General features: G+C 42.7%; 1 protein-coding gene and 1 pseudogene across 1 annotated transcript; one reads left to right on the forward strand and one right to left on the reverse strand.

The window, feature by feature from the left end:
• Window positions 1–5,141: 5,141 nt before the first annotated feature.
• Window positions 5,142–5,259, reverse strand: LOC126186096 (5S ribosomal RNA; annotated as a pseudogene).
• Window positions 5,260–6,484: 1,225 nt separating this feature from the next.
• LOC126184507 (uncharacterized) lies at window positions 6,485–105,490 on the forward strand. The gene is made up of 9 exons (XM_049926900.1): window positions 6,485–6,515; window positions 50,905–51,074; window positions 54,328–54,390; window positions 63,470–63,650; window positions 74,575–74,719; window positions 87,908–88,046; window positions 90,508–90,530; window positions 103,314–103,460; window positions 104,395–105,490. Exons 1-9 carry the CDS (start codon window positions 6,485–6,487, stop codon window positions 105,488–105,490), a joined length of 1,995 nt encoding a protein of 664 aa, XP_049782857.1.
• Window positions 105,491–144,179: the final 38,689 nt, after the last annotated feature.

Genomic DNA, 144,179 nt, shown 5'->3' on the forward strand with positions numbered 1-144,179 from the left:
GCGCCTCAGTTGGACCAGCGTTCGTGCTGGACGTGCAGACCGCGTGAGACGACGCTTCATCCAGTCCCAAACATGCTCAATGGGGGACAGATCCGGAGATCTTGCTGGCCAGGGTAGTTGACTTACACCTTCTAGAGCACGTTGGGTGGCACGGGATACATGCGGACGTGCACTGTCCTGTTGGAACAGCAAGTTCCCTTGCCGGTCTAGGAATGGTAGAACGATGGGTTCGATGACGGTTTGGATGTACCGTGCACTATTCAGTGTCCCCTCGACGATCACCAGTGGTGTACGGCCAGTGTAGGAGATCGCTCCCCACACCATGATGCCGGGTGTTGGCCCTGTGTGCCTCGGTCGTATGCAGTCCTGATTGTGGCGCTCACCTGCACGGCGCCAAACACGCATACGACCATCATTGGCACCAAAGCAGAAGCAACTCTCATCGCTGAAGACGACACGTCTCCATTCGTCCCTCCATTCACGCCTGTCGCGACACCACTGGAGGCGGGCTGCACGATGTTGGGGCGTGAGCGGAAGACGGCCTAACGGTGTACGGGACCGTAGCCCAGCTTCATGAAGACGGTTGCGAATGGTCCTCGCCGATACCCCAGGAGCAACAGTGTCCCTAATTTGCTGGGAAGTGGCGGTGCGGTCCCCTACGGCACTGCGTAGGATCCTACGGTCTTGGCGTGCATCCGTGCGTCGCTGCGGTCCGGTCCCAGGTCGACGGGCACGTGCACCTTCCGCCGACCACTGGCGACAACATCGATGTACTGTGGAGACCTCACGCCCCACGTGTTGAGCAATTCGGCGGTACGTCCACCCGGCCTCCCGCATGCCCACTATACGCCCTCGCTCAAAGTCCGTCAACTGCACATACGGTTCACGTCCACGCTGTCGCGGCATGCTACCAGTGTTAAAGACTGCGATGGAGCTCCGTATGCCACGGCAAACTGGCTGACACTGACGGCGGCGGTGTACAAATGCTGCGCAGCTAGCGCCATTCGACGGCCAACACCGCGGTTCCTGGTGTGTCCGCTGTGCCGTGCGTGTGATCATTGCTTGTACAGCCCTCTCGCAGTGTCCGGAGCAAGTATGGTGGGTCTGACACACCGGTGTCAATGTGTTCTTTTTTCCATTTCCAGCAGTGTAATTTCAAAGCCTTCTATTTCCACCAATTCCGTTGCCATGTATGCGTACTCGCCTCAACAGCCTACTGATTTGACACTACCACCTGTTCAAGAACAGCATAGTTTCAGTGTATAAGAAATTGAAAATATGATAAAAGACGATCTAAATACAATACCTTAAGGGGGATAGGACGTCAAACGGGCCGACTTGGAGCAGGAGAGGCACCACAGGACATTTTAATTTCCACTGTCGATACTTTTACAAGTAAATTCATAAACCTTCGTCAGCATGACCAGGAAGGACTCAGGATTCACACTCGTAGCAGCGGAATATCAAAAACATAACAAAATAATTTTTTTTACATGTGAAATTTCATCATTTTTTCACTTACTATTGGCTGCATTTGTTGCTATAGGTACACTTTTCTTCATAAGTAAGAGAGACTGTTCGATGAATTTTGCCCAGCATACAAACCATACTTACAGGTGTCTGAAATTCTAGAATGTATTTAATTTATGAAAAAATGAATGAGCTGTTACGTTTTAAATTTTATGTTTAGAAAAAAATCAAACTTTGTAGTTAATTATCTCAATTTTTACCATAGTTTTTAATAGAGTTGGAAAATTCTAGAGTTTCATTCACCTGTAAGTATGGTTTGTATGCTGTGCAAAATTCATCAAAGAATCTCTCTTACTTGTGAAGAAAAATGTACCTATAGCAACAAATGCAGCCAATAGTAAGCGAAAAAATGATGAAATTTCACATGTAAAAAAATTTATTTTGTTATGTTTTTGAACTTCCACTGCTATAAGTGTGAATCCCGAATCCTTCCTGGTCATGCTAACAAAGTTTTACGAATTTATTTGTAAAAGTACAGACAGTAGAAAATAAAATGTCCTGTGGTGCCTCTCCTGCTCCAAGTCACCCCGTTTGACGTCCTACCCCAATTAACGATAAGAATAATTTTTCTTCGACTGTAATCACATCTCTTGTAGTTCTTTGTTGTAATTCTTCACGAATTAAATTCAAAATAAAATTAAATTGTCTTTAATTTAGTCTGCAATACGATCTGACTTTTTCTTCATCACTTCGTAAATGTTTTTCTAACATGTAGAAACCTTCCTTGTGTCGTTCTTTGAACATCGAGTTAATAGGGCGTCTCCTCGTTAAATATTGGCACAAAAACAAATCATCATCTTCACCCTCTTCAAAAAGTAAACGCACAATTTCATTAGTCGACATGTTTTCGCAGACAACCGTCGTCTTCGGATTCGAACGAGACACTGTAGAGTCTGTCGCTGGGTACGACAACATGATGTCGCTGTCATGGGCGACACCCGTCTCTGTCCACTGTCGCCCGTCGCTGTCGCTGCGTTCGGAATGTTACCTTAAGCATAAAGCTGTTTCTTACCGTAGTTTGATTTTCTGTGCGAAATAACTTCGATAAAAAACAGGTCAACACCAATACATTGAAGCGCAAAGATATTATTATAGGCATGCGTATTCAATTACAGAGAAATGTAAACAAGCAGAACACGGCGCTGCAGTCGGCAACGCCTATATAAGACAAGTGTCTGGCGCAGTTGTTGGATCGGTTACTGCTGCTACAATAGCAGGTTATCAAGATTTAAGTGAGTTTGAACGTGAAGTTACAGTCGACGCACGAGCAATGGGACAAAGCTTCTCCGAGGTAGCGATGAAGTAGGAACTTTCTCTTACGACCATTTCACGAGTGTACCGTGAATATAAGGAATCTCCGACATCGCTGCGGCCGGAAAAATATCCGGCAAGAACGAGAACGACGACGACTGAAGAGAATCGTTCACCGTGACAGAAGTGTAACATTTCCGCAAATTGCTGCAGATTTCAATGCTGGGCCATTAACAGGTGTCAGCGTGCGAACCATTCATCGAAACATCGTCGATATATGCCTTCGGAGGCGAAGGCTCACTTTTATACCCTTGGTGACTGCACAACTCACAGCTTTAAGCCTCGCCTGGGCCCGTCAACACCGACTTTGGACTGTTGATGACTGGAAACATGTTGTCTGGTCGGACGAGTCTCGTTTCAAAGTGTATCAAGCGGATGTACGTGTACGGGTATGGAGACAACCTCATGACTCCATGAACCCTGTAAGTTAGCAAGCTGGTGGAGCTTCTGTAATGGTGTGGGGCGTATGCAGTTGGAGTGATATGGGGGACCCCTGATACGTCTACGACTCTGACAGGTGATACGTACGTAAGCAACCTGTCTGATCACTTGCATCCATTCATGTCCATTGTGCATTCCGACGGACTTCGGCAATTCCAGCAGGACAATGTGACACCACAAATGTCCAGAATTGCTGCAGATTGGCTCCAAGAACACTCTTCTGAGTTTAAACACTTCCGTTGGCCACTGAACTCCCCAGACATTATTGAGTATACCTGGGATGCCTTGAAATGTGCTGTTCAGAAGAGATCTTCACCTCCTCGTACTCTTACGGATTTATGGACAGCCCTGCAGGATTCATGGTGTCAATTCCCTTCAGCACTACTTCAGACATTAGTCGAGTCCATGCCACGATGTCGCCAAACACGGATGCGACCATCATGATGCTGTAAACAGAACCTGGATTCATCCGAAAAAATGACGTTCTGCCATTCGTGCACCCAGGTTCGTCGTTGAGTACACCATCGCATGCGCTCCTGTCTGTGATGCAGTGTCAAGGGTAGCCGCAGCCATGGACTCCGAGCTGATAGCCTATGCTGCTGCAAACGTCGTCGAACTGTTTGTGCAGATGATTGTTGTCTTGCAAACGTCCCTATCTGTTGACTCAGGGATCGAGACGTGGCTGCACGATCCGTTACAGCCATGCGAATAAGATGCCTGTCATCTCGACTGCTAGTGATACGAGGCCGTGGGATCCAGCACGGCGTTTCGTATTACCGTCCTGAACCCACCGATTCCATATTCTGCTAACAGTCATTGGATCTCGACCAACGCGAGCAGCAATGTCGCGATACGATAAACCGCAATCGCGATAGGCTACAATCCGACCTTTATCAAAGTCGGAAACGTGATGGCACGCATTTCTCCTCCCTTACAGGATCCATCACAAAAACTTTTCACCAGACAACGCCGGTGAACTGCTGTTTGTGTATGAGAAATCGTTTGGAAACTTTCCTCATGTCAGCACGTTGTAGGTGTCGCCACCGGCGCCAAACTTGTGTGAATGCTCTGAAAAGCTAATCATTTGCATATCACAGCATCTTCTTCCTGTCGGTTAAATTTGGCGTCTGTAGCACGTCATCTTCGTGGTGTAGCAATTTTAATGGCCAGTAGTGTATCTGTAGCGTGATAATCAGATTTAATGAACGTAGTCCACAATTCATGAACTGCTAAACGAGACATAAATGACAACACAGTTCACTGTTGTAATTCTGCAGATAATTGCATAGCAAATATTATCGTCTGCTATGCAGCACAAATGGCCGTCAGTACACAGGTTCTATTTGCTACATTTAGTTAAGTAATATACTCGCTGCAATCCTGTTTCCACTGTCCTGAAATATAATGACCGTTAGTTATTTGAATTGATAGGCACTGCACTGTAATTCACAAATATGCTGTAATCTGGCTAACAATGACCACTGTTAAAGTAGTTCTAGTTAGGCGTCATGAATCAACAGCTTAAGGATACTCTTTTCTAATTGTAGGACCGTCTGCCCATCTATGCTGTTGCACTACACCTTGATAATTCTCATATGAATATTGTGGTAGATTAGATGCATCTTTCGTATGAAACCATCAGGGATTAAATTTATAAATAAATTAAAAGCACTCCGTCTTCACGCCACGAGTGGACTACCGGGTCCATCCGACCGCCGTGTGGAGGATGCGGATAGGAGGGGCGTGGGGTCAGCACACCGCTCTCCCGGTCGTTATGATGGTATTCTTGACCGAAACCGCTACTATTCGGTCGAGTAGCTCCTCAATTGGCATCACGAGGCTGAGTGCACCCCGAAAAATGGCAACAGCGCATGGCGGCCTGGATGATCACCCATCCAAGTGCCGACCACGCCCGGCAGCGCTTAACTTCGGTGGTCTCACGGGAACCGGTGTAGCCACTGCGGCAAGGCCGTTGCCTAATAAATAAATTAACAATTAATTATTACTAAATAATAAATAATAATAATAATAAAAATAATAAATAATAATTAATTAATAATATCTGGGATGACTGTGAGATGGTGCACAGAAAATCAGCCTCACGCTGAGCTTGGTGAATTCATTAGTATTTCGGATCCTCTCTGTCTGGAGGAAACTGTAAGTGGAGTAGCACTCCCACATAAGTCCTTTTCACATCCATCTGTAATGGACACATCCCTGGGGAGGAGTTTGTAGTGCGCAACGCTATTTTTGTGCCACCAGTTGCAAAGTATTATCTGTTGAGACTATCTTAGAAAACATTATCTGTTGACACTGCCTTTTGCTCGAGGAGATGTCTTTTATAAGGTGTCAGCCATTAACTTCTTCTTGAGTAGTTAGTGTAAAGGCATCATAATGCGTCAATAGTGATAATATTGCAAAGGATGCTCAGTGAGAGAACCGCTGACATTCAAACAAAATGCAGTAATAGACATACGTTTGATTTTTATTGCTTTGAATTAGAGTATGTAGTATTCTTACACTCGACTTCTGAACATTGCCTGTTGAATGAAACTGTCACACGAAGGTCAAATGGTCGCAGTTTATCACATATGTCAATTATCGAGAGTTTCTTAATGTAAAAAATCGCTCATGCAGGAACGATAACAAGAAAATTCTTTTTTGATTTGATTTTTCCGATAACATTCGTCCAACACACGATAAAATGTTTCAAGCCGTGTGCGCTGCCTTCACCTCTCTATTAAACCCAAAATGAACAATTTGCCGCAAATATTAGACCTTTCCCACGTGTGACTCCATTTTATAACGCTTAAACAACGTTCATAAGACTGAAGTATGAAAAATACAATTCGTAACTGCAAGACAAGTACTAGGAATTCAAATAAGAAAATGGTAACTGATAAATACACTCATAATAACCTATGCATTCTTTGTAACTACACGGTGTTCACTTGGTTTATCGAAATTATTTCGCGCGGAAAATCATACTACAATAAGCAACAAGTGATTCTTGAGCTCACAGGAGCTCAGTCCGTCAGTTGACCTGATGATGGCGACATGTATGATCGCCGAAATATTGTGCCCGTTGGACACTGTAGACCGGCAGTACACCCGTGGATATTTTTATTAATAAGCAACAAGTTTATGCTTACCAATGCGAGAGCAGAGACATGCTTCAGATGCGCCATGTTCAGCTGGCGGGATGGCGGCCGCCGTCAAGCTGCCGGTGGCAGGTAGTCTGTTGCCGGTTGCCGCTGTGCTGTGCGGACATTTGCCACGATTTTACCTGCTCCAAAGGGTTGCGTTCCTTGTCTCCTCCTCCTCCTCCTCCTCCTCCTCCTCCTCCCCATCGCTTACTGAGCCTTTCCGCTGGTTTACTTAACATAGAACCAGAATCTCTTTGGATTTTCCGCCACATGTCTAGAGAGAGTTTCGTTGTGGGAACTATTAGGTGCATCTCGCATTGAAATCCGCACCAAATTTCGAGCCTAAGTAAAACTTCGCCAATCTTGGTGATTTTGCGTTCGTCTAAATTATACTTGCCTTTTTCGGTGCTCCTGCAGCGCCTTTCTGTCGTGTTTTGTGCACCGTGGGTGATCAGTTCCGTCTCTCATTAATTTATTTAGTATGAATCTCTCGAGTGCTGTTAATACTATTTCTTTGAAGTTAAGCCACATATGGTTTTCACTTACATAGTTTGGAAGGATTGGAGACTGTCTCTTAGAAAGACGTCAAACGAATTTTTAGTTGTTTTTATAAACAGATATCTTTCGCGTTTAGTTTTGGTGAATTTCTTTGTTACGGAATTGAGCCTCGCTACAACTGTGTGTTCACTAATCCCTGTATCCGTCGTGATGCTCAACATTATTGGTAGCTAGCAGGTCAAGTGTGTTTTCGTAACCGTTTACAATATCAATGGCCTCGTGAACTAATTCTTCAAAATAATTTTAAAAAAACATTTAGAACAATTACGGAAGTTGTTTTCTATCTACAATAGGGTCTGAAAATGTATTTTTGTCAACATATGGAAGGTAGATTGAAATCACTGCCAACTATAATTGTATGAGTAGGGTACCTATTTGTGATGAGACCTCTGCCCATACTAAGTCACAGGAACTATCTGCTTCAGTGTCGCTTGTGAGCTAGAACACACATTACATTATTTTTCCTTAAGTTGTGCTTCTTGTTTCTGTTGTAGTGCAGATCTTTACAATTACGGCTTTTCCCTCCAAAACCTAGGATGCTTTCTCTGTGACCCTGTAAATACCAGAGCTAAACAATATAGAACAACAACGTACGTTACAAGCATAGCATTCTGTGTAACTTCATTTCCTTATTTCTTACATTTTAAAATTATACGTCGACTTTAGATGACATGTCAATCATAGATGTTCTTATCTCTATTTAGTGAACGTGTTTTCAGTCATGTTTCGAACATTGTCCGGCTACACTTTATTAACTAATGTTTCGCCGCAAGGGAAATCGCATTTTAGAGAGTAAATTAATATGGAGATGTCCTTCTTCTTTTCAAACATTCACATACCCATTTCTTCTTTCCTTGTTGTCTTTTGGGCATGTAGTTGTAGTAATTAAAGTAGGCACAAATGCAGTGATTAAAAAAGAAATGATTAGCGTACATTCGCGTTCTCTTTACATCGCTCCTTTCTTGTTGCTCGCATGAGGATGGACTGTTTCTATCGCAATCAGTAAGCGTGAATGGAAGCTACCGTACAGACAGAGGAATCTATATTTATACTTGGTAGAACTAATTACATACTGACACAATCGTCGGTATTATTTTCGTTTCCCAAAAGTTATAAATATTTCGATTTCGGAAAAGAAGCTCTGTATTTGGCCAAGATGTCGAAGAAGAAGGTCCCTTACGTACTGGTTGTATCGAGTAAGATGTGGAGACGGCGGTTTGAAAGCAGACAGAAGTAGTACAAGGAAGGGCGTCCCTTACCTGAGGGATCGCTACCTGGCGAAGGGGCAAGTGTGGCAAATGTCCGGCGTTGCAAATGTCCGGCATTCGCCGCTGTAGGACGAGGAACTTCTCGAGCACGGCGATGTTCTGACCTTGATGTTGGACGTTTTTACTGTTACTGGTGGGTCAAAAAGTGAAGCAAATTATCTTTCGAGTTACATCAGTCTGATACCTTTAGCAGACAGCCGAAATGAGGTTTAAAAAATTAAAGAAGGAGTAAACTCGAACTCACAACTTTGCGTCCATATTGCGCGACGTTTACCATTAGACCACGCGCGGATACACCATTATAACAGCTCGAGCAAAAGACCACAATTCTTCCAGACACTTCCGAGCCTTACAGTGTTGGCAGATCAGACGGTCAATTTTTGTGCTGCCAAGTGTATATCCTCTTAAATCCACGACCGGCAGATGAACGTTCATTTGGAAGCTACACTTCTGGCCATTAAATTGCTACACCACGAAGATGACGTGCTACAGACGCGAAATTTAACCGACAGGAAAAAGATGCTGTGATATGCATTCACACAATGGTGGCGCCGGTGGCGACACCTACAACGTGCTGACATGAGGAAAGTTTCCAACCGATTTCTCATACACAAACAGCAGTTCACCGGCGTTGCCTGGTGAAACGTTGTTGTGATGCATCGTGTAAGGAGGAGAAATGCGTACCATCACGTTTCCGACTTTGATAATGGTCGGATTGTAGCCTATCGAGATTGCGGTTTATCGTATCGCGACATTGCTGCTCGCGTTGGTCGAGATCCAATGACTGTTAGCAGAATATGGAATCGGTGCGTTCAGGAGGATAATACGGAACGCCGTGCTGGATCCCACGGCCTCGTATCACTAGCAGTCGATATGACAGGCATCTTATCCGCATGGCTGTAACGGATCTTGCAACCACGTCTCGATCCCTGAGTCAAGAGATGGGGACGTTTGCAAGACAACAACCACCTGCACGAACAGTTCGACGACGTTTGCAGCAGCATGGACTATCAGCTCGGAGACCGTGGCTGCGGTTACTCATGACGCTGCATCACAGACAGGAGCGCCTGCGATGGTGTACTCAACGACGAACCTGGGTGCACGAATGGCAAAACTTCATTTTTTCGGATGAATCCAGGTTCTGTTTACAGCATCATGATGGTCGCATCCGTGCTTGGCGACATTTCGGTCAACGCACATTGAAAGCGTGTATTCGTCATCGCCATACTGGCGTATCACCCGGCGTAATGGTATGGGGTGCCATTGGTTACACGTCTCAGTCATCTCTTGTTCGCATTGACGGCACTTTGAACAGTGGACGTTACATTTCAGATGTGTTACGACCCGTTGCTCTACCCTTCATTCGATCTCTGTGAAACCCTACATTTCAGCAGGATAATGCACGACCGCATGTTGTAGGTCCTGTACAGGCCTTTCTGTATACAGAAAATGTTCGACTGCTGCCCTGCCCAGCACATTCTCCAGATCTCTCACCAACTGAAAACTTCTGGTCAATGGTGGCCGAGCTACTGGCTCGTCACAATACGCCAGTCACTACTTTTGATGAACTGTGGTATCGTGTTGAAGCTGCATGGGCAGCTGTACCTGTACACGCCATCCAAGCTCTGTTTGACTCATTGCCCAGGCGTATCAAGGCCGTTATTACGGCCAGAGGTGGTTGTTCTGGGTATTGATTTCTCAGGATCTATGCACCCAAACTGCGTGATAATGTAATCACATGTCAGTTCTAGTATAATATATTTGTCCAATAAATACCCGTTTCTCATCTGCATTTATTCTTGGTGTAGCAATTTTAATAGCCGGTAGTGTATGTATCAATGTTTTGAGCATTCCATTCTTCTGCACCGAGTGGTGGCAGCTGTCCAAGTTTAGCTATAGTCGGCATGTCTTGCATATCTTGGCGCCAAAATGCTTTGTTTTCGACGGTGGCTGCAACCAGCAGATGGAAGAGGTAGCCACTGGGAGTCCACTTTTACCAGCTGTCGCCAATATGGAAAGTACCTAGGGGAAGGTGCCATACCATTTGCTTCTATATGAAATTATGACAAGAATTTTGAGATTTTCAAAACGAAATTGATGACACGTGTTTGCAAGGTTTCTTCAAGATGTATGTGATAAAATCATAACTTTCACGTTTTTTATAGGTTGAACTATAGAAGATCGTGGTAAGATGGCAAAATTTGACATCACCAATTTAATTAGATACAGGTATTTTATTGCCTAATAATACAAATCAAAAACTGGTAATGCAATTACCGACCATTCTACAGTTGATATTTACTGTATTATAGCACAGTCGTTTCACATATCTGCTTCATCTGTGCGTGTTTTATGAAGCCACTTCTTACAGTAAATGCCCTGAATCCAGTCCACTTAAGGGATTTACTTCTCTCCCTCGTTTGGTGGTTGGTCAACTTTTTTTTTGCCAGTCTTTTTCTGTTGCGATGCTTTCAAAGTTTGTAGCATTTCCTGGTCTGTCAACAGCCATAAAGTTTTCTTCCTCCTTTTCTCTGGTGTTTCCGAAATTGGCATCGGTGCAATCTTTTCAAATAAAGTAGAGATCCCGTCTTGAGCTGCAGCACTTGCGTTAGATGTAACTTCTGCAATTATGGATTCATTAGGAGTGTTGCGTTCTGAGATGTCATATCCACCAAGAATGTTGGTTCTTTTAGAATGCTTCTCCGTAATCTCAAGGCATTGCCTGAAAATAAGTAAATGTGCCAAAAAGGTATTACGCGTGTCCTTCTTATCCGAAGGAAAATACGGCGCCTTTCCCAGGTATCGTGATGAGATGGAAGTTGAAACACGGGTTCCATTATGGCAGCAAACGGGACGTAACTGGACGCACACATAGTTCAAGACACAGAGTACGTGATAAACTTAATGTTAGAATTGCTATAAATGTATAGAAATCACTATTATTGTTTTTAAAAACATCTGCTTTCATTTTACGGAGTAGATTTTTACACATAGCACAGTTTTTTGGTTCCCAGAGACTAAAAATGTCCGCTATAACAGCAGCTACCGCTAGCCACTCGAAACTTGGACTCGAGGAAGCAGCGGACCGCTGAGTGTTGCGCTCTCTTGACACAGTGAAGTAACACTAGCAAATACACGTCATACACCGATTACCATCTTCCTCCGATTCACTCTATGTGGAAGATTTCGAGGAGGAAGCCAAAGCCATGTGTTTTTTGCAGTATGTAGACGACATATGGAAGAAACAAGCTGAATGACTTTCTCTTACATCTCAGTTGCATATACCAGAACATCAGCTTTACAGTCGAAGTCGAATCTGATGGAGTGCTCCCCTTTCTGGATACCCTGGTAAAAAGGAGAACGGAGGGCACATTGAGCTACAGTGTGTATCATAAGAATATGCGCACCAACTTACAAACACGCGAGGACAGTCGCCACCACCCGAGGAATGGAGTGCTCAAACACTGGTACATTGGGGCCGGCGGGAGTGGCCGAGCGGTTCTAGGCGCTACAGTCTGGAGCCGCGCGACCGCTGCGGTCGCAGGTTCGAATCCTGCCTCGGGCATGGATGTGTGTGATGTCCTTAGGTTAGTTAGGTTTAAGTAGTTCTAAGTTCTAGGGGACTGATGACCTCAGATGTTAAGTCCCATAGTGCTCAGAACCATTTGAACCATTTGAACTGGTGCATTGGGCTGCAACCTCCCTGACAATGAAAGTCTCAACAAAGAACGGGGTTTCGGAAGAACAGCTACAAGGATGAAAAATTCGGAGAGCCCTACGTCCTACATCCACTGTACATCCGGCTGAAACAGAAGTGAAACCTGAGGAAAATGCGGTCATTGAGTTTATTTCTTTTTGTAGCGCATTATTCGGAAAATAGCACGAATTCTCGAGAAACACCAACTGAGGACAGTCTATAGCCCACCAGCTAAAACAGAAGCACGGCTTGATAGTGCCATAGACGACGTCGGACTACGGAAATCTGGGGTCAGATACCTCGCCAATGTGCAAGACATGTATTGGTCAAATGGTGCGCACTGTCGGAGATCGTTGCCGAGAACATCAATGACATACCAGACTGCAGCACCATAACACGTCGGCAGTAGCAGAACTTTGTCTATTAGGATTACGAGGAATGGATTACGATAATAAGGTTCGGAAACAAACGTCTAACTTTTGGTATTATTAAATAATCTTCCGAGATTAGAGTAAGAAAACCGCTTATCAGTCGCGGTAGTGGCTACACCCCTGGTAAGGCCTGGAAACCCACAATTAGCCTGTTTATGAAGAGGAAGGAGATATCCCACAACGGACTGACTTCAGATGCAGTTGGAGGAACAGCGGAGGCGCCGCCAGCACGCATATCTGGGTGCGAACCGTAGACGGAGCAACGATGTCGACGGAAGGAATGGGTTGGGATGGTTGGGGGGGGGGGGGGGGGAGGAGGAGGTGCTGGTTCAAAAAATGGTTCAAATGGCTCTGAGCACTATGGGACTTAACTGCTGTGGTCATCAGTCCCCTAGAACTTAGAACTACTTAAACCTAACTAACCTAAGGACACCACACACATCCATGCCCGAGGCAGGATCCGAACCTGCGACCGTAGCGGTCACGCGGTTCCAGACTGAGCGCCTAGAACTGCTAGACCACCGCGGCCGGCAAATAATAAAAATCTACTAGAAAATATCGGAAGTTCCGTACGGCTGTTCGCAGATGATATGGTTGTCTATAAGAAAGTAGCAACCCCCTAGAACCGCACGGCCACATCGGCCGGCCGGGAGGTGCTGGGCGCAGACGGCAGGCACAGAGGCAGGTCGGAGGGTGGGGAGTTCAAAAATGTGTGTGAAATCTTATGGGACTTAACTGCTAAGGTCATCAGTCCCTAAGCTTACACATTACTTAACCTAAATTGTCCTAAGGACAAACACACACACCCATGCCCGAGGGAGGACTCGAACCTCCACCGGGACCAGCTGCACAGTCCATGACTGCAGCGCCCGAGACCGTTCGGCTAATCACGCGCGGCGAGGGTGGGGAGTGGAGGTGGGCGGTGGTCAGATAAAAGTGCTCCATCCAGTGTGGCAGAAATTTGGTCGAGTTCCGCGCCAGTGCGAGATCATTAACCCACCTTACACGTCATATGAAGTTCTGAGCTGTGGTCTTATTGTCTCACGTATTGACTCCTTGCTGTTTAAAGCGTCGTCGAACCCGAGGGTGACGTCGCAGGGCGCCACGTTTTCGCACCATTAGAAAGGAAGGTCGTACACACCTTTGAGACAAATTTCAAACTTATATGTCGCAGTGGGAGACAATTACGTGGATTCGAAAAAGTAATCCTTTAATTCTGTTGCGCAGTGTAGAAAAAAGCGTATGCCGCTCGGACTGAACTAAGATGAGAAAGAAAAAATTTCAAAGAATTGCAGCACTTTTTTTTTTTTTTTTTTTAACAATCACCAAATAGGGGAGCGAATGACACGGATGCGATAAGTGAGATGCGGCTCCAATCATTAAGACAAATGTGAGTTTCGTTATGACAAAACCTTTCCACGAAATTTCAATCATCAGCTTTCGCTTCCTAATGCCGAAATATTTTGTTGACTCCCACCAACTTAGGGAGAAATTGTCATCGTAATAAGACAAATCAGTGTTCGTGTGGGGAGATTCAGGTGTTCATTTTTCCAAGCGCTATTCGAGAGTGGGACGGTAGAGAAATAGTCTGAAAGCGGTTTTATGAACCCTCTGCCAAACACTTAGTGTGAATTACAGAGCAATCATGTAGATGCAGGTATGGATGAAATTGATGCCATCCTGGCATCAGCTGTTATAGTTTTTGGGAATCCACATAAAACGTTAAACTCGATTGTCAGATGGGGATTTGAAGCCGTTTTCTTCGACATACATATAACAATGTTTTAGCCATTGTGCCACCTGAGCCCCCTCCCCAGAAAGATTCCGTAAAAACTGCGAAACATACGACTTAAAATTTAAAAAAAGGTTCATACCTAATAACGGGCTCCATTTGTAACGGGATCTTACTAACAGGAATAACCCAACAGGTCTCATCGAAGAGGAAATGCGAAAAGAGTAAGTAGTGTCGGGCGTGTGATAGGTCCGTTTCTGTTCCCACTATACAGAGTGATTCCATGATGATGTTACAAACTTTCAGGGATGATGGAGAAGGGTAAATGTATCAATTTTAGGTAAGGGACCCTGGTCCGGAAACGGCCGGGTCAAAAGCCATGAGCGAAAATCGTTCCACTACCTCCGATAGTGTGTATCAAAGACCCAGGCATTTGGAATATATCCGACTTGCTATTCGTGAACGGATGTGGATCCAGCGTGATGGAGCCGCATCTCACATTCGACTGAGGATTTGTAAGCACTTGGATCAGACATTCTCTGAAAATAGGTAGGCAGAGGAGATCTTGAAACTTCCTGGCAGATTAAAATTGTGTGCTGGACTGAGACTCGAACTCGGGACCTTCGCCTTTCGCGGGCAAGTGCTCTTCCAACTGAGCTACCCAAGCACGACTCACGCCCGGTCCTCACAGCTTTACTTCTGCCAGTACCTCGTCTCCTACCATCCAAACTTCACAGAAGCTCTTCTGCGAACCTTGCAGAACTAGCACTCCTGAAAGAAACGAGTGGTAGAGCACTTGCCCGCGAAAGGCAAAGGTCCCGAGTTCTAGTTTCGGTCCGGCACACAGTTTTAATCTGCCAGGAAGTTTCATATCAGCGCACACTCCGCTGCAGAGTGAAAATCTCATCCTAGAGGAGATCTTGTTTGATGGCCAGCACGTTCATCTGCTTTCAAACCACTTGATTTTTTCTTATGGTTCCATGTGAAAAGTCTTGTGCACGAGCCGCCTGTCGAGACCGAAGAGGATCTCCTGGGAAGAATTCTCGCTGTCTGCAACACTGTTCAGATGGCATCAGGGCTATTAGAAAGGGTGCGACAGAACTATGTGCTACGATGCCATGCCTGCATTAACGCTTGGGGACGCCAATTTTGGACAACTATTGATATTGAAGTGGCTTGTGAAACTTATGTAGATAAATGGAATTCGTTATTAGTGTATCGTAACAGTACGAGTCCCTACATCTACATCTACATCTACATCCATACTCCGCAAGCCACCTGACGGTGTGTGGCGGAGGGTACCTTCAGTACCTCTATCGGTTCTCCCTTCTATTCCAGTCTCGTATTGTTCGTGGAAAGAAGGATTGTCGGTATGCCTCTGTGTGGGCTCTAATCTCTCTGATTTTATCCTCATGGTCTCTTCGCGAGATATACGTAGGAGGGAGCAATATACTGCTTGACTCTTCGGTGAAGGTATGTTCTCGAAACTTTGACAAAAGCCCATACCGAGCTACTGAGCGTCTCTCCTGCAGAGTCTTCCACTGGAGTTTATCTATCATCTCCGTAACGCTTTCGCGATTACTAAATGATCCTGTAACGAAGCGCGCTGCTCTCCGTTGGATCTTCTCTATGTCTTGTATCAACCCTATCTGGTACGGATCCCACACTGCTGAGCAGTATTCAAGCAGTGGGCGAACAAGCGTACTGTAACCTACTTCCTTTGTTTTCGGATTGCATTTCCTTAGGATTCTTCCAATGAATCTCAGTCTGGCATCTGCTTTACCGACAATCAACATTATATGATCATTCCATTTTAAATCACTCCTAATGCGTACTCCCAGATAATTTATGGTATTAACTGCTTCCAGTTGCTGACCTGCTATTTTGTAGCTAAATGATAAAGGATCTATCTTTCTGTGTATTCGCAGCACATTACACTTGTCTACACTGAGATTCAGTTGCCATTCCCTGCACCATGCGTCAATTCGCTGCAGATCCTCCTGCATTTCAGTACAATTTTCCATTGTTACAACCTCTCGATACACCACAGCATCATCTGCAAAAAGCCTCAGTGAACTTCCGATGTCATCCACCAGGTCATTTATGTATATTGTGAACAGCAACGGTCCTATGACACTCCCCTGCGGCACACCTGAAATTACTCTTACTTCGGAAGACTTCTCTCCATTGAGAATAACATGCTGCGTCCTGTTATCTAGGAACTCCTCAATCCAATCACACAATTGGTCTGATAGTCCATATGCTCTTACTTTGTTCAATAAACGACTGTGGGGAACTGTATCGAACGCCTTGCGGAAGTCAAGAAACACGGCATCTACCTGTGAACCCGTGTCTATGGCCCTCTGAGTCTCGTGGACGAATAGCGCGAGCTGGGTTTCACATGACCGTCTTTTTCGAAACCCATGCTGATTCCTACAGAGTAGATTTCTAGTCTCCAGAAAAGTCATTATACTCGAACACAATACGTGTTCCAAAATTCTACAACTGATCGACGTTAGAGATATAGGTCTATAGTTCTGCACATCTGTTCGACGTCCCTTCTTGAAAACGGGGATGACCTGTGCCCTTTTCCAATCCTTTGGAACGCTACGCTCTTCTAGAGACCTACGGTACACCGCTGCAAGAAGGGGGGCAAGTTCCTTCGCGTACTCTGTGTAAAATTGAACTGGTATCCCATCAGGTCCAGAGGCCTTTCCTCTTTTGAGCGATTTTAATTGTTTCTCTATCCCTCTGTCGTCTATTTCGATATCTACCATTTTGTCATCTGTGCGACAATCTAGAGAAGGAACTACAGTGCAATCTTCCTCTGTGAAACAACTTTGGAAAAAGACATTTAGTATTTCGGCCTTTAGTCTGTCATCCTCTGTTTCAGTACCATTTTGGTCACAGAGTGTCTGGACATTTTGTTTTGATCCACCTACCGCTTTGACATAAGACCAAAATTTCTTAGGATTTTCTGCCAAGTCAGTACATAGAACTTTACTTTCGAATTCATTGAACGCCTCTCGCATAGCTCTCTTCACACTACATTTCGCTTCGCGTAATTTTTGTTTGTCTGCAAGGCTTTGGCTATGTTTATGTTTGCTGTGAAGTTCCCTTTGCTTCCGCAGCAGTTTTCTAACTCGGTTGTTGAACCACGGTGGCTCTTTTCCATCTCTTACGATCTTGCTTGGCACATACTCATCTAACGCATATTTTACGATGGTTTTGAACTTTGTCCACTGATCCTCAACACTATCAGTACTTGAGACAAAACTTTTGTGTTGAGCCAACAGGTACTCTGAAATCTGCTTTTTGTCACTTTTTCTAAACAGAAAAATCTTCCTACCCTTTTTAATATTCCTATTTACGGCTGAAATCATCGATGCCGTAACCGCTTTATGATCGCTGATTCCCTGTTCTGCGTTAACTTTTTCAAATAGTTCGGGTCTGTTTGTCACCAGAAGGTCTAATATGTTATCCCCACGAGTCGGTTCTCTGTTTAACTGCTCAAGGTAGTTTTCAGATAAAGCACTTAAAAAAATTTCACAGGATTCTTTGTCCCTGCCACCCGTTATGAACGTCTGAGTCTCCCAGTCTATATCCGGCAAATTAAAATCTCCACCCAGAACTATAACATGGTGGGGAAATCTACTCGAAATATTTTCCAAATTATCCTTCAGGTGCTCAGCCACAACAGCTGCTGAGCCAGGGGGCCTATAGAGACATCCAATTACCATGTCTGAGCCTGCTTTAACCGCGACCTTCACCCAAATCATTTCACATTTCGGATCTCCGTCAATTTCCTTCGATACTATTGCACTTCTTACCGCTATAAACACGCCTCCCCCTTCACTGTTCAGCCTATCTCTGCGGTATATATTCCAATCTGAGTTTAGGATTTCGTTACTGTTTACGTCTGGTTTCAGCCAACTTTCTGTCCCTAGTACTATATGGGCGTTGTGATCGTTTATTAATGAGAGCAGTTCTGGGACCTTTCTATAGACGCTCCTGCAGTTTACTATTAGCACATTAATATTGTTATTCCCTGTTGCATTTTGCCTACTCCTATCTTGCCGCGTCTCAGGAGGCGTCTTGTCGGGCCTAGGGAGGGGATTCTCTAACCTAAAAAACCCCCATGTGCACTCCACACGTACTCCGCTACCCTTGTAGCCGCTTCCGGCGTGTAGTGCACGCCTGACCTATTCAGGGGGACCCTACATTTCTCCACCCGATAGCGGAGGTCGAGAAATTTGCACCCCAGATCTCCGCAGAATCGTCTGAGCCTCTGGTTTAAGCCTTCCACTCGGCTCCAAACCAGAGGACCGCGATCGGTTCTGGGAACGATACTACAAATAGTTAGCTCTGATTCCACCCCGCGAGCGAGGCTTTCCGCCTTCACCAATTCCGCCAACCGCCTGTACGAACTGAGGATGACCTCTGAACCCAGATGGCAGGAGTCATTGGTGCCGACATGAGCAACAATTTGCAGTCGGGTGCACCCAGTGCTCTCTATCGCCGCCGGTAGGGCCTCCTCCACATCTCGGATGAGACCCCCCGGCAAGCAGACAGAGTGAACACTGGCCTTCTTCCCCGACCTTCTCGCTATTTCCCTAAGGGGCTCCATCACCCGCCTAACGTTGGAGCTCCCAATAACTAATAAACCCCTCCCCCCGTGTGCCTGCTCGGACCTTGCTGAAGGAGCAGCCACATGTCCCGTCACAGGCAGAGCGGGCGATGCCACACGGCCAGCCCCCACATTGACCTTCCGCCTCGTGCGCCGCGAACGCCGCTGAACCCGCCACTCCCCTTGGGGAGAGGGTGGCCCAACCGCGCCCGGTACCCGCGAAGATGTCTCGACAGCAGGGACAGTGGGTGAAGCATGTAACACCTGGGGTGTACCTTGCGACGCACCAGACTCCCCACTGCCGCTACACTCCGAGGCAGCAGCCTGAAGACGGCTGACCGCGGCCATCAACACGCTCAGCTGTTCGCGAACAGTGGCCAGCTCCTCCTGCGTCCGTACACAGCAGTCACACATCCTATCCATCCTAAGGAAACAATTTACTGAAGAGAGTTAATCAACCTTTAACTAGACTGCTAATTCACTAAAGGCGGCTGCTTATTCACTAAACTGTGGTTGCTAGCCTCTTCTTGTAGGAAACAATGAAAATAGCACTACCTGTCTCTGGACTGTATTGAAAACAAACTCTAGCACTACTGGCACTATGGTTGACTACAGGGACTCTCTCTGACTGTATTCAAAACAAACACGAAATCTATGGAACACTATTAAGAGCACTCGAAAATTAAAGCTTCCTAAAAGCAATTACACACGGAAGAAGAAGTGACAAGTAAGAAAAATACAGTTAATACTCAAATTAACGTAGCTCACTGCACAGCAGACGTGAAGCAGACGGCAGTTACGACGACACTGACACTGACTATGGCTGACTAAAGGGACTCTCTCTGACTGTATTCAAAACAAACACGAAATCTATGGAACACTATTAAGAGCACTCGAAAATTAAAGCTTCCTAAAAGCAATTACACACGGAAGAAGAAGTGACAAGTAAGAAAAATACAGTTAATACTCAAATTAACGTAGCTCACTGCACAGCAGACGTGAAGCAGACGGCAGTTACGACGACACTGACACTGACTATGGCTGACTAAAGGGACTCTCTCTGACTGTATTCAAAACAAACACGAAATCTATGGAACACTATTAAGAGCACTCGAAAATTAAAGCTTCCTAAAAGCAATTACACACGGAAGAAGAAGTGACAAGTAAGAAAAATACAGTTAATACTCAAATTAACGTAGCTCACTGCACAGCAGACGTGAAGCAGGCGGCAGTTACGACGACACTGACACTGACACTGACTACCAATCCATGCTTTGGCCTCTCTGAATCTAGTTACGTGCACCATAACTAATTTATCAACAGGGGAAATTATCTGAGGGTTTTGAAGAGTATTCAACGAGAATTCTGTACGCCACGATCAGCTTTTGGAAGCTGGGGTCTTTCGCCTGAGCACTGCGGGAGATTAAGGTGGAACGTGAGTAGAGTTTCGCTTATATATTTCAACTCGATAGTTTCTTGCCTAGGGTCCTTTACCTCAGATTCATACGTTTACCCTTCTCCATCATCCCTCAAAGTTTGTAACGGAATCAGCCTGTATACAGGGTGAATTACCAGGTGAATTAACTAAAATTTGTACCACAAATATTGCGGAAATGAAAAGTGCTATTGATGTGCGGTTTTCACAGAATAGATTGGAAGGCAGGAGCTGGTATTGTTAGCCAATCAACAGATTGTAACAATACTCAGAAAGTGTATTTTTTGTGCGCACACACACTTTTTAAATGGAACCATGCCTATTGACATTAAGAAACTAAAATTAGGGTAAATTAGAATATCAGTGGTGTTTGTTGCAGTATTCTTGGGCGAGTCGTTTACTAGATATTGTATTTTGAAAAGTTCCCACACCAACACTTGCACAATACGTGTGGTAATACGCACTAAATAACAACACAAGTTACGTGGATTCTGACCAGTAACGAAACAATTGCCCATAACAGGCTGTGTTCAAAACAACCACTGACAGCGGCAATACATGCTTCCTGTCGTGTATGGAAGGACTGCTGCACACGTGCTAGCATTTGAGCGGAGATGTAAGAGCAGGCTGCAGTACTACGTCATTGTATATCATTGGGTGTAGTCGGCATGATCTTGCAGACAGCGTCTTTCAGCTTTCCCCACAGGGAAAGGTCTACAGGCGTCAAATCCGGGGAACAGGCCGGCCAAGGTACAGATTCTCTGCGTCCAATCCGACGATTTGAAAAAAATTAGTCAAAACATACTATAGTACTTCGTGCAGTGTGGGCTGGACAGCCATCATGTTGGTACCATAGGTTCCTCTTAGTCTGCAGAGGAACGCCTTCTAGCATCCGTGGAATATGGTCTGTTAGAAGACTGCGATACATATGCGCGTTCAGAGTTCCGTCTAAGAAAATCCGGCCTATGAGCTGATGTTTCACCATCCCACACCACACGTTTACATTCCATGGACGCTGACATTCCACCTGACGAATCTATCGGGGATTGTCAACTGATCAACAGTGCATGTTTCGGCGGTTTATCTGGCTATGATTGGTAAATGTGACTTCATCACTATCAAGATACTTGATACATCTGGAGTATCCTTTCTTAATGCCTACGTACAGAAGTTAACATGATTCTCATAATCATTTCCATGCAGCTCTTGATGGAGAGAGATGTGACAGGGACGGAACCTTTGTCAATGGACAATGTGTAGGACACTTTCCTGACTCATACCACTGCCTCATGCGACTGCGCAGGAGTTAACGTGCTGATCAACTGCAACAGCAACAAGAAGATTAATTTCTCTCTCTTCTGTCGTCACTTGTTTCCTTCTGTGAAGCTGTCTAGGTGTTATATTACCACTTTCATACAGCTGGTTGAAGAGGTTGATGAACAATTGCCGAGAAGGTTGACATCTATTGAGTTATCTTGCCACACACACCGCACAAGAACGAACTGCTTTCTTCTTACACCCTCCCTCTCCATACACTATGAGCATGTTGGCTTCTTCTGCATTGGTAAATCCCATAGTCAACTCACGATCTACTGCTTGAACTGTCACACGCTGACTAGCAACACGCAGTGCACTCAAGGAACACACAAGTAAACTATAAGGAAACAACAACATCGTTCCTAGCAACTACGCAGGCTGAATGACACAAACAAGTGTCAGTGTCGCAACTTTTCTAAATACGATATCCCGTAATGACTCTCACAAGAATCCTGCAACAAACGCCACTGACAGTCTAATTTACCCCATTTTTAATGTGGCATTGTTCCATTTAAGGAAGCGTATATTCGCACAGAAATTCACTTCCTAAATGTTATTACAGTCTGTTGATTGGCTAACAATACGAGCCCCTGACTACCAATCCATGCTGTGAAACCCGCACATCGATAACACTTTCCATTTCCACAATATATGCAGTGCAAGTTTTAGGCAATTCACCCTGTACACACTGGTGGCTGTTAACATTGCCACACGAGGAAGGTGGCGTGTAATAAACGTAAAATTGGCATTAAGTGTACTACATACTAGAATAAGCAACACACAACCACACAAAGGAATTCCTTCTTGGGGCCTTGGTCCTGCGTCACGCGGGTTCGGCCGTATTACTATTGATTTGGCAGTGTTAGTTGCAGAGGGTGGCCGGATGCCCTTCCTGCCGCCACTCCGAACCCCCTGGGACAGAATGAGTGTACTGCAGCTGTCAGTGTCTGTTGTAAGCCATGGAATAGTGCGAATGTGCTCAAATGTCTGTGAGTCGTGTAACTGAGGCGAAACGTGGGGACCAGTCCGGTATTCACCTATCGGGATGTGGAAAACCGCCTAAAAACGACATCCAGGCTGGCCGGCATACCGGCCCTCGTCGGTAATCCGCCAGGCGAATTCGACCCGGAGCTGGCGCGCCTACCCGAGTCCAGGAAGCAGCGCATTAGCGCTCTCGGCTACCCCAGCGGGTGACCACACAAAGGATGTAGGAGTAATATTTTGTATATAAGAAAAGACTACTCAGTGGGATTTTCAATCACAAATCGCATTTGAGTGTTGTTTGTTTGTGAGAAGATACTGTTTTGCCTCATGTTAAAAGGAGTAAAGTTTACCAGCACATGTCAAAATTCGACAGCAGCAGAATCGCTGCTTATCGAAACTGCAGTTTGTCGTTCTGTACTATTGCTGCTCCCATTCGTTGGATCCAGAGATTACTGGTAGGATCCCACGACTGCGATGTGCATGTGGAACCGATGGGTTCAGGAGGCCCATTCTCAACGCCATAAAGGGTATCAGCTGCCCGAGCGACTAGCGCCTGAGAGAACAGCGTAGGATCTTGCAGGCACGTCACGCACCTTGAATCAGGAAATGGGCTTTCTTACAGCAAGACAAGTATCCACACAGACAGTGCAATGATGTCTGGAGCACCATAGACTGTCAGCACAGCAACCATTGTTGTAGCTTCCCTTGATGTGGCAGCAAAGAGAGAAGCACACCAATAGTGGTGCGCCCAATGACAACACCAGGTACAGGATGGCGGCCTATCGAATCTGGTACACAGGATCATAATGGACACACACATGTCTCAATGCTCATAATACAGGCCAAGCACCTGGTGTGTGGAGTATCACAGGGTACATAAAACGATCACCTCTGGTTCACTCAGCCAGTAATTCAGACAGCAGGACTTAACTTTATAACTGTTGAGGCCGATGGCTGCGCTGGGTTTTCGAGATCTCTGTGGCGTTATCTTCCAACCAGATAACGGAAGTATATATGTTGCCCATTCTGTCTGTGCAAGTCTGTTGCCCTGGTCAGCATGAACACTGTAATCCCCAAATCCTCGAAAAATAAGCGAAAAATATACCAATTCGAAAAAGCAGATAAAAATTCACTTGACGCCTTCCTGAGAGACAATCCCCACTCAGTCCAAATTAATTATATAAGTGTAGACAAGATGTGCCTTAAATTCAAAGATATAGTATCGGCAGCAATTGAGAGATTTATACCAAATAAATTAACAAACGACGGACTGATCCGCCTTGGTACACAAAACGGGTTAGAGCGCTGTTGCAGAAACAACGAAATAAACATGCCAAATTTAAACAGACGCAAAATCCCCAAGATTGGCGATCTTTTACAGAAGCTCGAAATTTAGGGCGGACTTCAATGCGAGATGCCTATAACAGTTTCCACAACGAAACTTTGTCTCGAAACCTGGCAGAAAATGCAAAGAGATTCTGGTCGTATCTGAAGAATGTTAACAGCAAGAAACAATCAATGCCTTCTCTGCACGATAGCAATGGAGATACTATCGAAGACAGCGCTGCCAAAGCAAAATTAATGAACACAGCCTTCCTAATTGCCTTCACAAAAGAGGACGAAGTATATATTCCAGAATTTGAATCGAGAACAGCTGCCAACATGAGTAACGTAGAAGTAAATGTCCTCGGAGTAGTGAAGCAACTTAAATCACTTAATAAAAGCAGGTCTTCTGGTCCAGACTGTTTACCAATTGAATCGGTAATTGTAAAAACAACACATGTCCACTTTTTGGCAAAAATTAGATATATGCAGAGAAGCCTTCAGGATACTTAGATGCAGCATCTATGCAAAAATCACTCTTGTCCTACACAATTTAATGCTTTTACAGGCATACAGTTTTTAGTGTTCTTTGCAGTAACAACATGAGTCCAGGACTTAAGTTATTATTGCAAGAAATGGCAGATGGCAGCACCAAACGAACATACTCGGATCTTTTTCCATGTAGTGAATAGAATGCATGCCAGATGGCAGCATATCTGACACCTGTGATCTTATTATCTGTGTGCATTATTGCAGCAGCTGCGTATACATTGCAGTTCAGTTATGTTTATAGAACACGTTTCTTTGGATTGTCTATGCACAATGTCGAAGAAGAGAGGTGCGCAACCGGAACTATATAAAAGAAATGTAATAAAAGCTGCCAGAACGAAGGGAATTGGTTACGTGAATACTGTAAAAATAGGACCTGACTGTGGGTGAGTTCAAAGGCTATGTGAATTAATCTCCTGTCTGTGTATTTTTTACTTCTTAGAGGTTCCCATCTGTTCTAAGTTTTATGGTACGTGAATATCATATGGATAATTTACTCTATCAATAAAACATAACTGATTTTATGTAAATAATTTTTTTGCAACTCTTTTACAATTCCTGACATTGGTATTCGTGTATTAATATATTTCAGATGTAAGAAACTGTGTTTCAAGAGAATCTATGAACATGAACAGAGAGATATATTCACTAAATTTCACGATTTTGAGAGTAAGAACACACAAGATGGTTACCTTGCAGGGCTGATCGAAAAAGAAGACGTGGCACGCAGAAGACCCTGGAAAAGTGATGGCCAGCCTAAGCCAAGAGCACTAAATTATCGATATCACGTGGTAACTGGAGATGCTGGGCGGGTCGAAGTGTGCAAAAACGCATTTTGTAGCCTTTTTGGCATCACAAATGAACGTGTGCGACGAATTTGTAACTGTGTGAAAAATAATGTTCGCCCATGTGCCAGTAGAGGATGCAACACCACAGGAAGTCCTATCGATAATTGAGGAGCATATTAAAACATTCCCTACGAAAATCTCACATTATTCAAGCAAAGAAATGTATTACTTAAATCCTGAATTATCTGTAAAAAGTATGTACGAACTGTTCATGAAGTTATATCCTCATACCAGAGTGTCATATGGAATTTATTTAAGGGTTTTCAATGAGCGTTTTAACTTATGCTTTGGGCGGCCGCAAATCGATACTTGCTGCTCTTGTGAGTCACTTTCAGTGAAGATTAAGAGTCCATCATTGAACGATACAGCAAAGCGTGTGGCTGTAGCGGAACTCATGGCACATAAAAGAAGAAGCAAAAAATTCTATTTAAAGATGGATGCTGTTAAGGAGAAGTGTGCAGAAAATGAGCATGTGGTAGCATTGTGTTTCGATTATATGCAAAATCTGCAGTTGCATAAGCTCCCAGTACAGGAAGCTTTTTATTTACGGCAAATTAACATTAATGCATTCTGTATTACAGACCTAAAGAGCAACAAATCCAAGGTATATTTGTACCACGAAGGTACTGCCCACAAAGGACCTAACGAAGTATGCTCGTTTTTGGTTGATTACATCAACACAGACATACCTGATAGTGTTACTGAATTACACCCGTTCTCGGATGGATGCCCTGCACAAAATAAGAACAACACAGTGGTTAGGGCAATGAACTGCCTTGTAAGTTCTGGCAGATTCAAAGATGTATTCCAGTATTTTCCTGTGCGTGGTCATTCATTTTTGCCATGTGATCGTACATTTTCTTCCATAAAGAGGGTGATAAGAAGAAAAGACAGAATATATTCTTTGTATGAGTATGTTCAGTGCATGGTGACATCATCCAAAAAACAAAATATTAATGTAAAGCTTGTTACCTCGGAAGAGATTATGGGTTACAAAAAATGGTGGCCCAAATTTTATAAGCGATCCTGTTTGTCTGACGACAGTTATGGAACGAATGTGGACAAAAGCAGTAAAGTGAAATTCGCAGTGTCCTCATTTATGAGCTTCCATCACAGTGAAATGCTTCCAGGTAAAGTTGACTGATACTATCATATTGATGGTCTCGTAAAACACCGCTTTTCATTGCGACATTCATTACAGACAGAACCAAAGTTGCGTGCAGAAATTGCATATAATAACAAAGTTGCAATCGATGTCAAAAAATTGAAAGATGTGGGACAATTAATGCAATATATTCCTGATGAGCACAAAGCCTTTTATTTGGAATTGACTGAGTGGCCTTCTGTGGACACTCCTGAAGATGATTCATAATACATTTTTGGTATAAAATAACCTGTATAGTGTAGTGTTAATCATTCATTGTCCTGTTAAGTGAAATAAGAAATTTAATTCCTAATGTCACGATTTACATCGTCATATCTTTAGTCTTTCCATACAGTGTGTGCATACATTAACAATATTTTTCAATTTCTCTGTAAAACAATATTAGACAATGTACAAGTAATATTGTATATTAAATTTATACAATAAAGTAATTTTTGATAACATAAACAAATGTTGATGTTAAAATGTCAGTCCAAAATGTTTATCCTGCAATAACAACATAAGTCCGTACAATTAAAAAAAATTGTTCATGCAAAGTTATTACATTTAAAGTACTTTGTTTTACTGTTAAAGCTTACCTAACATACACAGTCAATATTAAAATTAATGGATTTATCCTTCTGTCCATTATTTAGCCTGTATACAGTTTTTTGCTTCTCCTGAAAAATTTACTTTTTTGGACTAATGTTGTTTTTACAATTACTGATTCAATTAAGTTCCTTTCGGAGTATGCTGATGCATGCTTCATACTAAACAATCATATACAACCGTTCGACCGACGAAAGATTCGAACCCAATGACTGGAAAGTTGCACAGGCCACACCAATATTCAAGAAAGGTAGTAGGAGTAATCCACTAAATTACAGGCCCATATCGTTAACGTCGATATGCAGCAGGATTTTAGAACATACACTACTGGCCATTAAAATTGCTACACTACGAATATGAACTGCTACAGACGCGACATTTAACCGACAGGAAGAAGATGCTGTGATGTGCAAATGATTAGCTTTTCAGAGCATTCACACAAGGTTGGCACCGGTGGCGACACCTACAACGTGCTGACATGAGGAAAGTTTCCAACCGATTTCTCATACACAGACAGCAGTTCACCGGCGTTGCCTGGTGAAACGTTGTTGTCATGCCTCGTATAAGGAGGAGAAATGCATACCATCACGTTTCCGACTTTGATAAAGGTCGGATTGTAGCCTATCGCGATTGCGGTTTATCGTACCGCGACATTGCTGCTCGCGTTGGTCGAGATCCAATGACTGTTAGCAGAATATGGAATCGGTGGGTACAGGAGGGTAATACGGAACGCCGTGCTGGATCCCAACGACCTCGTATCACTAGCAGGCGCGATGACAGGCACCTTATCCGCATGGCTGTAACGGATCGTGCAACCACGTCTCGATCCCTGAGTCAACAGATGGGGACGTTTGCAAGACAACCATCTGCACGAACAGTTCGACGACGTTTGCAGCAGCATGGACTATCAGCTCGGAGACCATGGCTGCGGTTGCCCTTGACGCTGCATCACAGGCAGGAGCGCCTGCGATGGTGTACTCAACGATGAATCTGGGTGCACGAATGGCAAAACGTCATTTTTTCGGATGAATGCAGGTTCTGTTTACAGCATCATGATGGTCGCATCCGTGTTTGGCGACATCGCGGTGAACGCACATTGGAAGAGTTTATTCGTCATCGCCATACTGGCGTTATCACCCGGCGTCACGGTATGGGGTGCCATTGGTTACACGTCTCGGTCACCTCTTGTTGGCATTGACGGCACTTTGAACAGTGGACGCTACATTTCAGATGTGTTACGATCCGTGGCTCTACCCTTCATTCGATCCCTGCGAAACCCTACATTTGAGCAGGAAAATGCACGACCGCATGTTGCAGGTCCTGTACGGGCCTTTCTGGATACAGAAAATGTTCGACTGCTGCCCTGGCCAGCACATTCTCCAGATCTCTCACCAATTGAAAACGCCTGGTCAATGGTGGTCGAGCAAGTGGCTCGTCACAATACGCCAGTCACTACTCGTGATGAACTGTGATATCGTGTTGAAACTCCATGGGCAGCTGTACCTGTACACGCCATCCAAGCCCTGTTTGACTCAATGCCCAGGCGTATCAAGGCCGTTATTACGGCCAGAGGTGGTTGTTCTGGATACTGATTTCTCAGGATCTATGCACCCAAATTGCGTGAAAATGTAATCACATGTCAGTTTTAGTATAATATACTTGTCCAATGAATACCCGTTAATCAACTCATTTCTTCTTGGTGTAGCAATTTTAACGGCCAGTAGTGTATATTGTGTTCGAACATTATGAATTACCTCGAAGAAAACGGTCTATTGACACACAGTCAACATGGGTTTAGAAAACACAACTATCTCTTTATTCACATGCAGTTTTGAATGATATTGACAAGGGGTTTCAGATCGATTCCGCATTTCTGGATTTCCGGAAGGATTTTGACACTATTCCATACATGCGGCTCGTAGTGAGATTGCATGCTTATGGAATATCGTCTCATTTATGTGACTGGATTTGTGATTTCCTGTCAGAGAGGTCACAGTTCGTAGTAATTGACGGAAAGTCATCGAGTAAAACAGAAGTGATTTCTGGCGTTCCCCAAGGTAGTGTTATAGGCCCTTTGCTGTTCCTTATCTATATTAACGATTTTGGAGACAATATGAGCAGCCGTTTTCAGTTGTTTGCAGATGACGCTGTTGTTTATCGACTAATAAAGTCATCAGAAGACCAAAACAAACTGCAAAATGATTTAGAAAAGTTATCTGAATGGTGCGAAATTGGAAGGAACATATAGAAAGTATTGTGGGGAAGGCTAACCAAAGACTGCGTTTTATTGGCAGGACACTTAGAAAATGTAACAGTTCTACTATGGAGACTGCCTTCACTACGCTTGTCGGTCCTCTTTTAGAATACTGCTGCGCGGTGTGGGATCCTTACCAGATAGGATTGACGAAGTACATCGAAAAAGTTCAAAGAAAGGCAGCACATTTTGTATCATCGCGAAATATGTGAGAGAGTGTCAGAGAAATGATACAGGATTTGGGCTGGACATCATTAAAAGAAAGGCGTCTTTCGTTGCGACGGAATCTTCTCACAAAATTCCTGTCACCAACTTTCTCCTCCGAATGCGAAAATATTTTGTTGACACCGACCTACATAGGGAGGAACGATCACCAAGATAAAATAAAGGAAATCAGAGCTCGTACGGAAAGATATAGGTGTTCATTCTTTCCGCGCTCTATACGAGATTGGAATAATAGAGAATTGTGAAGTTGGTTCGATGAACCCTACGCCAGGGACTTAAATGTGATTTGTAGAGTACCCATGTAGATGTAGATGTTCTCCAAATCTCTCACCCAATTACGCGATCTGGACACAGGTTGCCGGGAAACTGTTATGCAACCACTCGCCAGCCACTGCAAATGATGAGCTCTGGCACAGCATTGAAGTAGCTTGGAATGACGTATCTGTATCTGTCATCCAAGCTCAGTTTAGCTTGATGTGTAGCCAGGTTAGAGCTATAGTTGCTGGCAGCTCTGTGTACCAAATTTCGCATCCTCTATACTCCGCAAATCACCTCCAAATTTAATCGCGCATTCTTTCTTCTACAGTTTAACACATAATAAGCAAAATTTCGCTATTTGCTGCCTTTCCTGTCGTTGCAGTTCAATGATCAACAGTGTAATTGTTCTAGTATCAACCTGAGATCGTTCTTAGACAATACTGTTTCTTCGTATACTGATATGTAACGCGAGCATTGCATGGGAAATTTTCCAGAGGAGAGCTGTATCCAGCAGTGTGTGTCAATTGGATGATGATCATGATGATGATGATGAAGAACATCTTAAGGAAATCTTACTTAATGTGCAAAGTCTTTTGATTAATCCAGCCACTCATCTGGAATAATTGTAAGTCCGAAAATGGTCCTATACTCCCTGGCAGCACAAGTCCGAACTGCCTAAAAGTCAGTTCTTCTTTCTAACTCACAATACGTGAATACACTATTTGATAAAAGGTATCCGAATATCTAATAGTGGTCATTAATATGAGGTGTGTCCACACGTCACCGTTGTGGCGGATCGAACTCTACTTGGAACACATTCAGTGAGGTGTGTGAATGCTTGTGGTTGAACGGCAGGCCATTCTTCACCGAGAACAAAAACTAGAAAAGGTAATGATGTTAGACACTGCTATATTGAGTGAAGTCGACGTTCTCATTCACCCTAGAGGTGTTCCACTGGGTTCAGATCGGGTCTCTAGGCATGCCAGTCCATTTTAGGAATGTTATTGTCCACAAACAATTTCCTCAGAGATGCTGTTTCATAACAAGGGGCATTGCACTGCTGATACGAACAGTCATCGTCTCTGAACTGTTCTTCAACTGTACGCAGTACACAATACTGTAACATGTATTCCTATCCTTCCGCATTTCGCACTTTTAAGCGCAACAGGGGGATCTCATCCCAACCGTGAAAAAAAAAAAAAAAAAAAAAAGGCTCTGAGCACTATTGGACTTAACTGCTGTGGTCATCAGTCCCCTAGAACTTAGAACTACTTAAACCTAACTAACCTAAGGACATCACACTCATCCATGCCCGAAGCAGGATTCGAACCTGCGACCGTAGCAGTCGCGCGGTTCCAGACTGTAGCGCCTAGAACCGCTCAGCCACTATGGCCGGCCCCGTGAAGAACACCCCCATTCCATAACACCACCTCCTCCATACTTCACTGTTGGCACTACACACGATAACTGAGCGAGGTGGCGCAGTGGTTAGCACACTGGACTCGCATTCGAGAGGACAACGGTTCAATCCCGCGTCCGGCCATCCTTATTTAGGTTTTCCGTGATTTCCCTAAATCGCTTCAGGCAAATGCCGGGATGGTGCCTTTGAAAGGGCAGGGCCTACTTCCTTTCCCATCCTTCCCTAATCCGATGAGACCGATGACCCGGCTGTTTGGTCTCTTCCCCTCATATCAACCCAACTACACACGATAGCAGCTAATGTTCTCCATACATTCGACAAACCCATTTCCTTCGAGCGGATTGCTACATGGTATAGCATAACGCATCATACCAAATCCCTCGTTTCCAGTCATCCGCACTGTCCAGTGGCAACGCTCTTTAAGTCACGTCAACCGTTGCTTGAAATGTGCTACAGAAATGTGTGGCGTATGACGAGCTACTCGACCATTGTTCCCCATCCCTGTCCGTCAGTACAAGTTTCCTGGTTGGTCCTCGGGATAGCTGTGGCTGTTTCTTTTCGTTCACACTTCACGAGCACGTCACAAACAGTCGCGTTTGGCAGCTGTAGAAGGGTTGAAATGTTTCTGATGGTTCTGTTACTCAGATGACATCCGATGACCTTCGAAGTCACTGAGCTCTTATGACCAACCCATTCTGTCGTTGCGATGAAGAAGTGAACTTCAGCACTGGAAACTTTTCACTCCCGGTTTAAGATGAAGTTTTAACACTTGGTGTTTAACTTTATTTATTCAGTTTTTGTTGTTGTTTTTTTTTTTTAATTATCGCACAGTACTAGTCCCGAGTGTGTTGTGGCCACTGTTCAATGAGCCGGTACTTGCCATTGTTGGCCGGGTTTCTGATGTGTATGTTTGTAGATTTGGCAGTCTGTTGGTAAAACGTTCTTGCAGTTTCTCAATATCGTTCTTTCAGTCGTGGTACATCAGCTAACAGATGCAGTTCGTACTGTGGATAATCCTGAGGAAGGTGGAGGGTCAGTCGCTATCTCTGCTCTGAATTTGTTGCAGCCGTCGGATGTGGGTGTCTGCAACACTGCCCCAAGTAGGTACTGCATATTCGAGGAAAGATCATATGAGGCATTTGTAGATATCAAGACCGACGTGAGAGGGTAGCGTCGAATGTAGGCTGAGAATTGGATATAGGTCACTGAGTCGTCCAACGGCTCTGTGTTGACGCCAAGTAGATGTCTGTCTGGCGCGAAGCCAAAGTATCAGGCAGATGATGCCCGGTTCACGGCTGTTCCTCTGACGATGGCGGTGGCAGAGATCCTGGCGCCACCCATTTCATAAGGATGATGGCTTTCATTTTTTTGGGTTGAAAGCTAGTCACCATTGTGTCGCCTAGCTGCCGAATTGATTTATGTGCATCTGAACTCTCCGTTACGGTATCCATGCATTAAGGCTGTTGGTGCTCAAGGCTGTGTCATCAGCATATAAGGCCAGATTCATCAGTGGTGTTGTGGGGATATCTGCTGTATAAAATGTATACAGGATCAGGTCAGACACTGACCCATGCTGTACACTGGTGGCAGTGGGATACCGACAACACAATACTACCCTGGCGAGTCCACCTCACGTGACGTCTAGTGGTCAGTTCTGCATTATGTAACGGTGTCCGTAAACTTGTCATCAGATAGTGTATATCCTGTTGTTGGGAGACACGCTTGTACTTCAGATGTTAAGTCCCATAGTGCTCAGAGCCATCTGAACCATTTTTGAACACGCTTGTAGGTGGTGTGTACTGAGAAGACTCTCTTCAGCAGAATATGGTGATATCTATATTCTACTAACTTTCCCAAGGCCTGTGTCAATGACAGGGAACTAATATGGTGGGTGACAATATTAATTAATGTGGCTGATCTACTGGTATCACATACAGTCAAATTTAAAACAACCTAGTTATGGTTTACCTGGGTCTAATACGAGGGTAATCCCAATAAGTACATACATCTGTTTATTTCTACAATTGTTTACATCAGTTTACAGCTCGAACATTTAGCTATTTTTCGACATAATCACCATTTCTGTCGATGCATTTTTGTAGACGCTGTGGCAGTTTTTGAATGCCCAAGCCATACCAGCTCGTCGCCATGCTGTTTCTGGACTCAGTTGTCACGGGCGACGAAACCTGGGCGTACAACATAACACCTGAGACCAAGCAACAATCACGCCAGTGGCGGCATCCTTCTTCACCAAAGCCGCGGAAATTCAAACACAGTCTGCCGGTAAAGTCATGACAACGGTTTTTGGGATGGGAAAGCGGTATTGTTGGTCGACTTTATGCCCACTGGGACCACAATTAACGCTGACAGGTACTGTGAGACTCTGAAAACACTCAAACGGGCAATTCAAAACCGAAGAAGAGGAATGTTGGGCAACGGCGTACACATTCTCCGTGACAACGCTCTCCTGCAACAGTTTCAGTGGAACACAATCACCCACACACCCTATAGTCCTGATTTGGCGCCCATTGACTGTCGCCTGTTCCCTAGGTTAACAGAACATTTGGCCGCAAAGCGATTCAGCTCCGACGGCGATGTGAAAGAAGAGGTTCATAACTGAAACTTCCTGGCAGATTAAAACTGTGTGCCGGACCGAGACTCGAACTCGGGACCTTTGCCTTTCGCGGGCAAGTGCTCTACCAACTGAGATATCCAAGCACGACTCACGCCCCGTCCTCACAGCTCCACTTCTGCCAGTATCTCGTCTCCTACCTTCCAAACTTCACAGAAGCTCTTCTGCGAACCTTGCAGAACTAGCACTCCTGGAAGAAAGGATACTGCGGAGACATGGCTTAGCCACAGCCTCGGGGATGTTTCCAGAATGAGATTTTCACTCTGCAGCGGAGTGTGCGCTGATATGAAACTTCCTGGCAGATTAAAACTGTGTGTCAGACCACCGCAAGGCAAAGGTCCCGAGTTCGAGTCTCGGTCCGGCACACAGTTTTAATCTGCCAGGAAGTTTCATATCAGCGCACACTCCGCTGCAGAGTGAAAATCTCATTCAGGTTTATAACTTTCTGAACAGCATGGCGGCGAGCTGGTATGACATGCCACAGCATCTTCAAAAATGCATCGACAGAAATGGTGATTATGTCGAAAAATAGCTAAATGTTCAAGCTGAAAACTGATGTAAACCACTGTAGAAATAAACAGGTCTATGTACTTATAAAAAATAGGAGACCTTACTTTTGGGATTACCCTCGTACTATTGACTTACACATGTTCCAAGCGAGTTGTCAATTGATAAGAGTGGGGACAACTATGATGACACAGCAGCAAGGCATTATTATCGCCCACATTTTACACAGATTTCTTCGTAGTGTGAACAATTGACCTCATAAGTCTGTCGAATAGGAAGCTCGAAAACGGAATAAAAAATGCACGTTGCCTGACAAGGTCGCACTGTGCGTCTCACCATGCGCCACTGTACCTGTGAGAGTGACCTTACGCATTGGAGCTTCGCAAAGTCAGCGAAGATAGTGCACAGTGGACACTCCAGGGGCCACTGACGTTACGATCCAACAGTATGCATGACTGAGGGAGGATCTGCAAACTAAAGACTGCTCTGTAAAGAGTGCAAGGGGAACAATCATTGGAAAATGTGTGTTTTATGGTGTGACAAAAGAGAGCGTTACTCAGGAGCAAGGAAAGTTACTACCAAATAATTCTATTGGTGGCACGACGTTATGAGTTCACCAAACAAAAATAAAGAAACCACCAAGGCAAAATTTTGTAGAAGCTTAGGGGAGACAAGAAGTTTCTGTGTGCTCTAACTGGGAGACATTTCGTTGTGATGCTTGATGATAGACACTTTAACACCTGCTGTAGGGTCACGTACTTCGTCGGTGATGACAGAGTCATTGGTATCAAATGCCTGGTCCGGAACAACCCAGCCACAGCCACATGCATGCAACATCCAGCATGTGGAGGTGCAGCCGTCTCACGTGGACTGCTTGAAAGCCGACAGTCGCTTGACACCACTACACCAGACACGCACAACCTGGTAAAGACAAGCACTAAAGCACTGTTTGCCTCTCAGTCGTCAATAAGTAACGTGCAGGATAATCACCCTGGGATGATTAATAAGTAAATGGACATACACTACTGGCCATTAAAATTGCTACACCAAGAAGAAATGCAGATGATAAACGGGTATTCATTGGATAATTTTATTATACTAAAACTGACATGTGATTACATTTCACGCAATTTGGGTGCATAGATCCTGAGAAATCGGTACCCAGAACAACCACCTTTGGCCGTAATAACGGCCTTGATACGCCTGGGCATTGAGTCAAACAGAGCTTGGATGGCGTGTACAGGTACAGCTGCCCATGCAGCTTCAACACAATACCACAGTTCATCAAGAGTAGTGACTGACGTATTGTGACGAGCCAGTTGCTCGGCCACCATTGACCAGACGTTTTCAGTTAGTGAGAGATCTGGAGAATGTGCTGGCCAGCGCAGCAGTCGAACATTTTCTGTATCCAGAAAGGCCCGTACAGGACCTGCAACATGCGGTCGTGCATTATCGTGCTGAAATGTAAATTATCCTAAGGACAAACACACACACCCATGCCTGAGGGAGGACTCGAACCTCCGCCGGGACCAGCCGCTGTCGCGATACGATAAACCGCAATCGCGATGGACTACAGTCCGACCTTTATCAAAGTAGGAAACGTGATGGTACGCATTTCTCCTCCTTATACGAGGCATTACAACAACGTTTCACCAGGCAACGCCGGTCAGCTGCTGTTTGTGTATGAGAAATCGGTTGGAAACTTTCCTCATGTCAACACGCTGTAGGTGTCGCCATCGGCACCAACTTTGTGTGGATGCTCTGAAAAGCTAAATCATTTGCATATCACAGCATCTTCTTCCTGTCGGTTAAAGTTCGCGTCTGTAGCACGTCATCTTCGTGGTATAGCAATTTTAATGGCCAGTAGTGTGTTATGGTTTTTCAAACACGTTTGTGATGAAAGAATATTAACTGTCTGGTTTACACACTTCAGAGCAAGATACGGTATTAAGTAATTTTGTAAAGGGTAACTAACAGAGTGAAAGATACCAGTAAACCCACGATACCGTAAAGAAGCGAACTCCCTTGCATAAAAAAGTTTCATAGGTCTGACTGCTTTACAAATGAGTTCATGTTCTTAATATTTGGCCTTTAAGCGTGTAAGTGAGGATAGCTTTAGAAAAGATTTGAAAGTATGCTTAAGGTTTGTTGGAAGTCGCTAACTACTCTTATTATGAAACACTGGATGAATGTGGTCTGGGTAATTTGCACTCCATTTTAAGCAAAAGCAGTTTTCCACTGAGCACAATGCTAATGACGTGGCATCTCCTTAACTACGTGTCACACAGTGATATAATTTTGCAGGTACATTTACTGGTATGTGGAATACTTTCTGCAAAGTGAGATGCGAATAGAGTTTTCAGTAAAGAAGTAATACATTAAAATTTCATGCCTGATGTTGAACTTCTACTGCGCACTATTTCTAAACAAAAGCTAGTTGTCACGCGTCTAAATATCTATGACGTCCTATCTCCTGAACTGTATATCATACGGTGATTTAATTTTGCAGGTACATTTAGTGGTACTTGTCTACAAATTGTGTTGTGAATGTAGACGGTAGTAAAGAAGTAATAACTTTCCGTCATGTCTGATGCTGAAGTTGCACGGCATGAACAGTGAAAATGTAGTAAGCGATAAACTTCTTTCATCATTTTACGGCGGATGTCAGTGAGAAAAAGTTTCATAAGCGTTCCATACTATGTACAGTTTTTTGGAAGTTGCTGAGCGCTCTGGTTCTCAATTACTAAAACTAAACTTCGCCCGAACAGGCCATGCAGTACAGCTTAAACTGGTGCTCCATGAGGCCCCCACTGTCACCACAAAGCAACAGTTTGGAACTAAAAGAATAATGTATAATGACAACATAAATAGACATATAAAATGGTTTGAAAATAATACCTTTTCATATGATAGCTTTGCTGCTGACTTCAGTTACTGCTTTGATACCACATGCCCAGTTGTAATCACAAAATGAAACAAACAAAATATATAAACAAAAATATTTGGGTAAAACTAGTGAAAAATTAATACTACTCCACAGTGCAATGCTGAATAATAGAGAGATTCCTGAGCTAAAGGAAGCTTTCAAAATATATCAAGCACACTATAAGGACTTAGTCACACAGACCAGGAGCAACTATGTTGCAAATAAGCTTCAAAACTCACACAACGTAATGGCTGGTATCTGGGCAGTCATAAACGGTTTTAGAACCTGCAATGACAAATCCTGTATGGACTTTACTATTAACCACAATGGCATGCTCATAAAAGACCAACTGGAAATTGTAAATACTTATAATGAATATTTCCGTGGGGGAAGCCATAAATGACAAGCATAAAAACATGCACTACAGTTTTAAAGGTAATACATGTGACCATATTAGATATCTAGCCCCCACAAACTGTGCAGAAATAATGGGCATCATTAGCTCTCTAAAACCCTCTAATTCAGCTGGGCATGATGGCCTAAATATTAATGTTTTAAAAGCCTGTAGCCAAAATGTCTCTGTACCTCTGTCTGTAGCAGTCAACAATATAATAGAATCAGGCACCTTTCCAGACAGACTAAAAATAGCACAGGTAACACCCATTTTTAAGAAAAGTGACAACAACAAAATAGAAAACTACAGACCAGTCTCAATCCTTCCTGTCTTTTCCAAAATAGTTGAGATAGTTATATACAACAGGATTAGAAACTTTCTTAACAAACACAACCTGATGTTTGAAAATCAAAATGGATTCCTAAAAGGTAAATCAATTAGCACTGCAGCTGCTCAACTAATTGAAGAGGTGTTAGGAGTATCGAAAGCAAGGAACGTGTGGCAGGTGTATACCTAGACCTGGAAAAAGCCTTTGATTGTGTGAATGTTGACATGCTATGAGACAATCTATGGAACATGGGCATTGGAGGAGCTGCTTATGACCTAATAAAGTGTTATATGAGCAATAGAAAACAGTTTGTTCTGCTTAAACTGGAAAGTGGTGTCTACAAATCAGAGATCACTTGCATAAAATATGGCGTGCCCCAAGGCTTAGTGTTGGGCCCCCTTCTGTTCTTGATCTATGTAAATGATATTAAATACTGTACTATAAATTCCAAAATTGTTCTGTATGCCAATGACATGTCTGTTGTGTGTAAAAAGGAATCATGTAATGAACTAGAGGCCAAGTGTAATAATGTGACAAAAGAAATTGTTCAGTTTTTTAATGAAAGCCACTCAAATGTAAGCACCAGTAAAACATGTTTGATGGAGTTTAACAAAATTAGTTTGAATAATGAAATTAAAATACATTGGCAATGAATTGGTAAAGAAAGAGTCTAGTGTAAAATTCCTTGGCGTAACAATCCAAAGCAACCTGAAATTGGACACACATATTGACTCTCTAGCAACTAAGTTGTCAAAAAATATATTTGCAATCTGTACTACACTCCTGGAAATTGAAATAAGAACACCGTGAATTCATTGTCCCAGGAAGGGGAAACTTTGTTGACACATTCCTGGGGTCAGATACATCACATGATCACACTGACAGAACCACAGGCACATAGACACAGGCAACAGAGCATGCACAATGTGGGCACTAGTACAGTGTATATCCACCTTTCGCAGCAATGCAGGCTGCTATTCTCCCATGGAGACGATCGTAGAGATGCTGGATGTAGTCCTGTGGAACGGCTTGCCATGCCATTTCCACCTGGCGCCTCAGTTGGACCAGCGTTCGTGCTGGACGTGCAGACCGCGTGAGACGACGCTTCATCCAGTCCCAAACATGCTCAATGGGGGACAGATCCGGAGATCTTGCTGGCCAGGGTAGTTGACTTACACCTTCTAGAGCACGTTGGGTGGCACGGGATACATGCGGACGTGCATTGTCCTGTTGGAACAGCAAGTTCCTTGCCGGTCTAGGAATGGTAGAACGATGGGTTCGATGACAGTTTGGATGTACCGTGCACTATTCAGTGTCCCCTCGACGATCACCAGTGGTGTACGGCCAGTGTAGGAGATCGCTCCCCACACCATGATGCCGGGTGTTGGCCCTGTGTGCCTCGGTCGTATGCAGTCCTGATTGTGGCGCTCACCTGCACGGCGCCAAACACGCATACGACCATCATTGGCACCAAGGCAGAAGCGACTCTCATCGCTGAAGACGACACGTCTCCGTTCGTCCCTCCATTCACGCCTGTCGCGACACCACTGGAGGCGGGCTGCACGATGTTGGGGCGTGAGCGGAAGACGGCCCAACGGTGTGCGGGACCGTAGCCCAGCTTCATGGAGACGGTTGCGAATGGTCGTCGCCGATACCCCAGGAGCAACAGTGTCCCTAATTTGATGGGAAGTGGCGGTGCGGTCCCCTACGGCACTGCGTAGGATCCTACGGTCTTGGCGTGCATCCGTGCGTCGCTGCGGTCCGGTCCCAGGTCGACAGGCACGTGCACCTTCCGCCGACCACTGGCGACAACATCGATGTACTGTGGAGACCTCACGCCCCACGTGTTGAGCAATTCGGCGGTACATCCACCCAGCCTCCCGCATGCCCACTATACGCCCTCGCTCAAAGTCCGTCAACTGCACATACGGTTCACGTCCACGCTGTCGCGGCATGCTACCAGTGTTAAAGACTGCGATGGAGCTCCGTATGCCACGGCAAACTGGCTGACACTGATGGCGGCGGTGCACAAATGCTGCGCAGCTAGCGCTATTCGACGGCCAACACCGCGGTTCCTGGTGTGTCCGCTGTGCCGTGCGTGTGATCATTGCTTGTACAGCCCTCTCGCAGTGTCTGGAGCAAGTATGGTGGGTCTGACACACCAGTGTCAATGTGTTCTTTTTTCCATTTCCAGGAGTGTATTAACAAGTTCTATAAAGATACTGTAGTCCTAAAGATTGCATACCATGCTCTTTTCTCCTCTCACTTGAACTACAGTATTGAAATTTGGGGGGGCAACAACCAAAGCTAATCTAGATAAGGTACTCATTCTTCAAAAAAGGGGTGTGAGAATAATCTGTGGAGCAAAATTAGGGAATCTTGTGGCAACTTGTTTCCAAAAACAGAGGTGTTAACTGTTATAAACACATACATTCTAAAAGCCATACTGCTTGTGAAAAGACTGCACCCAAACACTTATTCATATTTCCACCAATACAATACTAGAAATAAGGAAAGATTTTACATTGGCAGCCACAGAACAGCACTTTACGAAAAGGGGCCTCAGTATGCAGGTATAAAATTAGCTAATGCACTGCTTAGTGCAGTCATGGCTCTTCCTACAATTAAACTGAAACATCACCTTAAGAAATTTTTAGTAAAACACCCTTTCTACGCATTATAAGAGTACCATACTTATATGAAGAACAACAAATGCTTTGTGAAATTATGTGAATAGAAATCAGTATACATCTTATAGTAATTTTGCTGTAAATTAATGATGTATTCAGAAGACTGTGTCTTGTGTATTGTACAAATAACTTTAATCATTACTGTTTCCTTGTACATGTGCAGTTTACCATTCGATGTTGAATAAAGCTATTATTATTATTATTATTATTATTATTATTATTATTATGAAGACTCAGTGGTACCGACTGGCTACCATATTATCCTCAGCCCACACGCATCATATGGAGGGGCATGTGGTTAGCACACTACTCTCCCAGCTGTATGTCAGTTTACGAGACCAGCGCCGCTACTTTCAGTCAAGTAGCTCCTCAGTTTGCCTCACAAGGACTGAGTGCACCCCGCTTGCCAACAGCACTCGGCAGACCAGATGGTCACACATCCAGCTCCCTAGCCGAGCGTGATAGAGCTTAACTTCGGTAATCTGACCGGAACTGGTGTTACCACTGCGGTACGGCCGTTGTCGCCATTCTCACTTACTGGATGACTAAAATAGGGTACTTGCACGCAGTCAATCATGCTACCTTAAGACCAACACACAGTTTGCAACTGTAATACTCACAGGTCAGCACTTCACATAATCTGTGAGCAGTTTAACACAATTTTTCAAATGGCAACATAGTGGACAAAAACATGCGAACACCACAGCCACAACACATTACCATGCCTGTTATCTAGGAAAACCATTGGCATTCAAAACAGCTTCCAGTCACCTCGGAATGAATAATACAGGTCCGGTATGGTTTTTAAGAGAATATCGTACCATTTGTCCTGAAAAATAGTGACAACTTTAGGCAGTGATGATGAAGCTAAATAGCGATCGTGCACCCTTCTCTCTAAAGTAGACCACAAAAATCTGGTGACTGTGGTGCCCAGGGGAGATGTGAGAGTTCATTTTCATGCTCACAAAACCAGTCCTGAGCTATTCGCCACAGTCTTCTTCAATGATCTTCCCTCATGATCATTCAACACACGCTTTTGTCCTCACTGTGACTTAGCAGATGATGTATTTCCGCTTGCCCTTTATGCAGTATAGAACTCTGATACAGTGTCTCTTGAAACATCAAACACTACAGCTCCCTTGGTTACAGAAACACTCATCATACTATCACCAACTATTTTCCCACGTTTGAGTTTACTTAGCTCTGACATGATGTACTGACAACAACACAGAACACTGTTCTGACCACGACTGACACTTGCAGTGTATTGAGGGCCTTGCACAGATGCCATTCATGGACAAATACAACAGCATGACATGCAGGCTTGGCTAGCATCTGCATTTATGTTCAAGGATGCATTTCTCCCTGTGTTTCAATATTTTTAGTCCAATCTCTACACTTTACGCTATAACTCCACAATCATGACTTACGACAACTAAATGATTTTTACATACTGAATGCTTGCTAGCCACTGACTGCGGTTTTAGGGACGATGTCTGAAAACCCCAGTTGGCCCAAAAAGTTTCAAGACTGGATTAATAGAAAAAACAGAGAACAGTTAAGATGGCAACTACAACATTTTAGACATTCTATGTAGTCTCCCCTCAGTTGACTACAACAAACAGAACATTCATACCACCATGTGAAACTGTCAGAAAAGTCCTTCTTAGGGATACTGTTCAACTTGCATATCACATTGGCTTCAATGTCAGTTATGACTTCAAAGCATTGATGCTTCATGTGAATTTCTGCACTTTGTCATACTTTGGTAGGTTGGTGTTGATAACACCAGGTCTTGTCACCTGTGATGCTTTTTTACAGAATAGAGTTGCCCACATCTTGCATTTCAGCCAAGTCATGGCAGGCATCCATTCATCATAGTTTTTGTTTTGGAGTCAAAGTGTGCCTGTCAAAGTTTGCGCACATTTTTCTCTGCTTCAAAACATTCTGAAGAATATATTGAGCACTTGATTTATAGACATTGCTCCATTGCAATTCGCAATACAACATTGTTGACATATTGTGGCTGCATATCCACTATTGAATGCTGCCTGCTCAGTCACTTAGTTATAGTACTTGTTCCATAGATCAAATTCACGATAAATGTTATGATGTTTAATGTGTCAACAGAACAAACATAGAACACTTATATGCAACTAAGTAAAAAATAAACAATAATTATTATATTGTTGCATACTGGCCATTTATGGTATTGTTATAAGTAATTATCTCTACTCAAGAATTCTTCTATGGTATAGAAGGAGTTGTTAAGCAGAAAACCCTTTAATCTACATTCGAAGATATTTTTGCTATCTGCCAGACATTTTATGTCCATGGGTATATTGTCAAAGAGTTCAATAACTGCATATTTGTTGCTTTCTGTGGTAGAGCTAGATTCAGTAAAGGGTAATGCAGATCATTTTTCCCTCTAGTGCTGTAAATACGAATATCTCTGTTACTCTCAAACTCAGATGGATTGTTGATAACAGATTATATAAGTGAATAAATGTACTGTGAGGCCATGGTTAATATTCCCAGCTGCCTAATCCTCATTATTAAACCCTCACAAAATTTACAAACACAGTAGAGTGTAACACGACATTTTGTACTTAATTTGGTACGTTGCATGCTATTGGAGAGCTCATACTGGTAATTAGCTAACGAATAACCCATAAATTGACTACCTTTAATAAAATATGGAGTAGTAAACTTTATGATAGTTTAGTAGCAATGTAACGTCCCCCCCCCCCCTTTCAGTGTTCTAGGATTAGAGGGACACCTGCAAGATGTATGTGTATGAACTCCACACATAATTCTAATTATCTTCTTTTGTGTGATGAATACTTTTGCCTAAGTGAGGAGTTGCCATACTATATTATCCCATAAGACATCAGTGAACAAAAATATGCATATGGATATAGCGTTGTAGGGTTGCCGAATCCAATGATGCACGCTACACCATGTGTAATAAACACTATTTTTATTTCTCGTAAGCACACATATACAGTTGTTTACATTCTGAATTCTCGGTACACGTCCGTACACTTTCACGCGCGACCACAGACTGCCTCAAAGAGCTTGCCAAAAACAAAGATATTACCCGCGACTTGGTTGATAGTCGCCACATTAGCCCCCCCCCCCTAGAGTGTGGAGCACAAACATAAATATTGGGGCATACATGTAAAGGGAACACCCAGGGGGGAGGGAGAGGGTGTTTAATCAGAAACCATACCTTACATTACATTACATTAGTAATTGAAGTCTTCGAGCCAGCGAGGGGGGCGGATGGTCCTGCCTGACCGGGTGAATCCTTGTACAGCAGTTGAGGGATCTGGGGAGGGGATGGTGGGTTGTGAGGGGCCAGGATAGCTGATCTGAATGCCTGTGGCGGTACATAGGACTTTGACCGTTGATGGGTCAGTACCGACAGGCAAGGGGACAGACTGGAGGAGATGAATGTGAGTTAAGTTGTCACTGGGGAAGCTGGCTTGTTCGTAGAAGATGTACACATTACCCGGCTGCATAACAAAAAACACATTAAAGCTGCAAATAAGATCTGTGTTGACATTCACTACCACTTCCTTATACGGGTTGACAGAATCTCCACACGAGTCGTCATCGGTGACATCACACGCTCTGAGGCTGGTCCCTGATACATCACTGAATCCTAACAGGGGAGAGGCGAGGGGCTGCCTGTAGGAGGGTAAGTCATCACACGCATCACTCTGCATAGGAATGTCACACGCACCTGTAGCACTGTCACACGACTGGGAGTGGGGAACGTCACACGTGTGGGAATGGGCGTCGCTCATCCATGGACTGTCGGTAGATGCCTCATGCGAGGTGGGTGCAGCAGGGGATGGGGTCTGACTGGGTGGGGTATCGGGCAGTTCTCCCAGAGTCCATGCAGGTTTGAGGCGGCAGACGGATACCGTTTGAGGCGTGCTGTTAATGAGCACTTCGAATGTGTTGGTACGCCGTGATATGACTCTGTGCGGACCCGTATATGGAGGTCTGAGTGCCGGTCGGATGGTGTCATCACGCACCATGACATGAGTGCACGACGCCAAGTCCTTATGCAGAAATACAGGAGGGAGGGTGTGTGGTCGAGGAGGCGGCACGCGGATGTTAGCAATTAGCTCCTTGACCTGCCCGACGAATGTCGAGTCGCAGATTTGATCTGGAGGAAGTGAAGGCTCGACTAACTCTGCTGGGAGTGTGAGGGGTTCTCCATACAGTACCTCTGCCAGGGATGCGCCAAGGTCCTCTTTGTACGCGGCCCGAACGCCTAACATTACCCATGGTAAGGCATCGGCCCACTCACCTCCGTGGCACATCAGGGAAGCTTTAAGCGTTTGGTGCCAGCGTTCCACAAGCCCATTGCTCTGGGGGTGGTATGCTGTAGTCCTAAATCGTTTCACCCCACACAGTTCACAAAGCTGTCGGAAGAGGGCAGACTCGAACTGGCGGCCCTGGTCGGTGGTGACAGAGACTGGGCAGCCGAAGCGCGAGATCCACATTAACAGCAGGGCTCGGGCCACTGCATTGGCTGTGATAGTAGTGAGAGGAATTACCTCTACCCAGCGGGTAAACCTGTCAATTGCGGACAGTATGTAACGGAAGGGGCCTGAGGGGGGTAAGGGCCCGACGATATCGATGTGTATGTGCTGGAATCTTCTTTTTGCCACATCGAACGTACCCATGGGGGGCTGTGCATGACGTCCTACTTTTGCACGCTGACAAGCCACACATGCTCGTGCCCAACTGCGACACTGTTTTATCACCCCGGGCCAAACAAAACGTTCAGATACCAGACGTGCGGAGGCGCGAATGCCAGGGTGTGCCAAGTCGTGGATACTATTAAATATGTCCCGGCGGAGAGGTGCAGGGATCACCGGGCGTATGCGCCCTGTTGAAATGTCGCACCAGATGGGTGATGAAAACCCAGGAAGTGTCCGTAACTCTAGTTTGAGTCCTGTTTTGATATCGGAACGCAATGCTGCGAGTTCAGTATCCTCTGTCTGCAATTTAGGGAGCTTACTGAGGTCCAGTTGTGAAGATAAAACCGACACCCGAGACAGAAAATCAGCGACGACATTGTCTGCGCCTCTGACGTAACGTATGTCATTCATAAACTGACATATAAGGTCCATATGCCTAAAACGTCTCGGGGATGAGTCCTTACCTGGGTTACGGAAAGCGGAAACCAATGGCTCGTGGTCGGTAAATACCACGAGATGGCGACCTTCGATATCGTCTTGGAAATATTTGATAGCAGCGTAAATAGCAAACAGTTCCCGGTCGAAGGTCGACCATTTACGTTGGGAAGCGGTCAGCTTGTGGGAGAAAAATCTGAGCGGCTGTACAACAGAACCCACGGATTGCTGAAGTACTGCCCCCACTGCTGTATCACTTGCGTCTGTAGTAAGCGAGATGGGAGCATCAGGAATGGGTTGAGCAAGCGTAACAGCTGTCTGTAAGGCTGACTTTAGATTATCAAATGCGCGACGCATATCTGGAGTCCACGTGACCGCCCGAGACCCTGATGTGTTTTTTCCTGCGAGGGCATCCGTCAGTGGGGCTTGTATGTCGGCGGCGTGGGGAATATGTTTACGGTAGTAATTTACCGTTCCAAGGAAGCGGCGGAGGCCCTGAAAATCTTTGGGCAAAGGCACCGTACTAATGGCCTCCACCCGTTCAGTTAGGGGGCGGATGCCGTCGCCAGAAACTCTGTGGCCCAGAAAAGTGACACTGGTGCGGCGGAGTTGTGACTTAGTATTGTTCACTGCGATACCGTTTGCTTTTAATAGTTGGAACACTGTATTTAAATGTTGTTCATGTTCCTCGAGGGAGGAAGAAAAAATTAACAAGTCGTCCAGGTACGCATATGCAAAGTCCAGTTTTCCAACCAGCGAGTCGATGAACCGTTGCCACGTCTGTGCAGCATTTTTAAGGCCGAATGGCATAAACAAATACTCGAACAACCCGAACGGGGTGATGATAGCGGTCTTTTCAACGTCCTCAGGTGCCATTGGCAGTTGGTGGTACGCCTTATGACAATCGACTACACTGAAAATTTGTGCCCCATGCAGCTGGGAAGCAAAGTCTTGAATATTTGGGACGGGATAATTATCTAAAATTGTTCTGGCGTTAAGTGCCCGATAGTCACCGCAGAGGCGAAAAGTGTCATCTTTCTTGGGCACCAAATGAATGGGTGACGACCAACAACTAGAAGAAGGGCGGATAGTCTTATTATCTAAAAGTTCCTGAACAATAGCTTTAGCGTGTTTAAGTTTTTCCGGATTTAAACGCCTAGCCTTTGCACGTACCGGTGGGCCTTCTGTGGTATTTATTCTGTGGACAGTACCGTTATTGATCGTGAACACCGATGGGGATGCTGGACCAGCACCCGTTGCACTGTGACTAACCTGTAATGCACACGTGTGTGTGTCCAAGGCCGGCAGTTCAGCAGCAGTGGCGGTGATCCACTGGTAGTCCTTGTCGAAGAGCTCGGTGGGGTACCTGGTAGCGTCGCGGGTACTGCTTCCGTCCGGCAGTAGAAATGTCACGCGGCGTCGGCTGCAGGTGCGAGGAAGTGGTGCGGGGGTTGGGGGCGTGGCCGTGTGCGACAGCTGGGCGGTCTGCTTACGCGCGTCCGTGAGCTTGGCTTGCACGGCGGCGATGCGTAAGCGGAGGGCCCCATTGCTGTCCCGAAGTTCGTCGTTGTGTGATCTAAGAGAAAGCACTGCAACAGCAGTTTCCGCTAGCTCACACAGCAGAATGGCGCTTTCGGATGAGAGGGGTAAGATATCTGAACCGATGGTACGGTCTCCCGAGTTAAAGGTTAGTGTACCTCGTTGTAGGTTGGGTGACAGTGCGTGGGCTAAGAGAAAATCTACCCCAAGCACGGGTTCATCCACATCCGCGATAACGAAAGTCCACTGTAAGGGCGTATTAATGTCCTGCAGTTTAAGGCTTAAATTCGTTATTCCATGAGAGCGGATCAGGGAATTATTGGCGGCTCGAAGCGGGGGGCAAGGCTGAAGCTTGAATTTAATACCTGCGGACAAAGGTATCACACTAACCTCGGCCCCCGTGTCGACTAGAAATGAAAGGCAAGACACTGCATCTTTCACGTACAAGCATCCTGGTGCGTGAGGAGAAGAAGTATTTAGTGATAGGCGTCTGTGCGGTGCAACGCGGCCCGTAGCGCCTGAATTGGGTCGCGTTATTAGTTTGGGAACGCGCATGGAGAACGACATTTCTTAGCCGCGTCGCCAAAGCGGGAGTGGAAATAACACCAAGCGGGGCGGCGCGTGGCGTCGCCCGTCGCGCTGGTTGAGGTCGAAGCGGCAGTGGAGGGGGACTTGTTTGTGGTTCCCTCCGATGGCGACGCTGCAGTAGTGCTGGTAGGAGAGGAGTTACTGCGGCGGTTACCAGGCGGCGTTGGCTCCGCGCGCATGCGTGGAGCGAGTCGTGCGCACTCTGTACTGCAGGATGGGAACTTCCGTGCAGGTGTGCCAACCCCTGAGGCCTGAGGGCACCCTGGGGGGGTATGCGAGGGGGGGGGGGGGCAGAATGTTGTAAACCTGGTCTGCGATCTTCAGTTTGGCATCTAGTGGGGCCGAAGTTACATGTAGAAGGTGAAGTTGAACTTGTGGGGGAAGTTTCAGCAACCAGATGGTCCAAAGTGTAATGTCCGGCATGTGATGCGTGTCAATCATAGCGCGGAGATGACGCCAGAGTTGCGACGGGGACCTGGATCCCAGCGATTCCTGACTGATGAGGCGGATAGCTTCCTCTGTCGATGTGGATAGTCGCTCGAGGATGGTGCGTCGGGCGAACGCATATTTGTCCGTAGCGGGGGGCGAAGCCACAATGTCGCAGATCAGATCCAGTTCATCATGGAGGTGACACAGTAAGCATAGGAACTTCGAATTGTCGTCGGCGACGCCGTGTAGCTGCAGGACGTGGTCGACCAAGGCAAACCATGTGCGTGGGTGATCCTTGCGAAGGGGTGGTAGCTTCGGCCAACGGGTGGGAAAGTCTTGACATAAATGTTTATCAGAAACTGTCTCTCCCTGTCCATAGTTCTGCAACGTAATTGTCTCGGGTGCAGTAGCGGTGCACCAGCTTCCGCCACTGTCAGTGGCATGCGGCACGGTAGGCGCAGCTGGCTCGACCTTGGTCGAGAAATCAACGAATCGAGCGGTCGACGGAGTAACGCCGACGGGCGTAGAGTAGACCGGCGCGGTAGAATCGACCGTAGTCGAACGATGTGCGGCGAACGACGGAATACAGTTTCCGGGCCCCTCCCCTACAGGTGCATTAAAATAGTTAAAATCACCTAATGTTTGTGGAACACACGCGGCAGGAACGGCGTGTGCTGTCGGAAACACTCGTAAAGCGGACGCTGGTGGTGTAGGGGGGGTTGGTGCAAAATCCGGAGTTCCGCCAGAAATATGAACTCTCCTGTCTTGATCGTCCGGCTCAATTTGTACAGTCACTGATTCGGGTGAAAAATTCACACTTGCACTTGGGAAACCTGTAAACATAGTCACTGGGGTTTGAGCACATTGTGTCGGCTGTTGAGCACTCGGAACACGTGGCTGTGGAATTGTATAAACACTGTCCTGTTGAGTACAGCTAGTCGATGTGTTCGGAAACTGCGTAGAACTATTGCGGACGCCCGGTGGATAATTGTAAAACCATGCCGAAGCGTCCGTTGGAACACTTAGTTGGCACATGTTCAGTGTAGCAGGCGGCAAGCGATCCATTGTGTACTGTTCGACGGTATAAGATTTCGTTGTAGCACTCGCGAACAAAATTCTAACTGGAATAATTTATAAACTGTCAGATTGTTTCAATAAGAGTATACAATTTTCGAAGTAGAAAAATCAGGGCTACAAAATTATACCAGTGGATTTTGGAAAGTTTTTTAAAATCAGGATATTCTGGAAAACAAACATTTTGAATATGAGTAACTTTTGGAATATTAAGTTTTCAGAAATTGTAAAACATTTGCTTGAATGAGAAGAATAAGAGCTTTCAAATAAACGAAGTCAATTTTAAAACAATTTCTATCAGGATAGAATTTTGATGAGCTCATTGTTTTCAGGTATAGTAAATTATGATTATTTCTTTAAATAAAATGTTCCTGTATGAACTCCTTACACTATTGACATCAACAGACTGTAAATTATACTGTGTATAACAAAATTTAATGAAATACAAATTTCGTAATTTCCTGTAGATCCCTATATGTTGTTGTGTCTATATGCATTATTAATGAAAACGGTTTCTAAAAGAAAAAATAATTAATATTAGCAGCAAGAGTGGTATAAGATCATGGAGAATAATCCACCTTTGTCTATTATTGGCTGCAGACTGTGCCTGACGTTATTTGATGTGCACATTGAGCAAGCTGTGAAGGAAACCAAGGAGAAATTTGTAACAGGACTTAAAATTCAGGGAGAGGAATTTAAAATTTTGAGATTTTCCAATAACACAGAAGTTCTGTCAGAGACAGCAAAGGCCTTGGAAGAATAGATGAACAGAATAGGCAGCAGTTTGGTTAAAGGTTATAAGATGAACTTGAACAAAAGCAAAACAAGAGTAATTGAATATAGTCAGATTAAATGAGGTGATGGTGAGGGAATTATTTTAGTAAATGAGACACTAATATTAGTAGGTGAGTTTTGTTATTTGTGCAGAAAAATAACTAATGATGACCAAAGTAGGGAGGATATAAAGTCCAAACTGGCAATAGCAAGAAAGCATTTCTGAAAAAGTTAAATGTGTTAAAATCAAATATAAATGTTAGGAGGTCTTTTCTAGAGGTATTTTTCTGGAGTGCAGCCTAGTATGGAAGTGAAGTGTGGATGATAAACAGTTCAGTCAGTCAAAAAAAAAAAAAAAAAAAAAAAAAACGTTTTACATTCTTGCTTAGCCTAAAATGTAATGATTATTTATGAAGTGACCAAGACCAGTGAGGTCATTTGGGATTCACACTATACAGAACTTAGAGGCATGTGGTATGGATCATATCACTGATCATAACCCACTGTCAAGTCATTCATCAGTCTTGTTGATAAGGAGGCCCAGAATTAATTTAGATGTATTTGGATAGAGAAAGAATTGGATCACAGGCTCCATTTATGTCCATGTATTATAAAATTTGTTTTTAAATTGTCAGCTGAGAAAAATTGATAAACTGAGAAACAATTTCATTACATTCATATTTGAAATAGTCAATTAAATGCCTTCATCTCTGTAGTTTACAACTATGAATAAAGCTAAATATTTTCTGCTCTGTTTCAGCTCTGCCACATTCCTGCTGGCTCCGAAAATATGTTTTCCTCTGCACAGCATGTGGAGGACTGTCTGTACTCTTGGGAATACTGTTTCTCACAGTATACTTCATGCTACGATCATACACTTCTTCACTGAATTACTTTGAAACTGTACCAACTTACGTACCAGCAACTATGGTAAGATGTAATTGAATGTGTATATAAATTTTTATCTGTCACATGGGTCCAGTTTGATCATAACATATGAGTGGAAGAATTTTACTAATAAATCAAATTTTAAACTAAAAAATAACATATGAACACAGTTTGTCGAGACAATTTAGACTGAGGTGACAAAAGTCATGAGATACCTCCTATTATCATGATGGATTTTCTTTTGCCCAGTGTAGTGCAGCAGCTCAGTGTGTCATGGACTCAACAAGTTGTTGGAAGTTCCCTGCAGATATATTATGCCATGCAACCTCTACAGCCATACACAATTGTAAAAGTGTTGCCATTGCAGGATGTTGTGCACAGTGTGACCTCTCGATTATGTCCCATAAATGTATGATGGTATTCACGTTGGATGATCTGGGTGGTCAAACCATTCACTCAAATTGTCCAGAATGTTCCCCAAACCAATCAGAAACAATTGTGACCTGGTGACATGAAATTGTTGTTTGAGAATGTGAAGTCAATGAGTGACTGTGAATGGTCTCCAAGTAGACAAACATAATCATTTCCAGTCAATGATTCATTCAGTTGGACTAGAGGACCCAGTCCATTCCATGTAAATACAGCCCAAACCATTATGGAGTCACCACCAGCTCACACAGTGCCTTGTTGGCAACTTGGGTCTGTGGTCAAGGGTCTGCACCACACTCAAACTGTACCATCAGTTCTTACCAACTGAAATTGGAACTCATCTGACCAGGCCATAATTTTCCAGTCATCAAGGGTCCAATGACATGGTCATGAGCCGAGGTGGGGCAGTGCAGGAAATGTCATGCTGTTAGCAAAGGCATTCGTGTCAGTTTTCTGCTGTCATAGCCCATTAACAGCAAATTTTGTCCCATTGTCCTAACAGATAAGTTTGTCATACAGGGTGTTTCAAAAATGACCGGTATATTTGAAACGGCAATAAAAACTAAACGAGCAGCGATAGAAATACACCGTTTGTTGCAATATGCTTGGGACAACAGTACATTTTCAGTCGGACAAACTTTCGAAATTACAGTAGTTACAATTTTCAACAACAGATGGTGCTGCAAGTGATGTGAAAGATATAGCAGACAACGCAGTCTGTGGGTGCACCATTCTGTATGTCGTCTTTCTGCTGTAAGTGTGTGCTGTTTACAATGTGCAAGTGTGCTGTAGACAACATGGTTTATTCCTTAGAACAGAGGATTTTTCTGGTGTTGGAATTCCACCACCTAGAACACAGTGTTGTTGCAACAAGACGAAGTTTTCAACTGAGGTTTAATGTAACCAAAGGACCGAAAAGCGATACAATAAAGGATCTGTTTGAAAAATTTCAACGGACTGGGAACGTGACGGATGAACGTGCTGGAAAGGTAGGGCGACCGCGTATGGCAACCACAGAGGGCAACGCGCAGCTAGTGCAGCAGGTGATCCGACAGCGGCCTCGGGTTTCCGTTCACCGTGTTGCAGCTGCGGTCCAAATGACACCAACGTCCACGTATCGTCTCATGCGCCAGAATTTACACCTCTATCCATACAAAATTCAAACGCGGCAACCCCTCAGCGCCGCTACCATTGCTGCACGAGAGACATTCGCTAACGATATAGTGCACAGGATTGATGACAGCGATATGCATGTGGGCAGCATTTGGTTTACTGACGAAGCTTATTTTTACCTGGACGGCTTCATCAATAAACAGAACTGGCGCATATGGGGAACCGAAAAGCCCCATGTTGCAGTCCCATCGTCCCTGCATCCTCAAAAAGTACTGGTCTGGGCCGCCATTTCTTCCAAAGGAATCATTGGCCCATTTTTCAGATCCGAAACGATTACTGCATCACGCTATCTGGACATTCTTTGTGAATTTGTGGCGGTACAAACTGCCTTAGACGACACTGCGAACATCTCGTGGTTTATGCAAGATGGTGCCTGGCCACATCGCACGGCCGACGTCTTTAATTTCCTGAATGAATATTTTGATGATCGTGTGATTGCTTTGGGCTATCCGAAACATACAGGAGGCGGCGTGGATTGGCCTCCCTTTTCGCCAGACATGAACCCCTGTGACGTCTTTCTGTGGGGACACTTGAAAGACCAGGTGTACCTCCAGAATCCAGAAACAATTGAACAGCTGAAGCAGTACATCTCATCTGCATGTGAAGCCATTCCGCCAGACACGTTGTCAAAGGTTTTGGGTAATTTCATTCAGAGACTACGCCATATTATTGCTACGCATGGTGGATATGTGGAAAATATCGTACTATAGAGTTTCCCAGACCGCAGCGCCATCTGTTGTTGAAAATTGTAACTACTGTAATTTCGAAAGTTTGTCTGCCTGAAAATGTACTGTTGTCCCAAGCATATTGCAACAAACGGTGTATTTCTATCGCTGCTCGTTTAGTTTTTATTGCCGTTTCAAATATACCAGTCATTTTTGAAACACCCTGTATGTCCCACATTGATTTCTGTGGTTTTTTCACACAGTGTTGCTTGTCTGTTAGACTGATAACTCTGTGAAAGTGCTGCTGCTCTTGGTCATTAAGTGAAGGCTGTTTGACTGTGTGTTGTCCATGGTCAGAGGTAATGCCTGAAATTTGATATTCTTGGCACACTGTCGACACTGTGAATCTCAGAAAATTGAATTTCTTAATGAATACCAAAGTGGAATATCCCATCCATCTCTCCATTTGAAAATGATTAAATAACGTGAGAAAAGACAAAGAAACAGAATATAAGATGAGAAATTAAGTCTCAGAAACTTCTAGTTTATTATTTTTTGGTACATTTCACAGATTGAACCTATAATCTGAAATACTGGCTACAGTTATGTTTCTTTATGCAAATGATTTAATTATTTTTTTTGTTAGATAACCTAATGTTTTAGAAGTGGCTGCAAGTGTCCATGGTCAAAACAGATAATTAAGATTGAGAATTATAAGACCTGTTTCTTCTAAGGATATTATTTGAAGCTACTTTTTCCATATGAACTGAGAATTTAGTGATAATTTATTTATACCATTTTTGTCACTTGATTATGATTAGTGGAAAGTACACACAGAAAGTGTGTATTGATTCAATCATACATCAATTTCTTGATGTTTATTTTTGTTGGTAGGTTCTTTCACTGTAGAGAACAATAATTCATTAAATTTTACATGACTGGTTACATCACATTTAAAATAACAGGAATATCACTTCATGCATAATGCAATACAACTAAAACAAGCTTCCTCTCTTATTTCTTTCCAGCTCATTGTCACTGGATTAATTGTGATGTGTTTGGCAAGTAGGAAGAATCGTTACGAATACCTAGTAAGCAAAACACTGCACTGAAGTCCTTAAATGGCAGGGAACTTTTCCTCCTTAGCACCAGTTATTTGTATTAGAAACTCTTTAGAACTACTTAGGGAATATTATTAAGTGTACATAAAGGTACTTATAAATGTACATTATTTATATTGATCTGCCTAAAGCTGTGAGTGATTGCAAACATACAAATGGAGCCTGTGCACATGCAGGCACATGCATGTATGCATGAGCACATTCACCCAAACCTATTTTGCATTATATGTGAGTGTGCTGCACTCTGTATAAGAATGAAAGTTGGAAACTTGAGTTACATTGTTCAGCATTTTTGTACTGGTCTTCCCAGTACTAATATGTTTCACTAAAAGATGAGTAGTTGTCACCATAACATAATTTGTAATTGTTTGTATCCCATCCTGGTTTTCTGTTATTGTGCTAATGTGTATGATTATAATTGTTTCATCAAGTCTGTTAGCCACAAGAATTTCCTAGTGGAAAAAATGTGGCCTTTCAAATTCTGACAATTCTACAAAAATCATGTCATTTCTGCTTCAGATTAACAATAATAAACTGCTCCCACTATATATGCAATGCTAGTGACGTGGATACATGAGTAGTTAACTAAAGAGGCTATTGCAGCAATTTATTGATGATATAGGGAATGCACAAACAAGTGTAGCCACTATGTGAAGTACTGGTACTAATAAAAATATTTGTCTTTAAATGCTAATAATTAAATAACTGGGGAATCTCTCAGTGTTGTCTTCATTTGTATTGTGAGCTACTCACAGAATAAATTCCAACTTTATGATACTACTGACAAGGGAACATGGCCTCATATTTTGTCGAGAAAAAAGTGCCCCTGCAAGGTATCAGCCCCCAGCAGTTGACCCCATGCAAAGAGTTGGGCCATAGTTTTGATACTATGTAGTTATCATGTGTAGTTATGGCTGTCAGCGCTGTCTGTGCAGTGTGATGCATGTGTGGTGTGATTTTTATGTTTATAAACTTTGTGCTGTTAAAACAATTTTTGCGCTAGCTTCCAGGAGTGCAGAATTCCTATTATGTTTCCTATGTTCTGTTTATTCTCAGGCAATAGAAGTTTTATGTTTTGTGTACACTCTTTCTTTGACAAAGAATTATCATTGTCTTGGGTCATTTTAGTTATGGTAAACAGAGCAGTTTTGTTCATTCCTGACTAGCACATATATCTGCATTCATGATGCTCACGAGTTTCACTGTTTTGTCCAGTTTCAACAATGAACAAAGTTATTATTACTTCAGAATGAAGGTGTCATTTGTACAAATTAATCATAACTCTATGTGAGATTTACAGTTGGATTGGCAGGATCACAGCTCAATGGCTAAAGTGATGACCCCAAAATGATCTGCCCGCATAATGCATGAATTTGACATGTTACTATCAAAGGTAATTCATGAGATGATGGAATGCTTGGTAGTGATGAATCCCCCTGTGTTAAGACACACAGCATGATTGCTGCTCTTCTGGTCTCACAATCCAGCCCTCTGATTCACACAAGTTGAAGCTAGCTTCTTCTATTTGGGTATCACTGCGGAGTCTGTGAAGTTCACATTGGTCATAAGTCAACTCGACCACTGGTATGTCACTGAGGTGCAGGATGTAATTACCACACCACCTGAAAGCAATTCATATGACTGGCTGAAGACATAGTTAATCAGAAAGTATGAGCTTCACTAGAAGAATGCCTCCATCAGGTTTTAACACAAGAGGGCATTGTGGACCACAAACCATCCCAGTACCTGCAGAGTAAGATCAATGCTGGTACATATCCAGACAGCCTGCTATGAACTATTTGGAATAGCTTTTTGCTGTCTCCAATTAAGGGGATTATAGCATCTGAGTTAGATATGTCTCCAGATGCAGTGGTGGACCTGGTGGATAAAGTACAAGATGCTGTGTCTGCTGCACCCATCAGTATGGTAACCATACAGTGCACAAACACATGAACAACTGCATCGTATGTAGACTATGATGCACTGACAGCTAAAGTGGACGTGTTGACCCAGCACATGAGTCAATAATTGTCTCAGTGTGATGCAAGTAGTGATCAAGGCTGGCCAAGTCACTGAGGATGCTCAAGTGGTAGGCCATCATCCACCACTTCTGCACCAGTGACTGAACCACAACAAGAAATTTGTTGGTATCATAGTAAATTTGGGAAACAGGTGTGTCACTGTATGTAGGTACCTCATCTGATCTATGCTGCAGCACCTGTTCAAAACTGCCCAACGGACAGGTTTGAAATATTTAGTGTGTTGTGGGTTGGCAGGAGAGCCAACACCGGGTACTAGAGGAAGCCAAAAGGCACGCATTTTAGCTCACGCAGGCTGGCGTGAGGTCTGGAACAGGACAAGGAAATTAGACTTTAGAAAAACGGATGTAGCTGGTGGAATACTTAATTTTAATCCATTAATGATGAGCGTCGTGCTTGACTGTACATGACTCATAATATCAATAGTAACTGAACATGGCACCTTGCTAGGTCATAGCAAATGACGTAGCTGAAGGCTATGCTAACTATCATCTCGGCAAATGAGAGCGTATTTTGTCAGTGAACCATCGCTAGCAAAGTCGGTTGTCCAACTGGGGCAAGTGCTAGGAAGTCTCTCTAGACCTGCTGTGTGGTGGCGCTCAGTCTGCAATCACTGATAGTGGCGACACGAGGGTCCAACGTATACTAACGGACCGCGGCCGATTTAAAGGCTACCACCTAGCAAGTGTGGTGTCTGGCAGTGACACCACATAGTGGACACAGGGTCCAATCTGTCATCTACTCCTGTACACCCGTGTACCATGATACGCCCTTGTATGCAGCCAATGTCGTTCTGACTGACTGTTATCAACAGTTTCTCCATAGCAACATATGGCATGCAGTGTTTTTAATTGCATTTGGTTCAAAGAACTGTGGTACATGGCACCTTTATGGTGATTACAGAGCATTCAATGCCCATACAGTGCCAGATTGAGACCCGGTGCCATTGCTCTGCAACTACAACCCGTGATGAGTGGCACCTGCCTGTACAGTGTGCACCAAGGCCTACATACAAATATTCCGAAGACATCCATAATAACCTTGTTCAGCCTATTTGAGAGCTAGTTCATTATATTTTACCTCCAGAAAGTCATGCAAACTTGGGAGAGATCCATCAGTTCTATGTTACAAGGGCTCTCCTTTTGTTTCGCCTACTTAGATGACATGCTGATATTTTCAGTCTCGCTAGAACAGCATTGTCAACATATCATAGAGGTATTCAGGTGGCTAGAACAGTATGAGGTGGTACAGAACATGATAAAATGATCTTCAGTCAACCGCAAGTGGACTTTCCTGGCCATCATATTTTCCCGTCAGGCTCCTTGCCACTACCTCACAAAGTGAAAGCCATCCACCAGATCTCTTGACCAACCACAGTCAAAGAATTACAGTATTTTCTCAGAATTCTGCATTTTCACTGCTGCCATATGCTATACCGACCCAGATCCGGGGGAGGGGAGGGGGGGAGCGGGGATTGGGGCACAAACGAAGGTATCTGCTCTGGGCAGCAATTTCAGGGGGTGCCAAATTAATATTCTTGAAGGAAAAAACTTTTCTTGCAAAGCACCTAGCATCTAGCACATGTTGGTCTATCAGTTGTTCATATGATATTCAAACGCATCCATATTGGATTTTGAACATCTGTGAACACATTCTAAGTTGCTATCTGAACAGATCATAAGTTGATTTTTGAATTTGTGCATAGTTTATGTGACATCTCTGCCAGGGGAATCCCCATAGCATCTAGAAATAAAAACTTTCCTACAAACAAAAGGGGTCAGGTCTATAAGAGCTGAGCTGAATAAACTTGCATGGGTGAATGCTAATCACTGTTTGTTTATGTGGTTGATTGGGTATGAGAATGATCAACATTGCTATAATTACTAGCGAAATCCATAGATTCAGACTACTGAATGGAAATTTTAAGATTTAAGAAAGATTACATATGAAATGAAATTTTGACAGAAAATTTTTGCCGGATTACTACACTACTAGGCCCCAGTTATACAGTCCCTGGTTAGCAGTTCTATTCTCAGAATAGCATGGAAATGTGTTGTATGAACACATATTAAAAAAGTAAAAAAATAAAAAAATGGAGAATAAATGCAGGATAACTAAACTGATGATTCTGGCAGGGTTAGTGAAGCTAACCAGAGAATAAGTTTTGACAATGGCAGGAATATTACAGAATCACACAAATTGTATGGAAGAATTATGACAATTCCAAATTTATATAAAATTTTGTACTACCACTTTTTGATCTCATGCTTGGTAAACTGGAGCATATGAATGAAATCTGAAACTGTTTTGTAACATAAAACTTTTTGCTTGTAGTAGGTCTATTAAGCATTTGATATTGGTACTGCATGAATTATATTCTATCATGTTATTTATGTAAATACGGTAGATAAAAATGACCATTTGTTCTGAAACAGTTTCTCTTATTTGGTATGTGTTACAATTGCTGCAATATTAGAAAGGCCTACATCATTTTATCTAGCAACACTGAGAAAATAGACATAATCAAATTGAGAAACCACACCAGTCTTGGGTACTATTTGTATTAACAGCTTTTTCAGTATTAGACAATGACATTTTGATTTTTCATGTACAAAAGTGTTTGACAAATGTTGATGAGATAATAGGTTCTTTCACAGAAAGGAAAGCATGCTGTATAAAGCTGTAGCAAGATTACAGAGAGAGAAAATGCTGGGACATAAGGATTAAAAAAATGTCTACTGCCTTACCTGTCTCTTGTCTTTGCTGGTTTAATCTTTCCTATGAGGGTTGCCAGGAAGTAATACACTGCATTTTTTTCTCACCCAAAAACGATGCTAGAAATGCAAAACATTATGTACGTCTTATTTAAAGTCTCCTGAATGAGCGGACCAAGCTTTCATCACTACTGACAAATAGCGTAGCTGCTACAGTTTCAAAATGGCATCTATAGGTGATGTATGTTACAAGCAATGTGCCATCATTGAAGTTCTCACTGCAGAGAAAGAAACTGTGGGGAATATTCACAAACACTTGTGCAAAATCTATGGAGCATCTGCTGTTGACAGAAGTACAGTTAGTCACTGGGCATGAGGTTGAGATCATCAGAAGGCAGTTTGTCGGAGCCCCACAATTTGCAGTGGTTGGGGAGACCTTCCATGTCCATCACACCTGACATGTTGCTGCAAGCCCTTGGACTTCCACTTGATTTGGCCATTAAAGGATGCCATTTGTGGAAGACATTTTGAGGATGATGAGGAGGTGATTCACACAGTGAAGCACAGGCTCCACCACCAGGACAAGGACTGGTACCGACAAGGCATAGATGCCCTTGTTTTGAGCTCGAGAAAGGCTATAGAATGGGAAGGAGATTACGTGGAAAAATAGAGTGTGTAGGTAAAACATCATTCTTTCATATGTGTAATTCTCATTACATTCAATAAAGAATTGTTGAAGAAAAAAAATACGTTCATTACATTGTGGGTAACACTCATATACTAAATTTCATGGCACTCAAAACAGAAAGTTGTTAGCTAACAACCAATAAAGGAAGCAAAGTTTCTGAAGATTTCTTACTCTCCTGGTTACAAATAATCCCACCCAGTATTAATTATGGTTTTTTTTAAGGGGGTTAGGATGTCAGACCAATCAATGGGAGCAGGAGAGGCACCATAGGACATTTTAATTTCCACTGTCCTGAATATAGGTTTCATGGCTTCCATTACAAAATATACATGCTTGAATTCCACAGAGTGAAATACAGTGATGTGAGATAGAAGAATGTTGTGTGAAGAGGCATGGCACTGCACTTTGGCACACTTAAGACCAAATAACATCTTCCATTTTCTCGAACATATATGTTTTATGTATCAAACTCTTCAGGAAGAAGTGGGCTACAAAGTGAACATGTTTTTGAAAAATCAAACTTTTGTTAAATTTTGATGTCCTATCTCAAACACTCGAGGGGAAAGGGGGGAGGGGGGGGGGGGTGCCACTATCAAGTTATTGCCCTGTTCTGAAATATACTAGATCTGGGGCTGCTGTCACATGCAACAAAAATGCAAGAACCTGTAACAATAGTGCTCACATGTCATAAATCCAAAGGAAACACAGCAATTTCATGGACAGACCACATGACTGCTGTATTCCTAATTACTAATGAACATGCTTTATGGAATGATTCACAGTTATTTCGCTATAAAGAGTTTCCAACAGTAATACTATTTTACATGGAAATTGTTCGTGATCAAATATTATTAAGCAACATGAATAAAAACATTTTTACAAACTTTCTATGTCAATAACTTGCTGCAACTAAGAAAGTAATCTCATATAGCCTTTGAAAATTGAATTATCCACACCGAAAATTCACTATTATAACTATTAGGAGGCAAAACCACAACCTAATGGTCTGTCTCTTCATAACAGTTTATGTTGAACTGAGCTTTGTAAAGTCTGCAAATAGTACACTGGAAAATGATGGACTATATCAAAGCTCACATCATACAAAGTAAGACAGACACTGATCCTGGTGTTACCCTAGATTGTTATAAAATTATATTTACCATATGCTTGTTACATAAGTTTTGCCAGTTGTGTCTGTAAAACAACCTGGGAAATAATGTATAAAGACTGTAGGAAAAGCAATATCATAAACACAACAGCACAATACTAAAAGCAAATGATGAAATAATAAATGGCCTGAAAGAAAGTTGTAAGAAATTCACACAAAAGTGCAGTATAATGGGCACAAATTAGGTACATGACTTCACACCCAATTTTGAAATTTTTTTGGCATCATTAGTCTTCTGACTGGTTTGATGCAGCCTGTGAGGGTTTCCAATCCTTCACTAATCTCTTGATATCAGGCTAACACTTGCACCCTATGTCCTCAATTATTTGTTGGATATATTCAAATCTCTGTCTTCCCCTACAGTTTTTACCCTCTACAGCTCCCTCTAGTACCATGAAGGTTATTTCCTGATGTTGTAATACATGTCCTGCTAATGTGTCCCTTATTCTTGTCAATGTTTTCCATATGTTCCTTCCTTCACTGATTCTGTGCAGAACCTCCTCATTTTTTATTTTATCAGTCCACCTAATTCTCAACATTCCACTCTAGCACCACATCTCAAATCCTTTGATTTTCTCCTGTTCTGGTTTTCCCACTGCCCATAGTTCTCTACCATACACTTCTGTGCTCCAAATGTACATCCTCAGAAATTTCTTCCTCAATATTTGATACCAGTAGATTTCTCTTGGTCAGGTATGCTCTCTTTGCCTGCACTAATCAGCTTCCTATGTCTTCCTTGTTTTGTCTGTGTTGGTTAATTTTGGTTCCAAGATAGCAGAATTCCTTAACTTCTTCTACTTCATGATCATCAATTTTGATGTTAAGTTTCATGCTATTCTCATTCCTGCTACATTTCATTACCTTTGTCTTTTCATGGTTTACTCTTAATCCATATTCTGTACTCATTAAACTGTTCATTCAGTTCAACAGATCCAGTAATCTTTCTTCATTTTTACTTAGGCTAGAAATATCATCAGGGAATCTTATCACTGAAACATTTTATCCTTAATTTTAACCAACTCTTGAACTTTTATTTTATTTCTATAACTGCTTCTTCATTGTATAGATTAATACCTGCATATCTGTCTTACACCATTTTTAATCCAAGCACTTCATTCTTGGTCTTCCAGTCTTAATTTTCCCTCTTGGTTCTTGTACATACTGTGTATTACCCACCTTTCCCTAAAGCTTACTCCTGTTTTTCTCAGAATTGTAAATATATTGCACCATTTTCTTCCAGTCTTAATGTTCCCTCTTGGTTCTTGTACATACTGTGTGTTACCCACCTTTCCCTAAAGCTTACTCCTGTTTTTCTCAGAATTGTAAATATATTGCACCATTTTCTAGACTGATGACCCTATAAGCATGCCTTGATTTTTCTTTAGCCTTGCTTCCATTATCAACTGCTCTGTCAGAAGGCTTCTGTGGTTCCTTTACCTTTCTTAAAGCCAAACTGATCATCATATAATGAATCCTTGATTTTCTTTTCCATTCTTCTGCATAATGTCGTCAGCAGCTTGTAAAAATCAGCTGTTAGTTGATGGTGTGATAGTTCTTGCACTTATCTGCACTTGATATCTTTGGCACTTTGTGAATGATATTTTTTCTGAAAACCTAATGGTATGTTGCCAATTTCATAGATTCTACACACCAACTTGAGTAGGCTTGTCCCCCAGTGATGCCTTATAGTCAAACATCTAATTTTGGAATTTCTGTCTGACCATGACATAGTCCAGCTGGAACCTTCCCATGTCTCTGAATCTTTTCCATGTATACCTCTTCCTCTTGTGATTTTTGAACACAATATTCATTATTATGAACTGAAATTTATTGCAGTACTCAACTGGTTTTATCCTCTATCATTCCTACTGCCAAGCCCATATTCTCCCATAACCCTTTCTTCTATTTCTTCCCTTGCAACTGCTTTCCAATCTCCCTGGACTATCAGATTTTCATCTTCCTTTACTTAATGAATTATCCATTCAAAATCGTCATATACTTTCTCTCTCTCTCTCTTCATCTGTGGCTTGTGACATTGCTCTGTACACTGGAGCTACCACTGTTGGCACTGGCTTGCTGTCAAATCTGATGACAACAACCCTATCACTGAACTCTTCAAACTTGAGATCCACAAACATTTGAAATGATGATAATAGATAAAATCTACACATAAATACTTAGTTTTTTTATCACTGTTACTTACAAATACTTTTATCTGTGGCTGTTATAAAGTGTGTGTTATTGCACATCTTGAATTACTTCATTTACAAATGGAAGGCAGTATGCTGAAAGTGTTGTTGCTGAAAGGTATATGAGAGTTAAAAAATGTAATACATTTTGTTGTACCCTTAGGAGTCCCCTAACAGCCCTCTCCTACCTGTTGTATCCTTTCTTATAATGAAATACAACCTGTAATTTACAAACTGTTGTCTTGTTTTAGATCAAGCTGTGTGGGATATGTTGTTTAGTTGGCGGTGTGCTGTGTATTGTGGTGACCATTAGCACAACAGTTATACATATGAGTAGGCTCCAAACTCTACGTGAATGTATGTACACACAAAAGACACAGACCTGCACATGCTATTCTGCTTTGCTACAGTCATCAGACAAAACGGAGGAAGGTGGGTTCCTTGAGTTTATCCAATACTTTAATTGTTTTGTATTTGATTGAGTAATATTTTATTAAAATTAAATAAAAAAATTGAATTGGTTTTTGAGCTTAAGAAGCTATATAATCAATTCTTAAGGTTTATTTGTATACACATTGTCCATTATGTGGAACTTTTTTTTGGTGGGGGGGGGGGGGGGGGGGAGGACTCTTCTCTTGTTCAAAAAAATCTGCATCATCCTGAAAAGAATGAGTAGAATCATTGTTAGACTGAGTCCAAGAATACCTTGTCACAAATTATTTCAGCAGTTGGGGATGCATACCATTGCTTGTTTTCTCTCATGTGCTTTGTTCTGTATCCAGAAATATCCACCACATACAAGAATGACATGTACTATGAATCTGAAAGAAGTATTAAGTACACTGGCACCGAAATTTTCATCTCTCTTACCACAGAAATGAAATACTTGAGAAACAAGGGATTTATTTTCTAACCAAAATTACAGCATTTCCTACAGTTCACTTTTGCTACTTTGTCAAAGTATTTGTAAATGTAATCTTATAAAATGAATAAATATCTTAAATGGTATTGCATTTATAAGTGCTAATATAAGTATTATATAGGAAATTTTGGGATTGCTCATTCATTTATTTCTGTATCCAGTTGGCATTTCCAGAACACAGTAATTCTGATGGCCTTGATATTTGCCTTGATCAAGTCTTGCATTGTGCAAGATTGTTCCAGTAGAGGGCATATGAGCAACTGATCCAGATCTTGTGTTGTTCTGCTCTTGCAGGGCATGTCTCCACCACCTGAAAGGATGCCCCATTTTTACATTTTCGTCTGTCACTGGGGAACATCCACCTTAAGATGACTGTGTGATTTCCAAACAGATCATTTCCTGGGGCCAGCTCTTCCTTTGCAGGGTTATCCAGTGGCAGATTGCTCTTTCAGCTGGTGATACAGCTAGACTCAGGTGTTCGCTCGAGTGGCTGTGTCCAAGTGATGAAGCTCTTTCTAGTTTTCAATCGACAGACTGCAGCTTGATGATCATGCAGTGGATGATGGATATCATTGACCTGCTTTGCCCTCTCAACATTGCCAGCAACAGCCCTTCTGACAGAGGGAGGAAACTATTCCAACAATCCTTGAACATATTCTGAGTTCAAGTATAATAAATTTTCCTGGGGCTGAGAAGATTATGTCCATAAATCAGCATGGCTTTAGAAAGCATCACATATGCAAAACTCAGCTTGGCCTTTTCTCACATGATATACTGAGAACTATGGAAGAAAGGCAAAGGGGAGAGTCCATATTTCTAGATTTCCAAAAAGCACTTGACATGGTGGCCTACTGCAGGCTGTTAATGAAGGTATGAATAATGAGTGGCTTGAAGACTTCTTAAGTAATAGAACCCAGTATATTGTCCTCAATGGTGAGTGTTCACCAAATACAAGGATATTGTCAGGAGTGCCTCAGGGAAGTGTGATAGGACCGCTGTTCTTCTCTATATACGTAAATGATTTAGCAGATGGGGTGGGCAGCTATCTGTGGTTGTTTGCTGATGATGCTGTGGTGTATGGTAAGGTGTTGAAGTTGAGTGACTGTAAGAGGATACAAGACAACTTAGACAGAATTTCTAGTTGGTGTGATGAATGCCAGGTATCTCTGATTGTAGAAAAACTAAGTTAATGAGGAGGAGTAGGAACAACAAACACTTGATATTCAGATAAAGCATTAGCAGTGTCCTGCTTGACCCAGTCACCTCGTTTAAATATATGAGTGTAACATTGCAAAGCAATATAAAATCGAACAAGCATGTGAGAACTGTGGTAGGGAAGGTAAATGATCAGCTTCACTTTATTGGGAGAATTTTAGGAAAGTAAGGTTTATCTGTAAAGTAGACTGCACATAGGACACGGGTGTGGCCTATTCCTGAATACTGCTCAAGTTTTTGGGAAGCTGACTGCCAAATGATTCAACTGCCGCCAAGATACGTTGCACATAAGGACAATGAAGTTAAGATATGAAAAATTAAGGCTCATACGGAGGCATATAAACAGTTATTTTTCCTTCACTCTGGTTCAAATGGCTCTGAGCACTATGGGACTTAACATCAGAGGTCATCAGTCCCCTAGAACTTAGAACTACGTAGACCCAACTAAACTAAGGACATCACACACATCAATGCCCGAGGCAGGATTCGAACCTACGACCGCAGCAGCAGCGCGGCCCCGGACTGAAGCGCCTAGAACCCCTTCACTCTGTCTGCAAGTGGAACAGGAAAGAAAATGGCCAGTAGTGGCACACAGTACCCTCTGCTGTGCACCGTACAGTGGCTTGCAGAGTATCTAAGTAGATGAGGATGTAGATGTACACAGGATTTGGACAGTCTCATTGACTAAAGTGTCAACCAACATTTTGAGGTTATTATCAAGCAGTCATTGTGTGTTATGTATACACTATGTGATAAAAGTATCCAGACACCCCAAAAACATACATTTTTCACATTAGGTGCATTGTGCTGCCACTTACTGCCAGGTACTCCATATCCGTGATCTCAGTAGTCATTAAGGCATCGTAAGAGAGCAGAATGTGGCACTCCACAGAACTCATGGACTTCGAATGTGGTCAAGTGATTGGGTGTCACTTGTGTCATATGTCTGTACATGAGATTTCCACACTCCTAAACACCCCTAGGTCCACTGTTTCCAATGTGATAGTGAAGTGGAAACTTGAAGGGACACATATAGCATGAAAGCATACAGTCTGACCTCATCTGTTGACTGGCAGAGAATGCTAACAGTTGAAGAGGGTTGTAATGGGTAATAGGCAGACATCTATCCAGACCATCACATAGGAATTCCAAACTGCATCAGGATCCACTGCAAGTACTATGACAGTTAGGCCGGAGGTGAGAAAACTTGGACTTCATGGTCGAGTGGCTGCTCATAAGCCATACATCACGTCGGTAAATGCCAAGCGATGCCTCACTTGGTGTAAGGAGCATAAACACTGGATGATTGAACAGTGGAGAAACGTTGTGTGGAGTGACAAATCATGGTACACAATGTGGTGATCTGATGGCAGGGTGTGGGTATGGCAAATGCCCGATGAACATCATCTGCCAATGTGTGTAATGCCAACAGTAAAATTCGGAGGCAGTGGTGGTATGGTCTGGTTGTGTTTTTCATGGAAGGGGCTTGCATCCCTTCTTGTTTTGCATGGCACTATCACAGCATAGGCCTACACTGATGCTTTAAGCACTTTCTTGCTTCCCACTGTTAAAGAGCAATTCAGGAATGGCGACTGCTTCATTCAACACAATCAAGCACCTGTTCATAATGCATGACCTGTGGCAGAGTGGTTACATGACAATAACATCCCTGTAATCGACTGGCATGCACAGAGTCCTGATTTGAATCCTGTAGAACACCTTTGGAAGGTTTTGGAAAGCTGGCTTCATGCCAGGCCTCACCTACTAACATTGATACCTCTCCTCAGTGCAGCAGTCCATGAAGAATGGGCTGCCATTCCCCAAAAACCTTCTAGCACCTGATTGAATGTCATGAGGGCTAAGGGTGAGCCAACACCATATTGAATTCCAGCATTACCAATAGAAGGCACCACGAACTTGTATGTCATTTTCAGCCAGGTGTCCAGATACTTTTGATCACATAGTGTATGTATTACTCTGCTGACAGAGAGAGTTTTCAAATATAAGAGTACCAAAATTATGTTTCTAAAATGTATATTCAGTGGTAGTCTGGTAAAGTATATAGTGATATATGAGTTACATTCAAATTTTATAACAAAAACACTGCCATATACCACTTGCAGAGAAATATATGAATTTATAGAATGTGAATTCCCTGTCATTAAGTAGAGTTTCTTAAAAGGCTGAGAAACTTGACTGGATTACATTCTTCTTCAAATCTGCCTCTGCAGTTTACTGATTGGTTATAATTAAAGTGCAGTTACAAAGGTCCAGTGTATTCTGTATTTATCATATGGCAGAAAAACTTGATAGATATTCTAATGCATTAATGTGGAAATGATTTATACTGGAAAAAATTGGTTTCAGTTTTAGCCATCAGCTGCAGGTCTGGCACTGTGAATGCAAGAAAACATATAGAAATGTTTCCATGTGTAATGGATTAAGAACAGGATGTGAACAGGAACAGCCAAACCAATCAGAAAGGCATAACATTGATTTTACTATTAACTGTCATATATACAGTTTGGTCAGTTTGTGGACTGGAGATGATGATGAGATGCTGCATCCATAGAGTCTACATCTACATCTACATCCATACTCCGCAAGCCACCTGACAGTGTGTGGCGGAAGGTACCTTGAGTACCTCTATCGGTTCTCCCTTCTATTCCAGTCTCGTATTGTTCGTGGAAAGAAGGATTGTTGGTATGCGTCTGTGTGGGCTCTAATCTCTCTGATTTTATCCTCATGGTCTCTTCGCAAGATATACATAGGAGGGAGCAATATACTGCTTGACTCCACGGTGAAGGTATGTTCTCGAAACTTCAACAAAAGCCCAAAACTTCAACAAAAGCCTTCAACAAAAGCTACTGAGCGTCTCTTCTGCACTCTTCCACTGAAGTTTATCTATCATCTCTGTAATGCTTTCGCGATTACTAAACGATCCTGTAACAAAGTGCGCTGATCTCCGTTGGATCTTCTCTATCTCTTCTATCAACCCTATCTGGTGCCGATCCCACACTGCTGAGCAGTATTCAAGCAGTGGGCAAACAAGTGTACTGTAACCTACTTCCTTTGTTTTTGGGTTTTATTTCCTTAGGATTCTTCCAATGAATCTCAATCTGGCATCTGCTTTACTGACGATCAACTTTATATGATCATTCCATTTTAAATCACTCCTAATGCGTACTCCCAGATAATATATGGAAATAACTGCTTCCAGTTGCTGACCTGCTATATTGTAGCTAAATGATAAGGGAGCTTTCTTTCCATGTATTTGCAGCACATTACACTTGTCTACATTGAAATTCAATTGCCATTCCCTGCACCATGCGTCAATTCGCTGCAGATCCTTCTGCATTTCAGTACAATTTTCCATTGTAACAACCTCATGATATACCACAGCGTCATCTGGTAAAAGCCTCAGTGAACTTCCGATGTTATCCACAAGGTCATTTATGTATATTGTGAATAGCAACGGTCCTATGACACTCACCTGTGGCACACCTGAAATCACTCTTACTTCAGAAGACTTCTCTCCATTGAAAATGACATGCTGCATTCTGTTATCTAGGAACTCTTCAATCCATTCACACAATTCGTCTGATAGTCCATATGCTCTTACTTTGTTCATTAAACGACTGTGGGGAACTGTATCGAACGCCTTGTGGAAGTCAAGAAACATGGCATCTACCTGGGAACCCGTGTCTATGGACCTCTGAGTCTCGTGGACGAATAGCGCGAGCTGGGTTTCACACGATCGTCTTTTTTGAAACCCATGCTGATTCCTACAGAGTAGATTTCTAGTCTCCAGAAAAGTCATTATACTCGAACATAATATGTGTTCTAAAATTCTACAACTGATCGACATTAGAGATATAGGTCTATAGTTCTGCACATCTGTTCGACATCCCTTCTTGAAAATGGGGATGACCTGTGGCCTTTTCCAATCCTTTGGAATGATACATTCTTCTATAGCCTTACGGTACACCACTGCAAGAAGGGGGGCAAGTTCCCTCGCGTACTCTGTGTAAAATCGAACTGGTATCCCATCAGGTCCAGCGGCCTTTCCTCTTTTGAGCGATTTTAATTGTTTCTCTATCCCTCTGTCACCTATTTCGATATCTACCATTTTGTCATCTGTGCGACAATCTAGAGAAGGAACTACAGTGCAGTCTTCCTCTGTGAAACAGCTTTGGAAAAAGACATTTAGTATTTCGGCCTTTAGTCTGTCATCCTCTGTTTCATTACCATTTTGGTCACAGAGTGTCTGGACATTTTGTTTTGATCCACCTACCGCTTTGACATAAGACCAAAATTTCTTAGGATTTTCTGCCAAGTCAGTACATAGAACTTTACTTTCGAATTCATTGAATGCCTCTCGCATAGCCCTCCTCACACTACATTTCACTTTGTGTAATTTTTGTTTGTCAGCAAGGCTTTGGCTATGTTTATGTTTGCTGTGAAGTTCCCTTTGCTTCCACAGCAGTTTTCTAACTTGGTTGTTGTACCACAGTGGCACTTTTCCATCTCTTACGATCTTGTTTGGCACATACTCATCTAATGCATATTGTACGATGGTTTTGAACTTTGTCTACTGATCCTCAACATTATCTGTACTAGAGACAAAACTTTTGTGTTGAGCCATAAGGTACTCTGTAATCTGCTTTTAGTCACTTTTGCTAAACAGAAAAATCTTCCTACCTCTTTAACATTTCTATTTATGGCTGAAATCATCGATGCAGTAACTGCTTTATGATTGCTGATTCCCTGTTCTGCTTTAACTGTTTCAAATAGTTTGGGTCTGTTTGTCACCAGAAGGTCTAATATGTTATTGCTATGAGTCAGGTCTCTGTTTAACTGTACAAGGTAGTTTTCAGATAAAGCATTTAAAAAATTTCACTGGATTCTTTGTCCCTGCCACCCGTTATGAACGTTTGAGTCTCCCAGTCTATATATGGCAAATTAAAATCTCCAACCAGAACTATAACATGGTGAGGAAATCTACTCAAAATATTTTCCAAATTATCCTTCAGGTACTCAGCCACAACAGCTGCTGAGCCAGGGGGCCTATAGAGACATCCAATTACCATGTCTTAGCCTGCTTTAACCGTGACCTTCACCCAAATTATTTCACATTTCGGATCTCCGTCAATTTCCTTCGATACTATTGCACTTCTTATCGCTATAAACACGCAATTCCCCCTTCACCGTCCAGCCTGTCTCTGCAGTATACATTCCAATCTGAGTTTAGAATTTCATTACTGTTTACATCTGATTTCAGCCAACTTTCTGTCCCTAGTACTATGTGGGCATTGTGACCATTTATTAATGAGAGCAGTTCTGGAACCTTTCTATAGATGCTCCTGCAGTTTACTATTACCACATTAATATTGTTATTCCCTGTTGCATTTTCCCTACTCCTACCTTGCCACGTCTCAGGAGGCGTCTTGTCAGGCCTAGGGGGGAATTCTCTAACCTAAAAAACCCACATATGCACTCCACACGTACTTTGCTACCCTCGTAGCTGCTTCATGTGTGTAGTGCATGCCTGACCTATTCAGGGGGACCCTACATTTCTCCACCCGATAGCGGAGGTCGAGAAATTTGCACCCCAGATCTCCGCAGAATCGTCTGAGCCTCTGGTTTAAGCCTTCCACTCGGTTCCAAACTAGAGGACTGCGATCAGTTCTGGGAATGATACTACAAATAGTTAGCTCAGATTCCACCCTGCGAATGAGGCTTTCCGCCTTCACCAACTCCACCAACCGCCTGTATGAACTGCGGATGACCTCTGAACCCAGACGGCAGGAGTCATTGGTGCCGACATTAGCAACAATTTGCAGTCGAGTGCACCCAGTGCTCTCTTTCGCTGCTGTCAGGGCCTCCTCCACATCTCGGATGAGACCCCCCAACAAGTAGACAGAGTGAACACTGGCCTTCTTCCCCGACCTTTCCGCTATTTCCCTAAGGGGCTCCATCACCCGCCTAATGTTGGAGCTCCAAATCACTAATAAACCCCTCCCCCTGTGTGCCTGCTTGGACCTTGCTGAAGGAGCGACCACATGTCCATTCACAGGCAGAGTGGGCGATGCCACATGGCCAGCCTCCACATTGACCCTCCGCCTCGTGCGCCGCGAATGCCGCTGAACCCGCCACTCCCGTTGGAGAGAGGGTGGCCCCACCACACCCGGTACCCGCGAAGATGTCTCAACAGCAGGGACAGTGGGTGAAGCATGTAATACCTGGGGTGTACCATGTGATGCACCAGACTCCCCACTGCCGCTACACTCCAAGGCAGCAGCCTGAAGATGGCTGACTGTGGCCATCAAAACGTTCAGCTGTTCACGAACAGTGGCCAGCTCCTCCTGCGTCCGTACACAGCAGTCACACATCCTATCCATCCTAAGAAATCTATTTACTGTTGAGAGTTAATCAACTTTTAACTAGACTGCTAATTCACTAAAGGCAGTTGATAGTTGACTAAACTGTGGTTACTAGACACTTCTTATAGAAAACAATGAAAATAGACTGCCTGTCTCTGGACTGTATTCAAAACAAACACTAGCACTACTGGCTGACTAAAGGGACTCTCTCTGACTGTATTCAAAATGAACACGAAATCTATCGAACACTATCACTAGCACTCGACAATTAAATCTTCCTAGAAGCAAAAACACACAGAAGAAGAAGTGACAAGTAAGAAAAATACAGTTAATACTTAAATTAACGTAGCTCGCTGCACAGCAGACTTCAAGCAGACGGCAGTTACGATGACACTGACACTACTGGCACTATAGCTGACTGAAGGGACTCTCCCTGACTGTATTCAAAATTCACACAAAATCTATGGAACACTATTACTAGCACTCGACAATTAAAGCTTCCTAAAAGCAAAAAAAACACAGAAGAAGAAGTGACAAGTAAGAAAAATACAGTGAATACTGTTAATACTGTACGTAGCTCGCTTCACAGCAGACGTGAAGCAGACGGCAGTTACGACGATGATGCAATCAACAGTTTCTCACAGCAGGTCCAGTAGAATCTGAGTAATGAGTTCCTTTATACTGGCCTACGGAACAGGGAGAGGCCAAATGTATCCCTGGTAAAGCCATTCTTTTAGATATCTCCAGTACCAAAAGTCACACGGATTTAGGTTAAGTGATCTTGCCGACTGTGCATGTGGAAAACCTCTGGAGCTAACATGTTCATGGTAGGTTGCATTAAACAGATCTCTCCCCAGGCATGCAACATGAGGTGTTGCCCCATCTTGCATGAAAACAGTGCTTTCAACACAACTATGCTCTTCCAAAGCAGTAATCACCTGCTATACAAGGAGGTCTCAATAATCACCAGAAGTCATGGTGCATCTGAGAGGCAGATTGTCTTCAAAGAAGAATTAGCCAAGAATAAAGGTGCTTGTGAATCCACACCACACAGTCACATATGCTGAATGCAGTGGCTCTTCATGCACAACACAAAGTTTAACAGTGCCCATAAATTGACAGTTCTGTGTATTCACTGCGCCCTGGAGTGTAAAATGTGTCTCATTACTCCATAGAATATTTCCTGACCACCCACGTCATCAACTTTGATCCATGCCAGAAACTGAAGAGCAAAATCAGAACATTGTGCAGATCATAGGATTTCAGTTGGTGCACCATCTGGATCTTGTATAGGTATCTGTGTAAAATAGACCACAAAACTTTTCATGCTATTGGCCATGGGTTGGACAGTTTTTGTGACACTGCATGAGCACTAGTGCTAATCAGGGCATGTGCTGTGTGGTCAATTACAGCCTTCCTTCTCTAGGTGCCACACCAAGCTTGTTTGTGGATTTTAATTTCATTCTCATCTTAATTCATTTAATGATATTGAGCCTCTCCTCAGGCCTTTCAGTCAGTTATACTCTCTCAATGCAACACTTTAATTGCTGCTTTCCACATAAAAAAAATTCACTAACAGTGCACAGTCTCTCTTCTTGATTTCTCAATGGCCATGCTTTGCACTCATGTTATGGCTTGTCAAATGACAGCATGGATGTCATACCATCAAACAAACTGTGCATAGCAGCAGATTTGCACCTGATGACCAAAACTGGAACTAATTTTTTTCCAGTGTAAGTTACTCCACATCTACCAAGTTTTATTGCCATATGATAATTAAATCCTGCACTGGACCCACAAGAGTAGCTGCACTTTAATTATAACCACCCTGTAGATAGTACAATTCTTTACATACTATAACATTCCATGTGTGTCTATATTTATATATATCAGAATTTTAAATGGCACTGTGTAACAACAAAATAGAATTATCATCTCAAGTCTATATAATAAATGACAATACAAAATGAAAACTCAGATGCCAAACTTTTTACAATCAAATTTGTACATTTTTTCAATGCAAAGGTTCACTATCAGGAAGCAAACACTTTTTTTCTGTTCTGTCCCCCACACTCCTCCTCTCATCATGCTCTACATTGCAAACAGTATCACTAAATATCTGGATATTGATGTACAGTTGATATGTTTACACTCTCTAGCAAAATTAATAATTCAACTAAGAAATATGTCTTAAAAATGATTAAAGAAAAACACTACTGGTTCGTTTGGGCAGTGACTGACACTGTGTGAAGAATAATGTCATATTTATTAATATCTATATGGAAAATGTTCACAAAAATTAAACTACAATTTGATTTACATAGAAAATTTTTTATCCTCCAAGCAGCAGCACAGATAGGCATCAAATAGCTTTTGGAACCAGAGGATCCTTCATAGGATAGCACAAAAAAGAAGAAATTATTAAATTGAACAAGAATAACCAGGATTTCATTACGAAAATCACCCACAGGTTTATCTCACTGTGTCCAGAGTCCTAAGTAATGTTTCTACTGATTTAGGGCTTGATCTTGTTTCCTCTACCCGTTTCTTCACTTGGAAACCTCTGATTTTGAACCATAGTGTCTCTGATACTTCTTGGCCGCTAAGCATTTTGCCTCTATATATATCCTGCTAACAAAACTGCTTTAATGTGGGAAACAACAATTTCTTAATGAGCCTATATGAGCTTTTTGAATGATTTTTGGCATTTTTTAATTAATTAAAAAATTAAAATTAAATTTCCTAAGAACTAAGCAATGTTGGTGAGTGATAGAAATATTTGAGTAGTTCTTTTATTGAAAAAATTAATTAGAAATCAATTTTTCCTTTCATGCAGGTTTACGGTATGTCTTCAACTCAACACCAGACTGTGATGTCATCCATGGAGCACTCTACTCATGCTTACGAGCTTTATTTGGATTATCTGTTATTGGAATTCTAATATGTATTTTTTCTTGTATGCTGGTCTATCAGCTTCTCAGGTAAGTATAACTTGCACATACGCAATTTTCTCATTCCCCATTCCCCCATCCCTCACACACTCACACAATATCCAATAAATCCTACTGAAAATAATTTGGGCTGCAATGTTACGTAAAAGTAATTGAGTTGTAGGTCTTTACCAAAAAATGAAATTACTGCTTTTGAATTTTTGTAGCAACAAACAAATTATTTAAATACATTAAATTAATTTGGAATTGAAATTAATCACATCATGATTCAGTTATTTACTAAACTGTGGGAATTTCTTTTAATAATGGTTATAAATGGTGTAAGTTAATTTCTGAAAAATAATTTATTTAGTTTATAGAAGAAATTATGTACTCTACTCTAATGGTTTCATGCATTAATTTCCTATCTTATATGAGACACAGAGCTTTTACAAAAATTCCTGAGTTGAATAGGTCATTTCTGAATTTTTGGGAGTGGTATAAACCTACTAAGACATTTGGTCTACATCTTGTGCTATGGCCATGCATATCCAACCATCTAAAAAAATCTTAATGTTATTTGCTGAAAATATGATCAGTCACTGCAGGATGCTGGCCTGTCCCAAAGTTGTAATCAATATCACTGAAGATGTATTTTCGCTATGTTTGTTACTCTGGGGCTTGTCTTTCAACTTATAAGTACATTTTGATCCTCTTTTCAGCTGATCCTCTGTTATTTTTATAATGACCTTTTCCCATAGCTTGGACAGGGGATAGGAATTGGGGAGAGCAATACTTCTTTGATTGTTGGAGTGCACTATTTTGGCAATGTAAATACAAATTGTTTGTCCTGATTACAAGTGAAGACAGCAGTATATAAAGTGTAAAACAATAAGGTAGTGGATCAGATAATTTTACTGTAGAAACAATCAAAGCACTTGACGAGACTGGTCAGGAGTTGTAGTACAGAATACTCAACAAGGTTTCGAAAGTAAATATAACAATCAGAGACTACAAGTAATGCATCATCATCCCTCTCTTCAAACAGGATTATAGGGAAAAAAAGGAATTGTTTACTTTGATTTAACTTCCTCTGTAGTATATGAGTCAATTCATGTGGCCAGGTTAAGAAAATCTATTGAATCTGCACTGAAGGTGGAATAACACAACGTCAGTCCTAGTTGATAAATTGTTGAACATGTTTTTCTGAAAACAGTGTATCATGAGAAGAACTGGGAGACAAATAAATTACTTGTAACTATCTTTCTGAACATTGTGAAAGTATCATGTAAGCACATATTGGAATAATTTGAAGAGGGAAACAATTTTACTATGATAATAGTTAAAGAACAGAAGATCAGATACATCTGAAACACAGTCTCAGGTCTAACTTATAAGTTGTTTATCATCATTCCATAATGGATGAAGTATTAAAAGCAGTCAAAAAAAAAAAAAAAAAAAAAAAAAAAAAGAACTCCAATACCTAATCCCTTTAGCTATCTTCACACAATACATGATAGCAGATGTTAATCACATGATTTCCAATAACATTTGTGAGTGCTCAAATATCATCACTTGGTGGATGTTCATCAATGTGAGCTGCAACACCAGCTAAATTGTCAGTTATACCCAGAATTCCAACTACTCAGATTTGACTTCTGTAAATCAATACATATGAAGCTGCATTAATTTTAATAATGATTGCTGAAGATGTGCAGAGAAAATTCCAAAGAACATTGTGGATACATCAACAGATTCAAGACTGCTTAACATGTTGAAAATGAGAGCTTTAAAAACACTCCATCTCCTTCTAGAAAAAACTGCTTTCATGAGAGATCTGAACATCTATGAGAAGTTAAAATTATATAGCCACTGGAAAATAGAACTCAACTCACTGTATTTGAAGACAGTATACTACCAAGATGTTTTTTGTGCACATCCCTTTGAATTACTCAAAGTTTGTGCTTCTCACTTGTTTCACTCCAAACTTTCCAAGTTTAACTCAAACAAAATTTTAACTTCTACAGTCAAGATACATGCACCAACTGAGGGGGTAAAACACTGTGGGAGGTCATATTTCCATCCATATTTTTGAATGTAGTGATTCTGTAACACTTTCAACCACTGATGTGTAAATTTTTTAATGCTGTATTATAAAATGTCATACTAAAAATGTGTTCAATAAGTCTTTATGTGACTGTGTTTTGAAATGCTTTGCTTTCATACAACACAAGTTCTGGTAGAAAAACCATCAAATAAACCCTTTATATTCATACTGATGCATTCCAATGAGGTATCTGCTCAGTTCAGCTCCTAATGTAGAAAACTATCTTTTATTGCATTGGTTCGTGATTCACACAATATTTACAAAATCTGGCATGTCCAGTACTGCTGATGATGCTTGGGAATACTCTTCATTGTGAAATATTGATATATCAAGTCAGAAAACTAATCATGATGTGATCTTTACTTCACATGTGCTGACAGAATACACTTACCTATGATATAGTGGTATAGGGTGTGACAGAAGCTGAAGAGCTAGCTAAATTAAATCTATGACATGAAGAACTTATTGGGATGGGTCTCAAAATCAGAAAAACCAATACAATGGGTTTAGAGTTTAGCCAAAATTTACCAACAGTCTGTTCTGAAATTGAGAATGAACAGAGAGAGAGAAAGAGACAGAGAGAGAGAGAGAGAGAGAGAGAGAAGAGGGAGAAATTCCAGAACTTAGGTAGCATTATAGTTTTAGATATACCATACACTAAAAGAATGGAAACAAAGTACAAATTTTTCCATATTCCCCCATCTAGCATGTTAGATATTGCAGTATTGCTTATGCAGAGCATATTTTCTACCTACAGTGATGTTTGGATATAATCAAAAATTACTAGGCCACCAAAGAGTAATCTCAAGGCAACAATAGCACTTCCACTTTCTCATATACAAAGGACAAACAATGATAATATAAACTTTGAAGATATCCAATAACAACTAGGACCATAAAAAAGACTACTGTAAATCCTTGAAGTAGAATGACTGTAGTGGTATGTTCATATGACAATAGTGGTTCTATGTACATCTCCTTGAGTATGCTTTTATCAAAATGCACCTGAAAAGACAAAAAGAGAAAGACATTATGGTGATTACAGGGAGAATCAGATCTTCAAGGACCTCAAAATTATATATATAAATTGGCATCAGTGTCTGAACAAGAACATAAATTGTGTATTAACAAAGCATAATACAACATATACTCACATTAATGTGACCACTGTCTATGTTCAACATCATCATGCAATAACTACTCACAGATGGCAGGTGGCAGCACTAACTGTGGAGGTTATAAAATGTGTGCCAGAGGAATGTGAAAAACAGTGCAGTCATTGTCATAATGCGAAAACGTAGCAATTTACCTGATGTCAAAAAGGGCATTTGCATTGGCTTTTGGATGAAGGGTGGAAGAAATTCCAAAATGGCTAAGTTTGTACACTGTTCGCATGCAGCCATGGTTAAAATATACCATTTATGGCAAACTAGTGCTATCCAAAACTGGTAATGAGGCAACTGTGACGTACCATGGGGCATAGATGACAAGGGTGAACAAAGGCTGTGGAAATGTGTATGGGTAAATAAACATGCAACTGTTGCGCAACTGACTACCCAGATGAGCCAAGGGGCTTACAATTGTGTCTGCTGAACAACCATTCAGCTAATGTGAATGGGACTAGCAGCAGGCACCCGAGTCGCACACCCCTGCTGACTGCTGTTCATCAGTGACAAAGGCTGGAATTTGCATGCCAGTACTGTAATTGGACATCCACTGAATGGCAACAGGTGGCCTTTTCAGATGAATCATGTTTTATGCTCCATTGGACATATGGTTGTTGGTGTCTACGGTGTGAAAAGTCTGAAGCCAATACTCTCAAACTAGGAAGGAACATTATAGCCTGGTAATTATTTTCATGGCATTGCCTCAGTGATGTCATCATCCTGAAAGGCACAGTGGATCAACACGAGTATGCATCTATCCTTGGAGACCATGTCCTCCCTACATGCAGTTTGTTTTTCCTCAGCACATTTGCATCTATGAACAGGACATTGTAACATTTCACACAGATCACAGTGTACATGTGTGGTTTGAAGAACACCAGGATGAGTTTACCAAACTCCCCTGGGCACAACACCAAACTCCCCAGATTTAAACCCAACTGAGAATCTGTGGGACCACCTTGACTGGGCTGTTTGCACCATGGATTCTCAGCTGAGAAACCAAGCACAGGTGGCCATGGTACTGGAGTGGCATGGCTCCACATCCCTGTGTGTGCCTTTGAGAGTCTCAGTGACTCTTTTTGTGTATGTTTGCAGTGGTCTGCATTGCAAAAGGTTGTTATTCAGGCTTTTGACAGATGGTCACATTAACGTGACTGGACAATGTTGAAGAGACTCACATAGAATCACACCCAGCTTGCTGGTCAAGAGAAGTAATCATGATTACAATGAAAATATGTAGGAAAAGTTGCATAGTAATATAACTCAAGTGTCAACTTAATCTAGAATATAGTTTTACTCATACAACAATTTAAAATTTCCATGCATTGTGTGTTTCATTAAAGTGAATAACCTGAAAAATATGTCATAATTAAATACTTTGTTTTGAATTCTAGCAACAACAGAAACTTTTCTAAATTAGGGACAGTGTATAAATAGACTGCACACAAAAGGTATTTATAATGAAAAGGTTTTGTGCAGTAAATGTGTCACATTTGCAGAGTACTGACCAAAAGCAAATATGAAAATGAATTTTTCAGTGATATTATGCTCTGACTTGTTACTGTAGATGAAAGCTTGATCTACCATATTAAGTGAGAAACAAAACAGTAAGCAAATCAGTGGCATAATGATGTTGACTTGCACCAAAATAGGTGAAGTAAATTTCTCTGGTGCAAAGGGTTGGCCATGATTACCTTTCAAAGAGTAAAACAATGACTGGCTAATACTTAAAACATCTTCTGGACCAATTGCATTGCAAAATATATGTGAAGAAGTCTGAAATGTTCCAGAAAAAATCATGACATTGCAAATGACCTGAAAGTTGTTGGCAATGGGGAAATGATAGGGATCTGAGTATGAACTGGTTGGAACATCCACCATGTTGACAACATTTGGCATCTTCTGATGTCTACCAACTATGATTGTGCCATGAGATGTCCATTGTTAGAGGTATGAGGGATAAAACAAGAGCAAAACAAAATGCCTCACATGCAAGTGCAACATTAGTAGCAAACTCTAAGTGACAAACATCAGCCCTCTCATTGCTAGTGTGGTAGGTGGGCCAATTCTGGTAGTTCAGGATGTAATGTTGGAGGTAGCTGACTTGCTTAAAAACTGGTGTAACATCTTCTGGTGTGCTTATAGTATTCCCAGACCTAAAAAGAAATTGACATGGGAAAATATTTTGAGTGACAGGAAGAAGTTAGAGTAGACATAAATGGGTTTATTGAGAACTTAAAAAATCACACTTCAGGGATGTAATCAACACACTGTGGAAATCTTGAACAAGGGGACAAAACAATAAGTGCATGATTTTTGATTTTAAAAAATCTCTCACTGGCAGGCCAAGAAGCTTTTACCTTGCCCTCATACAAATAAGAAAGTGAATGCCCACTGACCTGCTAAGAAAGCTACTGCAGTCAGCAGCCATACTTGCTCATATATAATATGCCAAATAGTTTGAGTTTACTGTCAATGAGGAGAGTAGTCATTGCAGAAAAGAAGAGCTCCTAGACATGGTAGGGGACAATGAGGTGGCAGAAGAATATTAAATTGCAAGTGAGGTAACTATAAATGGAGCACTTGTTCATTTGAAGAAGGTTGTATGAGGGTCTAAGCCATTGATTTATAAAAGGACCATATTTCAAATTAAGCCATGTCTAAAAAAACTATGAGGAAACTGAATCAGGGTGTGATACAAGGATTTAATCCCTCCCCAACATAAGTCTATGGGATTAAAAATTATGCCATGTTGCTTGATTGTTGCTTAGTTATAGTTTAATGTCTCAGTCATTACTAGAGACAGCTGGAGAAGGACATGGGGAGGACTCTGCTGTAGTCTTTACACTTTACAGAAAACCATTCTGGCATTTACAAGAAGTAGTTCAGGAAAACATAAATCTGAATAGACAGACAATGATTTGAACCTTACTCCTAAATTTGAGTCCAGTTTGGGTTGAATACACTTGAATAATGCTCCTGATAACTTCATACATTTCTATGCTAACAAAAAACATTATATTCAGAAACAAAAATTCAAATACAGAAGTAATAATTCTGAATGGATGTGTAGTAACTGCATAATATGTGCCATGCATATGACAAATGCCATTAACAACCTCATAAACTTACTCATAACCATTGAAATATCAATTCAATTGACAAATTCTATTATGGATAATGTTATATTTCATTTCCATAGAGAACATCATTCAAGTAATATAGCACAGTATATAGCCACTTGAATTGTAGTCGAGAAATCCCTATCTCAACACACTGATTTATTTTTGTCACTTAAAATGAAGGCAGAGGTGCTTTCTTTGACAAATACTTGGCTAAGACCCTCTCACATCCTTGTAAAAATGAACTAGTGTTCCATCTCTAATACCTTGCTGACAATGAGACATTGAACCATAGAGTACACAAACTTTCCTATTTGTTGACCGTAGAAAAGTTAAATGACTCCCAGGAATGAAATTATTCTTATTTACTGAAGCAATATCATGACAGTGAATATGACCTTTCTCATGTTTTATTACTTTCAGTAGCAATTTATAGTATGTAAATGCTTTCCTCAAAATATCATTAAATCATTCTGATTTCATGTGCGACATGAGCACATAAAAACACTACTGGCCATTAAAATTGTTACACCAAGAAGAAATGCAGATGATAAGTGGGTATTCATTGGACAAATATATTATACTAGAACTGACATGTGATTTCATTATCACGCAGTTTGGGTGGATAGATCCTGAGAAATCAGTACGCAGGACAACCACCTCTGGCCGTAATAACGGCCTTGATATGCCTGGGCATTGAGTCAAACAGAGCTTGGATGGCGTGTACAGGTACAGCTGCCCATGCAGCTTCAACACGATACCACACTTCATCGAGAGTAGTGACTAGCGTATTGTGACGAGCCAGTTGCTCGGCCACCATTGACCAGACGTTTTCAATTGGTGAGAGATCTGGAGAATGTGCTGGCCAGGGCAGCACTCGAACATTTTCTGTATCCAGAAAGGCCTGTACAATATCTGGAACATGCGGTTGTGCATTATCCTGCTGAAATGTAAGGTTTCGCAGGGATCGAATGAAGGGTAGAGCCACGGGTAATAATACGTCTGAACTGTAATGTCCACTGTTCAAAGTGCCGGCAGTTTGAACAAGAGGTGACTGAGATGTGTAACCAATGGCACCCCATACAATCATGCCCGGTAATATGCCAGTATGGCGATGATGGATACACACTTCCAATGTGCGTTCACCGCGATGTCGCCAAACACGGATGTGACCATCATGATGCTGTAAACAGAACCTGTATTCATTCGAAAAAATGAAGTTTTGCCATTCGTGCACCCAGGTTTGTCATTGAGTACACCATCGCAGGCGCCCCTGTCTGTGATGCAGCGTCAAGGGTAACCACAGCCATGGTCTCCGAGCTGATAGTCCATGCTGCTGAGCCAGCCGGTGTGGCTGTGCGGTTCTAAGCGCTTCAGTTTGGAACCGCGTGACCGCTCCGGTCGCAGGTTCGAATCCTGCCTCGGGCATGGATGTGTGTGATGTCCTTAGGTTAGTTAGGTTTAAGTAGTTCTAAGTTCTAGGGGACTGATGACCTCAGTAGTTAAGTCCCATAGTGCTCAGAGCGATTTGAACCATGCTGCTGCAAAACGATGTCGAACTGTTCATGCAGATGGTTGTTGACTTGCAAACGTCCCCATCTGTTGACTCAGGGATCGAGACGTGGCTGCACGATCCGTTACAGCCACGCAGATAAGATGCCTGTTATCTTGACTGCTAGTGACATGAGGCCATTGGGATCCAGCACGGCATTCCGTATTACCCTCCTGAACCCACCGATTCCATATTCTGCTAACAGTCATTGGATCTCGATCAACGCGAGCAGCAATGTCGCAATACGATAAACTGCAATTGTGATAGGCTACAATCCAACCTTTATCAAAGTTGGAAACGTGATGGTACACATTTCTCCTCCTTACATGCAGCATCACAACAACGTTTCACCAGGCAACGCTGGTCAACTGCTCTTTATGTATGAGAAATCGGTTGGAAACTTTCCTCATGTCAGCAACCTTGTGTGAATGCTCTGAAAAGATAATCATTTGCATATCACAGCACCTTCTTCCTGTCAGTTAAATTTCACGTCTGTAGCACGTCATCTTCATGGTGTAGCAATTTTAATAGCTAGTAGTGTAGATCATCTGTATCATTAGTAGTAGTTGCCAGAAAAGATGCTCTTTATATTACATTGCATATTATATTATGGAGCAGCATCTATTGGAAGAAATAGTGTTTTCCCTTAGAAGTAGTGCATAAAATTCATCTGTGTGAGTTCTTAGTTGTCTAGATGCAACAGATGTGCACATTTGCAGTTCTATTGAACAGACAGTGTAGTTTTTCTGCTCACTATATGCTTAATAGCCAGTTAACACTCTTTTCCACTTGTAGAAATGCCAAATTTTCAAGTTCTTATTATCTCTTAAAGTCAGATGATTCCAGTTCTTCTATGTGTTGAATATGGAAGGACAACCTTTGTAAATAATCTGAAGAGACTGCTAACCAACTCCATATGAAACACCTGTTCATCATGAGAAATTTCACATGTATCACTTTCCCCACATGGAGGCTCTGAACAACCCTACACAGATGTTTTGAATCTTCACATTCTTGAACACCCCTCACTATACTAAATGATAGAAGCAATATGTTACATTTGCACATTTGGATTTCCGATGTATAACTTCAATTTAATGGAGTGTTGAGCTCCAATTTAAAATGACAGATGCAGAAAATTAACCTAAATATTCACAGTAACAGTAATGAACATTACTAACAGCCAAGTATTGCACACCAAAATCCAGGCACACTTGCTACTAAATGCAACAGTTAGAAAACATGTCTAAATAATAACTGGGATTCCCAGAGTGCTACTTGCATGTAAAAAAAACCTATCATGGCAATTTTTTCATTATTAATGCAATATCCAGCATATTTCTGTGAGAAGTGCAGCTTGGTTGCAGTGAGATTTTATGTTTTATTGATTTTTTTTGTTTCTTTTGAACAGTTTCTTTTGGATTTCCCATTACAGTGATAAAATTTACTGAAAATGTTTCTTTAAAATTATGACTTCATGACTGTAAATGTTGAAATTAAATAAATACAATCTAAGATTAAGTGTGCACAGAATCAGCTATGATTTAAATCCAGATCTGCAGCTCTTTCAGCCAGTCTGTGTCACCTGAATAAATACAAAACAATCCAAGCCTTTGGAAGATGTTTTCATCAGCATGGCTAAGAAAGCAAAGTATCAGAGAACCACAACACAGTTAACCAATATTAATAAGATCACTGTACAAAATATTAGTCAACTTCCCTACTTCTCTCCTCCTGCCCCACCCTCCATGTCAAGAGAGTGACACCTTGGAGCACTGCAGAATTGGTACCAAGTCATCAAGTGACCCTCCACTACTGACATAAGGTATATCAATGAAGTGGTGTATATGTGCCAGTTGGTTGAATGGAATCGGTGCAATTCCATGGATCACCATGGTGACATAACAGAAAGGAGCTAACATGATGATTCCCACACCATGAATGATGCCGCCAGATCTGTTAGTGTATTAATTTGGACTGTACAATGTGTCTACAAGGAATGATATACCATTCAGGGCCATGTAATATGGTATAAATCAATGATCATAAACAGATCCTAACTGACAAATGTCACACCTCAGCAATGACAACCAGTTTCAAACTCTACTGACATTTTGCTGCTGTCATTGACTTCAGAGCCATCTCAACCAGTTTCCAAGGGAACCTTGTGAAGGGATCTACATGTAATATGACATTTAGAGTTGGGTACCTGGCAAAAGACCATCACTCAAAGCATTTCATAAAGCTGCCTATCTTCAGTGTGCCAAACAACACACAAATTGGATAGTAGCTGACTGGAAGCAGATGTTTTTGAATGATGCAAGGTGACAAGTGAACTGATAGTCCAATAATGCATTTAACCTGCAGTGTGAGGAGAGTGTATACTATGATCAAAATAACAAAGTAATTGACTGTTCAGCATGGGAAGAGATGATGTTGTCAGTTCACCTAAGCCTATGCATGCAATATGTCAGTGACAGCAAGAGCTGGGCAATTCCATTCTGAATACATTCACATGCCGCTCATTAATGTGCAGTACTGGGTTTATTTAAAAGAAAACAATGGAGACAATGAAAATTAACCATGATTATTACATTACTGGTTGCAAGTATCATCCACAGCTGGCTGTAGCAACTAGAAACTGATGAGACAGCAGAGAACTACAACAACAGTGAACAGAAGGCATGACTGAGCTCATTTTTTTGACTGTCTGTTGCTGTCCTGTAATCAAACAGCTGTCAGACACCTTTTTTTATTCTGATCCAGATGTAGTTAAGGTCAGAGGTACTTCCATGGTTTTTTGAAGATGTTTTTCACAATGTGACTTTAGCCCATTTATTCAAGTTACTGTGAACATTCTTGGTGACCAAGGATAGCCTTTTCTTCTACATGTTCATGATGAGTATGCTGTGGATACTTCAATCCTCCAAGATGACAACAGCCATTTTCACAGAGCAGCATGTATAAATTCTGGTTTGATAAACACTCGGGCACCTTATTGAATTTCAACTGACATATAAATTACCCAATGTTAATCCCATAGAAAATGTCTGGGACCATTTGAAACAGCAGGTGAAATCTAGCAGTCAACATCCCCACAATTTTGTAGCTCTACAGCTTCTAATCACGAATGAGTGGTTTGAGTTGGATGTGACATATCTAAAGAAATTTGTGGACTCTCTTCCTCACTTTTTGAGGCCATTAGCAAGATCAGAGACTGTGTTACCCAGTATTAGTATAACACCTTCTGAGAGTGACTAGTTTTTGTCCAATGTGCATACCTTCAAATACTAAAATGACTGCTTGAGCCAATACAGCAAAAAAATTGTCCACATTATAGTGATCCAAGGTTCCTCCAAAATGACAATGTTCTTGATCCTATGTCATGAAGTATTAGGCAGTTCATGGCCGAAATGAAATGCCCAAGATTTTGCACCCACCTTACTCAGCAGGTCCAAACTCCTGTGTGACCTTTTCCTCTTCTGTAGAATGAAAAAGGCCTATAAGGCAAAAGTCCTCAGAACTTAGAAGATGTGAAATCAGAATACACACGAAAAAGAATTTTTTAAAACAAGCATTGAAATAGAACTTCATCATTGATGGGATGTTAAACTCTAATATTCCTTTCTTTTTCTTTGTAGCATGGCTTCATTTATACCTCATTTAGGATGAAAGATAGGAAGTATAGGGTTTAACATCCCATTAACAATGATATGGTGCCAATGACCAAGCAGTTTGGTCCCTCCCCCTGCCTTTAAACTGACCAACCAACCAACAACAAAATCATCAGAGACAATAATACTGAGTCCATGTGGCTCAAAGGTTTGGTGTGAGTCTTTCAATTGGATGCCTCTTCAGAAACTTACATGTCCCTAACCTACCCTAGTAATCATACCAGGGAAAGCTGAAGTACAGTTTAATGTGGAATCCAAACCACCTGTCAGTCCTGGTGAATCTTCACATCATTGAGAGGTGAAGGATAGTTAAAGGCAGATGGAAATACTTTGTGGTCTGGCCGAGATTTGATCCTGCAACCTTTCAGTTTCCAGATATGTGCTTCACCATTAAACCATCAGGCATGACTATTATTAAAAATGGGCCATACTAGGAGAACATTGAATTGCAGATGGATGGAAACCACTCACTCCATTGTAGCCACCCATTGTCAAGAAATGAAGTTAACCACATTAAAAAATTACTTGTTTTCTGGTTGTCATGGTGATTAGAAATAAACCACAAACATATGCCATCAAACCACAAACACATTTTTTTTTTAAATTCATTCAAAATTTCATGTATCTCAGTTACTGTCATAAAAGCATAAAAAATCAACATCCATTTCATAAAGTGGAAAATATGATTATTTGGAAAAGTCATCAGTCAACACATCCCAGTTTCAATACCATAGAGCTAATTCAAATCTTTTTTTCTGTGTGTATGGACATTGAAGTGGTGAATGAGAATTTGTACCAAGGCCAGGATTCAAACCTGGGTCTCTACTCACTAGGCAGCTGCACAACCACTATGCCACACTGGTGCAGTGGCTTTGCACAACAGCATGGACAACCTAGCACACCTCCCTCCTCAATCCAAATTCCCATTCACACCTCAGCCCACTTGGTATTCCCCCCAAAACTTGAACAACGTTGCAGAGTCTCTCCCGCTGTATTGGAATAATACCTCAGCATCAAATAAAATGGAGAATCCTGTCCGAAATCCAATCATAAGTGCTTTAATCAAATAAAACTGTTTTTCATTCATTGCTTCAGTCTGCAAATGTACATCATAGATATTTGAGACTTGAAAAAAGTTGCCGGAACCATATGGCTTCATTGGATCAAATTTTTTCTGTTCATGCACCATTTTTAGCATGGTTAAAGTCCATCTGTCTCCTTCAGTAATCTATATACAGCAGAATTCAACAAAACAGTGTGGTATACATGACTCTTGTTGCCTGCTGGTTCATTTGAATGGTGATTTGTCCCTCTGTACTATGGTGGTAGGTCATAATGTATTAGTGTAGGCAACATGAACTGTGGACATGGTGCCCTGCAGTTTTCTCAAAAGCTATTCATGATGGTGCTGCTAGCCCTCTAACAAAATATTTTCATCACAGAGCTATGCAAGCAGTTCACAAACTTCACTTAGCAAAGCATATAAACTGACAGTTAGGGTCAAATGTGGCTCATTTGTAACTGAATCTGGATTATAAATTTATAGGCAAACAGAAAAAGAAATGAAAAAGTTACAGTTCTAACTTAACATGTATTGGAGTTTGTTTTAATTTTTCAGTCATGAAAAAAAGAAAATGTACTGGGAACAATTGGAGATGAGTTGTCGTTATATGTATCGACAACAGCACACAGCACGCCACTGCAACTGCTGCGATGATTGCCGCTACCCTCTTCCACATGAAGGATTCCCTTGGCAGGTTATGGATGAGAGGTAACAAACCTTTAATTGAATTTATGTGTTAGAATAAAATATTATTAAAAGTATACAGAAATAACAAAACCATCTACATAAAGATTACACCTACAACTCTTAAAATATACCAATACAATATTCCCCTTTCACAGTGGCATGAGGGAATGTTGCCAACAACTTTAACATGGATAATTACTTGGTTAAATAGTAAAATACACTCCTGGAAATGGAAAAAAGAACACATTGACACCAGTGTGTCAGACCCACCATACTTGCTCCGGACACTGCGAGAGGGCTGTACAAGCAATGATCACACGCACGGCACAGCGGACACACCAGGAACCGCGGTGTTGGCCGTCGAATGGCGCTAGCTGCGCAGCATTTGTGCACCACCGCCGTCAGTGTTAGCCAGTTTGCCGTGGCATACGGAGCTCCATCGCAGTCTTTAACACTGGTAGCATGCCGCGACAGCGTGGACGTGAACCGTATGTGCAGTTGACGGACTTTGAGCGAGGGCGTATAGTGGGCATGCGGGAGGCCGGGTGGACGTACCGCCGAATTGCTCAACACGTGGGGCGTGAGGTCTCCACAGTACATCGATGTTGTCGCCAGTGGTCAGCGGAAGGTGCACGTGCCCGTCGACCTGGGACCGGACCGCAGCGACGCACGGATGCACGCCAAGACCGTAGGATCCTACGCAGTGCCGTAGGGGACCGCACCGCCACTTCCCAGCAAATTAGGGACACTGTTGCTCCTGGGGTATCGGCGAGGACCATTCGCAACCGTCTCCATGAAGCTGGGCTACGGTCCCGCACACCGTTAGGCCGTCTTCCACTCACGCCCCAACATCATGCAGCCCGCCTCCAGTGGTGCTGCGACAGGCGTGAATGGAGGGACGAATGGAGACGTGTCGTCTTCAGTGATGAGAGTCACTTCTGCCTTGGTGCCAATGATGGTCGTATGCGTGTTTGGCGCCGTGCAGGTGAGCGCCACAATCAGGACTGCATACGACCGAGGCACACAGGGCCAACACCCGGCATCATGGTGTGGGGAGCGATCTCCTACACTGGCCGTACACCACTGGTGATCGTCGAGGGGACACTGAATAGTGCACGGTACATCCAAACAGTCATCGAACCCATCGTTCTACCATTCCTAGACCGGCAAGGGAACTTGCTGTTCCAACAGGACAATGCACGTCCGCATGTATCCCGTGCCACCCAATGTGCTCTAGAAGGTGTAAGTCAACTACCCTGGCCAGCTAGATCTCCGGATCTGTCCCCCATTGAGCATGTTTGGGACTGGATGAAGCGTCGTCTCACGCGGTCTGCACGTCCAGCACGAACGCTGGTCCAACTGAGGCGCCAGGTGGAAATGGCATGGCAAGCCGTTCCACAGGACTACATCCAGCATCTCTACGATCGTCTCCATGGGAGAATAGCAGCCTGCATTGCTGCGAAAGGTGGATATACACTGTACTAGTGCCGACATTGTGCATGCTCTGTTGCCTGTGTCTATGTGCCTGTGGTTCTGTCAATGTGATCATGTGATGTATCTGACCCCAGGAATGTGTCAATAAAGTTTCCCCTTCCTGGGACAATGAATTCACGGTGTTCTTATTTCAATTTCCAGGAGTGTATATTAAGCTACATTTAAGTTACTAACAAAAACTGAAAAATTTCGTTTATCATCAGCAATAACGATATGTAACATATAGCAGTGAGTGAAATTCATACGAATACCCTGTCCATTCCCTTATGTACCTACTTGACCAGTGGGCATCAAATAACCTTCATCATGAACTATGTTTCTTAACATCACATCTAGGTGGTGATAAATGTAATATGATTGACAATGTATAGTAGTTCTGCCTTTATATAAAACTGCCAATCCCTAAGCATATAAACTGACAGTTAGGGTCAAATTTGATTCATTTGTAACTGAATATAGATTATAAATTCACAGGCAAATGGAAAAAGAAATGAAAAGGTTTCAATTCTAACTGAAACACCATCATCAGCTGTTCAGTATATTTTGATACAACTAAAGAGTGGAAATGGAAAATGTTCTAGATGCCAAATTTCACACATGTCAGGAGAATGAAAAATCAATGTGTATGCAATTCACTTGCAGGTCTCTGGTTCTGCAATGGTCCATTTACTTTGTAAGTGTATTGTACAAGAGTATTCACTGTCACCCCTTATTTTCGCTAAAATGAATTACCAGAACACAACCCTTGATATAAAAATATGTTTATTCTCATAATACACAAGATGTGCACTCAATGTTGCTCTTGGCCTGACTGCTCTTGACCTGACTGACTGAGACATGTGACGGAGTCTCCAGGCTACCTGTTACTCTAACACATGGCAAGATAACAATGCTTGCTGCTCACTGCAATACTTACCAGGATGAGACATAAATCTGCTAACTGCAGTCTCCAAAGTAAATTATTCAACATAAAGCCAGATACAATGCATCCCACTCAGTGAAGTGCTATCCAGGCTGAGACACATCTGCTTGCTGCAGATTGTCCCAGGTAACTCTCATGTTACCTTGATGTGGCCCCTCAGCCATACCTGCCTGTCCCAAGCAAAATGACAGGAGGGACGAAGGAGAAACCATTAGGTAGAGGGTGTAGGGACAGTACCTGCATTTCAGCAGCTGCCACTCCTTGCAGACCAAAAAATCACTCCCATACAGCCATAGACAGCATATCTGCACTGATGAGAACTTCCTTGCCCAGTATGCTTAAGATCTCATGAGGGCCTTCACAGGCAGGCACTACTCCCCAAACTTACTCCACAACCAGATTTCCCATGCCATATACTCACACACACCTAATGCCTCCACCACCTCTGAGAATTAACCACAAAAATGTGCCCCCTCATGACCCATTATCACCCTGGACTGAAACAACTAAAGCATAATTTTTGCCAGGACTTTATCACAATGCCCTAAAATGAGGGCTATCTTATCCAAGATTCTTCCCACTCTCCTAAGGTCACACTCCATTGCCCATCCAAACTACACGACACCCTGGACCAACCCTATGTCATTCCTACTCCCATCCCATTGCCACAGGCATCATACCCCTGTGGAAGGCCCAGGTGTGAGACATGCCCAATCCACCGACTCAGCACATCCAATTCCAGTACTGTCACAGGGTTATCCTATCCCATCAGAGGCAGGACCATCTGTGAAAGCAGCCGTGTCATATACCAACTCTGCTGCAATCAGTGCACAGCATTTTATGTCAATACAGTCCTTGGCCAATTTATTAGATGCACTACAGTTTTTAAGTAAATTTTTTATTTATGTCTAACAAAGTTTGTTTGTTCTTAATACATAAACTGTGATAAAATGATTATGAGTTGTCTACTTCATAACTAAGGTGATATAACAAATAAATAAAACATAGCATTTGTTGAAAATATTTTATTTCAATAATTATAACAAAAATTAAAATATTGTGAAAGTGAAAACATTAATTTTAATATCTAGTTGAGCCAACTTTTGGAGCTACGAGAGCCTTAATATGACATGGCATGCTATCAATGCAGGACTGTACAGTTTCCTGCATTTGCGGATAATGATACCACACATTGATGATCTTCTCAAAGAGCTGTGTTTTTGTTCTGATGACATCTTTTGCCACCCCCCTCTTCATTAGTTCCCATACTTTTTTTTCTATGGGGTTCATGTTGGGACTATTACCTGGCCAGTCTAACAGAGGGTTATTTTGTTCCTTCAGAAAGGATTTAATTGACCTGGCTGTGTGACAGGGAGCTCCAGTCTGCATAAATATAAATGGTTCCCCATTCGGGGACCATTCTCTGAGCTGTGGTATTAACTGTTTTTGGTTTTGAAGGACTTCCTTGAACTGGTCTTGCCTCATTATGTCTTTAACCATGTAAAGACATCCTGTTCCCTTGCCACAGATGACAGACCAAATCATCAACTTAGTTGCGTGTTTTATGGTGTGAATAATGCAGTTGGGATGAAATTTTTCTCCTGTTCGATGGTGCACACACTGACATTTGTTAGTTAAAATTTCAAATGTGTTTTCATCGCTGAAGCATACCTGTAAAAATCAAGAAACATTATTAATCTACTATGAATAAACATACATAGGTTGTATCATATTGTAAATAATAATTTTAAAGTTAAATTACCGATCTCCAGAAGTCCACATCCTTATCACACCACTGTTTAACCTACTTCAGATGCTTTACTTTCATTGTGGCTGTTAACATTGGTTATCTAGTGGGTTGGCAGGCCTTGAAATCAGTATCCTTCAACTTTCTGCAAACAGTGCATCAGATGCTTTCACATTAGCCTCTTCCAGTTGAGATTTTATCTGAAACTTCCTGGTAGATTAAAACTGTGTGCTGGATCGACACTCAAACTCAGGACTTTTGCCTTTTGCAGGCAAGCGCTCTACCACCTGAGCTACCCAAGCAGACTCATGTCCCACCCTAACAGATTCAATTCTGCCAGTACCTTGTCTCCAACCTTTCAAACTTCACAGAAGCTCTTCTGTGAATCTTGTGGAACTAACACTCCTGGGAGAAAGGATATTGCAGAGACATGGCTTAGTCACAGTCTGGAGGATGTCTCCAGAATGAAATTTTCACTCTGCAGTAGAGTGTGCGCTGATATGAGACTTCCTGGCAGATTAAAACTGTGTGCCCAACCGTGACTCAAACTCGGGACCTTTGCCTTTCGTGGGCAAGTGCTCTGCCATCTGAGCTACCCAAGCATGACTCACGACCCATCCTCACAGGTTCAATTCTGCCAGTACCTCATCTGCCAGGAAATTTCATATCAGTGCACACACTGCTGCAGAGTGAAAATCTCACTCTGGAAACAACCCCTAGGCTGTGGCTAAGTCATGTCTCCGCAATATCCTTTCTTTCAGGAGTGATAGTTCTGCATGGTTTGCAGAAGAGCTTCTGTGAAGTTTGGAAGCTAGGAGATGAGGTACTGGCAGAATTGAAGCTGTGCGGACAGACCATGAGTCGTGCTTGGGTAGGTAAGATGGTAGAGCACTTGCTTGCGAAAGGCAAAGATCCTGAGTTCGAGTCATCGTCCAGCACAAAGTTTTAATCTACCAGGAAGTTTCATATCAGTGCACACTCCACTGCATAGTGAATATCTCATTCTGGAGATTTTATCTGTTTTGTTGTTTCAAATTTGTTTTCTAGACAAATTCTTTTGAGAAAACTTTCTGATCTTGGAGTGATAATTGGTTTTCTTCAACATTTATTCTTCCTTTTGGGGCTCAGTTCTTCACCTGATTCAATTTTCTTCTTTATATGCCTCACCCTAGCTTCTGATATTTCCAACCTTTGTGAAATTTCATGACTGGAATACATTTTTGTGTTAATGAAGGCTTTGACCTCAGCTTTTTTATGTGGTGAAATATCCCCTCTTTTACCCATTTTTAAAGGTCACAGTTAGTAATATCTGTTTGTTAAACAATCAATTGTGATGTCAATATTACAAAATTGATAATAAAAGTGAGCAAAATATTACACCAGTTACATGCGAGAACACTATTGAATAGGTCCTTTCCTGTATGCTGTACTCTGCATATTAATACCTAAAATAAGTCAACAATCCAATGTCATGAAGCAACAATAGATACAAAATTCAACAACGTAATAAGTTCCCTGAATAGCTGTCATAATTTTTCTGATTAATCACATTAAATATAATACAAAACATGTAATTATTACAAACAACATTAAAAATGTGCAGTTCGTCTAATAATTTGGCCAGGGACTGTATGTCAACCAAGCAGCTGTCCACCAGAATGACATTGACCACCCAATGGCACAACATTCAGCTGAGCACAACATGCCTGAGTTCAATGGCTGCTTCAAATCTGGGTCATCTGGAGCCATCCCTCCACCACCAGTTTTTGTGAACTACACAGCTGGGTGATATCTGTGCAACACCTCCTCTGATCACATAACCCTTCTGACATCAGTTTCCATTAATCTCTGCCCGCTATTGTTGACAATAATTATTTCTCTTTTTCTCTTTATTCCTCTCCTTTTCCACTACTCCTCCCTCCTCCCTCCCCACCTCTCCCCTGCCCACTGCCTAATCTGCAGCATTTCACTGTCTGCCATCCCCACCATACTATCTGTCTCCCTCCCCACCGCAGCCTCCTCCTTACCCCCACCCAGTCATCACTCCCATCGTGCACTGGTGGCACTGCTCGCAGTGTGGTTCAGTTGCCTGAGACTGCAGTCATGGCTGAGATAGGGACATTACCACCCACAACAAGTTTTCTACATCGAAATCTAAAAATACAACTGTACCCTGAAAATAACTGTGAAGTGCATGTGAAGAATGACTGTTTAAATACTGCTGTGCACTTTATAATATATATACAATGCTGTCTTTACTGATGTATCTTCTTCCTCTGTAAAGGAATACACTACTGGCCATTAAAATTATTACACCAAGAAGAAATGCAGATGGTAAATGGGTATTCATTGGACAAATATATTATATTAGAACTGACATGTGATTACATTTTCACGCAATTTGGGTGCATAGCTCCTGAGAAATCAGTGCCCAGAACAACCACCTCTGGCCATAATAACGGCCTTGATATGCCTGGGCATTGAGTCAAACAGAGCTTGGATGGCGTGTACAGGTACAGCTGCCCATGCAGCTTCAACACGATACCACACTTCATCGAGAGTAGTGACTGGCGTATTGTGATGAGCCAGTTGCTCGGCCACCATTGACCAGACGTTTTCAATTGGTGAGAGATCTGGAGAATGTGCTGGCCAGGGCAGCACTCGAACATTTTCTGTATCCAGAAAGGCCTGTACAGGATCTGGAACATGCGGTTGTGCATTATCCTGCCGAAATGTAAGGTTTCGCAGGGATCAAATGAAGGGTAGAGCCACGGGTCGTAACACGTCTGAAATGTAATGTCCACTGTTCAAAGTGCTGGCAGTTCGAACAAGAGGTGACTGAGATGTGTAACCAATGGCACCCCATACAATCATGCCCGGTAATATGCCAGTATGGCGAAGATGAATACACACTTCCAATGTGCGTTCACCGCAATGTCGCCAAACATGGATGCGACCATCACGATGCTGTAAACAGAACCTGGATTCATCCAAAAAAATGACGTTTTGCCATTTGTGCACCCAGGTTCATCATTGAGAACACCATCGCAGGCACTCCTGTCTGTGTGTCTGTGATGCAGCGTCAAGGGTAACCGCAGCCGTGGTCTCCGAGCTGATAGTCCATGCTGCTGCAAACATTGTCTAGCTGTTCGTGCAGATGGTTGTTGTCTTGCAAACGTCCCCCATCTGTTGACTCAGGGATTGAGACGTGGCTGCATGATACATTACAGCCATGTGGATAAGATGCCTGTCATCTCGACTGCTAGTGATATGAGGCCGTTGGGATCCAGCATGGAATTCCATATTACCCTCCTGAACCCACTGATTCCATATTCTGCTAACAGGCATTGGATCTCGACCAACGTGAGCAGCAATGTCGTGATACGATAAACCGCAATCGCGATAGGGTACAATCCAACCTTTATCAAAGTCAGAAATGTGATTGTACGCATTTCTCCTCCTTACACGATGCATCACTACAACGTTTCACCAGGCAACACTGGTCAACTACTGTTTGTGTATGAGAAATCGGTTGGAAACTTTCCTCGTGTCAGCACGTTGTAGGTGTCGCCACCGGCACCAACCTTGTGTGAATGCTCTGAAAAGCTAATCATTTGCATATCAGAGCATCTTCTTCCTGTCAGTTAAATTTTGCGTCTGTAGCACGTCATCTTCGTGGTGTAGCAATTTTAATGGCCAGTAGTGTATATCAATGAAAATAATCAACTTTTGAAAATATAATGTAATTGGAAAGATATAAAATCACCTCAACAAGTGGCAGCAGCAGAACACATGTATAAAATGTATTCAGAGTTAGCAAGCATCCAAAGCTAGTGGCTCCTTCTTCTGGCAGAAGAAGTCTTCCTTCCCCTTCAACCCTTCTGCTAGATGAAGGAGCCACTGGCTCCAAAAGCTTGCAAATTGCAATACCATTGATAAGTGTGTTTTTCTGCTGCCAGTCCACTTGGTGAGTTGATTTTTTATCCATCCAATTACATTATATTTTCTGTAAAGGAATGTTTGGAAACAGTTTAGTGTTTCTCATTTTGCTTTGCAAATCTCACTTTCAGTTCCTGTGCTACACATGAGTACGCGGATAATAACTTTGGTGAGATTGACAACCTCTACATTAGAATGGAATTTACACTGATATATGACTCTGAACATCAACATTGAGGTGATAGTCTGTTTGGCAACAGCACAGTGAATCAATGGTATTTTCAGCACATGCTTACTTGTCTGTCATATCAGCCACTTCTTTTCCCAGAATTCTCATGTGTTCTGACCCAGTGGAATAATACCTCATTCAAATCCTTCGTAGCTACATATGTTGACCAGTATTGTCTGGACTGCGTAACATATACAATGGATACAGAAATTTAGAGCATGTGAAACATTTTGCTTTACAAATACACATCATCTGTTTCGGTTCCTTGAGGTTATATGTAACTACGCATGAGACAGAGTACACCAATTTCATAAACACATTTTAAGAACATTCTCAGGAGAAATTACAATGCAGCTATGAAAACCCATCTGTTTAGATGTATCAGTGAATATACCCGTTTAGTTGTGGAGTTTATTTAAAATTCTATAAAATAGAGTTTAAAATGCTAAACCTAAATTTTTTTTGGGCCCCTTCAATAGAGTGGTTAGAAGTCAGCTCTAACTCTGGGTTGTGGGTGATATTTTCCTTATGCCACCTACCATTAGGCCTTGCATGGCATACATATCAAATGGTTTAAGTGTTCATGGGCGATTCATTTAATGATGTACAGTCTGGAATGTAGATGATCATGGAACAGCAAAACATCTATAGACGTAACACACCACAAGGTGCTACCACCAGATTCCTAGTGGAGGCTGCCCAGCCACAGAATGTGGACTGGAAGCAGCCATAGGTAGCCTCATTCCCAAATGGGAATGTAGTTCTCACAGCTCTGTATAATGTGAATGCAGAATTTAACTGCAACTGCATAGAATAATTCTAAAACTGAAGCAAATTAATGATATCATCATCCAAGATCTATAGCTGAGGTGCTTAAGATCTTCAGCATCTTTGGTGATTCTTCCTATCAGATCCCTTAAGTATTGTAACCATGAGAACTTCTCATCATTATGTCTGCCTTTGGACATCCAAGGAAAAAGAGACAACAGTTCTTCATTTCCTGCAGTCACTTATAATGAACAGAAACACAAAAGCACATCTCTTTAATTTTCCCTCATATGTGTCAGTGATGAGAAGCACAATTTCTTATAGAAGAAGCTATTGAATTTCATTACTTTGAAAATGAATGAGCCACGTATTTTCTTTTCTGCAAACAGAGATTTATTTTCCTTTTTTTGCCTGTATGGAATTTCCAACCAGCAATCTCATTCTGAAGAACCTCTTACTATTTTTTTTAAAAAAATCATCTAATGTTGCTTGAGATTAATGTTGTTCCTTGGTACTGATTATATTTTCAATACTTTGTGTTAAAATCAAAAACTCTTTTTTTATTATTGTTTATTATTTTTGCTTCTCCCTTTTCTTTCTGTTTAGTAAAATAAATTCTGTGGACAGACATGCATATAAAATGGTTTTACACATTTTCCTCAGTTCAGTAGACAATCCTGATTAAGATATAAGATAATTTAGTAATCATTTTAGGCACCGGCATTTTCCTAGGCATATCAGTTATGTTGTGTGGAGTTTCTATGCACCATTAGTTTGTGAAGCTACTAACTTTGAAAAGGGCCTTGAATCTGAATATGTAAATTGCAAAGCAGTGAACTTAGTTCACATCACCAATTGATACACTAAATTACTGTTGAACTGGTTAAACACAAATGCTGGATGTAAATATGTAAGTCTCAAAATTCTTAAATACTACTCTCATGGTTACATCAGTTCTTTTCCATTTTGTTTGCTTTGTTTCTCATCAGTATTGTCATAAGCTGTGGTGCATGCAGTATGGCATAATTGTTAGCATCACTGACTGGTGTTCTTAGGATCACCAGTTCAAATCCAATCACCAGGAATTATTTCTCATTTAATGTTTATCAGTTCTTGAAATATGTTATGTTTGTAATGTTTGTTTATTTTGAAATATTCAGTGTTTGTATAAATACCAGCATTCGGGAATATTCAGTGTTTGTATAAACAGCTGCATTCTCTGTCCAGGAGTTTAGTTCTGTTCTGCCTATAAGCTGGTGTCAAGTGATGCTAAGTTTTGAACTTTCTTATGATCCTGCCTTCATATTTGGAGTTGATAATGGTTTCAATGTGACATTGTTTGGTGAAGGTAGGCCAAACTGATGAAAACATTTGGCAACAATCTGCAGCAAGTCTGATTATTAAAAGAACAATTTAAGAACAGGACCAACATAATGAGGAAATGACCTGCTCATACATATAGATATTTTGGCCCTATGCCCCATCATGAACCCCAGTATGACAGAAGTCAACAAAATATCACACTTGATGAAAGGAGTCACAGAAGACATTTGCCAATATCTTCTGGTAAAGTATGTCACGACAGAAGAATTCACCAAGTGGTGCCAGCAAATTGAGAAAATGCTACAAAGAAGAACTGAATGAAAGAAATATGGTCAGTTGCAGAATGTGGTTTCTGTGACAGTTGTGGAAGACCACCACGAATTCACCTCTCTCATATGCCAGATAGGAAGACAAGGGATACAGTAGTGTATGGCAGTCACAGTAACAAGAGACAGCAGCCATCCATGTGGGTCCCATGCATTAGGAGGTAACAGGGAATGTTAAAGAAGGGTGTATTGATCTTTAGCACCAATCTCTACCACTAGTCAAACACTCCAAGAATGGACTTGACCAACTCAGACTTATGCAGTGGCCAACTCAGACTTATGCAACAACCATCAAATGACAATGCAACATCTGATCACTGTAGATATGACCAACTCCACTGACAAGTACTGCATCCCACAGAAGAACAGACATTTGGAGGACAGAGGACATCATGTCAATATGTTTTCCTCGTGGATGTGCTGGACACATTGTACACTACTGCACAGAGAGAAGACAAGTGCTTTATCACTATTACATGGCAATACACCAACCATCACAACAGTCTTCTCCATGCCAGTCATAGTTGACCTGTGGGACAAAGCCCATTGCCATGCCCTGGATGTGGTCACTCCCAATACATTGCAGCATTTTCCCATTGCCATACAGAGCTACCAGCCACATGCGTAGCCACCAACTTCAGGAAATCTAAGTAAGGTGACCACCTGTGAAGGTGAGACTGCCAGAGATGCAAATCCTCCATGGACAACAGTCACCAAGATGTCAGGAAATCTCATTGATGTCATCACTGATGACCAGCCTATCCAGGCACTTGCTGATTCAGGAGCTTCTTTTCTTGTAATGTCAGGCAATTATCACAGTAGCTAAAGAAGATGAAAGCACTTGTGCTGAAGGTCACAAATGGGAAATATGTCCAGCTAAAAATAAATGTAAATGTCATGTGACTAGGGCCTCCCATCGGGTAGACCATTCGCCAGGTGCAAGTCTTGATTTGATGCCACTTCAGTGACTTGCATGTCGATGAGGATGAAATGATGATGATTAGGACAACACAACATCCAGTCCCTGAGCGGAGAAAATCTCTGACCCAGCCTGGAATCGAACCCAGGCCCTTAGGATTGACATTGTGTCACGCTGACCACTCCGCTACCAGGGGCAGACATATGTCCAGCTGACAGTAAAACATATTGCAAGAATCATTATCAATGACTGAACACAGCCATTTAAATTTGTCATTCCAATAGAAAGTAGTCACAATGTTATTCTCAGATGGGACTTCTTGCAGGCACCATAAGCAGTCATAGACTGTGGAGGATCAGAGCTCTAGACTGATGAAGAAATTCCAATAAGTACACACAACAAAAATTGCTCTAGTTAGCTGTTTATCCTAAAGACGTTATCCAGCCATCATCAATGAGACAAGTGGTCATTTGAGATGCTCAGTTAAATTGTGAAGCTTTTGTCAATTGCACAAAGCTACTCAGGCTCACAAAAGAAAGTGACAATTATAAGCATTGTTAGGTGGTCTTGGAAAACTGTGAATCACCAGTTGCCACAAGCAGCCAGAACTCATCTCTAAAGGTATGTGTGAAGGGACAGCCAAATCAATCCATGAAGGACAGCTTAGTGTCATCAACAAAGAATCATTCTCTGCCACCATTAGAGATAATGCAGGGGGAGAAAGCTTCAATCAAACTGCCCATAGGAAATAGCCTGACTGAGGAACAATGTTGGTGAGTGATAGCCATTCTGTGTAAATTTTCAGATGCTCTCAAATCCAGAGTGCAGAAAAGGTAGACCAAGCCATCCAAGGTATGACACTTTATCAGCACTGGGGATCATACACCAATTAGCCAGTGGTCATATAGAGTGCTGCCTGCTGAATGAATAATACAGGAACAAGTGTAGAAGATGCTAAAAGATGACATCATTAAATCTCCAGAGCACTACTCGTCTTCTCCTATGGTCTTTGTGAAAAAGAAGCATAGCACATGACATTTCTGAATCGACTATGACAACTGAACAAAATGAAGAAGAAAGAAATCTATCCATTGTCACGCATTGATGACACCCTAGACTGCTTGAAAGAAGCAAAATATTTCTTAACTATGGACATGCAGGCAGGCTATAGAATTGACATTGATGAGGCTGACTCAGAAAAGACTGTCTTTATAATTTATGACAGACTCTGTGAGTTTAAGGTTATACAATTTGAAATGTGCAATGCTCCAACCACCTATGAATGTATGGTGGACATCCTCTTTAATACCTTAATTGGAAAATATGTCTTTGCTATCTAGACAACATTGTTGTTTTTTTCAAGAAATTTGAAGAACATCTAAGCTGCCTGCCAACCATGTCAAAGTGCACTCAGGCTGCAGGCCTCTGTACGAATCCAAAAATATATCTCCTAACTTCCTAACTACCCAAAAAATAAAAATCTTGGGGAAGCAAGAGAACGGCGGTGGAGGTTTTCTGACTCTTCAGCACACTCATGATGTGAGAAGTTTCCTCGGTATGTACTCATAGTACCAGCAGTTCATAAGTAATTTGCATAATAAGACACATCACTTGTAAGACCTACTGAAGGGAGATGCCAAATTTGCTTGGAACAATGTATGAGAAACATCTTTCATTGTCCTTAAGAAGGTGCTAACATCTTCTCCAGTCCTAGCATTGTATGACAAGAACACCAAGATGGAACTTGACACTGGCACTAGCAGTTGTGAATAGGTGCAGTTCTAGTGCAAATTCAGGAAGGTGCTGAAAAATGATAGTTAACATTTCCAGATTACCCTTAAAATCCAAAATGATCTATTTTACAACTGAGAAAGAGTACCATGCAGTTGTGTGGGGTAACAACAAGTTGCAGCTCTATTTATTTGGTAAACCATTCATCTTTGTGATGCACACCTTTCTCTATGCAGGTTGACTAACCTAAATAATCCATCAGTTTGTCAGGTGAGATGGACACTGAGGCTTCAGGAGCACAATGTCACAGTGTTATACAAAGGTGGATGCAAACACAAGGTCATGACTGCCTTTCAAGGAATCCTTTGCTGGAACACAGAAGTGTGGATGGAATCTCAGTCATCACTGGATTAAATGGTACTGCTGCCCAACAGAGGGAAGATCCAGCTGTGCTGAAAACCACAGAAGCCTTGAAAAAGGAGGAACCAACCAAAGGAGAATTCCAATTAATAAACAGAGCATTGTATAAGAGGAAATATGATCCGTTGGGGCAGAAATTGTTGCTCATCATCCCAGCTTCTACAGCCAGCTATCCTGAAGCATTTCAATGTTACTCCAACATCTCACAGAATGCTTTAATAAGATGTTGGCTGGTACACTCTTGGTGTATCTTGGTGTCAGATAGAGAGATAGGGATACAGTACTTCCTGTATTGACATTAACATATACCACAGCAAAGCAAGACACTACATGATTCACACCATTCTTTCTGCTCCATGGTTGTGAAGCCGAAATGACAATGGATACACTGTTCCTGTTTTAACCAGGTAATACTGAGGATGAATATGTGAAACACCTTATCATCAGCACCAAAGAAGCAAGGCAGATAGCTGGTTTAAGGAACCTAGACATGTAGGAGGAACACTGAGAGTACTATAATGTGAAGCACCAGCCAGTGAGATGCAGCCCACGAGACTGGGTATGGATTTTTACACCAGTGCAGAAAGTAGGACTTCCACAAAAGTTACTAAAGTGCTACTTTTGGCCATATCATATCCTTCGTTGCTCGTCGGATGCCACATATGAAGTCAAGGATTATGATTCTTCATCAAGACGACAAAAGGACACAGACATTATTCACGTCCTCTGCATGGAGACCCACTTGAGAATCACTAAGCTTCTATGGAATGGGCTACCTTCTATGCTCACAGTAGTGAAGACAATATAACAGCATGACTAGAACACAAGGACCCACTAGTGCCACTACATAGAGAACCATTGACAAGATTTAGGCCAAGAGTGCTATAGTTGGCTCCAATGGCAACATCTGAAACAGTGGGTTGCTGTTTCTCCAGGAGACTGATCAATGCTATGAGCTGTGGTGCATGCAGTGTGAAATAATAGTTACCATTGCTGGCTTATGTGCTGCAGCTCACCAATTCAAGCCTGTTACTTAATATTTATCTTTTCTTGAAGTATGTTGTGTTTGTAATGTTTGTATATTATGGAATATTTAATCGTTGCATAAAGAGCAGCATTCTGGAGTATTTGATGTTTGTATGAAGAGATGCAATCTTCATCCAGGAGTGCAGTTCTGTTCTGACTGTATGTTGGTTTCAGTTATAAATGTGCTTTCAGTGTTAAGTGTTGTACTTCATTGATGACCTGCCTGCAGATTTGGACCCAATTGTGATTTGAGATGAAAATATTTATTTGCAGTAAACTGGGTACTTTACTTGTGATACTTAACTCATTTTTATTTGTTTCCTGTCTCTAGTTTCTCTTGTCATTTTTTCTCTGCACTCACATTCAAATGCAGAATAAATAATCCAGTCTTTTAACTTCACACTATCTACGCTGTTTTTTGAAATCCTAGCAGATACTGGACACCACGCAGAGTGGGTAACCTATATTCACCAAACCCAGGTGAAGATGGGAATTCAAATACACACAGGCCTACATCTGGCTGGAGCTGGTGTCGTTTGCCCTGGGCTCGAGGCAATACAACCAACCAAAATACCAGGTAATGTCTATTATGTAAGGCATCAAAATAAATAATTCAGGTTTTTGGGTTGTAAAATTCGTGCTTTAATAAAATAAAATTATATATGTGTGCTGAAGTATTTTCAGTCACTGGTGATTTTGAAAATATATTTCACTGAGAACAAATAGGATTTCTCTTTTTAAACTGATCTGCCACTGTCAGATCAACAAATAAACTCATTTCTATGAAAGAGAACATCATCTGTAAAGTAGAAAATGAAGCTCTGTGGTCTTCAGGTTGTTATATGTTGTTTTGAGCGGGGTTGGGGTTGTTGGGGGAAGGAGACCAAACAGCGAGTTCATCGGTCTCATTGGAGTAGGAAAGGACAGGGAAGGATTTCAGCCATGCCCTTTCAAAGGAACCATCGGGGCATTTGCCTGGAGTGATTCAGGGAAATCATAAAAACCTAAATCAGGATGGCCGGACGCGGGGTTGAACCTTCGTCCTCCCAGATGCGGGTCCAGTGTGCTAACCATTACGCCACCCCACTTGGTTTGTAGTTTTGAAAATCCTGTTCTGCAGAGTAACACTTATTTTGGAATTCTACTAATCTGGTATGAGCACAAAAAATGTTTGCTCGCAGTCCTTCTCATGTCCACACTGAAATTATTAAATAAAAAAACCCTTTCAGCAGCATCCATTCATAATTGCAGTAGCATAGGCAACTTGCAATTCAATTATCCATTATCTAACAATAAAAGTACTTGATTACATCTCAACAACAGTGATATAAGTAGAATAATTCACAACCATTCATTTTTACATATCTTTTGTATGTAAAATGTTAGAATAATCCAAACGTGAGATTTTTCTTGACTAACAGAACATTTCGTATGGTATTAATAAGAGAATGATAAAAATTCATTTGGCTTAAATATAATTCATTTAACTCTGTTTTTATTTAAATTTTCAGAGAAAGCAGTCAAAATTACCGGAATACCACTAGCAGTCCAGACAGTCAATATGGTTTCAGCAGCCGTCCAAATCCAGACATGCATAACCACCAGGGAGAGAGGAGAGTTGGTGTTGCATCTGTACAAGTGGAGAGTTATGGCCCAGGTTACTACATGTGGGGACCACCACCGCCATACTCAAACCATAATAGTCCAGCTCATCGTGAACCTATCCTTGGTGTGCTCCCACATTCTAGTTCTATGAGCCCACCATGTGTCAGTCATGTTCACAGACACTGTCATGTACAAGGCCAGTTTCTTGGAGAGCAGAACTGCTTTGGCAATTCACAGCTCCAGGCAGCAGGCTCCAATGACACAAATGTGGAAGAAGTTAGGAAAAATGTGCTTACTGAAAATTATACAAATGCAGATGAATCAAAATTACCTGCTTCAGCTGACAGTAGCAGTGAAAATACTAAAAATTCATCAGTTAGTAGAGAAAGAGTAAGTAACACACTCCCAGTACGAAAAGCAAAGAAGAGGATAGATATTTCATCTGTGAAATCAGTTGCTAACATACCATTTTCTGTTGATCAAAAGAAACAGCACACATCTCCAACTCATGTTGTTGCTATTAATACAACATCCAGTTTCCCACGAAAAAGTATACAATTATTATTTGGTCAACAACGTCAGATAACAGAAGCATACCGCAGCCAAAGTATGTCTGAAAAACTAGCATTAAATGATTTTAATGTTGCTGATAAATTGACTCCACATAGTTTGGAAATGACTGATGGTCATTCAGAGCCAGAGGATGATGGAAGACCGCCAAATCACAGCTCACCACAAATGCGAGGTGTGGCAAGTTCAGCTTTTACTGTACATGAAGCTCCACATGGAAATGGAAATGAACCAACTGAATCTGAGGTTTATTTTGCTGATGTTTCTTCTTGCTGTAATGTGTCTGTTCACAATGATGGGCCAGGTTCATCTTTCTATGATGAAGCTTCAGCTCCACAGAAACAAAATGTTACAGCTTCTTCAGCAGAAGAGCCTATTGTTCCCAAACCAGAAGTATTACACCAAGTATCAGTGTTTTGCCACATCAGATAAAAAGTCATCATCTTAATATGAAGCAAACAGGCATACAGCAAAGAAGCAGTGTCACAACAAAGCATGTTAATTTAAAAAATACTTCAGAAAATGAATTGGCATTATCAGAAAGTGCTAATCAATATCATAACAAGTGCAAGCATGAAATTATTGATTCTGAATGTAAAAATTCAACAGCTGATATTTTTAATCATAAGAAACATACTTTATCAAACAGTTGCTTTCATTTTATATTAACAAGACAGAGGAGCCTGTCAAAAGATAATTTGTCAGTGGGCAAGCAGGAAGCATCACATCATAATAATTTATTGTGCAATAAGCAACATATTGAACCAAAATCTCATGATGATTATGACACTTCACAAAACATCCAACAGTCAGCCATGTCACTTTCAGACTGTGAAGCTGGTGTTACTTCTCATGTACCAGATAATAATGAAAATTGTTATACATGTCAGGTAACACACTCTCTGCCACAATGTGACAATTTTGTAGCAACGACCAAATACAATCACAATTCAGTATACTGTAACAATGATGTTGTCATAGGAGATACCATTACAAGCCCAGAGCCCTCACCAGTTCTAAGAATACCCAATGATGAAGTATTAGTGAGCAACAAGAATAACCAGGATGAAACTCCTTGCATCTCAGCAGTGCTGCAGCTGAGTAAGCTTCACATACATCAGCAAAGGAACAGTATTCATAAAGCTAACAGTGAGCCTCTAGACAGCTTTCCCTTACTACAAAGAAATAAACATTTTCTGGCTCCTGATGTACAGTATGAAACAATCCCTGAACAGCCACTGCAAATAGCCAAACCCCAGCTTTTACACACTCATAGGCATCACAAAAATTTTATTACAGTACATGACACCTTTAATGGAAATAATGTGGTAAACACTACAGGAAGACTTAATGCACCCCACTGCACAAACTTTAACTCCCCATCATCATCTCCTAGTGACAGATGTTTAAATTTTTTGGTCCCTACAGTGACTAATGTGGATAGCTCCATGAGACTGTCAAATAATCCAAACATAAACAGTAGTAGGAGCTTCATAGAAGGATTGCATCAAGCAAATGCCAGTACTGAGGAAGAATCTGAGTCACAGACACAGCAAACTTCGACCTGCTACAGTGATGCTACTTTGGACTCTGGATGCCATAGTGGATCTGAATTTGCTGCCAGTCACCAGAGTGGCAGCACAAGAGGAAGAAACCATAGTTCTAGATCAGAATGTGGAGGAGAAGTAATGGGTGTTGTCACAGTTCGTTCAGTTAATGTATAAAAGTGCAAGAAGAGGAGCAGCTGTTTGGGTCAAAAACATCCAGCTGAATAAATTGTATATAAGACTAAAATGCAGATTTCTTTCAGTCATGAAATGATTCTTCCTAGCACATCAAAACTGAGATACAGATTCTAAAACTGTAACATACTCTATATTTCTGTGAGTCAGCTCAGTTTTTGTTCAGTGTATCATTTGTTCTTACATATCACATTGATATTTTTGCTGCAGCTGTGTTGTTTCTATGTTGAAGCAAATAGGAGGATAATTCAGATGCCATTTTAAGTACAAAAATGCAAAAAAAAAAATTATCTACACATGTTAAAAATTGTGTATTACATTCTGTGTAAAAATGAGTATTTATTAATGTTTTAAACAAAAGAATTTCTTATTGTTACCTCTATTTTGTTATTTACATGTGATTTTTTTTTCATTCCCGTCATTGTAGTGTAGGAAGAAACAATCCTACATTAATCTGGTGAGTACATTTAGTAGAAGATCTATCAGTTATGTCTTGACTTGAGTTTTGCAGCAATGGGTCTTCAAATATATGAAACACTACCTAACACAAATTTATGTGACAATGTTTTTCCTGAACTTATTCATAAATTATGACTATGGAAGTCTGTCAGAAGTTATTTATATCTGTAAAGATTCCTGATATTTTTAGTGTTGTAAAAAACACTGAAAATTGTCAAAGTTCTTAATGACAAAATTAGTACTAGCAAATGCCAACTAAGACTGTTCTCTCATCTAAGTTCTTATACTGTATTACCAATCCCTGTAACACTTATGAGCAGTCAGATTTGTCTGATTTTACATGACATAACAGATTTTTTGTGGAGCAGCCAGACAACAACAGTGACTGTGAGAAAATGTAATGAATAGTAGATTGTTGTCTCTAGCTGGACAAACACATAAAAAATTGTCAGGTTTGGAATGAAAGGGCTTGCAGAATAGCAATAACACTAGCAATAAATAAAAAAATAAAGAGCCAAGATAATATAGGCCTGCAATTAAATATGAGAACATCACAATGTATCAAGGAGCTTAATAAATAGACTAAATGAACATTTAAATAATTGTAGGATTAGTGGGATGTATAGTGATTGTTGCTATGGTGAGTACTAAGAATAATAAAACAGTACAGTAGGAGGGTTATGGTTTAAAATCCCACTGACAATGATTTCATCAGAGATGGAGGACAAGCTTAGCTTAGGGAAGGATTGGTAAGTAAATCTGGATGTTCAAATGAAGATATAATTGCCATCCTCCAAAATATGAGTCCAGTGTCTTATCACTGAACGTCCTCACTTAATGAAAGAGTACAGGGGAATGGCTGAAGGTCTAGAGGTAAGGCAACAAACATGAATGTGAACTAAGATGTAGTAGAAAAGCACCAAGGATTATCTGAAGCTGGTGTGGCACGAGGAGAGAGGATGAGGTGGATATAGGAGATGGGATAGAGGCAAGTATAGAACAGGGGCTAGTGGAGACTGAGTTCAGGAGGATGATGGGAATGCAACTTACGCTAAGCAATATACTTCACAATTTGATGTTCCAGTTGATCCTTGGGCACTGTATAGTGGTAGCCATTCATATGGGTAAATGGTCACGAAATTAGCTTTTCATATCAATCAAGAGTTTGAAAAGCTAAGCAAATAACCTACAAATGTCTTGTGTTACTGTGAACTTCATTGAAAAGACAAGTATTTATCTTACACACAAACAGTGAAGCAGAAATATATAATTTTGGCAATTGAAAACTGATCTTACAAGGTCTGTTCAAAAAATTCTGGGACTTTGTCCACAAAATTTTTCTACACTTACCTTTTAGTTATTGTGCATGGTCTCCTTTGAAATACTCTCCTCCACAATTGGTACACCACTCCCAATGCCATTTCCACTTTTAGAAGCGGTCTTGGTACGCCTCTTACTGGATCATGTGAAGTGCCATCTGCATAGGGTTTTCTGCTTTGGAAATAGAGAAAAACATCTGCAGGGACCAGGTCTGGAGAATATGGAGTCTGAGGCAGCAGCATGATTTTTATTTTTATTTTTTTTTTATGCAATAGTCATGCACCAACATGGATCAATGTGCAGGTGCATTATCATGATGGAAGAGTCATGAACTGTCTTGCCATATTTCAGACCATGTCCTTTTCACATTTTCTTGTAGGTATCACAACACATCCCAATAGTATCATTGATTAACAGTTTGTCCTTGTGGCATGAACTCGTGATGAACCAATCCTTCAAAGTCAAAGAAAACTATCCTGAATGAGGGTCATCTTTAACTTCTGTCTGGCCATTTTTAAACTGTGTGAACCATTCCTATCACCAAGTGTGACTTAAGCACTCATCAATGTAGGCTTCCTGCATGCATCATTTGGGGTGTCTTTGTAAAAGTTTAATTGAGTTTCACGGAAAATTTATTGCAGATGCATTGCTCCTCGAACTCTGCCATCTCGAAATTCGCAAACTGTGTGACACAACATTCTGCTCAATACAGCACTGCATGATAACTGACTTACAACAATGAAACTTCTGGTGGTTACACATCAAATACAGGTGTGTGCAGGGATGCCAACCGCATTTTGCTCCAACACGCCACTGGAGCGAAATTACGAATGTTCTGAAATTTTTTTAACAGACCTCGTGCTTAGCAGTGACAAATATGAAAAGTACAGTGAACATAGAAAACTTTAACACATGGAGAAAGGTCACACACTTACTTGTTCAATTGTGGTAAAAAGCAATATTCAATACTTGGTTGACATTGTTGACTGAGTTCAGGGTGCTCAATATTATGAAAGTTACGAACTTCTGTTCAGTGCTTGCTGAGGAAACAGTATGCAAGCATATCCACTGCAAATGTCCTGGACAATTTGCAATCTATCTGGCCATTTGAACTTGTAGTAAGTATTTGCTAGGAGGTATATACAGGGTGTTACAAAAAGGTACGGCCAAACTTTCAGGAAACATTCCTCACACACAAAGAAAGAAAATATGTTATGTGGACATGTGTCCGGAAACACTTACTTTCCATGTTAGAGCTCATTTTATTACTTCTCTTCAAATCACATTAATCATGGAATGAAAACACACAGCAACAGAACGTACCAGCGTGACTTCAAACTCTTTGTTACAGGAAATGTTCAAAATGTTCTCCATTAGCGAGGATACATGCATCCACCCTCCGTCGCATGGAATCCCTGACGCACTGATGCAGCCCTGGAGAATCGCGTATTGTATCACAGCCATCCACAATACGAGCATGAAGAGTCTCTACATTTAGTACCGGGGTTGCATAGACAAGAGCTTTCAAATGCCCCCATAAATGAAAGTCAAGAGGGTTGAGGTCAGGAGAGCGTTGAGGCCATGGAATTGGTCCGCCTCTACCAATCCATCGGTCACTGAATCTGTTGTTGAGAAGCGTACGAACACTTCAACTGAAATGTGCAGGAGCTCCATTGTGCATGAACCACATGTTGTGTCGTACTTGTAAAGGCACATGTTCTAGCAGCACAAGTAGAGTATCCCGTATGAAATCATGATAACGTGCTCCATTGAGTGTAGGTGGAACGAAACTAAAATGAGCTCTAACATGGAAATTAAGCATTTCTGAACACATGTCCACATAACATCTTTTCTTTATTTGTGCATGAGGAATGTTTTCTGAAAGTTTGGCAGTACCTTTTTGTAACACCCTGTATACATTCTCATTAGTGGCCTTGCTGCAGTGGTAATACTGGTTCCTGTCATGTCACTGAAGTTAACTGCTGTTGGGTTTGGCTAGCACTTGGATGGGTGACCATCCAGGTCTACTGAGCGCTGTTGGTGAGAGGGGTGCAGTCAGCCCCTGTGAGCCAGTTGAGATGTTGCTTAATTAAGAGAAAGCAGCTCTGGTCATTAAAACTGAAAATGGCCAGGAAAATGGTTTGCTGAACACATGCCCCTCCAGATCAGCATCCAGTGATGTCTATTGGCCTAGGATGACATGACAGTAGGTTTGTACCATGGGGCCTTCTGAGACCTGTTTGCACAGAGAGAGAGAGAGAGAGAGAGAGAGAGAGAGAGAGAGAGAGATGTAGACATTCTCAGAGGTTTTCTATAAAACTATTCCAAACATGGTCATTGATTAGTAAATTTAGTGGTTTTTCTATCATATTCAACAGTGACAAAGTTCAGAACATGGTGAAGACAGCATAGCTATTTATTTTTGTAGGCACTGAAGTATCAGTGGTGATGCACAAGTTTGGCTCAGAACAGCAGAACTATGGAAAGCACGCTACCAACATGAGTGGTAGTTGATAGCAAAAAGGCAGAAGCTAATTGGTCATAACAGAAGTTGAGAATCCAAAGTGAAATCCATAATGTGAACAAATGAGAGCCAAGCTACATACATATATCTTGATTTTACATACTTACAGCTTCATACACAAGGACTTAAGTGTGTATCAGAGGCTTGAAGCAGCCTTCTTTCTGTGTGCAAAGTGTCATAAGCCTCACATATCATGCTTAGTTAGTTAGTTAGTAACATGTTCCATAGACCATTTGGACAACAATTCTTTTACCAAAATTATGTGGAAAAAGTCAGTTTACACTTTACAGGATATGCATACACAATTAGTGTTAAATTTAATGTACACATTATTTTTTTTTGTCTTACTCACACAACTACACTTAAAAATATTATATGTGGACACAGGAGACACACACACACACACACACACACACACACACACACACACACACACACACACACACACACACACAGTGTGGGATTTGTGACTGTACACACTTGTACCTCTGAAGAAAAAGAACAGAACTGTAGATTTTGAACTGTGGTACAAAAGAACTTTCACTGTGGTTGAAGTGATATAAAACATATGTTGTACTCACCTTTTTAAAATGCTCAGAAAAGCACTAAAATAGCGTTTTAAGAAGTATAAAATTAAAAAAAAAGACCCTTGGAAGATCACAGTATCGCAATTTATTTATTTATTTATTTATTTATTTTTTACACACACACACACACACACACACACACACACACACACACACACACACAAAATCAAGCATTATTTGTGTTGAAACCCTGTAGGACCACACAAAGCATTTTGTCTCATTTGTTGTCCACTATGTCCCTTGTTTCTTTGGAACTTCATTGTCTGACCTAACATTCAACTTACATATCTTACCTCTGCATATGTTTCTGTCTTCAATATCTATAGGATTGATTTGCACTTTTTCTAGTGACGTTTAACTTCTGTGATCCTTGGTATTGTTGACTTGACCCCATGTATGTAAGCCAGAATTCTGTTGGTGAGTCTTGTTGGTGGTAGCCAGCTAATGTGCCTGTAGAACTTTAACCTTCTTTTTCTGATATCTGCTGCTACTGCTAGGTTTGACATCTTCTTTCTGTGAGGTATATTAACATTAAAGTTTTACCATCCATAATTTACTCACACTGAGATTTACGATAATTACTTCTACACATCACATATTCTCACAGGGGATAGTAATGGTCAAAATTAGAAAAAAAAACAGCCCTATAAACATATGTCCAGAAACAAATGTTAAATGCAGTTACCACAGGATACATGCGGACGTGCATTGTCCTGTTGGAACAGCAAGTTCCCTTGCCGGTCTAGGAATGGTAGAACGATGGGTTCGATGACAGTTTGGATGTACCGTGCACTATTCAGTGTCCCCTCGACGATCACCAGTGGTGTACGGCCAGTGTAGGAGATCGCTCCCCACACCATGATGCCGGGTGTTGGCCCTGTGTGCCTCGGTCGTATGCAGTCCTGATTGTGGCACTCACCTGCACAGCGCCAAACACGCATACGACCATCATTGGCACCAAGGCAGAAGCGACTCTCATCGCTGAAGACGACACGTCTCCATTCGTCCCTCCATTCACGCCTGTCGCGACACCACTGGAGGCGGGCTGCACGATGTTGGGGCGCGAGCAGAAGACGGCCTAACGGTGTGCGGGACCGTAGCCCAGCTTCATGGAGATGGTTGCGAATGGTCCTCGCCAATACCCCAGGAGCAACAGTGTCCCTAATTTGCTGGGGAGTGGCGGTGCGGTCCCCTACGGCACTGCGTAGGATCCTACGGTCTTGGCGTGCATCCGTGCGTCGCTGCGGTCCGGTCCCAGGTCGACGGGCACGTGCACCTTCCGCCGACCACTGGCGACAACATCGATGTACTGTGGAGACCTCACGCCCCACGTGTTGAGCAATTTGGCGGTACGTCCACCCGGCCTCCCGCATGCCCACTATACGCCCTCGCTCAAAGTCCGTCAACTGCACATACGAATTCACGTCCACGCTGTCGCGGCATGCTACCAGTGTTAAAGACTGCGATGGAGCTCCGTATGCCACGGCAAACTGGCTGACACTGACAGCGGCGGTGCACAAATGCTGCGCAGCTAGCGCCATTTGACGGCCAACACCGCGGTTCCTGGTGTGTCCGCTGTGCCGTGCGTGTGATCATTGCTTGTACAGACCTCTCGCAGTGTCCGGAGCAAGTATGGTGGGTCTGACACACCGGTGTGAATGTGTTCTTTTTTCCATTTCCAGGAGTGTAGTATCTTATGAAAACCATGTTCTTTCCGAGAGTGCAAGGGAACAGTAGAACAACCATAGACAACATTTTTGTTCATTCCTCATTACTAGAAGGGCATACGGTTAGCAAAAAGGTGAACGGCCTTTCAAATCATGATGCACAAATTTTAACTCCAAAAGATTGTGTGTGCTGCAACTCATGTTAAATATAGTTATCAACTGTTTAGGAAAGCTGATCCAGTTGCTGTAGAGACCTTTGTAAACCTTATCAAGGCACAAGAGTTGCAAGATGTTTATATTGCAGATACAGCAGACAAATATAATGCTTTGCTCAAGACTTTCTATTAGAATGTTCAAAACAGGGTACTAGCACCAACAGCCAGCCTGGGTGGCTGACTAGAGGGATAAGAATATCTAGCAGAACAAAGTGGCAATTATATCAAAACGTTAGAAACAGTCAAAATCTAAATGCAGCAGCCCATTACAAACAGTATTGTAAGGTGCTTAAAAATGTTATTAGGAAGGCAAAAAGTATGTGGTATGCAGATAGAATAGCTAAGTCTCAGGATAAAATTAAAACCATATGGTCAGTCATAAAGGAAGAGGCTGGTCTGCATAGACAGGTCAAGGATATAGAATCAGTGCTTAGTGGAAATGTCCGTTTTACTGGTAAGTCGCATATATGTATAGTATTTAATAATCACTTTTTGAAAATAGCAGGTGAACTAAATAGAAACCTAGTCCCAACAGGGACTCATATAGCACTCTTAGAAAGAAGTGTTACGAGACTTGCCTGAAATGCTCCTCCACGATACTGACAAGAGGGAGATTGAGTTAATAATTCAATCACTGAAGATGAACTCTCATGGATATGACGTGGTATCTAGCAGAATACTGGAGTATTGTTCTATGTATGTTAGTCCTGTACTCAGCCATATCTGTAACTCTTCCTTTAGGAGTGGTCGGTTTCCTGACCGATTGAAGTACTCGGTAGTGAAGCCACTATATAGAAAGGGAGACATTGATAATGTTGACAATTTTAGACCTATTTCTATGCCATCGGTGTTTGCTAAAGTTATCGAGAAGGTTGTATACACATGGTTACTGGAGCATTTAAATTCACATAATTTGCTGTCAAATGTACAGTTTGGTTTTAGAAATGGTTTAACAACTGAAAATGCTATATTCTCTTCTCTGTGAGGTTTTGGACGGATTAAATAAAAGGTTGCGAACGCTAGGTGTTTTCTTTGATTTAATGAAGGCTTTTGACTGCGTTGACCACAAAATATTACTGCACAAGTTGGACCATTATGGAGTAAGTGGAGTAGCTTACAATTGGTTCGCCTCTTACTTTAAGAACAGAAAGCAGAAGGTAATTCTCCACAATATTGAGAGTGGTAGTGATGTTCAGTCCCAATGGGGCACTGTTAAGTGGGGCGTTCCCCAAGGGTTGGTGCTGGGGCCACTGCTGTTTCTTATTTATATAAATGATATGCCTTCTAGTATGTGATTCACACATATTTCTGTTTGCTGATGACACCAGCTTGGTAGTGAAAGATCTTGTGTATAATATTGAAACAGTATCAAATAATGTAGTTCATGGAAAGTTCGTGGCTTGTGGAATATAATTTGATGCTAAATCACACTAAGACTCAGTTTTTGCAGTTTCTAACTCACAATTCAACAAGAACCGATATTTTGATCAGACAGAATGGGCATATTATAAGCGAGACAGAACAGTTCAAATTCCTAGGCGTTCGGATAGATAGTAAGCTGTTGTGGAAAGCCCACGTTCAGGATCTTGTTCAGAAACTAAATGCTGCTTTATTTACCATTAGAACAGTATCTGAAATAAGTGACCGTTCAACACAAAAAGTAGTCTACTTCGCATATTTTCATATGCTTATATCATATGGTTTTTTTTGGGATAATTATTCCGATTTAAAAAGTATTTTTGGCACAAAAACAGGCTGTTTGAGCTATATGTGGTGTAAGTTCGAGAACCTCATGTCAACCATTCAATAGTCTGGGAATTCTGACATTGCCCTCACAGTATATATTTTCTTGAATGTCGTTTGTTGTTAGCAGTATTAGCTTATTCCCAAGAGTTAGCAGCTTTCACTCAGTTAATACTAGGCAGAAATCAAATCTGAATGTGGAATGCACTTCCTTGACTCTTGTGCAGAAAAGAGTGCAGTATTCTGCTGCATCCATTTTCAATAAGCTACCACAACAACTAAAAAATCTTAGCAGTAGCCGAAACACTAAGTCTAAACTGAAGAGTTTCCTCATGGCTCACTCCTATTCTGTCGAGGAGCTCCTGGAAGATCTGAAAAATTAAGCAAATTCCAGTGTTACATTGTTGATTTTCTTTATTTAAACTTACGACTTGTTGCCTGAATATGTTTCTTTTATTTCATTTTAGATGTTGCTACTATCGTGTTATAATTTCATGTATTGACTCGTTCCGTGACCATGAAGACTTTATTTGGTCCCACAGAAAAAAAAGTCGTGTGGCGACCAGTGTAATGAAGGGAAGAGGGAGGGAGAAGAAAGAGAATGATCAATGGCAGAAAACATACCATGACCGGCACTGAAATGAGTAGGGGAGCCAAGGAGCCATCATTAAGAAGGCACAAGTCGTGGTCTGTAATAAACTGGTCTATGAGGAGACCTCGTCTACATGGAAATACACTGCCCCACAATGGATGATGAGCATTAAAATCCCCGAGAAAGAGGAAGGGAGGAGGAAGTTGCTGAAGAGGGGCAGTTAAGGCAGCATGTGTAGGAGCCCTGTCAGGAGGAAGATAAAGATTGCAAACCGTGACCTCAGATTCCACGTGGACCCTAACAGCGACCACTTCCAATGTAGTTTGAAGAGGAATCCACGTGCTAGGAACGTCTGTATGGACCAATGTACAAACGACAGCAGAAGCCCACAGGGGTCCGACCCGATTTCGACAGAAAACACGGAACCCACAGAGGGTCGGTGAGCGATCATCAGTAAAATGAGATTCCTGTAGAACCACCCAAGATGCAGAGTAAGATGACAAAGGATTTCAGTTCCAGAAGGTGACAGTAGTATCCATTAGAATTCCATTGGATAATCACAGAGCGATGATTCCAATGGGGCTTGAAGAGGCAGTCATACTGCCGGGTCACCGACAAGGAGGGGGCAACGTCCATAAACAACAGCTCAGAATCTGATTGTGAAGCCAGGGATGGGACCTCTGGTGACACAAGAGGCTCCTTGTCCCAGGACTTATGTTTCTTCTTTTCTGTTTGAGATCGAGGAGGGCTGTGTGGCATAAAGGAGCCAGCTGCAGTAAGATCGGGAACAGAAAGAGATCGGGCGACCTGTGGGCTGACAGACCAGGGTTCTCTCAGTCGTCACGTAGCAGCAGAACTTTGGCCTGGAATGTGCCAGGAAGGGGCATCCCAGGAGGGGCACCCTTGACCGGCAGATGCCGAAGAAGTGAGACACTTCTCTGGCTGGGGAGGGGCAGCAGCACCCGGAGGAGAAGGTGTGGGAGGCTCAGTGGAGGGGGGGGGGGGGGGGAGGAGAGTGGTCCGGGTTTGGGGTAAGGAAGGGGGAGGAAGGGGTGAATATGTAACTAAAGCATAACTAGATGTCATGGACACAGGGTGACGACGTGCATACTTCTTACGAGCCTCAGTGTAGGTTAAACGATCAAGGGACTTATACTCCTGTATCTTCTTTTCCTTCTTATATACTGGGCAATCTGGTGAATGTGGAGAATGATTGCCATGACAATTAACACACACAGGAGGGGGAACACAGGAACTCCCCTCATAGGGTGGACGTCCACAGTCACCACAGAGAGGGGCCTGCGAACGGCAGGAAGACGTGTCCAAAACGCAAGCACTTAAAACACCTCATAGGAGGTGGGATGTATGGTTTCACATCACATTGATAAACCATAATCTTTACTTTCTCAGGGAGTGTATCCCCTTCAAAGGCCAGGATGAAGGCACCAGTATCAATGCAATTGTCCTTCGGACCCTTCTGAACACGCTGAACAAAGTGAACACCCCGCCGTCCAAGATTGTCCCAAAGTTCATCAGTTTGAAGGAAAAATCACACCTTGAACCATATTTAGAGACTGGTGGGGGGGGTAATGGACACAGGAATTGTGCCAAGATGGGTACAGGCACGAAGGGCCACAGACTGGGCAGCTGAAGCAGTTTTGATCAACAACGAACACGACTGCATCTTGCTCAGGGAGTCCACTTCGCCACACTTGTCTTCAATGTGTTCTACAAAAAATAAAGGTTTGGTATTGGTTTGAGTATCCCCATCAGTCCTGGTGCAAACCAGATAGTGGGGGAAAGGTTTCGCCCCTAGCCGACAGGCCTGACCCTCCTCCCAGGGGGTAGCCATGGAAGGGAAGGCCGAAGGGGCAGGAGAAGCAGCACTAGAAGAATCAGTTCCACACAGAGAGACAGCCGCAGAAGAATGGCCAAAGTTCTCGACCCGTATGCGTTTCATTTGCATAACGTCCACCCTGATACCACCCACTCCAATCAGGGGCTCTCCTCACGGGCGCCACCCAGCCACAGCAAGGGCCATCTGGCATGGTGGCCATTGCCAGGAGTTCTGATGCTCCAGGATGACAAGCAACCACTCCTAGGCTTACATGATGAAGTCACAGCTCAGGTATCAGAAGTGTGATCCCTGTGTGTTCAGGGGGCTCAACCAAAAGCCTACACAGCGATCCCACAACACGGGCTGGCTATTGTGCTGGATACCATGCTGGCTATGCAACCCAACATCAGACAACGACATGAAAGAAAAGGTGGAATGAACTAAGAGGGCACACACCAAAGACACTAGGTAAGGTGCTCTTCCCCAAATGGCTCACACTTCGGAAGGGCAAGGACACCAAGAGAGGGAGAGGAGAGGGCGAGGGGGAAGGAGCAAGGAGATGAAAGGAGGAGAAGGGCAAGGAAATGCAGCCCTGGAAAGAAGGAAGGCTGCAATAGCTCGGGGCCCCGTGCTCGCCACGCATGTGCTCACGAAAGAACCTTGAGCCCCCTGGGGGGAGATGGAGAATGGGTGGGACTGAAATGCGACAATGAGAAAGTGGGCTAAAGGTCTCAATGAACGACGGACAAGATGCACTATGTAAGGTGCCCTTCCCTAATTCGCTTGCTCTTTGGTAAAATTTTGAAAAATGGAGGTCAAACCCTACAGGGGACCATCACATAAAGGCCGAAACATAGTAGACTCCTTTTAGTCACCTCTTATGACAGGCAGGAATACCTCGGGCCTATTCTTACCTTCAGACCTGCAGAGGGTCAAACGTCTGCACATTTGCTTTACCACCCACTGGAACATTTAGTTTGAGTTGATAATACACTAACTATTAAAGTGTGACAGTTCAAAATGTTTCTACTTTTTTTAACACATGCTGAAAAAGGAATTGCTGTAAAGGTACTCTTAATATCACTAACTGCGTGACTTATTATTTAAAACAGATCTGGAAGATAAGAATTGTTATGCACCATTATTTTAGGATTATATTCTGATGCAACTGGATCTCTATGAAGGGCAAGTTTTATTGAAGTGATGGTGGTGTTAACCCATCAACTGCCATGCCTTTGTCTTTGTAACAGACTTTTGTATTTGTAATTATGTTGGCAGTAATTTTTACTATTTTGCATTGTTGTCTAGACCTTCGTCAAGCTTGTGCATTGATTGTTAGTCAGTTGTTGAACAAGTGAACTTTACAGGACTACTTGTGTGAAAGTGTAGGTTATCAAAAATGAAAGAGTTAAACATTTTCAAAACAGCATAATTTGCATTATTATGTACATAACCCCCCACCACCCCCCCCCCACCCCCCCATGAACCATGGACCTTGCTGTTGGTGGGGAGGATTGCGTGCCTCAGCGATACAGATAGCCGTACCGTAGGTACAACCACAACGGAGGGGTATCTGCTGCGAGGCCAGACAAATGTGTGGTTCCTGAAGAGGGGCAGCAGCCTTTTCAGTAGTTGCAAGGGCAACTGTCTGGATGATTTACTGATCTGGCCTTGTAACAATAACCAAAACGGCCTTGCTGCGCTGGTACTGCGAACGGCTGAAAGCAAGGGGAAACTACGGCTGTAATTTTTCCCGAGGGCATGCAGCTTTACTGTATGATTAAATGATGATGGCGGCCTCTTGGGTAAAATATTCCGGAGGTAAAATAGTCCCCCATTCGGATCTCCGGGCGGGGACTACTCAAGAGGATGTCATTATCAGGAGAAAGAAAACTGGCATTCTACGGATCGGAGTGTGGAATGTCAGATCCCTTAATCGGGCAGGTAGGTTAGAAAATTTAAAAAGGGAAATGGATAGGTTAAAGTTAGATATAGTGGGAATTAGTGAAGTTTGGTGGCAGGAGGAACAAGACTTTTGGTCAGGTGAATACAGGGTTATAAATACAAAATCAAATAGGGGTAATGCAGGAGTAGGTTTAATAATGAATAGGAAAATAGGAATGCAGGTAAGCTACTACAAACAGCATAGTGAACGCATTATTGTGGCCAAGATAGATACAAAGCCCACACCTACTACAGTAGTATAAGTTTATATGCCAACTAGCTCTGCAGATGATGAAGAAATTGAAGAAATGTATGATGAAATAAAAGAAATTATTCAGATAGTGAAGGGAGACGAAAATTTAATAGTCATGGGTGACTGGAATTCGAGTGTAGGAAAAGGGAGAGAAGGAAACATAGTAGGTGAATATGGATTGGGGCTAAGAAATGAAAGAGGAAGCTGCCTGGCAGAATTTTGGACAGAGCACAACTTAATCATAGCTAACACTTGGTTTAAGAATCATGATAGAAGGTTGTATACATGGAAGAACCCTGGAGATACTAAAAGGTATCAGATAGATTATATAATGGTAAGACAGAGATTTAGGAACCAGGTTTTAAATTGTAAGACATTTCCAGGGGCAGATGTGGACTCTGACCACAATCTATTGGTTATGACCTGTAGATTAAAACTGAAGAAACTGCAAAAAGGTGGGAATTTAAGGAGATGGGACCTGGATAAACTGAAAAAACCAGAGGTTGTACAGAGTTTCAGGGAGAGCATAAGGGAACAATTGACAGGAATGGGGGAAAGAAATACAGTAGAAGAAGAATGGGTAGCTTTGAGGGATGAAGTAGTGAAGGCAGCAGAGGATCAAGTAGGTAAAAAGACGAGGGCTAGTAGAAATCCTTGGGTAACAGAAGAAATATTGAATTTAATTGATGAAAGGGGAAAATATAAAAATGCAGTAAATGAAGCAGGCAAAAAGGAATACAAACGTCTCAAAAATGAGATCGACAGGAAGTGCAAAATGGCTAAGCAGGGATGGCTAGAGGACAAATGTAAGGATGTAGAGGCTTATCTCACTAGGGGTAAGATCGATACTGCCTACAGGAAAATTAAAGAGACCTTTGGAGATAAGAGAACCACTTGTATGAACATCAAGAGCTCAGATGGAAACCAGTCCTAAGCAAAGAAGGGAAAGCAGAAAGGTGGAAGGAGTATATAGAGGGTCTATACAAGGGCGATGTACTTGAGGACAATATTATGGAAATGGAAGAAGATGTAGATGAAGATGAAATGGGAGACACGATACTGCGTGAAGAGTTTGACAGAGCACTGAAAGACCTGAGTCGAAACAAGGCCCCCGGAGTAGACAACATTCCAGTGGAACTACTGACGGCCTTGGGAGAGCCAGTCCTGACAAAACTCTACCATCTGGTGAGCAAGATGTATGAAACAGGCGAAATACCCTCAGACTTCAAGAAGAATATAATAATTCCAATCCCAAAGAAGCAGGTGTTGACAGATGTGAAAATTACCGAACAATCAGTTTAATAAGCCACAGCTGCAAAATACTAACACGAATTCTTTACAGATGAATGGAAAAACTAGTAGAAGCCGACCTGGGGGAAGATCAGTTTGGATTTCGTAGAAATACTGGAACACGTGAGGCAATACAGACCTTACGACTTATCTTAGAAGAAAGATTAAGGAAAGGCAAACCTACGTTTCTAGCATTTGTAGACTTAGAGAAAGCTTTTGACAATGTTGACTGGAATACTCTCTTTCAAATTCTAAAGGTGGCAGGGGTAAAATACAGGGAGCAAAAGGCTATTTACAATTTGCACAGAAACCAGATGGCAGTTATAAGAGTCGAGGGGCACGAAAGGGAAGCAGTGGTTGGGAAGGGAGTGAGACAGGGTTGTAGCCTCTCCCCTATGTTATTCAATCTGCATATTGAGCAAGCAGTAAAGGAAACAAAAGAAAAATTCGGAGTAGGTATTAAAATTCATGGAGAAGAAATAAAAACTTTGAGGTTCGCCGATGACATTGTAATTCTGTCAGAAGACAGCAAAGGACTTGGAAGAGCAGTTGAATGGAATGGATGGTGTCTTGAAGGGAGGATATAAGATGAACATCAACAAAAGCAAAACGAGGATAATGGAATGTAGTCGAATTAAGTCGGGTGATGTTGAGGGTATTAGATTGGGAAACGAGACACTTAAAGTAGTAAAGGAGTTTTGTTATTTGGGGAGCAAAATAACAAATGATGGTCAAAGTAGAGAGGATATAAAATGTAGACTGGCAATGGCAAAGAAAGCATTTCTGAAGAAGAGAAATTTGTTAACATCGAGTATAGATTTAAGTGTCAGGAAGTCATTTCTGAAAGTATTTGTATGGAGTGTAGCATTGTATGGAAGTGAAACATGGACGGTAAATAGTTTGGACAAGAAGAGAATAGAAGCTTTCGAAATGTGGTGCTACAAAAGAATGCTGAAGATTAGATGGGTAGATCACATAACTAATGAGGAAGTATTGAATAGGATTGGGAAGAAGAGAAGTTTGTGGCACAACTTGACCAGAAGAAGGGATCGGTTGGTAGGACATGTCCTGAGGCATCAAGGGATCACCAATTTAGTATTGGAGGGCAGCGTGGAGGGTAAAAATCGTAGGGGGAGACCAAGAGATGAATACACTAAGCAGATTCAGAAGGATGTAGGTTGCAGTAGGTACTGGGAGATGATGAAGCTTGCACAGGATAGAGTAGCATGGAGAGCTGCATCAAACCAGTCTCAGGACTGAAGACCACAACAACAACAACAACAACAACAACAATGTACGTAACTTCCAGCATCCGTGTACTGGTGTGTTCTGTAATGGTTTTAGATATTTATCAATCATTTATTTCCAAGGACTATTTTATTTTCCTATGACAGCTCTCTGAATTTCAATCCCCATTTGGGGCTCAGGGCAGGTACTGCATAAAATATTGTTTCTATTTTCCCCCAGGCACCAGTGAAGACCGTGTAAATGGCCCCAATTTCATGGCTTCTTCTGGTGATGAGGGTGAAGTGAGCGAGACCACTGACACGGCCTAGCTCCCTCCAGACCTCATGAAATGAGATCTCCGACTGATGCTGTACACAAAAATATGCTGGAAGATACTCTTTCACCTGATGTTCCATGTACATTGGAAGTTCACACTAACGAGGAATGGAAGGACGAAGAATATACAGGGCATTGTAAGAAGAAAATGAAAGCTAATATCACTTCTACTTGAACAACTGAAGATTCAACTTCATGTAAAACCTGCCCTAATCTTGTAGAACACTAACAGCGCTACTGCCACTTGGTAGCACTGCTAAATGCAAAGTTTTGAGCCAACAGCTTTGATGGATTTTTCAATGAACAAGCACTGGACTTTAGTGCTAGTGGGGTTGGGTTGATTTTGGGGAGGAGACAAAACTGTGAGGTCATTGGTCTCATTGGATTAGGGAAGGATGGGGAAGGAAATCAGCCGTACCCTTTCAAAGGAACCATCCCGGCATTTACTTTAAGCAGTTTAGGGAAATCACAGAAAACCTAAATCAGGATGGCCGGACGTGGGATTGAACAGTCATCCTCCCAAATGCAAGTCCAGTGTGCTAACCACTGCGCTACCTCGCTCGGTGTGAAAGCTAGTGAAAGCATCCAATAAGCTATACAGAATAATGATCACAGCTTTGTTCCAATGAATGCATAAAAAGTTCTTAGGTATCCTGTTCTTCACTGGATACCATGTTCTTCCACAGGAACAGTTATACTGGAATGAAGACAAAGACTTTGACAAATTACATATAACAGAGTATGAGGCACAACAGATATCTGGAAATAAAGTGCCACTTTGACTTCAATGACAGCACTTTTGTGAACAGAACCTCAGGTAATGAAATGGATTAACTTCCCAAATTTCTTGTGGTGGTGGACTTGCTGATAAGAATGTCATAAAATTCCAAGTTTTGTCAGACAGCCTGAGCATTGATGAGCAAATGGTTCCATATTATCGACACCATTATCTAGAACAATTCATTTGTGGGAAACCAGTGAGATTTGAATTCAAACAGCGGGTCAAGTACTGTTCCCAACCATCAACTGCCTCAATCAAAATATTCCAATGCTCCAGTCCAGAAGGATGATGAGGAGGGTGTATCATGCTCAATCTTCTGCTGCTTGTGATCCAAAAAAGGGCAGGTCATCCATCATACCCGAACACTTCCACTTAATGTGTTCCAGTTGAACTCAGGACTTTTCAAACCAGACACATGATTGAACTTGCAACATTGGGGAAGGAAAGAAAATGGAAAGAATGCAGGGAACCACTGCTCTGTGTACACTGTGAGACTCCGTATTGGGTGCTTTGTGTGGCACAAAATGCGAAAGGAGAGTGGCATGTACCATGATCCCCCTTTGGGAATCAACTAAAATATAGTGTTTATTTCCAGATTATTTCTTTTTTTTTTATTTTGAATTACATTCCTTTTCCCAACCTCTGTCAATTAGGCAACCCAAAAATAAATGTAGATTGAACAAAAAAATTTGGCAGTCAATGAAAAGTGTGATAAATTCACTATTTTGTGAGTGTTTATGCATATCATGACACCTGATATCTCCTAATCCTCAATAAATACTAGTTAGACAATGCAAAAGATTTTGCATATGTAGCACTATCTTAGCTCAAACATGTACAAACTGGTGATAATACTTTCCAATCTGTCTGTAACAGAGGAATCAATGATATTTACACAAAAATTGTGGAGGTTTCATTCAGCAAAGGGCACATGACAAGCGGTAGCAGTAAAATCTTTTCAATCAGGGTCACAAATAATATCACAGAAGATATTCACTGAGTATTCTCGAGACTATTATGAATTACATGAAAATGAGCCCATGCCCTTCATGTAAGAGGGGGCACAGTTAAGATTCCTATTTTTTTACCCCTGATAAAAAAGGAGGGAAAAAATATAAGATCTTCAGTAGCTTGGTGTATTTTCCTGTACAAAGTCTAAAATGCCTTACAAGGAATCCATTGAGTGCAAGGTCACAAAAGACCAATGCTGTTTACAGCACTTGACAGCCCACATATTGTTTACCATGCTACCACAATATTGACGGCTAATGGCAACAGGGAGCAGGACGAAGTATACAATGGTGAGCACAGGACAAGGCTACAGAGTAGTTGAACTGCTTAGTCAATGAGTAACTCGCAACAGTGATGGTCAATACAAAGCAGAGCAATGGCAATAAAAACAGAGCAAATGTTGCATATCTACAACAGTTGCAGAAGCTGACATTTCACCACAAAGGAACCCAATAAATTTCGCAGAGTGAAGGAGACGTGGCAGATGAAATATTAGCATTTCTGCAAGATCAGTCAGTGGAATGTGTGGTGTCGTATATGCTCTACTGTGCGGACTATGTACACAAGGAGAATGATGATGACAATATGTGCTTAATGAGTGAAAGTGACACTGGAACGGGTGTCAAACAGTGTAGTTTGTCAACTTTGTCAAACAAGGAGCCACAAATCCAACCTCCAGTGAAACATAGTAAAGGAAAATAGCTGTCCGAGGAAAGGGTACTAAACATACTTACGTACATGGAAGATCATCCGCAACACAACAATAAAAAAAGTTATGAAAAATTTTTGAATAATTTTGCAGTAATATGACCGTATAGTATATAAGGGAATTTTTCAACTCCAGACAGTCAGGATTTGATGAGGAAATGCATGACAGGAACCTTGTAAATTAGATGTACCAAGAGAGTTGTCTAACGATCAACTAACACCAATGCTTTAACACATTCATATGCAATTATGCTGACCATTAATCTGGATGGTAAAATGGCTGGAAAGTTATTTATTGTGTTGTGAGAAGTTGGAGGTGATCTGCCCCTTACAATTATTTCTTGTATGTGTGATTTTGCAAGGACAGTACAGAATATTTACATCACAGCAAGCAAGAGTGGGAAAACAGGTGTAAGAGAACTACAACTACAGTATTAACACTGCTTCTGGCAGAGATCTGGTCAAAATACGAGTAAGTTGCCTTCGCTTGAATCTTGGTCTGCATATAAAAATCTTACTTCTATAGAGCAAACTATCCCTCCTTGAAAGTGTGGCTGGTTGGTTGGTTTGGGGTATAAAAAAGAGGCCAAACTACTGGGTCATGCTCAAAGTACAAAAACACCCAACATAACACCTAAAAAGAAAACAAATGTAATGAACAAAAAAAAATGGGGAAAACATACACCACAGGGAAAAGTAGAAGAAGGTATTAAAAACCAGAGAGCAGATGGTCTGGGCAGGCTGATCACAATAATAAAAGAGGATGAGCCAGTCACTCTGCAACACATTAAAATGTCCACCCCATAAAGACAAGCCGAGATGAACACATGTAGGGAAGAGACGACGACCACCAAAACAAACAAATGTAAAGAAAGTGTGACAGAGTTAAAATGGAGGGAGGGTGGCAACCTCAGAGTGAACATTAAATGCCGACCCTTAGTTGGTTAAGATAACCCCCCCCCCCTCTTGAATAAAATGTAAAACTAAATCTACTGTTGAGGCATTGTCACAAGGCAGGGTGCCGGGAAGGTTAAAAGTCCGCTGCAGAGCAGCTAAAAGTGGGCTGACCAGCACAATGTGGGCGACAGTCATATGTGAGCCACAGCGACACCAAAGGACGGGGGAGGTAGCCATGTGTTAGCCACATATGGCCCATGCGGAGCCGGCAGAGAACCACATGCGAGAGGCCCACATGGAGGTCTTCCACACATTCATAGTCTCCTTAAGGGTACACAGTTTGTTGTGCATACTGAGATTATGCCATTCCCACTCCCAAAGCTGAAGAACCCTGTGGCATAATAATGATTGCAGGTCAGTTACAGGGATGCCGATCTCCAGAAGAGGTTTCCGTGTAGCCTGCTTGGCCAGCCTATTGGCAAGTTCATTTCCTGGGATTCTAACATGGCCTGGGGTCCACACAAACACCACAGAATGACTATACCGTTCCAGGACATAGATGGACTCCTGGATGTTCACTACCAACGGATGGTGGGGGTAGCACTGGTCAATAGCTTGTAAGCTGCTCAAGGAGTCGCTACAGAGTAGAAACGACTCACCAGGGCATGAGCAGATCCGCTCAAGAGCACGAGAAATCGCTGCCAGCTCTGCAATGAATACACTGCAGCCATCTGGCAAGGAGTGCTGTTCAATATGTCCTCCATGAACATAGGCAAAGCCAGCGTGACCATAAGCCATTAAGCCATCAGTGCTAACCACTTCATGGTCTCATTACATGTCAAGAATCAAAAGGAAGTGACAGCGCAGAGCCGCAGGGTTACGTGAGTACTTAGAACCAGGTTAAGGGTCCAGGTGAAGCTTCAGCCTAGGTGTACACCATGGAGGTGTACATGAATGGACCTCGAGTGTAGGTGGTAAAGGCAAGGACTCCACTTCAGACAAAAGAGATCGGGTGCGAACCGCAATCATAAGCCCTGACCTGGGCCTCCGATGCGGGAGATAAACTGTTGTGAATGAGAAAAAGAGATGGTAATTCGGATGCTCAGGAGAACTACAAATGTGTGCAATGTAACTGGCAACCAGTTGTGCATGCCTAACCTTCAATGGAGGGACTCCAGCCTCCACCACGATGCTGGTCACAAGACTCGTCCTAAAACCTCCTGTTGCCAGTCGAATGCCACAGTGGTGCACTGGGTCAAGTAAATACAATGTTGAGGGCGCCACTGAACCATAAACTGGACTCCCATAGTCAAGGGGGGATTGAACTAGGGCTCTGTACAGCTGCAACAGCATAGAACGATCTGCACCCCAGTTGGTGTTGCTCAGGCAGCTGTGAACTAGAGCCCATGACTGCGCCTTGTCGATGGCTCCCAGTAGGGGCTGCTCTGCAACACCAGTACTGGTGGAGCAGTACGAAATGCAGAAAATGTCTGCATACAGAGAGGGTGAGACAGATGGCACTAAAGCTGCTGCTAGACCGTTAATGGTCACTAAAAATAGAGATACACTCAATACAGAGCCCTATGGGACCCCATTCTCCTGGATAAGGGGGAAAATATGAGAGGCACCAATGTGAACACAGAAAGTACGAAGCAACAGGAAATTCTGCATAAAAATCTGGAGCAAGCCCCTGATACCACACTCACATAATGAGCCAAGGATATGATGTCACCAGGTGGTGTCATATGCTTTTCGTAAATCAAAAAAGACGGCAACAAGGTGTGTGCGTCTGGAAAAGGCTTTTTGGATGGCAGACTCGAGGGACAAGATTATCAGTGGTAGAGCAACCCAGGTGGAAGCCACTCTGGCATGGAGCCAGTAGGCCAAGTGACTCCAGGACCCAACCCAACTGCTGACACACCATATGTTCCCACAGCTTACAAAGAATGTTGGCGAGAATGATGGGCTGACAGCTATACATATCAAGAGGGTTTATACCAGGTTTGAGCACTAGAATGATGGTGCTCTCCTGCCATTGCCAGGGAAAGATGCCATCACACCAGATCCGACTGAAGATGACGAGGAGATGTTGCTTGTGGTCTGATGAAAGGTGTTTGACCATCTGACTGTGGATCCAATCTGGGCCAGGAGCTGTGTTGAGCAATTTGCAAGGACGTTGAGGAGCTCTGACTCTCTAAATGGAGCATTATAGGGTTCACTGTGACATTCAGTGAACGAGAAGGCTTTCCTTTCCACCCACTGTTTGAGGGCGCGAAATGCTGGGGGATAATTCTCTGACGCAGAGGCTCGAGCATAGTGCTCAGCGAAGTGCTCGGCAATCGCATTTGCATCACTAGATAACACGCCATTGTAGTTAATGCCAGTAACGCCTGTCGTGGTCTGGTATCCACAAACACATCTGATCTTCGTCCTGATTTGGGAAGGTGACATGGCAACCAATGGTAAAGACTTACCTCCCCCAACACTCCTGTTTCCGTATTTTTATAAGCTGGTGAACACAGGCATGGAGGCGTTTAAAAGCTATTAGGTGCTCTTGGGAAGGGTGCCACTTGTGTCGCTGTAGAGCTTGCTGACACATTTTAATGGCCTCAGCGATTTCTGGCGGCCACCAAGGTACTGACTTTCACCAGGGGCACCCTAAAGAACAAGGGATCGTGTTTTCTGCCGTAGAAAGGATCATTCCTAATGACCTGCTCAAATTACCACATCAATGGTACCATGTGGGGGAGATTCAACGGGGACAACAGAGGAGAAAGCATCCCAGTCTGCCTTGTTTAAAGCCCACCTTGGTAGACATCCAAGGGAATAGCGCTGGGGGAGTGACAGAAAGATAGGAAAGTGGGCTCTAGTGGACAGATTGGGGGAACTCCTGGGCTGCAGAGGGATAAATCAATGCCCGTGTAAGTCGCATGAGCCACACTGAAATGTGTGGGGCCCCAGTATTTAAGAAGCAAAGGTTATGGTTGTGGTCGAGTTGAGACAGGAAAGTTGACATCTCTACCTCAGCCAGTAAGCACAGTGCCAACCCACAAGGGGTTATGGGCATTAAAATCTCCCAAAAATAGGAAAGGTTTAGGGAGTTGATGTATCAGTGCAGCCAATGTGTTCAGGGGTACTGCATCTGGAGGAAAAAATACATTGCAGGCAGTCATTTCCTGCATCATCCTTATCCTGACAGCCACAGCTTAAAAAAATGGTTCAAATGGCTCTGAGCACTATGGGACTTAACATCTGAGGTCATCAGTCCCCTAGAACTTAGAACTACTTAAACCTAACTAACCAAAGGACATCACACACATCCATGCCCGAGGCAGGATTCGAACCTGCGACCGTAGTAGTCGTGCGGTTCCGGACTGAGCACACAGCCACAGCTTCAAGAGGGGTTTGAAGGTGCACAGGTTGACTGCATACTGAGATCAGGGCATAGACACAAACTCCACCTAACACACTATTATAGTCGCTAAGCTTCTTGTAATATCCTCTATAGCCACAAAAGGCAGGTGTCCTCATTGTCGGAAACAAGGTTTGCTGGGGAGGGCAATGCAGAAAGTAGGTGTAAAGCTTAACAGTTGTCATAGCTCTGCCAGGTAGTGGAAAAAACTGCAGTAAAACCACTGCAGTATGACGTTATCGTGAGACTGGGAAGGCATGAAACATGCAAGGAGGCAGGTTATGCCTCAGGGTCACCTGCTGCCACCAATCTAATATCTGTATCCTATTCCTATTGAGGATGAGACATCAGTGAGATCCAGATCCTCAGGGGAGGCTGTGATCTCCACCTCATCCGCAGGTGCAGAAATGGTAGGAAGTTGTGGTATTGGGGCCACCGGAGGGTCCTTTTTCTTAGCACATTTCTTTGTTTACATGCCCTCTCGCTTCTCTTTAGGGGCTTGCTGGGAGGACTTATCCACAGTAGCTTCAGGCATGGAGGAATACTGAAGGTCTTCGTCTAGCAGCTTTTGGCTCCTTTAGCCACTGGTGAGAGTCCGCTGTGGCATTAGTGGAGAACTTGGGAGAGAGGGTCCCGAGGGACCCCTTCCGCACAAGAGGAGCCAGAGTAGGCCGTTGCTTCTCTGGCTGGGGGAGGGGACTGATATCCCCTGCAGGAGGGTGGGGGTGGGAGGGGGGAGCACCCTTGCTCCAGAAGTAGGTACTTTGGGAGCAGCGGAAGGAGATGTTCCCTCTTCCACAAAGGGGGGCAGATGTATTCTGGAGTCACTGAGGACCCACTGTTCGAGGCATACAGTGTGGTACCACTGGTACTTGTGATGGTGATGGTAATGTAGCTGCAGCGTATGTGGACATCAACCAAATGGGGTGTAATCACTCAAATTCGCATTTAGCCTCTTGGTAAGTCAACCAGCCCAGGGTCTTGTACTCCCTGATTTTCTGCTCCTTTTGGAGTACTGAGCAATCTGGCGAGAAGGGGAGTGCTGCTCTCCACAGTTGATACAAGTGGGAGGAGGCACACGGAGTATCTGGATGCAGCAGACGTCCAGTCTCCACATGTGGCATTGGAAGTGCAGCAGGAAGACATGCCCGAATTTCCAGCACTTAGGTACTGCGTAGGAGGGGGGATGTCTGATTGAACGTCACAGTGGTAAACCATCACCTTGACCTTTTCAGGCAATGAATCACCCTCAAAGGCCAAGATGAAGGCATCGGTAGCAACCCTGTTGCCCTTGGCTCCCCTGTAAACACACCAGATGAAATGAACATCCTGCTGTTCTAGATTGGCACGGAGCTCGTTGTCAGACTGCAAGAGGTGGTCACGATGGAAAATAGTCCCCTGGACCATGTTGAGGCTTTTATGGGAAGTGACAGAAACAAGAGTATCACCCAGCCTGTCACAAGCGAGTAATGCCCGGGATTGGGCTGCAGATGCTCTCTGAATCAAGACTGCACTGCTTCTCATCTTGGACAGCGCTGTTATTTCCCCAGACTTATCCTCAATATGTTCAACAAAAAATTTAGGCTTCATAGGTAGAAGGGAGTCCCCATCCATTCTGCTACAGACTAAATACCAAGGCAAATATGGCTCTCTTCTTTCTGTAGCCCTGTGTTCCTAATATGGTGTAGCGAAGGAGGGAAACGATTTAGGGTCATACCTGTCAGCATTGTACTCGATCGTGCTGGCGCCATATGGTCACCAGCAAGAGATGATTTAGACCGCTCCATTGCGGATCATCCACCCTGATGCCACCCACTCCGACCATTGGCTCTCCCCACGGGTGCCACACAGCCACAGCAAAGGCCACCTGGCATGATGGGCATTGCCGGGAGTCCTGATGCCCAAGGAAGACAACAGTGTGATCCCTGTGTTGTCAGGGGACTACCACCAAATGGGCATGTGATGGCCCCATGACAATGGACTGGCTACTGTGCTGAATACTGGGCACAGAGAAATCAAATAGTCATGAGAGTGAAAGAGAACAGGAGACAACAGAAGAAGACACCCCAGAAAGTGTCTTTGCCAAAATAGTTGAATTGCGGATGGAGATGTAAAGCCATGACAAGTGATTCAGGAGATCGAATCTAAGGGCACTCATGCACCACATAAGGCGTCCTTCCACATATGGCCCGCACTTCTGTAGAATTTGGAACGTGGCAGGTCAAACCATAAATTGGGACCTGAACTTACAGGGCCAAAAAGTGAGAGACTCCGTTTAGTCACCTCTTACGACAGGCAGGGATACCTTGGGCCTGACTGTTTCACATTCCGTTGTATGCCATCACATTCCATCAGTTATCCCATAACATCAATATGGTGCAAACCTTCAAGATCACTGTGGTGCACAATTTTTCATTCATCATTCATAGTGCACGATAATGGTTTGTTTTGGACATGCCCTGAATGTGAACAACATCCTTTTTGTGAGTGTAATACATACATTCCATTGAAGATTGACCTCTGCACTTCCTAGACACTCATTTTCTGTCTGTGATTAACAGCTAATATTTTTGTTGTCATTATTGTTAACACAATGCTTTTAAATGAACCTTACTAAAAATTGAATTTGAGACCTCACACTCAAGGGGTTCCGTACATAAATGGTTATGAGGACAAAAAATTCAACATCCATATTTCTCATGGGGAAGATACAAAGTTCAAAGCCACACAGTTTTTTTAACCACTGCAAACATTCTTCGTTGATAATTGGGTGTCTAATGTTCTTCACTACACAACATGAAACACACCCCACCTTTATGACTACATGCAGCTAGTTTCCCCACAGTAGACATTAAAGAGTTTTAGCTATGAACTGAAGTGATTCACTTCTGCCGGCAGGTATGATAAAACTGCTAATAACTTTGCTGTCATCCCATCCATGTGCGGCTGTTCTGACTTCTGCAAATTAATAATGATAGTAACAATACCATAATAACAAGTTAGGTCCATAGCAGTTATAATGACGTTTATGAATATCAAAAGCTGGTAATTTTATCTACACTATAAGGTATTTGACTGGTCAGGATGATGGTGGGGGGGGGGGGGGGGGGGGCGAGAGGGTCTTAGGTTGAGCAGGTGATCAGCATTTGAACACAGTCGAATAATTTACTTTAACTTTTATTAAAAACTCGTTACATACATACTCAGAAGCGGTCGGTGTCCTTGCAGCCTACTGACCCGAACGTGACACGGAAGCCCGGTGTCTGACGACGCAGCAGGGTGTCTGATGACAACAGCCACCCGGCCGACAGAAATACCCACTTTTATTCTGCGTTGCTAGCTGACTCGCGCGCGCAGCGACCTGGCAATGAGGAGTCAGCGGTGACGGAAATATGTGTACCACGCTGGAGGGTGAACGATCGCTTGCCTACTTCACCCATTCCCTTACACCACCCTCCCGATTAAAATTGAGCTACTTGGTGGCTCCATCAACAATCTTCTACCAAATAACTTTTAATAACCTTAGGCTTCATTCACAATAGGTCCCAAGTCAACTACAATGTCACTGGCATTAATGCGTTTGAGCTCAGCAGCTGCAGAGGGGCTTTACCACTTTAATACATCAAAGGTGATCAAACATAACAAAATTATTGCAAAAGTTGCAGTTAGTCCAATGGAAAGCTTTAAAGTAATGGTACTCTGAGTAGCTTGTTGATACTGGTTAATACTGTTGAAAGCATGAAACAAATTCGAATCGTTGCCATTAGCACTTATGGATTGAACTAATTGGTTGTACAGTTCGACTGTCCCACTTAAATTTGAATGAATTCGTTGACTCAAATAAGTAAGTATTATTGTGGAATACAGTAGAAATGGGAGTTACAGATAACTTGCCTCTTATATACAAGGTGCCTTGGGACATTTGGGGTACATGGAAAGTCACTTGATAGCTCACAGTTTTCTATGTCTACCACAAAACCACTACCTTGTATCTTTTGGGTAAAGGGAGAGAAAGACTTGTTACACATGAAGGTCAGGTCAACTGAGTTGAAAGAGTAGATGATACCTTCTGCAAACTGTTGTAGGAAGGGTTGAGTGAGTGTTTTCAGGTTCCTGGGACAGTAGTTCTGGGGTTGAACAATCATGAAAAGATCTCTCTCACAGCTGTATACAGACTGTCAAAAAATATATTTGAAGGACAAACAAGTTTTTTTGTTTGCTCACATTCATGCAAAGTGCTCCAACATAAAGCTAAGAAATATCTTCAGTCCTGACTAATTAAAAACTACTCCCACAGATGGTACCAAACATTGGTATGGAGGGGCGCCCAAAATACTGGATAGGTATACACGCGGTAAACTTCAAAGTGATGTCTGGAGTCTGCTAAGGGAATGGTGACAGATCCAATTCATTGTCCATCATGATTGCATCTACATCACTCAATTCGTAGTAGAAATACAAATTTTGCATATTGACAGGTAGGATCATAGTCGCAGGATTAGTTAGTTTCCTTTCCATAGCTATTAGCAATGCCAAAAAAATTTTAGGATGCAGCAAAACACTGCTCAAATGATTAGCTGAGCTAGTTTCAATGGTCTGCCTCAGATTAGAAGCATCTAGTCATGCATTTGACAAACTATCGGCAATCCTAAACAACAAAGTACTTAATTCTACATGGGCATTCAAGATATTGACTTTGTTCCATAATTTCCTTTGGACTCTTGTTCTCATTGTACAGATCCCTAAAATGAGCTATGAACTACTTAACAACCTTACCAATGAACACGGTATTATTAGTAACTGTCTGCTGCATATCGCGTAGTATAACTAAATGTTGCATTGGAATGTACTTCTTCCCCTACCTGCTCTAACTTTTTACTCATGTCAACCAAGTCCCTGTCAGTTAATGTTCCGAAGACAGTTCCAAGTATATTGTCACCAAACTCAAACCAAGCCCGCTTACGTCTAACAAGATTATTGTGGGGTAAAAGATTTAAGAAGCAATCAATTTCCCTTCTATATGCGGTAAAAGCTACCTTCACTTGTTTTTTAGCCATAACCCAACTATGATACCATGACAGTGCTGGATCCCATATCGTATGGAATTGCCTCAATAAGGTTCACGAGTTCACTTATGTTCCGAAACTGCTCTTCTACCTAGCTTAGGTTATACTTCAAAATAATCTTAAAATTACCACTAGCTACTACCATACTAGTTCGTGGTTCGAAAAGAACACCTGATTGATGCAGAAGGATTCTGAAAGACAAACAAAACCTAAAATAAAAGCAAGTGATCAAAGCAAAAACAATTATTGTCCTTAAATTTAACATAATGAAGGCAAGAGTTAGTCTTCTGCAATAAGAACAATGTTAACACTGACACAGTTGGTTGTTACCAGAATAACACACTTCCACTTCTGCACATACACAATTAGACACTGCACACTGCTGTCAACGACGTATACGCACTTAGCACACACTTAGCGTTGTCTCGGCTGTAGCAGATACCTTGAAGGAGGGGGAGCTGGGGGCCGCACCGGGGCACGTTTGGCAGTGGCCTGGCTCTTCAGCATGTGGATCTTGCCGTCGATGGCACGCCAGCTAGTTACCGTCTGGAGTGCTCTGCGGATGTCTCAGCTGCTTCCGATTCATCAGCTGGCTCCGGCGCTGGATTTCTCTATTATGGCTTTACACGGTTCACATGCACTGTGATAGAGCAAAACGGCAATTTGACTTTTAATGTGACTGGGGAGATAATTTCAAGGACCTTATATGGCCCTTTCCAATGCAATTTAAATTTCTTAACGTTACCCTTCTTCAACAAGGGGTTACTCAAATAGACAGTCTCCAACACAATACTTAGGTATGACTGCTCCGCGATCGTGTTTCGCAGCCTGCTGCAGAAAGGACTGATGGTTCCGAGCCTTTACATGCTTCCATACTTCCTGCATTTTGCAGGCTAGGTCCCAAACAGAAAAGATTTTGCACGAACCAAGATAATCCAACGAGTGTACAAGATCCAGTAATAGATGAATATACGGTAACATCACAGCATTCAGCTTCCAGTAATCAACACAGAATCGGTACTTCTGTTCTCCTGTAGGCAATTTCCTTTTTACGATCACGATGGGGGAAGCCCAGGCTGGATCAGACGGCTTTATGTTCAATAAACCTGGCTTCCAGTTGTTCTTTAATCACCTCGCCGACTAAGGCTTGTTGGCTATAAGGAATTCTGTATGGTCGTTGAGCGATGGGTGCTGCTCCTCCGGTATGTATTCTATGTTGAACTAATGGAATTGCTGGAAGATTATCCTGCTCACGGAGGAGATCCAAGTAGCTAAGCAGCACTGGTAAAATTATTTCCCGATCCTCCAGTGACAAATGGTTTGATTTAGTAACCAGCTCTTGCTCGATTGATCCACGTGCTTCGACAGTTGCCTCTCCTGTATTGACATTCGGTGGACCATAAGTTGCTACTTTTACATCTTTCTCCTTGGTAGGGATTTTATCATGTCTTCTGGATCTAGGTTCGATACTGTTGCCACAGTAGTTCCGCATGGTAATTCTACTTCCACATTACTCATGTTAGCAATGTTCACTGGAACTCGCAGATTCCCATTTGGTTCGTCCTCAATAACACTGACAGTTCTTGCTACATAACAATGCTCTGGTCTAGCAAATCACAGTTTACTGATGGCTCTGTTAACAACAAATTACTTCCTCGGCACTTCGGTATCTTCACGTCGATATACAGTGTTTTTCCTGTTCCCGGGGGGTGATTCACTCACTTTCAGTCAAATGTACGTCGACTCTGAACGGTATACTTGTGCCGCTACTCTGTTTGCGCATTACCTCAGCGTCACTAACATTCTTGTTAGTCTGACTCAAGAGAGTTCCCATTGCAGCCATAATAATTATGACTGAATCAGATTTCTCTCTTTGCTACATCGATCTGAGCGTCATTAGCTGACAGGAAATCCAACCCTAGTATACCTTTGTAGCGTCTCTCTCTACTTATCACTTGCATTCCGGCCTCATATTCATCTTGGCCTATCACGAAGTTAATCACATCTTCTCCGTAATTGTGCACCTGGTTGCCATTTAACCCTTTCATGGTACACCTCGGCTGCCTCCAGCTGCTCTCTTTAACTAAATGGCAGCACATTAGAGAAATTTGAGCCCCTGTATCAACTAGAAAATGGACATTCTGTCCACGGTAAATTGTGTTAACTGCTTCTTCCCACGAGTATTGACCGCCTGTTGCCTGTTCTCCCGATAACTGGTTCCTGAATAAGCTACGAACAGACGCTGATCCAGTTTGCGGTCCATTTGAGGTCTCCGTAGTTCTTCCACAAATCGAACTGCTGTCTGTATGGCTTTTTTTTTTGTGGTTTTAGGGCGCAAAACTTCTATGGTCATTAGCGCCCAGCCCGTGACTTAAGACAGTAAAAAACCGAAATTGAAAACCAGCAGCAATGGGAACAAACTCATAAAATTGGAGAAACTAAAAGTAGAAAGAATGCTTAAAAATCCAGTACAGACAGGGGGTGGTTGTCCCCAAAAAAAAAAAACTTCAAATGACTGACGTCATTTCACTGTCACTAATAAACTGGAGAACGCGGTCGGCTGAGCGCGTGTCATCTGCTAAAATCGACGATAGATCAGGCGATAGCTGTAGACGGGAGCGTAACGGATTAAAATAGGGGCATTCAATTAAAAGGTGTCTGACCGTCCACGGCTGAGAGCAGTGGGGACAGAGTGGAGGAGGATCACCGCTTAAAAGATGTCTATGGCTAAAAAGACAGTGCCCTATCCGGAGTCTAGCTAAAATTACCTCCTCCCGACGACGCGTTCGGGAGGAAGAGGTCCAAGCGCAAGGAAGGGCTTTCACTTCCCGCAATTTATTACGGGGAAGTGTTGACCAATGCGCATGCCATAAATGAGCAACTTGGCGACATAAACCGCTCCGTAGATCGGTGAAGGGAAGCGACTGAATAGCTGGCCGAGGAAGAGAGACTGCAGCCTTGGCCGCCATATCGGCCGCCTCATTCCCACAGATACCAGCGTGTCCCGGGAGCCAGAGGAACGCCACCGAGACGCCCCCCAGGTGGAGCAAGCGCAGACAGTCCTGAATCCGGTGGACCAGAGGGTGCACAGGGTAAAGAGCTTGGAGACTGAGGAGAGAGCTGAGAGAATCGGAGCAGATAACATACTGTATCCGCTGATGGCGGCGGATGTAGTGGACAGCCTGGAGAACAGCGTAAAGCTCCGCAGTATAAACCGAACACTGGTCGGGAAGTCGAAAGCGATTTGGGGTGTCGCCAACAATATAGGCACTCCCTACACCTAATGATGTTTTCGAGCCGTCGGTGTAAATAAACGTGGCATCCGTCATTTGTGCACATAGAGCAGCAAATGCCCGACGATAAACAAGGGAAGGGGTACCATCCTTGGGAAATTGACAAAGGTCACGGAGCAGGCAGATCCGGTGACGGAGCCAAGGCGGTGCTGTACCCCAAGTTGTCAAGAAGGTTTTCGGAAAGCGGCAGGAAAGAGAATCGAGCAATTGACGGAAACGGACTCCCGGGGGTAGTAGGGAGGAGGAGCGGCCTGCATACCCTACATCAAAGGAGGCATCGAAAAAAAGGTCATGGGCTGTATTAGCAGGCATGGAAGACAGATGGCTAGCATAACAACTCAGGAGGACTGCTCGCCGATTGGACAGCGGAGGTTCAGCAGTCTCAGCATAAAGGCTTTCCACAGGGCTAGTGTAAAAAGCTCCAGACACTAAACGTAATCCACGGTGGTGGATAGAGTCGAGACGCCGAAGAATAGACGGCCAAGCAGAGGAGTAGACTATGCTTCCGTAATCCAATTTTGAGCGCACTAAGGCGTGATAGAGGCGGAGAAGGACCACTCGGTCCGCTCCCCAGGAGGTACCATTCAGGACACGGAGGGTGTTAAGCGATCGCAGACAGCGAGCCGAAAGATAGGAAACGTGGGAGGACCAGCACAGTTTTCTGTCAAACATAAGACCCAAGAATTTAGCGACGTTTGAAAACGGAAGGTTGACAGGACCTAGATGTAAGGAGGGCGGAAGAAACTCCTTACGTCGCCAAAAATTGACACAAACGGTCTTACTGGGTGAGAAACGGAAGCCAGTTTCGATGCTCCATGAGTGGAGGCGATCGAGACATCCTTGAAGACGTCGTTCAAGATGGCTGGTCCGTTGAGAGCTGTAGTAGATCGCAAAATCGTCCACAAAGAGGGAGCCCAAGACATCAGGAGGGAGACAATCCATAATTGGATTTATGGCGATGGCAAACAGTACAACACTCAGCACGGATCCCTGGGGTACCAAGTTTTCTTGGGAGAAAGTACGGGAGAGAGTAGTGTTCACCCGCACCCTAAAAGTGCGCTCTGCCATAAATTCGCGAAGAAAAAGGGGCAGCCGGCCTCGAAAGCCCCAAGAGAACAGTGTGCGGAGGATGCCTGTCCTCCAACAGGTATCGTATGCTCTCTCCAGATCGAAAAATATTGCTACCGTTTGGCGTTTCCGGAGAAAATTGTTCATGATATAAGTGGAGAGAGCAACAAGATGGTCAACTGCAGAACGGTGCTTTCGGAATCCGCATTGGGCTGGTGTTAAAAGACTGCGGGATTCCAGCCACCAAGCTAAACGGTAATTCACCATACGCTCCAAAACCTTACAGACACTACTCGTGAGAGAAATGGGGCGATAGCTAGAGGGGAGATGTTTGTCCTTTCCAGGTTTCGGAACAGGAACGACAATAGCTTCCCGCCACCGTTTGGGAAAGGTACTGTCGGTCCAAATTCGATTATAAAGGCGAAGGAGGTAACGCAGACTAGGGGTTGATAAATGCAGCAACATTTGGACATGGATACCATCCGGTCCTGGGGCGGAGGAGCGAGAAGATGAGAGGGCATGTTGGAGCTCCCGCATGGAGAAAACAGTATTGTAGCTTTCGTGATTTTGAGAGGAGAAAGCAAGAGGTCGCACTTCCGCTGCACGTTTCTTCGGGAGAAACGCTGGCAGGTAATTTGAAGAGCTCGAAATCTCAGCAAAGTGCTGACCCAACGAGGTAGAAATTGCGACGGGGTCCATTAAGGTATCATGCGCGACAGTGAGCCCAGAGACCGGGGAGAAACTAGGCGCGCCTGAGAACCGTCGAAGCCGACTCCAAACTTCCGAGGAGGGAGTGAAGGTGTTAAATGAGCTAATAAAGAATTTCCAGCTTGCCTTCTTGCTATCGCGGATGACGCGACGGCATCGCGCACGGAGCTGCTTATAGCAGATACAGTTGGCCAAAGTAGGATGGTGACGGAAAATGCGAAGAGCACGTCGCCGCTCACGTATTGCATCACGGCATGCCTCATTCCACCAAGGAACTGGGGGGCGCCGGGGCAATTCGGAGGTGCGTGGTATTGAACGTTCCGCAGCTGTAAGGATAACGTCGGTAATATGTTGCCTGAAGACAGATGATGACCGGCGAGTAGGATCTTAAGAGGATCGACAATTCATCCCTATTGGCTCGAATGCCGCGGATATTCCAGTGGATAATGGACATGGGGTGAACAGAAAATGGAGGACTGTGACCAAAGTTGCTGTCAAGTCAAAGACTGCTCGGAGCTAGCGACCGACAGCATGGAATGGCAGTCAGCCGAAGGCAGAAGATCCTGATCCATAGGTTGGTCAGGAGCAGCTCCTGCCACCAGCAGTGCGCCTCGGCGACACAGAAGACGGCCGAGGGCGATTTCCGCCAGGTGGTGCTGTAGATGGGACACGCCTTGGCGGAGAGGGAGAGGAACTGGGTTTCTTTGTAGCCTTCTTGGAAGAATGATGTTTAGATGAAGGAGGAACCGATGGTTGGGAAGTTGCGGTACGTAAAAACTCTTCACGAGTATGCTCTTTTTTCGAAGACTTGGCGTCCGACTTTTGGGCTCGAGATTTAGCAGAACCCGACGAAGGGTGAGCCATAGAGTGGGCAGGCGAAATTGGTGAGGTTGAACGAGCGATCTTTGCGCTGGCCGATCTGACGACCGTGGCACTAAAGGTGAGGTCGCAAGTCTGCGTGGCCGCCTCCTTTGTTGGCCGAGGAGAAGCAAGCACAGTGCTATATTTTCCTGTCTGAGGCACGGTGGGCTTGCGACTGGCGAATAATTTTCGAGCAGCAAAGGTCGACACCTTTTCCTTCACTCTTATTTCCTGGATGAGCTTTTCGTCCTTAAAAACGGGGCAATCTCGAGAGGAAGCAGCGTGGTCACCCATACAGTTGATGCAGCGAGGGGATGGAGGTGGACAAGCACCCTCATGGGCATCCTTGCCACACGTAACACATTTGGCTGGATTGGAACAGGACTGGCTGGTGTGATTGAACCGCTGACATCGATAGCAACGCGTAGGGTTTGGGACGTAAGGGCGAACGGAAATTATCTCATAGCCGGCTTTGATTTTCGATGGGAGTTGAACTGTGTCAAATGTCAAGAAGACAGTGCGGGTTGGAATGATGTTCGTGTCAACCCGTTTCATTACTCTATGAACTGCCGTTACGCCCTGGTCAGACAGATAGTGCTGAATTTCTTCGTCAGACAATCCATCGAGGGAGCGTGTATAAACGACTCCACGCGAGGAATTTAAGGTTCGGTGCGGTTACACCCGGACAGGAAAGGTGTGGAGCAGAGAAGTACGCAGCAATTTTTGTGCCTGGAGGGCACTGTGTGTTTCTAACAACAGGGTGCCATTCCGTAATCTGGAACAAGACTTTACAGGACCTGCAATTGCGTCGACACCTTTCTGAATAATGAATGGGTTGACCGTGGAGAAGTCGTGACCTTCATCAGTCCGAGAAACAACAAGGAACTGTGGCAACGATGGAAGAATCGTCTGTGGCTGAGACTCAGTATACTTACGTTTGTGAGCAGACATAGTGGAAGGTGAGGAAACCATTGCGGAAGAATCCCCCATGATTACCGGCGTCTCCGATGGCGCGCTCCTCCCTTGTGGGGGCCCTCTCTGAGGGCACTCTCGCCTTAGGTGATTGTTCACACCTCAGGTCACACCTCCCGACAAACGGACGGAGGGACCAATCGGCATTTTCGAAAGGTATCAGCTCGGGTAATCACCCCTCCCTGGGCCTGGCCGTTACCAGGGGGTACGTACGTGTCCTACCTGTCTACCCGGGGCGGGGAATTACGCGTTACCCCGTCACCGGCTACGCACGAAGGGCGTGGGTCGGCCTTCAGACACACACAGGGAGGAAGAAAGAGAAAGGGAAAGGAAAGAAGAGAGGTCTCAAACGCCGCAGCGGAGAAAAGGGAAAGAGAAGAGGTAAGGGAAAGAGAAGAGGTAAGGGAAAGAGAAGAGGTAAGGGAAAGAGAAGAGGTAAGGGAAAGAGAAGAGGTAAGGGAAAGAGAAGGACAAAGGAAGGAAGAAGACATAAAAGCAAGAAAGGCGAAGAATGCAGTACATTTACGAGCGTCCGTCTCCGGACGTAGGCACAAACCATACTCCCAGATGGGGAGAAAGGGAAGGAAAGAGCCAGAGGTGAGGGGAGGAGGGGCGAAGATAGGGATGGGGAAGGATGCGGAATAGGAAGGTATGCAGCCCGGAAAGGAAGGAAGTCACATTAGCTCGGGGTCCCGTGCTCGCTACGCACGTATCCACAAAAGAGTTGTGGACCCCCTGGGGGGGGTCTGTATGGCTTCTTCAAATGTCTCAACGTGCCAATGTGACTGCACGACCGACTTCACCCTGTATCCCATTCAAAAACATATCTAATGCCCTTTGTCCTGCTTTAAATAATTTTCCTCATTGTGCGAATCGTTCTCGCTGAGCCCATATGTATTAGCGTTAACTTTTCTAATGCGATCAGCAAAATGCTCAATAGATTCTCCGTCCAATACACGCATATTGTGCAGTTGTTCCCTGTAAAATCTTGCTGTCTTCTTCCCTTTGTACCGTTGCACCAGTGTCTGCTTAAAAACTTCATAAGTAGCTGCTCGAGTGCATCATCTTGAATTTGCAATTTCGCCACAGTTACCGTATCTGAATCACTCCAGGATCCCAAACTTGCTGCATTTTCCAGTTTACTAAAAAACATGTGAATATCCTCATCAGTCTTCCCACGAAAGACAAACTGTGGGGATCACAGAAAAATTTTTAACTACTGCTGAATCTGTGGTGCTTTCATCGGCTACTCTCCGAAGGCAACTATTCACTTGTCCCACATCCCTTCTTTCTGCATCTGTTTTCAATCACTGAATTTCTTCTTTTAACTGTGCTATAACAGTCTGCAAATCTTGTGCCTCTGCCGTACTGAATAACCCGGTCACTCTATTTAAAAATTTGCCATCATTGCCGTTTGCATGCACGCGAAGCAAAGCCAGTATCTGCTGCAGTCCTACCTTCAGTGCTGGGTCTCGTTCCGTTGCATTGTCTGCAGAGATGTGCTCCGACAGAGGATGGTATCTGCCTTGTGATGCTTCCACGTACAGATACGAAACACGAACTTCGCGATCAATGCCAATACCACTATACCCTATTAGAAGACTGTAGGTTTTCTTCTCTCCCCAGGAAAGAATTTCCAGAGGATCCCACTCACACCATTTTATAAGTTATTTGACTGGTCAGGATGATGGCGGGTGGGCGTGAGGGTCTTAGGGCGAGCCGGTGATCAGCATTTGAACACGGTCGAATAATTTACTTTCACTTTTATTAAAAACTCGTTACAAATATACTCAGAAGTGGTCAGTGTCCTCGCAGCCTACCGACCCGAACGTGACGCAGAAGCCTTGTGTCTGATGACACAGCCGGGTGTCTGATGACAACAGCCGCCCGGCTGACAGAAAGACCCACTTTCATTCTATGTTGCTAGCTGACTCGCGCGGGCAGTGACTCGGCAATGCGGAATCAGCGGTGACGGAAATGTGTCTACCGAGCTGGAGGGTGAACGATCGCTTGCCTACTTCACCCGTTCCCTTACAACACTCACCATATTCTTTTTTTTTCCAATATTTATGAAAGTGTACTCCTGTACAGTTGCATGTGGGTCACCACCGCCACCGCCACCTCCTCCTCCTCCTCCTCCTCCTCCTCCTCCTCCTCCTCCTCCAATCCCTCCCCTATCCTAACCTTACACTTTTTGCAGACAACAGTTATTTACAATGAAGGACAATCTGAAAAAACTGCACACACATTCAGACCTTCATAGGATTACAAAATAATAAAATGATCAGCACTGTTCCAAATGTTCAGACATGTAACATTGTGCACTACACAGAACGCAAAAATTCAGTGTAGTAACCTGTGTCTACAACAATATGTTATCACAACTGGAATCAGTCAACTGTACAAATATGTCAGTGTAACAATTTGTGGCAGCATGAAATGGAAAGGTTTAGTTAGTAGCACATTGGGAAAATGTTTTCAGCCTACACAGGATATTGTTTACAAAATGTGTGGTTCATTCTAGAATACTGCTCAAGTTTGTGGGACTGATGCGAAATATGAGTAACAGTGATATTGAATATTGAAAAATATGGCCTGCCCAAATGGT

Source organism: Schistocerca cancellata, chromosome 4, assembly GCF_023864275.1.
Source record: "Schistocerca cancellata isolate TAMUIC-IGC-003103 chromosome 4, iqSchCanc2.1, whole genome shotgun sequence".
NCBI lineage: Eukaryota > Metazoa > Arthropoda > Insecta > Orthoptera > Acrididae > Schistocerca > Schistocerca cancellata.

Coding starts and splice junctions, on each gene's coding strand:
- LOC126184507 (XM_049926900.1), top strand. CDS start 6,485: ATGGCGGCCGCCGTCAAGCTGCCGGTGGCAG. Junction 6,516..50,904: donor CGTCAAGCTGCCGGTGGCAG/GTAGTCTGTTGC, acceptor GCTCTGTTTCAG/CTCTGCCACATTCCTGCTGG. Junction 90,531..103,313: donor GATACAATGCATCCCACTCA/GTGAAGTGCTAT, acceptor TTGAAATCCTAG/CAGATACTGGACACCACGCA.